General features: G+C 37.6%; 2 protein-coding genes and 1 non-coding gene across 4 annotated transcripts; 2 read left to right on the top strand and 1 right to left on the bottom strand.

Moving 5' to 3' along the window:
* Positions 1–13,454: 13,454 nt before the first annotated feature.
* On the bottom strand, positions 13,455–101,263 carry LOC5567028 (protein artichoke). 2 transcript variants are annotated; one of them, XM_021847825.1, is made up of 4 exons: positions 99,756–101,263; positions 81,445–81,999; positions 81,196–81,387; positions 13,455–13,814 (listed from the first exon to the last, which is right to left on the bottom strand). In XM_021847825.1, exons 1-4 carry the CDS (start codon positions 100,662–100,664, stop codon positions 13,692–13,694), a joined length of 1,779 nt encoding a protein of 592 aa, XP_021703517.1. In that variant the 5' UTR covers positions 100,665–101,263; the 3' UTR covers positions 13,455–13,691. The 2 variants fall into 2 exon arrangements, with proteins under 2 accessions (XP_021703517.1, XP_001651407.1); XM_001651357.2 differs by lacking the exon at positions 13,455–13,814 and having other exon boundaries at positions 80,843–81,387.
* Trnal-uag lies at positions 32,372–32,451 on the top strand. Its single transcript has one exon. It is a non-coding gene; the product is annotated as a tRNA-Leu (tRNA).
* On the top strand, positions 63,712–65,064 carry LOC5567023 (heat shock protein 67B2). Its single transcript, XM_001651356.2, has 3 exons — positions 63,712–64,606; positions 64,661–64,820; positions 64,888–65,064. The coding sequence occupies exons 1-3, from the start codon at positions 64,321–64,323 to the stop codon at positions 64,958–64,960; spliced, it is 519 nt and encodes a 172-aa protein (XP_001651406.2). The 5' UTR covers positions 63,712–64,320; the 3' UTR covers positions 64,961–65,064.
* Positions 101,264–116,416: the final 15,153 nt, after the last annotated feature.

The raw sequence follows: 116,416 nt of genomic DNA, 5'->3' as shown, positions 1-116,416 counted from the left end.
GGATTCCTCTGAAAATTCCTACAGGAATTTCCTCAAAAATTATGTTTGTACTGTTCGTTCCTTTTTCAAGAACTCTTTTACCAGTTTTCACTGAGTTTGTTCTGGGATTCTCGTGGAAAATCGTTCCCAGACTGTCTGACCAGAAAATTTCTCGAAAAATCTCTATCGAACTGCTTAAAAATCTATTGAATAATTCTGCCTGAGAATGTTTTAGAAATTCTTTGAATCATTTCTCCTGGAAGGTCCTCTACGTACTTTATACATTTAAATTCCAATTGTTAGTTTAAAGTATCCTTCAGTTTGGTTCATTAGTAATTTCTTTCGGATTTTCAGGAATTACTGAATTCTAGAAGGAGGGTACTGAAACCATCTTCAAGATCACCAAGCAAGGATTCATTCCACGAATTCTAAAGAAAGTTTGCCAGCAGTTTTTCCAACTTTGCTTTTGAAATTCTACCTAAAGTTTCTCTACAGGATTGTTTTTAAAAAAATCGCAGCAAAAATTATCCAGACTTCCAGCAAAGAAAAATCTTCCAGATGTTACTCTAAGTACTCCTCGTAATGTTCCACGTTCATGAGCAATCCACGGTGCCCCGACAGACCGTTATTATGTAAAAAAAATGTCCATCAAATCTGAGTACAGAGCTCGATTCCTGAGGTCATTATGCATCTCTGGGCCAATTTTTAAAAAAATCCCTAGGAGGAATCTCGAGAAATCTGGATTTGAAGTTTTTGACTAAAAATGTCGATATAAACCATATTGAAATTACGCAATAGCACTGAAAAAACCTACAAAAACGTTCAAAAAAGTTGGCCAAACTGTTCGCATCTAGTATATAATTATTGCCGTTGTTAAAATTATAAATATTTACAACTGACTTAACTTACCAAAATGGCTTAAGTATGTTTTTTATAGTTTAATGGTTTAAGTTTAATTGATTGTTTTATTTCTACGTTAAACCGATTGAAATAATACAAAATAATAAATTTACAATTACTAATGTTGTGATTTCAATAAAACAGGGATCTCAGAATAAATGTGACATAATAATAGTCAAAAGATAAGCCATGTGATTACTGTTATAGTCGATTAGAGAAAGTATCAAACGTTGGTTCAAAACCTGGAATGATTTGGTTGCTCTGGTACACTCACGTCAATATCAGAATGAACTTAAGCTGATGTCTTTTACGGAGCCGCTGACCCCCACCTGAATGATGTAACTATTTATTCCGGCATTCGCACTTAATGACCATCTCATTGAAGTTTGCCTATTTTATTCGCTTAATAGTATTCGCTCCTGTTCTTAAATAAATATGGTTAGAGAGCCAAGAATCAGCATTTTATACAGGGCAAATTGACAATAATGTTTCATTTGGGCATGCTTGCATCACAGATAACAGATGTATATGCTAGAACAAATTTTTTTCTGAAAACCTTTGTAAATATTCAAATTGAAACTCCTTACAATCACTAGCGCCGCCATACAGCGAATTGCGTCAATAAGTGGTGAATATCAGTATCTTGAAGTATTTCATATTCACCACTGACATCGTCATGAAAACTTAGCGATGACAACGCCACCACGATGTTGCTACTTATGTTGCCATTCAAAATGACCATTAATTGAATTACACAGTTTTACAATCGGACTTCAACGTCTGTTATCTGTGCTTGCATTCATCGTTGCTCTCTTTGCATTAATATTGAAAACTGATTAACTTTTCGAAAATCCGTTTAGTGTTGTACGATAATGGATCGCAACCCAGACAACCAAAATGTACGTATAACGAAATCATCTGGAGGCTTTGCATGTGCAAAATTTCACTTATAAGATGTCGCGAAGAGGCCTTCTACGTACAAAAGTGGAGGCGATATACGTGCATATATTATGTGATGAATAATAACATACAATGCGAGTGTATAAATGTTCAACCGAACTAACCTGTGATCTTATGCAACTCAACTTATGATAACAAATGTTGATTTGACAGCTGCTACGGATTGATTCAACTTACTTCGTACGAGTGTAAGGAACGAAACAAAATGTACAATAGAACATAGAAAAAAAGCGTTTTATGCGAGGAAATTCAACAACAACACGGGAAATATCAATATCACACGTCACAAGCGTTCTATGGCTCTTCAAAAACTTCAACTACATACCTATCAAGCACTGCCTCTGCCCCGACACAACTGAACCTGCCTATTTCTCTACATGCAACCATATACGTTTGGGTAGAATAAATGGTACTACAAGCTTATCCTAGTTGTCCCTCTTAAAATAGTGAAACCCTGCTCTACTGCCTTGCGATCGATTCCAGTGAAGTCATCAAGAATTATATGCGACAAAACGCAGTACTGAACAGTTAATTGGAAAACTTATCTCTTCTTCACTGCGTGTAATTTCACAAAAAAGGCAGGCATCTCGTCTACAATTCTTACACTTAATTGTATTTATCAGCTTAATCAGCTTTCTCTGTTCATATTAAGATATAGCCATCTTTTTTAAGTCTATGCCATAGCTGCCACAGCTAGATTTTCGCTACTGAGTCGAACGTGTCCTATAAATCAGTAAACAGATTGACAATGAATTCTATTAAAATGAAGTAAATGGTTGCAGGTATATATAATGGAAGTCCTAGTGATGTTGATAGTTAAGTAATACTTATTCGGGATTTGTGTGAAGTTGTTAAAGACTTTGATAATCTTCGAACATTTGTGACATATAATAATCATGTTTTCCGTGTAGTAGAAATCATGTTGTGGCTGAGAATGTAGAACAGGTAGGTAAAATTCTGATGGCAATACTCGGTGGAAAACTAAACGTAAACATCAAGAGTAGTACCAGATGTACAAAGAAGCAAATTTTATTAGGCAAAATAAATACGGCAGACTTAAGTGGGCTGGTCACTTAGTGTGGAAGTCGAAAAATAAGTTGTAAATTAATAATATTCAGTATTGAGTGATTCACGTTTATCGAACAAAACATCAATATCATATTGAAATTTATTTCTTAGATTTAGTCTAGTCAACTAAGCTGACTGGTTTGAGCCAAGTAAAAACATACTTAAGCCACTCTGGTAAGTTAAGTCAGTTGTAAATATTTCTAATTTTAACAACGGCAACAATTTTATACTAGATGCGAACAGTTTGGCCAACTTTTTTGAACGTTTTTGTAGGTTTTTTTCAGTGCTGTTACGTGATTTCAATATGGTTTATATCGACATTTTTAGTCAAAAACTTCAAATCAAGATTTCTCGAGATTCCTCCTAGGGATTTTTTTGAAAATTGGCCCAGAGATGCATAATGACCTCAGAAATCGAGCCCTGTACTCAGATTTTATGGACAATTTTTTTACATAATAACGGTCTGCCGGGGCACCGTGCAATCAAAAAGAATTCAATTGGGAAAATGTTGTTCATGTCTTCTCAAAGATACACTGTGCAGATCTATCTGCATTTTTTAACAGATATATATTTTATAGATTTCTTTAAAATCAAGGAGCAACATCTCGCATTTGTTCAAAACTCTATCGAATATATATATTTTTTAAATGACTAACTAAGAAATGTTTCAAGAATTCTATCATTCCTATAAAGTCTTAGAGGAATAGTTCAACTGTTGTTTCAAAAGCTCTTCCGCGAAAATACTCAAAGATTCGTGATTACTTCAGGGATTTCTTAGAGAATTATATCATTGTTTCCCTAAGATTCCCTAAGAAAATTTCCATCAGATATACTAAGATTGAACTTCTCGAAAAGTTTCTCCAGAAGTTCCATCAAGTATCCTTTCAGGTTCTAGAATTAACTCATATTTTTCCGAATAGTAATCTCAGGATTCTTCCATAAATAACATTTAAAAATTTATCTGCTCTTCATTTTTCTGGTTCGCACACTACTCCAGGAATATCTCAATATTTTCATGGATTGCTTTACTTCACTCGATATCAGATTTCTAAAGAAGCAGATTAAAAAAAGGTTCAAAAGAAATTTGGTGGTAATTTCTTCAATAATTGCAGCTTAAATATAATTTATAAACAAAATCTGAATTCCTGTAATTAAATTCAAGATTTAAACCGTAAAATTTCTGAAACTTGTTGACAATATACCTCACTGAAAAGCTAAAGGGTTTTGTAGGATCTACTACAAAAAATCTTGTTTTCTTCTTCTTTGATAATATAAAATAATTGGTGTTGAAACGGATCGAATTTTTACTGAAAAGGTTTGTAACTTAAATCTTAAATAATATTTTATATGCACTCCAAAGTTTCATGATTATGAATATATTGATGTAGAATGAACCCATTTTTTATTACCTTTAGAAATTCAAAACAAATTTTTTCGAGGGGTCTATTTCTATAGAAGTTTACCACAAGTTTTAAGCACATTACCAAAGATATATTGTGATAAATCGTAATGTAAGATTTCATGAATTAAAATCATAGGTGAAACTTTTGCATTACTTCGAAAATTTGTTGAGAAATTCCTGATGGACTCTCAGAAATCAGGAACCATACGAATAAGAAATCTGTAATTTTTAAAACTCTTATAATATAAAGGGTATATTATAAGAGTTTTAAAAATTACAGATTATTTAAAACGTTGCTTTTTGGAGTATGGACAGATTTTTGTACGAAGTTTCTCAAAGCGTCATGTGAAAGAAGAAGAAGAAGAAACAACAAAATGTTGAAGCAGGTAAAAATAGATGGGCAATAAAGATAATTTATAATCTTTTCTCTAGAGGTAAATTATAGGATAGTTAAACTCTCTTTAATAGATTTACAAATAAAACAATTTTCTCAAGAAGTTCCATCAAGATCTTCTATAAAAATTATTTTTGAAATATATCCTTCCTTGATTTTTGGATTCCTAGAATTCTGTCAAGAAGCCTCTAGAAATTCCACCCTCGAATCGTACAAAAATTCAAACCAAAAACATGGATTCCGACAAAAACAATTTTAAGGAAGATCAATACAATTTCCATTGTGAATATCTGAATAAGTCGTTTCTTCTTTCCTAGTTTTCTTTTCATGTTTGATGTTTCTCTACAGATTCCTTTACCACTATGTTTGGGAGTAGACCTGTGCGCCGAAATGTTTTCGATCAGCGGCGGCGTCAGGGTATTTTTGAACCGGCGGCGGCGGCGTCATCGGCGTCACGCCGTTGACCATTTTCGGCGGCGGCGGCGGCGGCGTACATCGGCGTGGGGAAAATCGTACAAAAAAATTTGCATATGGGTCAAACAACAAAAAACTTTGAAAACACCATTTCCATATCTAGGGGAATTCGGGGTAAAACCGACACCCTAAGCTAATTGATAAAATTTGTGTACTTTCGCTTGTTAAACGAACCTAAAATTGTTGTAGAATCACATATTTATTATTAATCTATCAATCCTTGCAATCGCTGGATGATATATTAAGGTTTTATAGTGATTTAAATAAAATTGATATTTCATCATTTTTAGGTGAGACAATTGAGAGTGCGGGTAAGATCGACACCCTGTTGGGGTAAAACCGACACACGCACTTTGAGTAGAATTTATACGTTCTAAACATCACCATCACATAGCATACTCAAAAGAATGCTTTAAACATGACTTTCGACATTTATGACCCCTTCCTCTATAGGATCATACACATATTACGTAAATTATTGAGGGGAAGCCAAACATCCACTAAATATATGTGAAAATGTCCCATGCTAAGATTATAAAGTTCGGGTGAATACATATAGATATTATTAATTTGTGTTCATGGAATGTTTACGAAGATGAAGTTGCGGCGAATGATTGGTTGTGAAAATAAATACTGTTTTATTTTTACAAAACAGAAAAGTGTAATTATTTTTAGATAATAAAAACTACCGAACCTCATGGTTTGTATATAAACAATAAGATTAATTTATGTGAAAATATTTTAAATTCTAATAATTCTGCAATTCTAAATGAGAAAACTTTCTTTAAGCTTCATCAAATAAGTTGAAACGTGATAACATAGAACTATTTTTTTAATACCTAATGATAGCTTGTGGCAAGTCACATAGTGTCATATTTTACATGTTAACAATTTCGCCCTCCCTGAATTTCACTGGAATTCAAAAACAAAGACTCACATAAACTACAGAGATAGTCCTCCGATTATGAAGACTCCCTGAAATTAGATTATGAAGCAAATAATGGTATCGATTTTACCCCAAATGAAAGTGTCGATCTTACCTCCAGTGGACATCTATTTTTCAATAGCGTTTTCAGCTGTTTAAAAACCAAAAAATAATTTCTCCTTCATGTTGTATCAACGTAATAATAGTAAATGATGATGTAAACGCAGAACAAATAATGACATTTAAAAAATTTCACATGCGAAATAGTTAAAGAACAACAGCGAAATATTGCAACTGCTGTTGCTTCTATGTTATCCAATATGATTTTGTTGTTTATTTTGGAAGTTTATTGGTAGCATCAGTTGTAATGTCATTCGAAACACAACATTTCACATGTTAAGATAGAGCGTGGTGGAAACTGTAAGAAAATCTGCTCAAAACATGAAAAATAAGAGGGTGTCGATCTTACCCACAGTGTCGGTTTTACCCTGATTTCCCCTATATGAAATTGGTTTTTTTGTCGAATTTTCGGACATTTTGAAAAAGATACATAACCAAATCTTAATACTCAAGCTCGAGCAGAGCCGCTGAATGAATGTTTTTATTACGAACTACATGGTAAAAGCAATACATAAAAAATTACAATTTTGAATTTTTTTTTCTTCGATGGGAAAAATGAAACAAATTCTATTAAAACTGATAGCGAATCTGTATGGGTTTTAAGCTAACATATGTTAAATGTATTTAACGTTATTTAAGAAAAAAAAATGAGTAAGTAATCATGTATCTTGCCCAGTCCTTACAATAATATATGAATATTTATGTATTTCATCAAATATTGATCCATACTTGTGGGCTATTTATAAATTTTTGGCGTGTCTTCTTCAAATAATAGAGCAGTAGGGTCCTAAAATGTTGAATGAAATCTTGTTTTTATTTACTAACACGAAAGAGCATGTTACTGCAACTACTTTAGAAATTTTCCCGCTCAAATAACGGCTATAACATATATAAACTTTAATTTGAAAATTGTGTCCATAAATGAACCTTGACACTTTTGATCATGTTTGACGTTCACTTAGTCGACAAAAACACCACAGGGCTTTTAGTTTTTACACTGAGGTTGTTCCTATCTGACATTTTGGAAGGGACACAGAAAACAAAAAACACCCAAAATTTGAGTTTAAGACAAGGGGTGTGACAAAATCTAACGAAACTCAAAACAATATTTTTTGGACTCAAACAAACTAAAAGCATTAAAAAATTTAGTAAACATGTGTTTTTGGCCGAAACTTAAGCGTTTGGCTCTAAAATTGGGATAGGCTTGAAAGTGTTGCCCTATAATTGTTTATCTGTAACAATCTCTGATAAAATTCATAGGGATTTCCTAATAAAATTTCAAAACCATTCCTGTAAGAATACTCTGAGCAGTTGCTGATAAAATTCCTGTCAGATTTGTTTAATTCTGGGAGGATGTCTGAAGATTAATTTAGAGGATTATCTGTCGGAAAATAAATAGTAGTTTGAGATACTCTTACAAGAATCTTTGGAGAAAATCTGGTATAAAGTCAAGAAATATTTTGTAAAAAGATATATGGAAGAACCTGAAGAAATTATCACTGGCATATATTAAGGAATCTTCTAAGAAACCCATGAATTATCAACTACAGAGATTTCATAGGGAATAATTGGTAATTTGGATTTTTTGCAGGAATCCCTAGAGATACAAGAACACGAATGTTCAGAAATAAAATCCACATGAAACCCCCGAATTAATTCAAGAAAATCCGAAAAACTCTAGCCGGTATATATGGAGAAACTACCCAAAGACTTCCAAGAAAGAACTTGTGCAGAAGTCATCTGAGCAATCCCTGAAGAAATTCCTGAGAAATTAAAGAAATGTTTTGGAATGTCCTTAGAAAAACGCATAGGGGAATAAGATGATAAATTCTTGAAGTGACGCTTGAACTAATCTATTAAAAAATCCATAACAAAATCTTTGGCAGGATTTCTCAAGAAATATTAGAGACCTTCTTAGAGAATTTACAAAAAACATTTTAAGAGGATGTTTTTCAGAATTTTTTGAAAAAATCAATATGTAGGGGGAAGTCACCTAGTACCGGACAACCTAAGCCGCTAATTTCGTAGTTCAAAAACTATTTATTTTATGGATCTTGGTGCCTATTTATGATAAATATTATCGTTTCTGTAGCGTACAGAAATGAAACATATTTGAAAATATAAATATGAATTTTGACATTGTATTTGGATGCATTAACATTGATCAGTTTTTCGAATATTTATTGAAAATTTCATTTAAAAATGCAAATGTTGCAATATTTGTTTTTAAAACGAGTACTGCTACCTTTAGCTCGTGACTTTATACTGTATTTTGTTTTTTGAAAAATTTAAGCATGTTTAAAAAAAGTCTTCAGCGATATTTTTATTTAGCTGGTAAGGGGTAAAATTGATTACCTATGTAAATAACGTTTGGTTATATTGAAAATGTCGTTACTTACTTAATTCCTGGCTCTTGAAGCCAAATATGAAGTCCAAACGCTAACAAGTCACTTACTTTTTGAGTTAATTTAATATTAAAAATACCACGAACCGTGGAATACGCGTAAAGGTAGGAAATTTACCAAGTTTTACATTCTCAACCGTACTTCTTCTTCTTCTTCTTGGCATTTACGTCCTCACTGGGACAGAGCCTGCTTCTCAGCGTAGTGTTCTTAAGAGCAATTCCACAATTGTAAACTGAGAGCTTTCATTGCCCAAGTTGCCATTTTCGCATTCGTATATCGTGTGGCAGGTACGATGATACTCTATGCCCAGGGAAGTCATGGAAATTTCCTTTACGAAAAGATCCTGGACCGACCGGGATTCGAGCCCAGACCCCTTCAGCATGGCTTTGCTTTGTAGCCACAGACTCCAACCACTCGGCTAAGGAAGACCCCATTCTCAACAGTAATAGATGCCTAATTGAACATTGTTATGAAAGTTTTGAGAACGGAATCGTTTTCTGCAGTGTCATTTTTAGTGCGAACCGCTTTTCCTTGTTCATATCGCTTGCAAAACTTATGTGAGACATCTTCGGCAGTGTCATCCTTAACCATTGAAATCGTTGTTTCGAAAAGTTGACAAATTTCAAGTTGATGAATTCAGCGTAATTTTCTCAAAAATCTTAATTGGTATTAGCTTATGAATAGAAGAATAAGGAGCGCAATTCATGGTTTAGAAATATTCCATCAATAAATGATGATACGAACTTTTTATGAGATGAGTCATTTCGATCAATGTTACCCCGTTGATCAATGATACCCCGGATTACGGTATTTAATTACCGATATTAAAAGGCGACACCCAATAACGGAAACGATCTGAAAATTCCTCGAATTCTGTAAAGTGTTTTTCTTTTAATGTTTTTACTCTAGGATTAGTATTTTGCTGCCTATTCAATGAATTTGCAACATTCACAAGAGTAATGAGTTTTACTTAGTGTGCACGTGATTCATCAAAAAACCTCTTTCATTTATGATGAAAAATAACACATTTCACGTGTTGTTCGTAATCATTCCTCTCTATAATTAATAGCTTCCTATTCTTCTAATACACCATCTTGATTCAACCATGATTTCTCATTTTTTCGACGGTGTCCTGTATTGGGTGCTAGCCGGTACTAATTACCCCTAGTAATTTGAAAGTCCTTCAGGTTCATTGGTCATCATTGGGAAATTTTACAGGATCTTGTCACTTGTGACTTACTTCGGCAAGGAGTATTTTCAAACCTATGGACACATTTCGCCAAAATATGCGTTGCATTGAAGTGCTTATTATTGCATTCATACCATTTGTGCGACAAAACTCTTCCAAATGCAAAGCGAATCATGCAGGTGCCCACAAACGATATTTTCTCACGCATTTGATAGGTAAAATGAATCATAGAAGTAATTTCTGCAGGAATCTTAAAAACGATTCTTAAGGAATTCTAAAAAGAACTCTTACAATAATTTATAGTAATATTCTTGAAAAAAATGAATAGTTTCTTGAAAGAATCTCTGAAGAAATTAGCAGTGGAATTCTTAGACTATTTACGAAGAAATCACTTGAGCAATCCGATAATTATTTCTGGAACAACCTTTGAACAGCTTAACAAAGGTGAATACATGGTGAGGGCCGAGGAGGAATCCCAGATAGAATTCGAGGAGATATATGTAAGAAAATGCTTGAACATTTTATTTGTAGAAATCGCTGATGAAATATTTGTTAGAATCCTTGAAAAAACTTGATGAAGATTTTTTTTTAATTTTCTGAAGATTCCAAGAGGTGTCCTATTTCCGCATAAATTCTTTGAAGAAATTAAAGCATTCTTTATTCAAGCCATACTTGGAAGAATCTCTTGAGGAAAAAAAAATGGAAAACTTTTGGCAGAATCACTGAAGAGATCTCTTTGTGTATTCCTTTAACTAATTTCTAGATGTCACTAGAGGCACGTATGGAGTAATTGTTGGAAAAGATCTAGAATTTTTGATTAATTGCGTGCAGAAATTTACAAAGATATATCTAAACATATCTTTGGAAAGTTTTTGGAAGAATTCTAAGATATTTTTTGTGAAATGCATGGACAAATTCCAGGAATAATTTTTGGAACGTTTTCAAAAGCATTCATGAAGAAATATCAAAAATAATCCTTGAAGAAGATCCGAATAAAAATGCAAGTGTTCCAGAAAAATATATTACTAGAGGAATCAATGAAAACATATAGAAAAAAATCCTTGAAGAGATTTCATGAAATAAACTCCTGAATATAAACTCGGAGGTGTTCTTGAAGGATTTCCTATTGTAACTTATACAGAAGCTTATGGACAAATACTTAAACTTTATATTTGAAAAAAAAAAATCTGTAGAAAAAAAATCCTGAAAATAATTCTGAACAAATTCACATTTATTGAAGAATTTCTGAAGATATTCCAAAAGGAATTATCAGATTTCTGATTCTCGATGCAATCTGAATAGGGACGTTCCGATGTATCGAATCAGTTTCATCAACTAGTTCCTTTTTCCTGCTCGTGACTTCTCAAATTGATATGTTTGACAGAATTTATATTTCAATCCAATAAAGAAATGAATAATGATCATCATAAACGTTACAAAGCATTAAAATAGTTAACACCTACGCAACAATATAGAATTTTGTGTTTTGGAATCCTTTCGATATTTTTATCTTTCGATATATCGAAACAAAAAATATCGGAAGAAAGTCATACGAAAAACCAAAAGTAAAATACTGTTTTCCAACTGTTTTTTTTCACTATGATAATCTTCATACATTCAACTATTGGTAAAAAAGTTGCATGACGCAAAAATATTAAAGTGAACGTTCGCGAACAGCAAAAAGGAATCGGTTGGTCAAATCTGTATTACAATTCCTGCAGGCGAATTCCGGCGCGTATTTTCTTCGAAGAAAAGAAAATTTTCTTGCAAGTGTGTTATGGAAGAAAATTTCTTCTCTTCGAAGAAAATGTGCGCCGGAATTCACCTACTGGTGAATTAAATGAATTCTCTGAAGACATTCTTGAAGAAATCCATATGACGCATTATATGTACGATGTCCTGTAAAATTGCCCTGTAAGGCCTAAATATTTCCTGGGCCCTTTTTCAAATACTATTATATTTTTCGAGCTGGAATATTACTCGGCGTGAAAATACAAAATCGGCGGCGGAACGCCGACCGGCGTATGGCGTGCCGCCGATACATCAATCGGCGTCGGCGTGACGTGAAATGAATCGGCGGCGGCGGCGTGGCGTGGCGGCGTACAGGTCTATTTGGGAGCAAAAGTTTTCCTGGCGTTTTTCAACAAATTTCTTCTGAGGATTCGAAGGCAAGGGACATTTAAAAAAAAAATCTTTTCAATTCTTGAATAATCCGGGAATTTGAAGCAAAATTTCTAAAAAAAACATAGGAGAATTTATGACGCAATTTGTGATTTCTTTTTGAAACATTTCTTGAGGACTTTTGATGAACTTCGCGGAAGAATTTGTAATAAAATTTGTGGGAAAACTTTTTTAAGAATTTTACAGAAGAATTTCTAGTAGAACTTCCAGCGAAATATCTCTGTATTAGAGTCTAATAATTAGACTTGACAGAATCAATGATTTTTTGGAGGAAATACGAGAGGAAAATGTACATTTGAAAAAATAATTAACATTATTCAGGTAAATCCGGGAGCATATTCCGGAATCAATTTGCTAATAAAAAGTAGACCTAGAAGGAATGCATGACCATTCTATAAAGAATAATTCTATAAAGAATATCAAAAAGTTTTATGACAAATTTTACTACAAATCTGTTGAAAACTAATCAAATAGTTTATGAAATAATAAGTTTTCCTGAAATAATATAGCAATACATTTATTCATGCGAAAATACTTGAAAAGTTGAATCAACATCAAAGAGGGAATTTATAGCTGGAATGAACGATTTTGTTGCATTTTTCACACCAGGTTAAATTTCTGCTATTCGACTGAAGAAAACTTGGTCATGCCTAAATTTCTTAAAAGTTAAGTCTTATTTAAAAAAAAAATCCCGCTATGTATTGTCTGAGAAATTCCTTTAGTAATGTTGTCTATTTTACCAATTTTGTTTTTCGGTCATTACACGAATTGAAGTTAATTTATGGATTTCTTTAGTAAGTTCTCAAAGGGGAAATCATCCTCACCGGACACCTCGAGCAGGGTATCCTCGAAAAAAATGAGAAATCAGAATGCAGTGAATATGCTGCTTTATGCTGTAACAGCATTGTTTGGATAAAAAAAAAAAAAATTTGGGAAACATGTTTCCTGGATATTTACGTTTTTTTGTATCACGGTATTTTTTGCAACGGCCATCTCCGAAAAATTGCGCTCATCGCATGTAACAAGAAGCTAGTTCTAACAAAAATCATTCGTTCGAAAGTCGGACAGTTAAGCTTTCGGTTGTCGCACGATTCTACGAAGTCAGAACCGCCACGCTGATGCTGTGAAAACCAAGCGAGGTTTTCTCTCAAATAACGTAACTTCTGAAGAGATTTTTTTGTCTATAACAAGAGTCATATATCTGATACATAAGATTTTCCTTCATGTTAATTTATTTTTTATTTTTAGTATCATCAAAATTTCTGGGGGGGCCTGGATGATTCTGGATTTCTACGCCAATGATGAATTTTGTACCTAGAGAGGTTATTGCCATTGCAATGATATTTTCTCCAGGGAGAAAATAGAAAATAAACAATTCCGTTTTGTATCGGAATCAAACTTTGGCATGTAGCATCCCTTTCAATTTTCGAACAAAGCCAACACTACGGATAAATCTCCCAAAAGGACTGAAAATTTATTGCTCACCTATCAAATATCTATATATTATCTATATCTCTACAGAAGGCACCGACAATCGAGCTCTGAGCTGATCCTAAATTAATTTAACCTAAATTGTTTCTAAACCCCCCTGACCCGGCTCATTCACAGCAATGGTAGATGGTGTGGTAGATGACTGTGGGATAGAATTCGATTTACGGCTTTCTGGCCGTGGAAGGGCAGTTGACCGCCGCACGTCATTGTTGCTGGTTTCTGTTTGTTGCGTTGTTGTTCTTGATGCTGTTGCCATCATTGGTCGAAAAAGCACCGTGAAACTTCTCGCCATCGATTTCGACATCGTCGACATCATTAAAGTCCAACTGCAGCAGGAACCGGGATGATCCATCGTTTTGGTTGTTCGGCGTTGGTGTGTGGAGTTGGAAAATTGTGTGCTCATGAACCGCCGCGGGCAGTTGACAACATGACGAAAGCACAGATCCCGACCACGGTTACGGGTACCAGCCGAAGTTTGGGTATTTGTACACAAGCAGCGAAAGTTGCGCCGAAATGGTTGTTGACATCGGTCCAGGTTTTTCCGGGGAAACCGGGCGGGATGACCAATGTTGACCGCACCGGATGGAAATTCCAAGGGAAAATGTATAGATGATGGGGGTTGTGGTGGTGGTCGTGGCGTGTATGTGTGTTCGGTTGTTTGGTATGGAATGAAACGAAAAACAAGAAAAGAACATTTTGAGAGTGCGGAGTTGGCTTTTCATGGTTCGTGAAAACGTTAGCGTACGAGAGATTATCATCATTGCCGCTGGGAGTTGGTTTTACAACGATGTTTTCTGTTGGGATGGCGTAAAAAAGGATGTGGGAAAATATGGGAAATGTATATTCAATTTGGTCAGTACACAGGATGAAGCGTAAAAACATATATTTCTCTGCTTGCCGTTGAGTTCCTGGAAGCTTCAATGGGATCACGTGAATTGGAAATGTGGGTCATTCATAGGATTGCTCTTGGACGCAGATGGATGTAGAAAGTACTTATGTAGTACAACATTGGTTTCATTGAAAAAACGAGTTCATTATTGGAATGCTCGCTTTTTGAATCGTTCCAAGGGTTGCGCTGTACAATTTTCTAACAGGTAATGATGTAACGCAATTAGTATTTAAACTTATTTGAAACCTGCATCCAAACACAAAAGAATGATTTTGTTTCGTTAATCGAAATGATTGTCTGGATGGAGCATGTTGTGATGTAGTCTTTATCATAAAATACTGCATACTTGCCTTCTCAATGCACAGTACATACATGACATGAAAATCATATGGAACTTAGAAAACGAAATTTTGAAAATGTATTTTTGAACTGAGATATATTTTTGATTAGGCAAAATCTCTCATTAGACCCTGATGGGCTTTCTGAATATTTCTATAACTTTGAAACATATGGAAGCACCTGGAGATGATGGAATTTTCCACATCCTCATCAAGAAACTTCCAGAGAGTAGCTTATTATTCCTGGTTGATATATTTCACAAATGTTTTCGGTAGGTATATTTTCCTGACAAATGGAAACATGCTAAGGTCGTACCGATCTTAAAACCGAACTAAAATCCTGCAGAAGCTTCTAGCTATCATCCAATCAACTTGCCTTCCTTCATCAGTAAACTTATCGAAAAGGTTATTTTAAACAGAATGATGGTCCACATCAACGAAAATTCAATTTTTGCCAATGAACAATTCGTATTCAACCACTCATCAACTTTCACGTGTAACAAATTTGATTCGTTCCAACAAATCTTAAGGCTTTTATACTGGTCTCGCTCTTTTAGATATAGAAAAAGGTTGATAGTAAAATAAAAAAAAAACTTTATTTTTCCAACATACATTGTTAGAATAATCCAAAGTTATCTGTCAAATCGTACACTTCAGGTTAATAATCAGAACTCCTAGTTTGAAATTCCTGTAAGGGCTGATGTCCCTCAAGGCAGCATTTTGGGACCAATATAATACAATATTTTTACATCTGACTTGCAAGAGTTACCTCAAAGATATCAAAAAACTTTGTTTGCTGATGACACAGGCCTCTCTGCCAATAAACGAAGCCTACATGTCATCTGTAGTAGATTTCGAAAAAGCTCAGATATTTTTCTTCATACTTGCAAAAAATTAAGCTTTTACCTAATGCTTCCAAAACTCAATTTATAAAATTCCCACATAAAGCAAAATCTCTTTAATTGAAACCTGCAAGTAGACAAGTTGTCACGATGAGAGGGGTTCCAATAAATTGGTCAGACGAAGTTAAGTATCTAGGGCTCATGAGCATGAGCATTGATGACCGTACAATTCGTAGTTGCTACTCCGTGATTGACCAGAATAATCGAAAATGATACAGGGAACCAACAGATGTAGCTTGGGAATAGCATACCATCTTCAATGTACATTTTTGAGAACTCTGAAATTAGTAATGTCAATAACGTTCATCGGGGAAGGGAACCCAAGTAACACATAAAACATCTTCTCAGTCAGCTCTCTGAAAATTTTGTTATATTCAGGTGTTAAAGATAAAATCCAATACATCTTCTGCTTTAATACCGTTTGGATGATGTTTTAGGGAAGCATATCTATTAGGCAAGCGCAGAAATCATATTTACGTTATATTTCTGTTCGATTCTTGTATGTAAAACTTAGCTAAAACACTAACGATGACCAAAATTCAGCTGATGTAACTTAGTTATAAAGCTGTATACGAAAACGTATTGTATACATCTCTGTTTTAAATGTTGTGATTATGATGTTATAATAATGCTTTTTTCTGTCAAACGAAAAACAAATTTAGCATCTTAGTTTCTCTTCGGCATCTCAGTTTTTCTTCGAAGATTGATGCGGAGATTTATATTGTGAAGCAAAACAAAATATGCAAAGAAACATTATGCGAAATGGTAATCAATGCAAGCGGAAAGGGGAAAATGAATGAAAGTGAATGTTTCAATTAATAATGCACGAAATAAAAAAGTTGTCAGATGTTGTGATTTTTTCCGATGAAAAAGATTTTTTTGTCTCAATGACGATGTTCACATTTACCATGAGTAAAATAGCATGTTTATTTTTTTATTTCTGTTGTTTTAAACGCATATTTGATACTTATTTAAAACATTCCAATACCTGTTTTTCTATGGCTACAATCAAAGCAAGGCCATGCAACAGCACCGCTCAAGAAAATGATGACATATGAATTAATTGAAATACTTGCGTTTTTAAGCATGGCAAGTCAAGAAAAAGTTGTTAATGTTAATGTTAATGTTAATGTTTCTAGTATCACATACTCAAAATATACAAATCAATTAAGTTATCATCGATTCAAAAACAAATAACCACTACAAAACTTTTTGACCCGCACTGTGCGCTGAAGGTCAATTTCACCATGTTTCTTGGTTGTTCGATCTGACGAAAATTTGACACAACCGTTTAGATTTTACGAAGAAATATGTAGCAACTGCACATGAATAAGCGGCGCATGAATAATCAGTAAGTACAACTCTCCGTTTCACCAGAAATCTGAAACCGCACATAAAAAACACATACACTTTATGCACGAAACTCACCTTATATTTTCCAACTCTGAACATGATAAAAAAATCCCAATTAAATTTTATGCACCAAGACATTCCTTTTTTATCACGGCACTTGCACTTGAATTCATTGACTAATCCTTTTCATTTTTGTTTATTTTTTCCAGCTGTCAAAACATTTCCAACAATACACAATGTGCGCTTGTATTTTTGCATGCCAGATTACATCTTGATAACTTGATTTTAACTTAATGGTTATAATGATGTATGACATAACTTCGATATAACAAATTTGAATGCTATGAGAAGTATGAAATAGGTATTGTAAAACATCCAGTTGAACTAAAAAGATGTTTTAAAAGCCTTCCGTTCTTGCGCTTTTTCTATCATAAAGGTGTATGATATTCAGTATTGTACATTCGAACCAAAACAGCGATGATGTACGAAAGGTGTATTTTGTGCTAATTTATGACCAATTGTGTTAAGGAAAGTTAGCGTGACATCCATTGTTATTAAAGACCGAGTATACCTCTGCATCTTCATGGTTGTCACTGGAATGAGTTTTGTTAGTGGAAGGGCTTAAAAGCTACTTGATCAGGATTCACCTTGGTAAGTGATGCGATTCATGTAACCTCTGTTTAAAAAATTATCTATCAATGCGTCGACATCTTAATCATCGAACTATTCAAAGGTTTGTGTTAGGGCCCGACTATAGCTAGCGAATCTACCCTAATCTTCACCAATGTTAGGATACTCATTCTCTGCTTTGTTGTACAAAGCAGAGAAGAGTAGCACAGGCAGAACCATCTCTATATTGAACAATAGGTCATTGTTAGATAGCATCTCGAACCGTGCGCATCGCTCTATCGCTTCGAATAAAGTTTCGAGTACCAACGGTCAAGTGTACCACGTTTTTGTTCACCGAGAAGTGCCGCGTTTTAGCTGGAGTTAAACCCACGTCCGAACGATAAATTCGCCGCGAGTGCCCCCCACAAGTCCGGAGAACCAGCTCCGATACATTTATGGTCCTTCGAGGAGCCGGATTCATGCGGTTTAGTGGCCCAAGGTCGGCGAAGAAATTTATCTATTGTGTGTGGTGATAATACCACAATCAGCGTGGTGTCTTTTGTGCTGCCTTTTGTCGGTGGCGTCGGCTTCGTATGCTGTATCGGTGTTAGCGGATCCGTTAGCAGTATTGAAGTGATTCTACGAACCTGTTTCCAAGCCACGGATAGCGTTAGCGTTAGCGTAGTTACGGTATACTTCGTAGATTGGATACTAGCAACATTCATGTTTCTTTTTAATAATCTCATCCTGACTACTTTCAAGAACAAGGCAGGGGAGTATACCTTGTTCAAATCATAAACAAGAATACTAAAAGCATGAATATCGCTATTCCCGGCCACGCCCATCTTTACCGTAACTTGGGATAGGGGAAGGAAATGTTGTATAGCACTTACTTAATGAGAGGCCACCGACTCAGCGACACCCTCATAAGTGCTACGGAGTTGGAGGTTGGGGAAGGTATATTGTCAGGATTCGCCTAGAAAGCTGGCGATAGACCATAAATATTTGTTGTTTAAGCGTTTTCAAATTAATCTTTTGAATGCCGGCAATCAAAAGAGAAAACAATAGCTTATTTATAGTATAAATAGTATTTCGCGAAATGCTTGTCGATTGTGCAGTAATATTTTTGCTCAATAACCAGTAAAAAGCAAAACCGATCCCTCCAAGGTCATCGGATTGTATAAAATAACGATACGCGTAAAAAAAAAATCACGCCTATTGAAAAACTGTATTGTGCCCATTGAAAAACTGCACTGGGTGGTACTGTATTTTTAGATAATCGAAAAACGAAAGGAAGCGCGTTCGAACTAAACACCCTAGGATAACACAGTCGGTTTTTCTGCTCAAAATTATACGAAAAGCAGAATCGATCCCTCCAGGTTCATCGAACGGTTAAAAAGCATCCACACCCGATTGTCAGTTGCGTGTAACACCCGCCCGGACAGAATGCGCAATCTGAAAATAATTATCAAACTCCGAAAATAACATTTTCCGTTCAAGAAACGATCAGAAGTTCCACGACGCGGACAGAAACGATCCGGAAGGCTCACAAAAGAAAAAGTATCATACTGGAACAAACTCACCGGATTGATTCTCTAAATTTATGTGCTGCCTGTCACTTCCGGATGGTTCGGTGAACTTAGGGCAGCCAAAAACCAACAGTACTGAGGACACAAATCAAACAAATCACTTTTTCATTTTTCACTTTTCACTATTCGATTTCTGAATGTAAAAACTGTCCTGCTTGGGCTTCACGAAGCACTACCCAGCAAGACGCTTCAAAACAGGAAAAAACAAAAAAAAAAAAAAAAACAAAAAAAAAAACTCCAGCGACGAAAACAAACGCGAAACCATGAGCTAAATCTATCGGACGACGCAAAACCGAACTGTCCTGCTTGGGCTTCACGAAGCACTCCCCGAACCTGTTTCCAAGCCACGGATCATCCCAGAAACACGGAGCTTTTTGGCGTTTCCACGGCGCATTCCAACCCCTTCCTCCTGTATCTGGCAAACCTGGTGTGACTTGGGACAGTTCATACTAAAGGGCAGCGTGAGTACACCGACAACCAAGGTACGATTATTTCTAAAAAGAAATATAGTTTGCATGCGACTTTCACTATAGAAAATAAGGAATTTGTTTGCGATTTCAACGATTTTTTGGGCAATCGACTAAGCTACATCTTTTGGAAATTGAGCGGGTTTGTGACTTGAATTAATATCTGGCAATAACCAAAATGGCGTCATTGCGCGAATTGTGTAAGATTGAGCGTGGATATTTGGACTCCATGGCTAATGTGGAGGCCTTTGTTGAAAATTTCAATGCTCAGCGAGACAAAGGGAAGGTTGCTTCCCGTTTGGAGCATTTGGAACGTCTGTTCAAGGAATTTCGAGATAATCGTGCAAAAGTTGAGGCGAGACAGGAACAGGATTTGAAACTGTCCGCTGATGCTGAGGGTAAGGAGGAGCAACTCAAGAAAGACGTCGAATCTGCCAATAGACAGACTCGTTTGGACTTTGAAAACCGGTACTTTGATGTGAAAGACTTTCTCACATCACACCGAGCCAATCCGATAGCTGCAGCTTCTTCTTCTTCTTCCTCTCCGCCCTACCAAACCATCGCTTCCCGAGTTCAACTCCCTGTTTTCAAAATTCCTCCCTTTGACGGTAGTGTGAGAGATTGGTTGAGTTTTCGTGATGCTTTCCAAAGCATGATCGGCAAAGATGCTTCACTTTCACCGATCGATAAGATCAATTATCTGTTGTCTGTGCTCACCAAAGAAGCCAGAACGTTAGTGGAGTCTATTGAACTAACTGCGGCAAACTTCGAGGTTGCGTGGCAAATGCTCGAGCAACGGTTCGAGAACAAAAAGATACTCGCTCGGACACTGATGGACAGCTTTCTGAATGCTGAACCCATCAAGCGGGAATCGTATGAAGCACTCGTTAGTCTCATCGATACTTACGAACGCAACCTCATGCAACTGCGGAAAATTGGATTGGATACCAAGGGTTGGTCTCACCTGTTAGCTCATCTTCTCTATTCCCGTCTCGATGCCGAAACTCAAAGGCATTGGGAGCATGCTCACAACTCCCGTGAAGCCCCAAAGTACGAGGAGCTAGTGAAATTTCTGCGGGACCACCTTGCAACGCTGCAACCTCTGTCGTTCTCGAAGCTGCGAGGGTTGGAATCTCGTCAAGACCCTGGGAAAAATGTGAGCAAATCTAAAATTGGGTCCACGCTCACAACAACCACGACTCCCAAAAAAGTTTGTCCACACTGTCAAAAATCCTCACACTCTCCTTTCAAGTGCGAATCCTTCAACCACATGAGTCCTTCCCAAAGACTTGAATCAGTCAAAAAAGCTGGTTTATGTCTTAACTGCCTTTCCTCTTCCCATTTGGTACGGGCCTGCCCTAGCTCAGCTTGTCGTGTTTGTGGCCAAAAGCACCATACGATGCTGCACTTGCGCCCAACAAGCAACAGTTCCAGCCAAGGACAAGAGCCATCGCAATCGCAACCCACTAAGCCCACTATTCCTGAAAGCAAACCTGCAATCGCACCTTCGAACAATTCCGCATCTTCGCAATCGCAAACTCTCGCCACCGCGCCCATGGCCGGTCCCTCAACGTCCCAGCCAGTAGCTCTCCCTGCTAGTGCAACCGCCGATAGTAGTGTGGTGCTCCTCTCAACGGCTGTTGTGAAGATAGCTTCAGTTCAGGGAATGTTCAGTTCGCCAGAGCGCTTTTGGATTGTTGCTCCGAAAGAAATCTGTTGAGTGAACGTTTGGCGCAGAAATTGGACCTACGTCGGCAGAACGATCCGCTTTCCCTCCAAGGTGTGGGACCTAGTGCAGCCGTATCGAAGCAATCGACGATGGCTAACATCCGTTCACGCTGTACGGATTATGCTGTTGATCTCAAATTCCATATTCTGCCGGAGTTCAAGCCAATCTTACCGTCAAATCAGTTGTCGATAGCATCTTGGAATATTCCTCCCTTCGTTGAGCTTGCGGACCCATGCTTTTTCGAACCCAATCGCATCGATGCCATCATCGGAGCAGAAGTGTATTACCGTCTACTACTGGAAGGTTTTATTGACCTCGGGCCAGAGCTACCCCACTTGAAGGAAACAGTTTTTGGGTGGATAGTTTCCGGAAACATCAACCAAATGGATGTGAACAGATCTGCCTTTACGCTTGTGTGCAGCAACGCCGATTTGAATAAACAGCTAACTCGTTTCTGGGAGATTGAATCGTGTCATTCGAAAGAGACCCTCTCACCGGAAGAACGGAAATGCGAAACTCATTTCGCTGCCACCACAACCCGGAATTCCTCCGGAAGATTTGTTGTTACATTGCCGAAGAATCTTGATGTTCTTGATAAGTTGGGAGATTCACGAACTGTAGCTGTTCGTCGTTTTCAGTCCCTGGAGCGACGACTACATGCGAATCCTTCGCTTTTGGATGCATATGCTGCTTTCATTCAGGAATATGTTAAGCTGGGTCATATGGAACCGATCGACGCCAGTAGAGAAATCTTGAATCCTGGAGAGAAAACTTATTACATGCCTCACCATTGCATCGTTCGTCCGGAGAATGTCACTACTAAACTTCGTGTCGTTTTTGACGCCTCTTGCGCTTCTGACACAGGTGTCTCGTTGAACGACGCGCTAATAGTGGGTCCAGTTGTGCAAGACGAGTTGTATAGCATCATCCTCCGCTTTAGAATGCCTCGTTTTGTCATTGTCGCCGATTTGGAAAAAATGTACCGGCAAGTGCTAGTATCTCCCGCCGATCGACCTTTGCAACGCATAGTGTTTCGTTCTTCTCCTTCGGAACCGCTCCAAACCTACGAATTGCTGACAGTCACATATGGTACTGCGTCGGCTCCGTACCTTGCAACCCGCTGTCTCCAGCAACTTGCCTCGGACGGCGAATCGACTCACCCCAAAACAGCAAAGGCGCTGTCCAAGGACTTCTACATTGATGATTTGCTTGGTGGAGTGGCATCAGAAGAAGAAGGAATCACGCTGTGCCGGGAACTGATCGATCTCTTGAGTTCAGCTGGATTCAAGTTGCATAAATGGGCATCCAATAGTCCGAGAATTCTACAGAACATTCCTCCAGAACTTCGGGAAGATCGGAGTCTATTGGAACTAGATTCTTCGACATCGCCGGTGAAAACATTGGGACTGCTTTGGCAGCCAGTTGACGACGTTTTTCGCTTTAAAATACCTACGTGGACTGAGGATGCCGCTATAACCAAACGATTGGTATTGTCCGAGGCAGCACGCTTGTTCGACCCCTTAGGTCTGTTGGGACCAGTCGTGTTGCGCTCCAAACTTTTCATGCAAGAGTTATGGAAATCCAAGGTTTCCTGGGATATACCTTTGAACGACCACCAACAACAATTCTGGAAGTCCTTCCGAAGGGATCTTGAAATTCTCGATACTTTCACTGTGCCACGGTGGGCGGCACCGCACCTAGATGCAGCCAACCTTGAGCTGCATGGGTTTAGCGACGCTTCCGAAAGTGCATACGGTGCATGCATCTATATCCGCACGATTTCGCCCAACGGAATCGTCTCGGTTAACCTTCTGACAGCAAAGTCAAAGGTTGCACCGAAAGGAACCGAAAAACTTGATCCAAGTATTCGACTACCACGTTTAGAACTTTGTGGAGCGTTACTACTAAGCCATCTATTCCAGAAGGTGGAAAGCAGTCTTAAAAACCAAGTTCGTCCGTTCTTCTGGACGGATTCAACAATTGTCGTACATTGGCTGTCCGCTTCACCATCTCGCTGGAAAAAAAAATTGTTGGAAACAGAGTAGCTGAAATCCAGCAACTTACTGCTTCTGGAAGTTGGAGACACGTTCCAGGCATCGACAATCCAGCAGATGTAATATCGCGTGGCATGTCAGCAATGGAACTTGTCGATCACATGCTGTGGTGGCAAGGACCCCAGTGGTTGCAGCAACCTAACCGCTTTTGGCCCGATTTAGTTCGGACTTCCGATGACCTCTTTAGTTCTACACAGCTCCAGGATAGACCCACGGTTTCGCTGCCAACAGTCGTCCAAAGCACAATTTTCACGGTTAAATCGTCCCTCTTCAGTCTTGTCAGACTGATAGCCTACATGCGAAGATTCTGCAACAATGCAAAGGATCCTAACAAAGAAACCAGAAAAACAGGACCGTTGTCAACAGCAGAATTGGAAGAAGCATTAATCGCTTTGGTCAAACTGGCCCAGCAAGAATCTTTTGCGGAGGATCTGCATTCTATCCGCACCACTGGTCAAGTGAAGTCGACATCAAGGTTGAAGACCTTATCTCCAGTGCTCGTGAATGGTGTGCTACGTACAAGAGGACGTCTTAATTACGCAGCTGTCCCATACGCACAGAAGCATCCAATTATCCTAGATAACAAGCATCCGTTCACTCTACTAGTAGTTCAATATTACCACTATAATAATCTCCACGCTGGACCAACTCTTTTGATGGCAACCGTTCGCGCCAAGTACTGGCCTCTTCGGTTGCGCGATATTGTGCGAAAGGTTACACACGAATGCGTCACCTGTTTCCGCAGTCGACCCAGCGTCGCTGAACAGATCATGGCCGATTTGCCTCCTGTTAGAGTAACGCCAACTTTACCGTTTCTGAACACCGGAGTGGATTTCTGTGGACCATTCTACCTGCGGCCACCAACACGAAGAGCTGCGCCGTTGAAATCGTTTGTTGCTGTATTCGTGTGTCTATCAACCAAGGCAATACATCTAGAGTTGGTATCCAACTTATCTGCGGATTCGTTTATTGCATCTCTAAAACGGTTTGCTGCACGCAGAGGAGTTCCGCAGACCATCTACTGCGATAATGCAACAAACTTCGTTGGAGCGCGGCGAACACTAAACGAATTCTTGCACCTGTTTCGCACCCAGCAGAATCGCTTGGATGTCACCCGCCGATGCTCTGCCGAGGGAATTCAATTTTCCTTCATTCCACCGCGATCACCGCACTTCGGTGGCATCTGGGAAGCTGCGGTGAAATCCCTTAAAACTCACCTTCACCGCACGCTCGCGAACGCATTGGTTTCAACCGAGCAATTTCAAACGTTAATCACGCAAATTGAGGCACTTCTAAACTCCCGGCCTCTAACCCAACTAAGCAATTCCCCTGAAGACTTGGACGTCCTTACGCCAGGTCACTTCTTGGTACATCGACCACTCACAGCCATCCTGGAGCCATCCTACGAAGAGGTGCCGTGCAATCATCTTTCGCAATGGCAAGTAATCCAGGAGTATCTTCGTCGCCTTTGGAAGCGATGGTCGTCCGAATATCTTTCGGGCCTACAGCAGCGTACCCGATGGACTCACGAGCGCGATAACATTCGCGTCGGAACGATGGTATTAGTCCGCGAAGATAATCTACCACCGCAGAAGTGGCGTTTCGGTCGGGTGACCGAAGTTTTTCCTGGAAACGACGGACTCATCCGAGTCGTCAACATCCGTACCAAGGACGGTATCTATAAGAGGGCAATCACGCGCATTTGTGTCCTTCCTATTCCCGACAATTATCCAGAGAACCAAGAAGCTCCATAGTTCCGGCTAATCGTTCGAGGTTCCAGCAACACAAGCAATGTCGGATTGGAGGGGACCTTATGGTCTCCTCCCAAGTTAAGTATCTGTTTTTCTTTGCTCTTTTTTGTCTTCTCTGCCCTAAAGTCAACTGTATTGGCAGGAACCCTGGACTTTGGCTACCCTACGATCGAGATGTGCAATCCCAACTGCATCACCCTTCCCAGTTGGTCAAGCTACACTGAGTTCAACCCGACAACCGTCCAGGAGACTGAGTTACCGAAAGCTGAAGTGTTGAATTGATGAAAAAATTGAATTTGTTATATTCTAAGTAGATTTTAAAACGAATCACGATAGATAGTAGTTAGGATTGAAATTAGGATTTCAATGGTGGGCGGGATGTTAGGGCCCGACTATAGCTAGCGAATCTACCCTAATCTTCACCAATGTTAGGATACTCATTCTCTGCTTTGTTGTACAAAGCAGAGAAGAGTAGCACAGGCAGAACCATCTCTATATTGAACAATAGGTCATTGTTAGATAGCATCTCGAACCGTGCGCATCGCTCTATCGCTTCGAATAAAGTTTCGAGTACCAACGGTCAAGTGTACCACGTTTTTGTTCACCGAGAAGTGCCGCGTTTTAGCTGGAATTAAACCCACGTCCGAACGATAAATTCGCCGCGAGTGCCCCCCACAAGTCCGGAGAACCAGCTCCGATACAGTTTGAATCTCGAAATTTTTTAAAGCATGAATATGCACTTGACAACTTTAAATGTCGAACTATCCCAAGTTTGTTCAACAAATACATAAAAAATACATGCCATGGTACAAATGTGCTATTACAAGCATGAAACGAGCTCATCAGGTGGCAATCCATCCTAGACTGAACACTCCGATGGCGCGCGAATAAAGTGTTAACTGAGAAAAAAAAAACGCCCCGAGCGCGAGAAAAATGAATCGGCCTTTGCAAAGCACTACCCAAGCGAAAGGAGCCAACCGAAAAAACAAGTCAAGTATCTAGGGCTCATGCTAGATAAAAATATAACATTCAGACATCACATTGAGGGCATTTAAGCCAAGTTTAACAAATTTGTACATGTCTTTGTCCACTTATTAACAAAAGAAAAATCTAAGCTATGTCTTGTATTGGTTTTCACTATTTTTCGTGTTTTCGCTAGTTTTGTATTTCGTCCTTACGATATTACATGAGATAACATGTGTTATTGGTTTATAAGTCCTAAATTTGTTTGTAATGTCAATGAATTTGGAATTTATCTTGAACGTTTTTCATTTAGAATAATGTTTACGCCATTTTTAATGTAATAGCGTAGCCTTAGAGAATAGTACAATTTAGTCATTCAGATGAATTATCAATTCTATGAACTTTCAAAGAACATCTTGTCAAATCAATACAGCAATTGGTTCTTAAAATTCATTTGAATACATGTTTTCCTAGAGGATTTTTCTTTTTCTGAATATATCATCATCTACAAGCTGCGAATCAAATGTGTTACTATATCTTGTCTTCATTGTTGTGTAAACGTTATGAATCTATTTTTCATTAAGCAATATAGTCATATTTATGGAGAAAATTGCCCCATAAATATAAAAAACTGAATGTAGAATAAGTGCTATCGTAGCTGCTTTTAAGGATTCGCTAAGGTTGGCAAAGAACATGGCACAATTACGCCCACTTGGGCAATATATCTCACAATGCCAATTTTCTTCAATTATATTCAAAACTAGTGAAACATTTTTACAGCCAAAAGCATATAACGTACATTTGATATCCAATTCAAACAATCTAAGTTCAATTTTAAGTTTTAAGTGCAACATTTTCACGGTGCTCTTAATTTTTTAGATAATTCAAACACAATTTATAGGCTGCTCTTGTTGATTTTATCACATCATCAGATGTGATTAAATCAACAAGGAATTATGGGTAGGAAACCAGGAGATTGTTGTTATGAAAATTCTAATTATGAAAAATGTTATGAAAACAATAAAATAACGTGATAATAGTTCCAAACATTTTGATTGGCGGGTGTATGTTGCAAGAACATGGTTTTGCAGCATATGAGAATAAAAAGTGATAAATTTGCCTGAATTTCCATTTCCGGAGCAGTGAGCACAGTAGCACGAGAAGTGGTTAGTACTGCTCAACGAAGACCAAGGAACGGTTGGTTCGACGAGGAGTGCCAGAGAATGACGAACGAGAAGAACTTGGCAAGAAGCCAGATGTCTGGGCAGCCGAAAAACGGATTCATCGCAGAAAGAACAAGGAGCATGAAGAGGCAGTAGCTGCTCTAGCGCAAGAAGCTATAGAACAGAACGATATGCGACGGTTCTACGAATCTGTCATTGGTGTACGGAGAAAAACAGCGCCATCTGCCATGTGCATGTGGTGGCCGCCAGGTGTAAAGAGTACTTCGAGTCATTGTTGAACGGAGATTACGGAAGTGGATCTGGTAACAGAATCCAAATCGATGACGATGAACAAACTGTGGAACCTCCAACGCTAGATGAGGGAAAGAAAGCTATCAATGGGCTAGAGAACTACAAGGCTGCTGGGAAGGACGAGCTCCCGGCCGAACTTCTCAAAAACGGAAAAGAGCAGCTGCACGAACTCCTTCACCGTATCAAAGAACAGAAGAAATAACAAATGCCTACTAGTTGGTCGGATGGTCTCATTTGCCTTTTGTTCAAGGAAGGGCATCGACTGAAGTGTGCCAATTGCCGAGGGATAACACTCCTTAATTCGGTGTACAAAATCATGTCTGGAATTCTGTTCACCAGATTAAGACCGTATGAGGAGTCCTTTGTCGGCGAATCTTACATATTTTTTCGATATTTTTTGTTTCTTTTTTTATTTTATTTTTTTATTTTTACGTCTCTATTACAGAAATGTATTCAGGAAAAATCTTTGGTGGAATCCTTGAACACTCGGAGAAACTATAAAAGAAATTCATTAATGAGATCTTTCAGAAATCTTCAAAATAGTTAATGTTGAGCAGTCCATGAACATTTCTAGCATGCAATTATGGAACTTTAAGAATTTTGTTATAAGGAGCTCGTAGTAAAACTCCAAAAGCAAATCTTGTTGTAATTTCTTGACATAATTTTAGAATGAATGTCCCAAAAATTCTTGATTTTTTTCAGATTTCATGAAAAAATCACTAGAAAACTTCATTAAAAACAAGAACTATCTTTGAGTAATTTTCCATGCAAAAGATTCTGAACGAATACGTGGTGGGATTATCGACATTATTATAAGAGAATTCTCTGGGGGATCTGGGAAACTTGCTCAGTTTTTGAATGAATAATATATATTTGTAATGAAAAACCCATAGATAAATCTCTAGACGATATCTTTAAGAATGACTTTAAGAACCCAATGAAAAAAAAAAAACATTGAGAACTTTCTTGAGAAATTCCTGATGGAATCATTTATGAATTTTATTTCAAATAGAATCCTTGAAGAAGTACATAGAATGGTTTTTGTATAAATATTTGGAGAAAGTTTTGCAGAAATTCATAATGAAATTGCTGGAGAAATGCCGAGAAAATTGTTTACCTGGACGATTTTTTTTTGAATAATTTTTTGAGCATTCTATGAATTATAACTGAATTTGTCTTTAAAAGGGGCGCTGGAAGAATTCATAAAAAAAATGCTGAAATAATTTATGAATCTCTATACCCCGGATAAAAATAAGTTTCATACGCGGAATGGTTTGAAGAATTCATAGTTGAATCCTCTTTATTTCCTGTAGAATTTCAAAATAGTGGTATTTAAAATTTCTAGAATCCGGAATTCATTAGATATCGTTCTTGGACATATTCTGGACAAATTCCTGGAGGAATATTTGAACCATTTCTTGGTGGAATTGAATGCGAATTTCTGATTACATTCCTAAAGGAATTCTTAAAAAGGAAACCGTTAAGTCAATATTGAATAAATGTTGCTAGAAGCTCTTGGAGGAATCTCGAAAATCGCTTTGAAAAAAAAATCTGGTGGAATCCCTGGTACATTTCTGAAGATAATCTTAAAAATTTTTAAACATGAATATCAGGAGGGTTACCTAGTGGAATTTTTGGAATTTGCCTGTCGGAATTATTTTAAGAATACAGTGAGTCACAGTGAAAATCGTTCACCTTGAACATTACAAGAAAAGTAATTCGTACTATTCATGTATAGAACAAGAATTCAAATTAAATGGCTTGTTACGTTAGTTCGGCAAGGGTCTTGATAATTGTATGCAATTCAAGTCATTGAATATTAAAAGAATAAATTAAGCTTTAAATTTGTAAAAATAATCAATAATAAGGTCACAGTGAAAATCGTCCACCTTGCCGTTATGCATGATTTTTGGGGTAATATTATAAAGTTTTCATTCATATCATTTCTTTAACTCGCGCACACACATCCATTCAAGCACGATCTGCTATGCAAGAATAAAAAAGGTTTAGTTTTTTAGAGTATTTCCATTAAAATGGGACGAAATAAACAGACATCGTCAGATATAAGAAAACTTGTGATAAAACTACACAAAAATGGCAAAAATCAACTGAAAATCACCAAATTTGTTGGAAAAGGGTGTACTACCGTATAGAGTATAATAAATCGCTACAAAATTAACCATTGAAGTAAAATCAAACCCAAAACATCGTTGAAGAAAATTATCAATGGAGCGGTTGAGCGTTAGCTTCTTCGCCAGGTTGATGCTGACCCCAAGATAAGTGCACCGAAACTCGCAATTGAAGCGAAAAAGTATCTCAAGAAGCAGGTATCTCAGAAAAAGTATCTCATAAAGCCAGAAACTATGCGTAGAGTGCTTCGAAAACATAACGTTTCATGGCCGAGTTGTAAGTCGGAAGACGTTTGTATCACCGAAGTACGTGAAATGTCGTATGGAGTTTACAGAAACACACGTTGGAAAGGATTTCAACTTCTGGAAGCACTTACTATTCACAGATGAGAGCAAGTTTAATATTTTCGGATCTGACGGCAGGGTTATAGTTTGCCGGAAACCGAATGAAGACCTGAAAATGAAAAATCTTTGTGAAACTGCTAAGCATGGTAGTAGTTCCGTGATAGTTTGAGGCTTCATGCCAGCATCTGATGTTAGTAACTGGCATTTTATCGACGGGATCATGGCTCAATACGTCTATCTTGATTCATTGAAGAAGAATCGAAAGCGTAAAAAATGGCTTTTAATTTACCTAACTTCCTTATCTCAAAAAGATGGGCATTACATCTACCAGGATAAACATCTGCAACATACAGCGGCAAAACCGAAAGCTTGGTTAAAAATGTCCATCAATCATCAATCTGCCGAGACAATCTACAAATCTCGACATTATCGAGAACTTGTGGCATCTGTTGGATGTTTAAATCAGGAAACATCAAATAACGAGCAGATGTACTTTGAAAAGTGCGCTTACTATTGAGTGGATTAAGATCGCTAAAACTGAAACTGAGAAACTTGTGCGATCTATGCCAAATCGTCTCAGGATAGTTTTAAGTTTTTAAGTTTTTTTTTTACCTACTCGATACTAGTTTATGGATTGACACCTAAAAAATGACAATTCTTTTAGATCAACTATAAATTGATATCGGTGGAGGATTTTCACTGTGGCTTATATTTGAGGTTTAAATTTACTTTATTATTTTTCGATTCCATTTTGTTTTTAATATTTATAAAAACAGTTCCACAATGAAGTAATGGAAATATCCAAATAATTGTATGAATTAGAAAACCACAGCTTTTTTATATATATAATAACAGAACTTTGAAAGGAAAATATGAGGGTGGACGATTATCACTGTGACTCACTGTATGTTTTAAGTTTAATACATTAATACCAGGATAGTTTAAGATGAGTCCCTGGAGAAATTATTGGAGTAATCTATGGAGGCACCCTCAGAATGAATTTAGTTGAAATCCGAGAAGAAACATAAAATTCTTGGAGAAATCGTTTGAAAGATATTTGTAGGAATTCCTAAAGCAATAGCTTAATATTTCCTTAAGCATTTTTAAGAAAACAAAATGTTTATCAAATATACTTTAAATGAATCGGCGATGGCAGCATGGCCCGGCGACACACAAATCTTATATGAGTTTGATCTTGTCTTCTTGAATGCACAGTCTAAATCAACAATTATTAATGTTTTAATGGAAAATTGAAGTGAGTAGCAGGCTTGGTTCCAGTGGGAGCGTAAACGCAACAAAAATAAAGAAGAATAATGTTCACAAATGTACAACAATGCCAAAATGTTGGTTTTAACATTGGCTAATAGCTAACTCGATATCGATTTATGACTGTATTCAGTGATAGTAAACGCTTGCATTGCTTTGATTTAGTATTGGTTGGTGTTTGAATTTTAGAAAAGGTTTATAGTAGTTCATAAACCATGTTTTTAACAAAAAATGGAAAAATAAATGGAAGCCAAAATAAGTGACGTTATATCAAGGTAAAAATTACGTTATATCGAGGTTACGTTATATCGAGGTATGACTGTAATTCTATAAGTCGATGGTCCCTTAAATATCGAGATATGGAGAGTCGACTGTATTTTTTTTAACTTAGACAATTATCTACAACTCATCGATACAACACCTTTTTTATAACTTGTCGTTTTTCGATTACATTATTTAAAAAGCTGGTATAAAGTTTGGCCCTTTTTAAAATGAATGAGTCCAGATAAATTTTGTACAAAGAAGCTTATCTAGTCAAACTGTACAAATCCCGAAAAAAAATAGTTGAAATATGAGAGGGTGCTACAAACATCTGTTCCAGTTGGCGCGTAGATCTAGTTTTAACAAATTAGAAAGATAGTGTTGCCAACTACATAACACCTAGAAGTAATAAATGAATGTAATGAATAAAATGATACTAACAAAGAAATTAAAAAAAAAATCAATATGTGTAAATCACTACACCATATCATTTGCCTACGCGTAGACCTAATACATAATAATTGCTTTCGCAATTCAAATTCCAATTCGTTCTTTACAATTTTTACATCAGTATCGTGTCGTAGCACTGACTGGTCAGTGTGAACGGTGACAACGCAAGAGAACGTAGCTGCTTACAGGGGAACGAGCTTACTATCGCGATGTAGCACATCACATTATCACATGTATGAATTGGTACGCGTAGCGAATTCGGTCTTCGTTCTTGATTTATTCCATTTTATTCCCTCAATGAAACACTCGTACAGGCAGCGTGGCCGAGCGGTCTAAGGCGCTGGTTTTAGGCACCAGTCAGAAATGGCGTGGGTTCGAATCCCACCGCTGTCAATGTGTTTTTGCTTTTACTGGCAGCCACTACACCCCCAACACCACCCACATATTTGCGTTCATATACTAACAGTGAGCCGGTGCGAGTTATTCACTAAAATGAATAAATCACGTGCAGAGAAGTCTATAGCATAGGGGCACGGTGATGGAAATTCCGCAGTAACTGTAATTCATGGCAAGTTGCAACTAGTTTTTTTTATTATTACAATATGCTGACAATGCCCAATAGGCACCTTTCCCTTATTAACAAGTTGAAAGTACAGTAACCGAATATATTTGTTATCGTACTTCCCACAACCTTTTCGTATCTCAGACAAAAGGAAAAAGATTCCATTTTTTCCACCAGTTATGCCGTTCCATTGAGTATGCCAAACTACTTCGAGTAGGGTAAAATTGTTCAAAATGTCACTCTTTAGGATTTGTGATGCATTAATGCCAATCAAAGTACAAACAGTTCCAATCTTCAAATAGTGTCTTGAAGTTTTGTGAAAAACGAAGGTGGTCCAAAATGACCGAATGGGTGGAGTCATTTAGTATGGAGAACAATGAGTCACCATCAAGCTTCTCCATGAGTTTGCTCTATTGCATAGAAACGCTTATTCGTAAATAAAATCTTCAGAAAAGATTACGATTTAAGCAAAAATGTGACAAACTTTTTATTTACAACTGGAAATTTATGGAAAATCTATTAGTTGGTTTGTAGTTGTTACTGTTGGATAAACATATTTTAACATCATTCGGCAATCAATTTAAATTAAATCGGTCCTGCAAGGATTCAATGGTTCGAGTCAATTCACTTCGTCAGTGCGTATCAGGCCATGTTCCTCTACAGAGCACATCGCTTCTACCCATTGGTGCGTTGTGTGAGCAAAACAGAATAAATCAAAATTAAAAGTGCGCAAAAAGTTTTTGGTCTGCCGTTGGAGTGTCCCCGAAGTGTTTTGAAACTTGAAACCATCGTTCAGTCGAACGAAAACAAGAAGCGATACTCACCATGACATTCAAAGGTGTTTGCTTGCACATTCATAGGTGTTTGCTTTCGATTACTCAGAGAGAATTTTCGTTTGGAGAAGATGTGGAAATGTTGTCTTTCCTTGGCTGATTTTCTAGAGAACTTTATGGAAGAATTCTGGAGATTCTGGAAATACAGGGAAGGAGTAATAACTGTCGATTTTCATGAAGATAGTTTTAGACCAAATAATTGACAGAATGTTTGATACAATTTTTGAACGGAGATTCTGGTGGAACTCTTTGAGGGATTGATTGAGGATCTCCTCTCTAGCCCATCGTACCCTTCCAGCTTTGGCGACTTTCTGGATACTGGGTTCACGGTAGACTTGCGCAAGTTCATGGTCCATTCTTTCCCCCAAAACGCCATTCTCACATACTCCGCCGAAGATCGTCCTAAGCACACGTCGTTCAAAAACTCCTATAGCGCTCGCAGGTCCTCTTCGAGCATTGTCGACGTCTCATGCCCGTAGAGTGCTACCGGTTTTATCAGCGTCTTGTACATGATACACTTTGTACAGAGGTTAAGTTTATCAGACCGCAAGGTCTTGTGGAGTCCGTAGTAAGCACGACTTCCGGCAATGATATGTCTTCGAATTTCTCTGCTGCAGTTGTTATCCGACGTTATCAATGATCCGAGGTAGACAAATTCGTCCACCACCTTGAACTCATCCCCGTCGATCAACATGCGTCTATCGCGCTCGGTTCCTCTAGCTAGCAGTCTTCGACGTATTTACCTTCGATCCAACCCGGTCTGCTTCACGTTTCAGCCTGGTATACTGTTCATAAACCACCTGGAACGTTCTTCCGACAATATACACGTCATCAGCAAACAGATGAACTGGCTGAATTTATTGAAGATCGTGCCCTCTTGTTCAAGCCCGTCCGTTTCATAAAACCTTCTAGCGCAATATTGAACAGGAGGCAGGAAAGACCATCGGCTTGTCGAAGTCCTTTGCGTGTTTCAAACGGGTCCGATAATGCACCCGGTAGCTGTTCTGTATCCCAGATCCTGGCTTTCAATCGGTGCAGACAAGTGGCCAACCTGTCCAGGCCCATTTTAATAAGTTCCGCTCCAATATCATCCTTTCCAGCTGCTTTGTTGTTCTTGAGCTGTTTGATGGCATCCTTAACTCTACCTATTGTGGGTGAAGCCATTCCTCCTGCTGCCTTGGTCTTCCTCCTCTGCGCCATTAAGATGTTCGTCGTAGTCCTGTTCCACCTTTCAATCGCCTCACATTCGTTCGTCAAGATACCTCCATTCTTATCCCGGCACATTTCGGCTCGCGGAACAAAGCCTTTGCGGGATGCATTGAGTTTCTTGAAGAACTTACGCGTTTCTTGAGAACGATATAGCTGCTTCATCTCTTCGCACTCCAACTCAATGTTATATTTACATCTAATTACAATCTAAGACAAGACGTGTCAGGTGAAAGTACAAAAACGAAACCTATTGCCTGTCAAAAAAGACCACTTCTGATTGGTCGTTTTGACAAAGGCCTACTTTCACATCGTTTAGTTGGATTGCAACAGGGCACTTTGTTGCTAGCCCGGCCGTGTTGCTAGTTCATAAGTTAAAGTTTTTATCAAAAGTTAGGAAATTTTTCATGAAATCTTTTTGTTACAAAGCATTCTATATTCAATGTTAGGTTTACCGCATGTGCTCCAACAATACTAAAATAAATAAAAAATACTTAATTGAGAGCAGTATAATAGAAATTGTGTGAATTTTCTGTAAAAATATCACCGGTTTTGAATATTACCCTAAATTAAAAAAAAGGCTTGCATTCGCTATTGCACTAAATGAAGGAAGCATGCAAGAAACAACCAAATTATGAGCTTTGACACTTTAATTTGTTCAGTTGATTTTCTTCGAAGGGATACTGGTAGCACTGGCTTTTGTATCGTCAATGCTATCGGCTGAAAAACAACGGGGCAGTCCTTGTTGAGCTGTCACGTCCTGTCCTAGATTACAATAAATGATGAGTTGATGTTAGAGTTACATATTTCTCAGGAGCACATAAATGTACTGACGAGCCTCCAACCAAACCGTCTCTCAGCTCATCGGAATCCTAGTGTGCTGTGCTAGATGGAGGCTCACGAAAATTCTATAAGCGCGCGCTAGGTGATGTGCTCTCGGGGAGACTCGTCACATGCGCTGCTCGGCGCTATGGCTCGCCATCGGTATCCAAGTTGTGAAACAACTGCTTAGTAACGAAGAACCTCTACAGCTATTTTCGCCTCATCATGCAGGTGTCTAGATGGCCTACATGATATGATCGAAGACTCGCGATTCAAAAGTTACAATTTCGATCCTCGTTGAAAACTTTTGTAATCACTTCAATTATTGCGCTGAATTTCAAACAGCACATGTGACGGAGCGCATGAGACCGAAGTGAGACACATCTCAAGAAAAATGAGGCGCACCAAAAAAGGTCTCACGATGTACAGAGCTCACGTGCGCTTACAAGCAATGAGGCTCCTGCACCTAAGGCTACAGCACGTGCACAGTAACTCTAGTTGATGTTAACGTTAACTGAGTATAAGTAGGCCATGATTTTAAAATTATAAAAATCATAATGTGATCGCTTGTCATTGTGAAGTTTGGTTTATGTGCCTAATAATAATGGTCAATCATCTCTCAAAGCTGTGAATGCTTTCGAAATTTCAAAAACGACTGTCAAAGATGCAGTAATCGGTACGCACAAAAAAGGAGCTTCAACAATGTTAAGAACGGATTAGGAAACATAAATTGTGAATAGGAACCTTGCAATGGTTGCGGTAGGATTGCTAATGGGTGAACAGCAGGTATGTTAAATTGGTCGATTTGGTGACTTCTGTTCATATTAACAGGAAGCCTCGCCAAAGCTCACAAAAAGTAATCCATCTCCAAAAAATGAACTTCATCTCGTACAGGTTCAGATGCCACCCAGCTTTTGCTCTTCATGAAGAGAAGAAAACATAGTAGGGTGCCGGTGCCATTAGTGGACTACCTAAGCTATAAAAAATCATAACAAAAAAACCAAAAGCCCTAATAGAGATCTTTTGGCGCCAACGGAAAGATTTAAATCTCTACTATATGGGAAAAAATATAAAAAGAGTGATAAAACTATTTTATTAACATAATATTGCTTGAGCCACTATTGGTACACGTGTTCCAGTAGTTGCGCTAGTGCTACAGGGAATTTTAAACAGAATGGTAAATATTTACACAGCTTTAACATTTTTCCCTTGGAACGGCAACTAATATCTTTCGAATGAAGCATAAAGATCATCTCTGGAGCTTTTTTTCATTTTTATACATCCATTTTCAAAACTGCTTCCACCTGATTATCCAGTACTGAAAAACGACGGCAACTACTGGTGCAAGGGAGCAAATTTTTTGCATAAACTTAATTATTTATATGGCTTTTGATAAAATAAAAAACTGAAATTTGGCAAATCGGCTAAACTAGAGACGATCTATTTACCAAAAATAGCACATATCGTTTTCATCGAAAAATGTTCGTTTTATTCCATAGTCCAATCTACTGGTACATTACAACCATTGGTACCGGCACCCTAATGTGCGAGGAATAAGAGAAGAGGAAATTAGTGGAACGTAGAATAAAATGTGATGGGTGAAGGAGAACAGAAGAAACTACAGGAACGTGAAAAAAAAATAAGTGGAGCGTGTGGAACAATAGCAAAAGAAATTAGTCCAACGTGAAAAGAAAAAGATAGATGAATAGCGTATGAAGTAGAGTTACTGTGCACGCGCTGTAGCCTCAGGTGCAGGAGCCTCATTGCTTGCAAGCGCACGGGCGCTCTGTACATTGTGAGACCTTTTTAGGTGCGCCTCATTTTTCTTGAGATGTGTCTCACTGCCGTCTCATGCGCTCCGTCACATATGCTGTTCAAAATTAGAGTTACATATTTCTCAGGAGCACCTAAATGTACTGACGAGCCTCCAACCAAACCGTCTCTCAGCTCATCGGAATCCTAGTGTGCTGCGCTAGACGGAGGCTCACGAAAATTCTCAAAGCGCGCGCTTGGCGATGTGCTCTCTGGGAGACTCGTCTCATGCGCTGCTCGGCGCTACGGCTCGCCATCGGTATCCAACTGCTTAGTATAACGAAGAGCCTCTACAAGTATTTTCGCCTCGTTATGCAGGTGTCTAGATTGCCTATATCATATGGTCGAAGACTAGCGATCCAAGAGTTACAATGGCGAGACGTAGCGCCGAGCAGCGCATGAAACGAGTCTCCCCGAGAGCACATCACCTAGCGCGCGCTTTTAGAATTTTCGTGAGCCTCCGTCCTAGGATTCCGATGAGCTGAGAGACGGGTTGGCTGGAGACTCGTCAGTACATTTATGTGCTCCTGAGAAATATATACCTCTAGTATGAAGTCTGCAGAACATGATAAAAAAGGCAGTACTTGAACAAGAAAAGCGAATGAGAATTGCTTTTAATGGGATGAGAAAAAGGCGATGCATGCGGAAGAAAAGCAAATAAAATCAGCAGAACGTACGAAGGCTACGAAGAAGGTGCAGCAGGGAAAAAAAATAACGAAAAAGGGAAATAATTCATCAAAATCAAGCAGTTGGAAAAGACAAAGAAATTCATAACCTTGAAATGAAACAAGTAGTGAGAAGAAAATGGCATTTGATTTGTTCTACTTAATGTTTTCTGTATGTTTGGGATGACATTAATGATTGAATTGGTGTTCTCCCACTTTCAATTAATTCAAAATAAAAAAAATACTGTACATATGTGTTTTTATTTTAATGCCTATATTTTTCAGTATCAGTTGTTAAAAATAGTTTCTGAATTTAAACAAAAACGATGATTTTTTTTGGAACAACATCAACAATAACAGGACGAACAAGAAAACATTTAAAATAAGTCAGAATAAATATTAACAAGGTATAAAACATTGGCTATGCAAACATTGTTTGAATTTTACCCATGTCGTGGAAACTTATTGGGTGCATCACAAAACTATCAAATCGTCATGTTTCATGAAAATTTTGTGATTTATTTTGCTTAAAATTGTTGTTTTATTAAAATAATTGATCAAAGGTCTTATTTTTACGACTTCTATTTTATTATAATGTTTTGGCTTGTATGTTTTACAACATAAAAAAATTAAATAAATGTTTGTTAAAATAAAACACACATATTTCAATACGTACCTATGACAAGTTCACAACATAATCTCTAGAAAAATATTTATGTCATATTTAACACGAATTTGCAGTACAAAACAACTGCATCCTTCAAATGCTTAAAATAAACTACTCTTAAGCCAGCTCTAAGCTGCCAATAAACTAAAAACATATTACAAAAGCAAACTTACTTCTTTACGATCTTGCAAAACTTTACCTCATAAATTGCACTTCAAATGAAAATTACTTACTGGTATTAAATTAGTTACTGGTATTAATTAGTGATCCTTTATAAGAGAGACTCGTGGAAGCTGACATTTCTGTCAATGTGTGAGCCAATCGAGCAGCGAGAGCTGTCAAAGCGTGAGCCAAACGAACATGCGTTATGTTTGTTTTGAGTATTTCTTGAGAAGTAGTGTAATCCGGTTGAAATTATTTTGGTAAAAGTTGTTTTGCATGAAGAAAAAAAAAATGATATTTTCGCTATATAAGTTCTTGTCGATGCGATTTTTAGCTGTTGTTTTTTCTACTATTTATTAGTTTGGAAATGCAGATCAAAGATCTATAACGAAAAAAAAAACACTTTCCAGCAATGAGGAAGTCATGTCCGTGGTACAATATTATTCTCGACGCCGAGCAAGTTCAGCGCTGCTGGTCTGTTGCCAAATCATTCCATTTTACTTCCGCTTATCTACATTGGCGTAGATAGGGAGGGGCCAGGGGGGGCCTGGCCCCTTCGAAACGTGGATTTGGCCCCCTCTACATTTTTTGAAAAGTAGATGATGAGATAATAGTTAAACTGCATGTTGGATATATATTTTCGAAATTTCTGAATGATCATTGTTTAACATGCAACAGCAATACGTAGTTTAAAAACGTCTTGTGTCTACTACCAAACCCTTTTTTGTCATTTATTTTCTTGATGATGAAATTGACCGAAACACGTTTTACAATAGGCAGAATTCGTTTGATCTATTTGTAGTCGTATAGTCAATCATAAAACCAAATGATTAGGCTTTTAAGTATGATTCCAATCTTATTACAAGCTTCGAGATTTTAAGATCAATTATAGTAATTTAAGCTAAGTATACTGTTCTACTCAAGAAAAATAAACATTTCTGTGAAAGAAATGGTCAAAAAAATTTGTAAAGCAAGCTTTATTTGAAAAGCCATTACATCTCAACTGCGTACTGCGATCAAAGGAAAATGCTTTTCATTTCTGGAAACAAAATTTCCCACGCATCGAGATAGGCAATTACTTTTCTTTTCAGGTGCATAGTCCCCACTAGACCGCTGATTTGCTGTTGAAAAGAAAAGTAATCGCCGATTTGATGCATGTCTGAAATGGTCAAGAAAATCATTTTTCTTTGATCGCAGTAGGCAGTTGAGAAGAAATGGCTTTTCAAATGGGGCTCGCTGTAGAAAAATTATTGACCCTTTCGATCTTGGAATTTCTTTACTTTTTTTATTTGTTAAAAGCAGCTAACGTAGCTATACGGTTCAACTGTAAGCTGATTATCATTGATTTGCACTTGCGACATATCAGTTGGTTTCAACGATACCTTGGATATCACCCTTAGAATTGTTGTTTGTTGCTATTATTCAAAGCGTGCTCTCCCTCAAACATGCTATTATTGGAAAGCTTGCTTCAATGATAAAATGAGCCTGTGGTTAAATTTCTAGAATATCTAGAATTTTGTTTAATCAATGATCTTTAATGATAATAAGAATCGTTCTTACCGGAAAATACAGTGTATAAGAATTTTATATTCTGTCCAAAGATTTGTTCCAAATGTCTGGTGTCTTATCATTATGGATATTTCTGCATTTATGTAAACTATCTGTTATTTAAAAAAGTGACGATTTTAAGAAAAATAGATAAAACTTGCTTCTATTCTAACGAGATATTTGTGAGAGGTGAGGTTTGTGAAGATTTGGAATCATTTTTAAAACTAAGTTTAAACACCATAATTTGGGGTTAAAGCTCTCATAGTTTTCTCTGTATTTTAAATCAAGTTTGAGATAATTTTCAAAGACTAAATACAAAGGGGTTTTTCAAAGTCTCAAAAGTTTTTGAAAAAAAACTGCATGTAAAATCATAATATTGTCTCTCTTATTTCTCTTAATTCCAAGTTTGATTCAGATTTTTTTTATTGTACCAAGTCCAACAAAACTTGCGTAAAGTGAGCGTCCTTCTACATCTTTTCCAGTTTTCATATATTGAGTTTTTCGGAATCTAATTTGCATGGTTTTTAAATTAACTAACTCATTATGCATGGATAAATTATTAATTAAATTATGAAAAAAATTTACGTGCTCAGATGGGACTCGAATCCTAGACGAGTACTTTACCAGCTTAGCTAACGAGCCACTTGGTGACCCAATAATTCAGAATTTTACAATTTTTGAATTCAAATTCACGGTTTGCGTAAACTGTTGAGAAATTATTGATAAACAATCAATATACTATTGAAAAACAATTCTTATTTTTTAAACTGATTTAGAAAAATTAATTCCATTTGCAACATTGTTTGTTCAACTACTTTTCATAAAAAAGAACACTTTTTACAACTCAAACAGAATTAATGTGGGTGAACGTGGATTCCTTTATTTTAAATCATTGAATTTCATTTGAGTTCTATGTCACATCATCTGATTGTGTACAAAACACGTTATCTTGCTAAAATATACCAAAATTATTAAATTCTACTAATGTACACTACACATAATGATCAAACGATTTTGGACATTTTTTTGAGGTTATGTTCTACCTTTGTATAAATTTGTGCTGCTGTAATCGATTTACACATTTTCGAAACAAGTATCGGAAACCTGCAATGCTAAGGGCCCTTGGCCCCCCCGAAGACTGATGGCTATTTACGCCCATGCTTATCTCTCTATAAAGGATCACTAGTATTAATGTAATCCTTCTACATATCGTTCATATAACAGTAAGAATAAAAAAAACAGTTTTTGTACATAACTCATTAATCATCGCAGTAGCTAGTAGTTACATCGTTTGTTTATGTCAACTTAATAATCAGGAATTCGTAACTGATAGTTCCATTTAAGAGGAAGTTGTTATATATGTGTAACTGTTTCTAGCTTTGCAATTTTCTAAATTATGTTTATTGATGAAAAACGTTCAATAACATCACTGTGGACGATAATCTATAGAATCAGTTTGACAGTTATGAGGAAAAATCAATTTCATTATCAAATTGTGAAAATGTCCAAAGTAGCCCCTTTTTTGTCTTGAAGGACACACTTTTTTCGCTATTCAAGCATTTTTGTTATTTCTTGATGGATTTGCCTAATGTTTTGCACATTTGTTACATACATATACAACTTAAATATAGGCAAGAATTATCATTATCTATCCATAATTTTAAGAGTTACAAATCCTCAAAGTCGAAGAATGTGGAAAAAACGTCAAAAGAAGCCCCGTTTGACGGTATTTGTATCAGAGACTCAGGCTTACGGATTCCAGTCCCACAGGTATAGTGATCTTTTGAAAAATAAATTGTTCGTTGGTTATCGTTTTGAAAAAGATGGTCAATTCTTTATTAAAATAGAGTTTGAATACTAAAATCCCGGAACATGAAAATCTCATGTCCCCAGATTGGACATCCTGTAATGAACTTGATTCAGATAGTTATTTCCAGAAAAATCCATTGAAATAAATCTTGGACGGATGCATGGTGCAAGGGTTCTATGAAGATTCAGGATTCTGTGAAGAAAATTTGCAAATAATACCTTTTGAGGATTTAAAATCCACATTTACTTCGGAAGTATTTTCTTCTCCCGTGAAAATATCTTGGTAGATTTCCAAATTACAATTCTGCCAGGATCCATAGAGAAAACTTTAAAGAAACATTAGGAAGATTTTTTAGGTTCATTCCTGCTTGTAGGTCTTGAGCAATATACAATTGACGTTTTGAAACAATCCATGAAATTGTGATCGGAATGTTGAAGTCATTCCGGCAGGAATGTTAAAGGTATTTTTGAAGGGATGCCTCGAAGTAAATTCATCGAAAAATCCAATAAATTCCAACTCATCTACATTTAATGTTCTTCGTATAGAACTAAATTCGTTTTACACTGATGCGGTGTTATAAGACAAAACGATAGGTCTGCGGAAGTCACTTACGTGTACAATAACTAAAACATTACAAAAACTAATAGATTCGTGCAAAACATCATTTTTGCGACGTAAATTACATCCCCAGAACACGCAGCCCCTCTCTCCCTTCTAGGCCCCTCTAGGAAAAAAAAACTAGTTTACTACGAAAAATTTGCTTTTATTTTTAATGCTTGCCATAATGGCCAATACACTATTATTTCAAAATGGTTTCATTTCAAAGCCCAAGAGTTACCCAATTAGCAAGGTCTTCGTTTAAACACTTAAACGGAGCAGAAACTTTTCGAGAAAGCTCTCCCCAGTTCTGGATTATATCAAACAATTAGTCAAGCTCAAGGGAGGCTCAGTTAATTAAATGCGACGGACGGTGGTTGTATAAATTCCAGCACGTCCCGGTAGTTTATGGATCCCTGTTGGCATTAAATGGTGCAGCCGGCAGACGCCAGTGCGGCTGAATCCAGAGCCTGTATGGCTAGCCTGTGGCAAGTCTACCAGTGCCGTTGGTTGAGGCGCCCCCACAAATCTTCCCTTAATCATGCTACGTGGAGAACATTCTTCGGTGGTGCTTTGACCTGCATCAACAAGAGGTAGGTTTATGTTTTATGTGACTGCGAACATTTGGTACTGCAGTTTGGTGCTGAAATGTCTTCGGATTACTGAACCTATTAGGCACACTTGTGCACCGAATGCAGAGATACTGGATACGGTGATGTCACGTAGGTTCCACAATGTCGATTGGATTAGCTGGGCCTTGATAAAGTAAAACCACATGCATCATTGGTTGTTTTTCAACGGGAGCTTAGAGTAAGGAGGGGCAGAAGTTCGAGTCTAGTGGAATAATGAACATTTGTAGAATAGATTTAATCAATCAATACAATGGTGATAAACAAACTTATGTTAGAATCTGTCAAAAGGTATACAATTAAGATGAAATTAAAAGGTACCTTTGTTGGTTTTACTCTTATAAATCGAACATGTGCACTTTTTAATTTACACCCCGCTAATTTGCCAATGGACCGATGAACGAGTTCACTATCTGACGTTTGAGCGGTGCCGTGTTATTTACGTGACCATAGCAACGAGTGAATTCGGCACCGCTAAAACGTCAATTTAGTGAACTTGTGCATCGGTCCATAGTTCAGATTAAGAATGAACCGATGCACGGGTTCATTATCTGACGTTTGAGCGGTGCCAAATTCACTCGTTGCCATGGTCACGTAAATAACACGGCACCGCTCAAACGTCAACGGGTGAACTCGTGCACTGATCCATGGTTCAAATGTCATTTAGCTCATGAAACGGAGAAAACGTTGTGAAACTAAACGCAGAATCAAAACATAACAGCAGAAAATATTAATATTTTTGCAGCAGTAATATTTTATACCAACTATAAAATGATGCTTGCAAATTTAAGGTTGGAATTTGAATAGTATGCTGTTACCCTTTGAGGTGGTTAAAAAAAGTTTTTGCTTAACACCACTCATTAAATTTTTATGACATTTATGACATTTGTTGCCCCACTCGATCTTTTGACCCATTTTACTCTAGTGATCAGCGAACCCTCTGTGTGGTCAGGAAATCAACAAATGTGACCAATCGACCGGGTTGACTAACGACACTTGACTTTTCACACACAATTACTTCGTAGGTCGCTCGTGTGTAGGCACGTACATGTTCGATTACAAAAACAAGAGGCAAGACATGTTAACATGTTGGTTCAGGAGCGATGATATATATGTTACTTGCAGCTCTACATCGGCTCTGAAGATTAAGACTATCGGGTATCAACAGCTGTGTGTTTCTGTTTTGGACATCAGAATACTCATAATAGCTATGCAATTTTAACACAGATTCTGCTTTTTGCAACAAATGCAACTTTATTTGTTGTAGAGTGCTTCGTGAAGTCCAAGCAGGACAGTTCGGTGTTGCGTCATCCGATAGATTTAGCTCACGGTTTGGCGTGTGTTTTCGGTGCTGAAGATTTTTTTTTTCCTGTTTTGGTGCGTCTTGCTGGGTAGTGCTTCGTGAAGCCCAAGCAGGACAGTTCGGTTTTGCGTCGTCCGATAGATTTGGCTCACGGTTTCGCGCATGTTTTCGTCGCCGGAGATTTTTTTTTCCTGTTTTGGAGCGTTTTGCTAGGTAGTGCTCGTGAAGCCCAAGCAGGACAGTTTTTACATTCAGAAATGGAATAGTGAAAAATGAAAAAGTGATTTGTTTGATTTGTGTCCTCAGTACTGTTGGTTTTTGGCTGCCCTAAGTTCACCGAACCATCCGGAAGTGACAGGAAGCACATAAATTTAGAGAATCAATCCGGTGAGTTTGTTCCAGTATGATACTTTTTCTTTTGTGAGCCTTCCGGATCGTTTTTGTCCGCGTCGTGGAACTTCTGATCGTTTCTTGAACGGAAAATGTTATTTTCGGAGTTTGATAATTATGTTCAGATTGCGCATTCTGTCCGGGCGGGTGTTACGCAACTAACAATCGGTTGTGGATGCTTTTTAACCGTTCGATGACCCTGGAGGGATCGATTCTGCTTTTCGTATAATTTTGAGCAGAAAAACCGACTGTATTATCCTAGGGTGTTTAGTTCGAACGCGCTTCCTTTCCTTTTTCGATTATCTAAAAATACAGTACCACCCAGTACAGTTTTTCAATGGGCATAGTACAGTTTTTCAATAGGCGTGATTTTTTTTTTTTACGCGTATCGTTATTTTATACAATCCGATGACCCTGGAGGGATCGGTTTTGCTTTTTACTGGTTATTGAGCAAAAATATTACTGCACAATCGACAAGCATTTCGCGAAATACTATTTATACTATAAATAAGCTATTGTTTTCTCTTTTGATTGCCGGCATTAAAAAGATTAATTTGAAAACGCTTAAACAACAAATATTGATGGTCTATCGCCAGCTTTCTAGGCGAATCCTGACAATATACCTTCCCCAACCTCCAACTCCGTAGCACTTATGAGGGTGTCGCTGAGTCGGTGGCCTCTCATTAAGTAAGTGCTACATCAACATTTCCTTCCCCTATCCCAAGTTACGGTAAAGATGGGCGTGGCCGGGAATAGCGATATTCATGCTTTTAGTATTCTTGTTTATGATTTGAACAAGGTATACTCCCCTGCCTTGTTCTTGAAAGTAGTCAGGATGAGATTATTAAAAAGAAACATGAATGTTGCTAGTATCCAATCTACGAAGTATACCGTAACTACGCTAACGCTAACGCTAAATGCAACTTTATTTGTTGTATGAAACAGTGCTTTTTCATTTTGAAATTTCTCATTTCATGAGACTGTTTTTCATCACGTAAATCTGGGATGGCATACATAACGCTTTTTCATTGGGCAACTGTTTTGATTTGCGTAATAAATACAACAAGTTTCAGAAATTGCAAAATGGTGAACGCATTTCAACATGATTTATGATCCCTAAAGAAATTAAAAGAACTCGATTCTCAGAGCGCTCATCGTAATTATTCAACTAAATGTACTACTCGTGCTGTAAACTACTATTAAATACACGAGCATATTGCATGACTGTGAATTGAATGTATAGGGTGCCGGTGCCATTAATGGACTACCTAAGCTATAAACAAATCATAACAAAATAACGGAAAGCCCTAACAGAAATCTTTTGGAGTAAACAGAAAGATTTCAACCTCTACTATATGGGAAAAATATAAAAAGGGTGGCAAAATTTATTTTATAACACGTGTACACGAATTCAAGATGCGCAATTAATGTACATGTTAATGTTGTAACGGGAAGTAACGACTATTGACTTAATGAGAAAAATGATTTCATCGCAGTAATCTACGGCATGTCAGTGAAAAACAATACCTACACTATTGGTACACAGTTCCTTTAGTTGCGGTATATTTTTAATTTGTGTTCCTATAGTTGGGGTATCCGTGGTTTCCTTATGGGATCCTCCACTATAGGAACACTTTACCGCAACTATTGGTACAAGCAAGTAAAGTTTTTGCAGTTTTAGTTATATTTCATCAATTTTAAAGCAATTTGAACGCGCTTTTAAACTATTCCGTGTATCAACAATCAAATACGTCGATTGGCAGTGTCGGTTCTGTGGTTAATGTAATGAAATCAGTGAAAACGGCACTACCGCAACTATAGGAACACCCACAACTAAGGGAACACTTACCCTACAGCAAAAATGCAGTGTTGCTTTGAAAGTAATTGAATGACTATCTCAGCATGATTTAGACTTTGTTATCAATAATATCAAATTATCCTTACATCCTATCAATGTGGTCTTCGGCAAAGTTGTAGCTGGGAAAATTTAACATGAGAATAGTTAGTTCACTTTTCCATAGATTATCATGACGATCAGTTAGAGGACTGAACACAAAAGTTTTTCTTTTTCTATAGTAATTTCCATACAAACTTCAAATGGAGTGTGCACAACCAAATTTCTTCCAAATCACTTCACATTTTGGGAGAATGATTTTCATCACAATTGACACCAATTGACAATCAAATGACCAATTGAAATTTTTGGTTTTAGAAAATCAAATCTTATCTAGCCAGCTCAAACCTCACTGATGTGTTTTGTTGGAATAGAAAAATAAAGTAAAGAATATTATGATCAAATAGTAAAGTTTCTTTATTCTTTAGTAAATCTAATAAAGAATATTTTTATCAAAAAATCAGTTCTCAGTTCTTTTTGATCCTTCTACCTTGACGCTTGCTTCTGGGCAGTGCGTCAAGAAAGCCCGAGCGATCGTCTGTTCTTTCCCCTCTCGGGTCGCGCGCCTTTCTTCTCTGAGTGCTTTTATATAGGCGAGCAAACGAGTGAAGCTGAAAGTGGATTATTGCTGCTTAGTCAAAGATGACGGATCAATTGTTGAGCTACCTGCGAGACAGTCGATAGTTCTCGTGTGTCCGGGTTCACCCCCGTTTTTCCAAATCTTTGGTATTTCGACGCCTATTGCAAAGTGTTTTTAGTGCAGTGAAGAGCCTTAGTTCGGCTTGGAAGCGGAACACTTTTGGCGAAGCCATTGTGTTGCCGATTAATCGAGTTTTGCGCAAAAGTATTGAACGTTTTCGCCATTGCGTGGTTATTTTCCGATCACGTGTATCGTAGAAGACAGCTTGCACCTCGTCCCGTGTGCTACCTGGGTGATCATCGTTTGTGGTGTGCATATAGCGTGCACAGCGGTGCGCTCTCCACACCGACAGTGATCACCATCGTTATCGACGCCTGTGTTGGTTGGTGGCAGGCAGTGAGAGACCAACCACACATACACCGTACCAGCGAACCAGAAACCAGACCGTCCTTTTTTGATCACGTGTATCATCGAAGGCAGCTCGCACCCCGTCCCGTGTGCTACCTGTGTGCAGTGCAGAGTTCATCAGTGCGATCATCGTCTGTGGTGTGCGTATAGCGTGGACAGCGGAGATCAACCACACATCTACGCGTCCCAGCGAATGGTCGTACGTTACTTGCTACCTCTCCCCAAGCGTAGACGCCCATCGGTTACAGCATCGACGACGCCAGCGTGGATAGAGTAAAAGATAAGTACCTCTCGTTGTCCTTCTCCTCTTCACGTCTTTTTTGATTAGTTTTTACTGCGTGTAAAAGTTTTCCCTCTTCCCTTTCCCCTTTGTATGTTTTTTTTTTCAGTTTGATTCAATTTCCATTTCTGTGAATAGTGTTAGTTTGAGTTATTCGTGCGCCCTTTGCGGTGTTAAGCTACCGCAATGGGTGTAGATGATGATGGCGGGGGAACGTCGTATCCCCTCACTGAGTCTTCGAATGTGTTGAACCAACAAAACACAAACACCTCTATGCCCAATCCATGTGTGTCCCCTCAATCTGATGTGTCTCAAATGGACACCAATATTCTACCATCTCCAACGTCCCCTCGCCTCAAGGCCTACCCGCCCGACTCTGGTGGGCCTTTTGTTGTTTTCTTTCGATCCAAAGGCAAACGGTTGAACACTATTCAGATTAGTAAGGATCTGACTAAGCGATTCTCTTCCGTTGTCGCCATTGACACAGTGGGTTCTGGTAAGCTGCGCGTCACCGTCAGTGACCGTAAACAGGCCAATGAGATTGTGGCCTGCGAGCTCTTTACTCGTGAGTACCAAACTTATCTGCCAAGCCATCGGGTTGAGATTGCGGGAGTGGTCACCGAAGGCAGTATGACCTGCGAAGAATTGATGCAGGGTTGTGGTCGCTTCAAAAACCCTTCTCTCCCATCTGTCCCCATACTGGAATGCAAGCAATTGCATTCCGTATCCCTGGTGGGAGAAAAGAAGATCTATTCACATTCTGAATCCTTCTGTGTGACCTTTTCCGGATCTGCTTTGCCGAATTTTCTTGTAATCGGCAAACTTCGTTTACCTGTGCGGCTGTACGTACCGAAGGTAATGAATTGCACAAATTGCAAGCAGCTGGGCCATACTGCCCAGTATTGCTGCAATAAACCTCGCTGTGCTTCTTGCGGGGAGAGACATGTGGATGGTGCATGTAGTATACCGCCAAAATGCGTTTATTGCAACGAAAGTCCACCACATGCCCTCGAAAACTGCCCGACGTACGTACGCCGGCAGCAACATCAGCGACGATCATTAGAGCAGCGCTCTCGGCGTAGTTTTGCCGAGATGTTGAAAAAGGCTGCTCCGTCAGCTGAATCCCAAAATATCTACTCTTCTCTGTCTCTTGATGATCAGGGCTCCGACTCTGAGGTTGGTGAAGGAATTTCCTTCGTTTTCAAGGGTTCATCGAGGAAGCGTGTGAGACTCCAGAGACCCACAAAAAAGCCTCGGAATCTGTCTAGCAATGATGACCCACCAGCCATGAAAAATACTAAGCCTGTCGCGAAAGTCTCAAAGCTTTCACCTCCTGGATTCAAACTCCAAGAGGAAAGAGACTTTCCGCCACTACCGGGAAAATCTAAAATCCCAAATATTCCAAAATTTCAAACTGCTCAGCCAAAAGAAAGTTCGCATTCGGAGCCCCTAGGGCAACCTCAGGGCGTTCCAATGTTTACGCTTTCTGGCATTGTAGATATCATCCTTAATTTCTTCAATGCTTCTGACCCAGTGAAGAACATTGTCAAAGGATTGCTTCCATGTGTGACTCCTCTTTTGAAGCAAATGGCTTCTAGAATGCCCCTCCTTGCAACGATCATATCTTTTGATGGATAAATTATCCACAGAGGTCGAAGATATGATTTCTGTTCTACACTGGAACTGTCGTAGTATTATGCCTAAATTAGATAGTTTTAAATTTTTAGTTAGTAATTTACAGTGCGATGTTTTTGCGTTATCAGAAACATGGCTAACACCTGATGTGTTATTATTCGCCTGGATCGATCCGACTCATATGGAGGAGTGCTTTTGGGGATCAAAAAGCATCACTCGTTCTACAGAGTCGATCTGCCGCCGATGTCAGGCATTGAAGTCGTTGCATGTCAGGTGACTATCCGAGGCAAAAGCCTCAGTGTCGCCTCCATATATCTTCCTCCGAGATCGGCGATATCTCGCAGAGATCTCTCTCACATCTGCTCTGTTATGCCTGAACCACGGTTGTTCATTGGGGATTTCAACTCCCACGGAACAGGCTGGGGGGAACTGTATGACGACCACCGATCAACGTTGATATATGACCTCTGCGACGACTTCAATATGACAATTCTCAACACTGGGGAAGTTACACGAGTGGCACCTCCAGCTCAAGATGGAAGTCCTAGGGATAGCCGTTTAGACCTCTCAATATGTTCAAGCTCGTTATCGCTGGATTGTTCATGGAGGGTAATCCAGGATCCCCATGGTAGCGATCACTTGCCGATCGTAGTTTCAATTTCCAATGGAACACAACAGTCTTCATCCATCGATCTCGCCTACGACCTCACAAAGCACATAGACTGGGGAAAGTACGCGGAAACGATCATTGATGGAGAACAAGCGGTAGAAGTACTTCCTCCGTTGGAAGAGTATCGCTTTTTATCCGAGTTGATTCTCAACAGCGCTCTTCAAGCCCAACGCCGTCCTGTGCCTGGTCCGTCGGTTCGCAAGAAGCCTCCCAATCCGTGGTGGGATGAAGAGTGTAAGGCACTCTATCGCGAGAAATCCGCCGCGTTTAAAGACTTCCGGAAACGTGGTTCAATTGACAACTATGAGCGCTATTCTTCCCTTGAACGCAAGTTTAAAAGCTTGGTCAAAGCGAAGAAAGGCGGTTATTGGCGTCATTTTGTGGAAGGATTATCACGTGAGACCTCGTTGAGAACGCTTTGGACCGTCGGAAGAAGAATGCGTAATACATCGTCGGTTAATGAAGATCGAGAGAGCTCTCCTCGGTGGATTATCGATTTCGCTAAGAAAGTTTGTCCGGATTCCGTTCCTGTTGATCGCGTGCGACGAGATATTCCGGTGGATAGGAACGCCATGGATAGACCTTTTTCGATGGTTGAATTCTCACTTGCTCTCCTTTCATGTAACAATTCCGCTCCAGGAATGGATCGAATCAAGTTCAATTTGCTTAAGGGCCTACCTGACGTCGCAAAGAGGCGCCTATTGAACTTGTTTAATCACTTTCTGGAGTGTAACATTGTTCCGGATGACTGGAGGCAGGTGAGAGTAATAGCCATCCAAAAACCCGGGAAACCCGCGTCGAACTATAATTCGTACCGCCCAATTGCGATGTTGTCGTGTATTCGCAAGTTGTTAGAGAAGATGATTCTCTTTCGGCTGGATAAATGGGTTGAATCGAATGGCATGCTGTCAGATACACAGTTTGGTTTTCGCAGAGCCAAAGGAACGAACGACTGTCTTGCACTGCTTTCTTCAGAAATTCAACTTGCCTTTGCCCAAAAGGAACAGATGGGTTCAGTGTTTTTGGATATTAAGGGTGCTTTTGACTCAGTTTGTGTTGATGTCCTTTCAGACAAACTCCACGCAAGTGGCCTTTCATCAGTTTTGAACAATTTTTTGTACAATTTGTTGTCCGAGAAGCATATGAGTTTTACTCATGGCAACTTGTCAGTTTCACGAATTAGCTACATGAGTCTCCCCCAGGGATCATGTCTGAGTCCCCTTCTTTATAATTTTTATGTGAGAGACATTGATGACTGTCTCATGGAAAATTGCTCGTTAAGACAGCTTGCAGACGACTGTGTTGTTTCTGTCACAGGACCAACAGCAGCCGAACTACAAGGACCCTTACAAGATACTCTGGACAATTTGTCTACTTGGGCCTTAAAGCTGGGTATCGAATTCTCTGCGGAGAAAACTGAGATGGTTGTCTTTTCAAAGAAACACAAACCTGCCAAGTTTCCGCTTACACTCATGGGTAAGACAATCACTCATAGCTTGTCTTCTAAATATCTCGGGGTCTGGTTCGACGCCAAATGCACCTGGGGGAAACACATTGTGTATCTGACACAGAAATGCCAAAAACGAATCAACTTCATGCGAACTATAACCGGAACATGGTGGGGAGCCCATCCGGAAGATCTGATCAAGCTGTACCAAACAACCATCTTGTCGGTCTTAGAGTACGGTAGCTTTTGCTTTCAATCCGCGGCGAAAACACATATGCTGAAGATACAGCGGATTCAGTACCGCTGTCTTCGCATCGCGCTAGGCTGCATGAACTCGACTCACACAATGAGTTTAGAGGTACTTGCAGGAGTACAGCCCCTGACAAATCGTTTCGCGGAGTTAACACTCAGGTTCCTCATCCGTTGTGAGGTTCTCAATCCATTGGTTATTGAAAACTACGAAAAGCTGCTTGAACATAACCCTCAAACTCGTTTCATGAGTGTGTACTACTGGTACATGACGCTGGAGGTTAGCCCATCTTCGGTTAACACCAATCGTGATAACTTCCTAGAATTCGACTGTTCCTCTGTAGTATTTGATTTGTCCATGAAGCAAGATATCCATGGTATACCAGATCACTTTCGTTCAAAGTTTATCCCTCCCATGTTTGCAAGTAAATTCGGGCATGTCAGCGAGAGCCGACAGTTCTTCACTGATGGGTCAAAAATGGATGATATCACTGGTTTCGGTGTTTACAACGTTTCTCATAGCGCCTCCTTCATGCTTCAAAAACCATGTTTTGTATATGTTGCTGAACTAGCAGCTATACATTACACCTTAGAGTACATCAGTTCTCTCCCACCCGAGCACTTCTTCATTTTTTCCGACAGTTTAAGTTCTCTGGAGGCTGTTCGGTCAATGAAGCCGGTGAAGCACTCAGCGTACTTCCTGAATAGAATACGCCAGGCATTGAGTGCTTTGTCAATTCGCTCTTACACTATTACCCTAGCTTGGGTCCCTTCGCATTGCTCCATTCCTGGCAATGAGAAAGCGGACTCTCTGGCTAAGGTAGGCGCTAAAGAAGGCGATGTTTACGAGCGTCAAATCTCCTTCGAAGAATTTTTTGCATTGGCCCGTCGGGAGACCTTGATCAGCTGGCAACAGAAATGGAGAGACGGAGAAATGGGTAGATGGCTGCATTCCATATTTCCACAGGTGTCGAAAAAGCCATGGTTTAAGGGGTTGGGCATGAGCCGTGATTTCATTCGTGTCATGTGTCGGCTTATGTCCAATCACTATTCGTTAAGCGCGCATACCCACCGTATTGGGCTCTCAGAAAGCAATCTCTGTGTTTGCGGCGTGGCTTACCAGGATATCGAACATGTTGTGTGGGGATGCGTTGAGCATCGTGGCGTCAGATCTGAGCTGACTGAAACTCTCCGGATCCGAGGAAAACAGCAGAAACCTGTCAGGGAAGTGTTGGCGGGCCTTGATTTAGAATATATGAATTTAATCCATCTGTTTTTGAAGCGTATCAATATCCGGGTTTGATTGTGTTCGTTCCCTGTCTTTCTTTTTCCCATTCAAATTGTCCTCTTCTCGTCGTGTCTCCCACAAACCGTTTCTGTTTAGTTTCATTACAGATCTGGACATCCTGTCCCTTCAAGCTTCATCAGCTTAGTAGTCTAAGTAGCTTAAGAAATTCCAAAAAATCCTTTCCTTCCCTGTTTGAAATGTATCCACTAACCTTAAAACTTCCGCAAACTAACATAGTTTTTAAAATAAGTTCAAATTTCAAAATGTAAATAATGTAAAAAAAGAAAAGATTTCGGCTCTGTTATGCCCTACGGCGCCTGAGCCTGCCAAATAAACGAGATAAGTAAAAAAAAAAAAAATTGGTGAGCTCGTTTCATGCTACTTTTTCTAACCTATAAAATATGTATGACTGCACATTTAATCGTTACAACGGTGGGACGTAAATTTATTTTTTCAACAAACGATGAATGATTCGTCACTGTGAGTGTCGACTTAACTCTATTTCATGAATTATTATATTTTTTGTTTTTCAAGACATCCCTTTCTTTTTACCTTTATTTTTGTAATTGAAAAAAAAAACTTTGAATGGTTCGACACTACAAGTGTAGACTTCCGAAAGGTTCACTTTATTCAACAAACTTTGGATGGTTCGCCACTGTAAGTGTCGGCATAAGAATAAGAGTGTTCTATGATGTTCCAGCCAATCGAGTTTTTTGTTTCTTTTCAAATAAGTAAAATATAATAACACATGCTTTCGTCCTGACAGCTTTAGGAATGTTACATTTTGGTCTTTGTTCAACAAACTTTGAATAGTTCGTCACCTCAAGTGTCGGCATAATTTTCCTCTACATAGAAATTGTTCATATCAAATGAAAATATTTTATTTACATATAAGCATGTATATATCTTACAAATAATTATTTATCATGGTCTAATCACTTATCAAAGTGAATCCTGTGACCCAACGATCCTCCTCATTAACAAACAGTAACCTTCCAGTAACCTTTGTGGAGATGCAGAGGCAAACACGGTCTCCAAATAGCAAAGGTTACACACTAACATTTCTTTCCCCAATCCCACCTGACTGCAAGGACGTAGCCGGCGCCGTTATTGACCCTGTAATAGAGGCACTGAATTATGCACACTGAACAAGATTATGACCAATCTCAGCCGAACTTCTAGTTGATTCTTGGTGCATTCTCACTGACTTCGGTCGATCACGTAATAGCAACCATTGATATGTGTAGTCAGTCTAAGCTAAACTACGCTAAGCTCAGTAAGTTCAAGAACATTGCATCTAAAATGTTTCACAAGAATATGGTAAACTTCTGAAAAATCACTAGTTTTCTCTTCACATGAGATAATTTCGCGAAATCATAACTATTTTCAAAATAAATAGATGAAAATACAGTCAATTCTCCCTTACTCGATATTTGGTATCCCGATATCGAGTTAGGAAACCATAGTAAAGGTTGATCGCAATTGCACTGGTTTTGTGTTCTATTACTCGATACATGCCTAGCTCGATGGTCCTTTCAATATCGAGTTATGCAGAGTTGATTATAAGTCATTTCAGATTTATTTATGGCAAATATCTATATTTTTGGATACGCAACACAGATTTAAGATTAACGTAAATATAAAGAGTTGATTTTAGCCATTTTCAAATCGACCACACCTGAAAAAGGATTTTTGGTTTTATTCAAATTTCATATTCCTTTGTTTTCAATTTTAATTTTAATAGGTGATAGTCTTTTCATTTATCGTAATGGCATTTATAGATATATATTGCAACATATTGTACATACCCTACGGCCTAGCACAAATTTCGTATAACAAAGTCTCTTGGATGCCTATACGATTTGGGAAAAACTGATGAGAAGAGCATTTAGAAATTGATCACCATCAACAAAATAGACTGTGGATTGAGTCGCTCAAAATTCAAAATCAAACCTGCACTAATCTTTAAATTGTGGTGCCTACACTTTCTGGATCTCTTTATAAGTACCTGTTATAAAAGGCTTTTTTATAATTTCTACACTAAAAACAACCTTTCGTATATTATCCAATCTCCGTATCGTAAAACAAGATTTCATACATATAACGCTTCATTCACTATACGAAATATTTGTACGTGACAGAGTCTCACGATTCTGAAATATTCATGAAATACACGTTTTGAAAATCGTATGTAATCGTTTTCATTGTTTGAATTCGTCTTTTGCTAACGTTTCTCACACTGAACGAAAATGGTTAAGTATTACGATATTGATCGTTACGAAATCATTCGTGACACATATCGTAGAAAACACCATATTTATCTTAGTTAATAATCTTCAAATGATGGATTTACGAATGATTCGTACATTGTGTTTCAATGTTCGTTCTAAGTACGAAATGAACGAATTTAAATTATGAAGTATAGGTATAATATAACGATAACGTTTTCGTTATATAAAGCTAAAACGATTTTTAGCGTTCTATCTTTTATATTTAACGCCAGTTGAAGCTTGTCCATAATTTTTTTTGAGTATTGGACATAATAGTGTGATGGAACAACATTTGATATACATATACAGCCTTATGGGTTGTGCTACTTTTCTCCGAATGTCGTTTCCACCAACACCACTTTCCTGTATGCCCGATTGGCTCATTCCTCCAAAAAGTTGTTGACTCTCATAACTGTCAAAATTTCAACTACATTTCAGGATAGTGAACGAATCAGTCATCTAATTTTTTGAGTCCTTTTGAGTTTCACCGTTTTTGGCATCTTTGTCAATAGAGCTGCTTGCTCACTACTCTGATCATGGGGTAAGACACTCATTAATATTGGTATTAATATCCGTTAATACGGATTAATATATATTATTTTTATGATATCATCGAGTTACCTTTTTTTTTTTTGCTCTGTTCGGATGCGCCACTGCGACCAGTATTTAGATCTATTGTGGCATTACCCGTATCCTTAGTGTATAGTGCATGTCGCATGACTCCATTTCCATTGATAGGTAATGAAGCATCGATTTCTGTACAGTTCTTGTTTTGATTCCTCAGATATTGATACAAATTGACTATGATGAAAAGGTCCCGCTATTTACACCCTTCATAGAAATTTACATCTCAGCGAAGGCGCGCCCCTTAGCAAACATAATCGATTAAATTTCTGAGAAACCAAATCGGTACTACTGATATTTGACCATGCAACGGAACTCTAGTTCCATCCTTGTTTCGCTTTCAGTTTAGTCCCAGAAAAATACTAGAAAAAAAGGGGCTTTATGCTAGCAGCAAAACCTAATCAAGCTAGAAAATTTGTTTAGTAATCAGAATTCACGTGAGTCCTTGAATTACCAGTACTTACAGTCCTTTTTGAGTTAATACTCATGATTGATATCCTGGCTTCAAGTGTAGTCTCGGGACAGACCAACTCCGAGTCTTTAACCATCTGCTAGGTAAAACAGAATTATTTTCAGAAACTGTTGCCAGTAACAAGGACTTTGTACCGCGAATCCTTGAATTACCAGAACAAATTACCCTAGCCCGACAAACAAGATGAGACTAGGGTTCAAATTGGTAGATCTTACCCCGTAACGCACCACGAAAAGGTGATCTACCCGCGTTACGGGTAACAATGTAATTGGCTTTATGCACTCAATATTGCCTGTTTATTTGTGGTATTTACGGCTAAGCAGTCTTGGAATTATTGTTTGGCAAATGGCGCAACACAGAAATACGTTAATTGAAAGTGGTTCCGAATAGTCATGAACCAACGACGATTTAAACATAGGACAGTTAAAGTTAGACCAAACACTAGACAAAAAACGACAAATTAATCTCCCCGTGTCGAAACGTTGGGTTGAAATAAAACTCGTTTTAATCATTCCAAGACTGCTTAGCCGTAAATTCCACAATTAATATATTCAGCCGATTGCTCCACAAAATTGCCTGTATAGGCGTGTTGAATCTAATTCAAATAAATATAATTTTAGGCTGACAAAATCGGGAACAAAGGATGCTTAAATCGGGGGTAGACAAAATCGGATCAAAAAAGGTGCTAAAATCGGGGGTAGACAAAATCAGGGGCTGACAAAATCGGGTCATTACTGTATTCAATTAAGAAGAAACTGTGCCGAAAAAGATTTTTTGGAGCTCTAAATTTCACCGATTTATATTTTTTTTTCCTATGTTCACATAGGTCTACAGAAAACTGGTTTTCTGGCTGCGGAGTTTTCAATTCTGATATATTATCAAAGCCGTCTATGAACTAATTTTAAAATTAAAAAAGAAATAATCGTGATTTGATGAGTGGAGGAACACCTATTATTCCGTTCTGGAGTTATCGTTGTTTTTCTTGCAAAACATGCCCTTTTTGATTGTGAATATTTCTAATTGGGACAATCAAACATAATATTTTTGATGGCATTCATAAGAGAAAATTAGTTTCTATATTGTATCAAAAACTACAGATGTGTAATTTTAATGTGAAAACTATGTTTTCAACTCTCGTAAAATGCCTTAAAATACTTTTTTTTCCAAAAAATCTTGAATAATGAACTAAAATAGATATCAATTTTTTTTTGTATGAAAATTTTCGTATTTTTAAGTTCTAGAAGTACTTTATAGACTACTTTGAAAAAAGTTAATATTAGAAAAACTATAATAAAAAAAACGTTGTTTTCCTGGTGCACCATACGTTGACTGGAGAAAAATGCTCCAAATCGGTGAAATTGTACGCTTTATGGAAACTATTTAAGGCAAATAACTTTGCCAAAGACTATATACCAGTATTTTAACAAATGAGAAAGTTGATCAAATTAAATTGTTTACGTGATTTTGTAGACCACCCTTGCTCAAGGTAACACATAATAAAATGCTATATGATTTAGAAAGAATTCTGGCGAAGACTGTTTTTCTTTAAATGTTGTTTTTATGCTCAAGATGGAAATTGAATGGTTGATAACTTTGCTGAAGCATGTATACCATAATTTACCTAGAAATAAAGGCTGGGCTACAACGATTGAAGCGGCAAGTTTTGATAGAAAATGTATGGGTTAACTGTCAAAATATGCCGCGTTGTAGCTCATCCTTAAGAAAGTTGGCTAATTCAGTTCTATGATAATGTGGACTTATTACAAATAAAATCAAACAAAGTGAATAACAAATACAATTTTGTAGAAGATTGTTCGCATTCCAAAGCTCTAAATGCATATTGCTGCGTAAATCTGTTTTCTGGACCAATGTACAATGTAAGATTGGCTCCAGTATTGTTTTGTTTTGATTTGTAGTTATGTCGTGATTCCGAAACTTAATCGTAATAAAAGTGATAATCAAGTTGGTTCAGAGTGGAATCGAAGTTTTTTTTTACTTTTCCGACTTACGGCTATTTGAATAGGTATTCGAGATATTTCATCCAGTGCGAGTAGGGTAAATAAAAGACAAAAGCAAAAAGAACGAAAACGCATGTCTACGAATTGTGAATCGTGCATCTTACGAATATTTCGTAAAGTAACTGAATCGCGAAATTCTGTCAAGTACAAATAATTCGTACGGTGAATGAAAATAGCGTAATATGTACGAAATATTGTTTTACGAAATCGATATTGGATAAAATACGAAGAGATATTTTCAGTGTATAAAAATAGCAGTCACAACAATTTTCCGTAGTCGTATCCTTGTCATTCAAAAATGTTCCTGGATTGCATTGCTCATTACTTTATCTAATGGAGCAAAGAATCAAATCCTAATCAAGCGTCTTCTTAAACCTATAATAATTATTATATAATGAACCAGATGTGTGAAATAGAAAAAAAGGAGTATTTATATGGTGCACATTCTCACATCTGAATCAAATCACAAGTCTACATTTTTGTCATTGTACGGTGCCGTGTGTAGTATTTCCTCATAAGGATATGTTTATCCTTTTTAAATACAGCATCGCTAATACTTTAAACAAGTCTACTTAAGGATTCCGTGCATTGAATAACAATGCTATGCATTTTGACAACTTCTCAAACCAGCAACTGTTTTTTTAGTGCGCAGCTGCATCGTAAAATATTGCTGTGTGCATTTGAAATGCAAATATCAAATGCGGCCCAGCCAACAAATATGTTCACATAACTGAGACTGCAAGTGAAGAAAGTGAACACTTATTCGGTAAAAACAGATTGTATAAAATGCACACATTCCCTCTATTCGCACAAATCTGGAGGCCATATACGTACATTTTAGATAATCTATCATGGTCAATACAACTTCAGACAATTTGACTTGGCGTTCACTATAATTTCATATATGATTGTGTATTGCAGTTTATATGACTTAATTTTTACAAACAAATAAAATAAAAAGAAATAAAATATCACGCAACAAGCCTTGCGCCTCAGACCTTAAGATCGCTAGTCTGACACGCTACCACTATACTGCACAGTCTTTGTTGCAGGAGATGGTCTTTTAGCAAACATAAATGAAACACTGTAGAGCATCATGTTTGAATGTTATCGAACTTAATTGTCATTTTGCAAATGAGCCAGTGCAACACTGAAGGTTTCATGTTTTATCGAATATACGTTTGCAGTTGAAACGAAGTGCAGCAATTTATTAAAGACATCGTACGAAAATACTTATGCAACGTGATGACATTGGGTTTCTGTTGAACAGTGATGTTCTTGTAATAGGTAAGACCATTTGTTCATGAGTTCCACTTTCTTGTTTATGTTGCGTTCGGCGATGTGCCCTGTATGATTTTATATCTACATCAGATGAACTCATATGTAATCTCACTTTGATGATTATAATAGAGTCATACCAAGTGAAAAAGAAATCGTAATGGAATGACAGTTTAAAGTTACATATTTGGTAAGACTAAATTGGAATTCTATAAGATGCAAATTCAAGTCAGATGAAATTTATGACTTCATTAACGATTTCAATCAATTAAGTTTTGCATCATATCCAATTTCAACGAAAATTGTACATTTATACAATTTGAAATGAACATCCTTATATGATCTCTGGTTTGCTGGGGGAACACCAAACGCGGTAAGATTTTTCACAAGGAAGGCGAAGTCAAAGATAGTTTTTCTTTGCTAGGTTGGCGGTGATAAGGATCAAGATTGCTAGGTGTCCTTTGATTAGTTTGTGTTATCGCATTTGGAACGCATTTGAACAAGATTTGCAATGCAAACGCAAACAGCAATATTATCAAATGGATTTTTTTTTTCAAATTTGAATTATTTATTAGTGTTTTAATATTGTAGGAACATCTCACGAAAGTACAAATGAGTTGGATCGCTGAAATACCGGGATTACGACGTCAAGGTTCGTCAACGTCAACTGCCTGAAAGGTACTGATCGTGGAATGTCGCACCGAAATTTAATTATTTGCGATGGTTTAAAATAATCACTGTTTCAGTACACCTTTGAGGAAACTTAATAGGCCTTATGGCAATGGGAATGAGACTTTGAAGACAATTTGAAGGAAAAAAAACAAGAAAAATTATGTAAACTTGACGATAAATGCTGGGTTTACATATTTTTTCTCATAGCTTTTCATTTTTTGGTATAATCGTACTTTTAAGTAAGTTTAGTATACTTGTGAAACATCTTGGATGACTTTTCGTCTTATTTGAATTGTATTTCATCAATATATTTAAGCTGTGAATGATTTTTCAATCATATTCTGAAAACAAGTTATTTCAAATACAGTGACCCAATGTCACCCCCTCTATAGGGTGTGATTGGGTCATTTTTCATTCACTTGTAGTGCCGCAATGAACACATATTTTTCTTCAATTTTTTGGTCAGTTGTTAATGTATCACCAAAGTATATGGACACCAAATTTGAAGTTGATTGGAGCTAAACTGCGATAGTTATTCAATATATAATTCTTACTTATCTTTTTCTGACCCATTCTCACCCCCAACGACGGTATATAAAATTGACGCCAATATTCTTTTGAAATGATGCTCGTTTCCCTGAAGTCATCCAGTGCTGAAAATAATAATTTGACAAATTCAATGGTTGAATAATTGAACTTAAAAAAATATTGATATTCAACTTTTTACACTTTTTGTGATAAAAAATACCAAATTTTCAAACTTTGTCAAAAAATAATCCAAGGGTGCTGTGAATCATTTGAAAACGGCCTCTTTCTACGCTTTTCTTGTACTTCAAGATCCATATAGACACGTCCCTGATACATCCAAAAATTTTATTTTGTCAAATAGTGTAATTGTTCGATTGCAATTTCAAATCAATCGAATCCAATAGTTGAGATCCAAATCTATAAATTTGACAATTTCGTATTAATTTATACATATTTTTCCTGACGCAGATCTGTTTATGTTAGACATTCGCTATGTTGATATTGTGGAAGTTGATAGATTTGCGTTCAGGAACATGTTGTTCCAATGACATTGGTTTACTATAGTAATGATATATAATGATTGCAAGTTGAAGGAAAAGAAGGTTTGAGTTTGTCTTAACAATGGAATAAATATATTCAGTCCTTATCAATATGGTTGAAAATGCGGAGTAATTTGGCTGGTGCAAATATTCGTCCTCTTCTGTGCTGATGATTATGCTGCTGATGTGGACGTAGCAAAAGAGGCACAACAAGGGGCTTGGTAGTCGTTGGTGGCTTAGTACTTGTAGTAGGTGGTGCTGTGGTAGCCGGTGCCGTTGTAGGCGGAGGCGTAGTAGGCGGAACCGTAGTAGGCGGAGCAGTAGTGGTAATGACTGCAGTAGTTGTCGCTAGAAGGATAGAAACTACTTATTGTTTTCTTTAATTGTTTGATTTCTATCGTTCTCGATATATATGACTTCAGAACAAACCATCACTAAGTTTAATAATATACCAATTAAACAATTTTTTTTCCTAAAAGTCAGTTATTATAGAAAAACTATACAGAGAATTCTATCACAGCAGTTACGTCCCAATGAAAGATAAAATGGAATGAACGAAACGGAATACTGTTTTGTTGATATGTGTCAGAAACGTCGAACATAATTCAAATCTGATTTAGACTGAAGATTTTTCAATATGATTACTCAAACTACTCGAAAACTTCCTATAAAATGAGTTATGACTGTGTTAGTTTTAGCTTTAAATTTACTTTGAATTAGAGGAATAAAAAATCCTAATCTTTGTCTTGATAAGAGCATATATTTAGTCTGTTCAAAAATGATTGCAAACGCGAATAAATTTGCATGGAACAAATTTCGGTCGTCCTCTACGAGGTGGTTGCCGACGTAAAGGACAAGCTGCGGTTGAAGGTTTGGCAGTAGTTGGGGGTTCAGTAGTACTAGTAGTCGGTGGGTCAGTCGTGGTAGTCTCAGAGGTAATCGTCGATGAAAGGGTACCACCTGGTGGGCATAATATTTTATTTGTTACAATTTAAGCTTTGTTGGAACTAGTTTGTGACTCTCTTATCCATCAATTATGTGGGTAATTTACTAGTGGATTACTTTAATTTGTTCATAATCAATGGATATTCTCACATCAAAGGTGTTGTTATCTTACAAGAATCTGGAATTGCACCTGTACAGTCCAACGGGAGACAATGATGAGTGGCGTATTCAATCCACGATCCGACATAGCTTTTAACTCTGTAAACACATTGTCAGAAAAGTTAATCCATCAAACAACAAAAATCTAAACCGTACTTTATGAATCCCAATTGAACCGCTACATGGGCAGCCGTTGCTGATCGATTTCCAGAATGGCAGTAGAATATCACCAGGTCCTTCAAGATGGGCTTCTTCCGGCCATATTTGCACAAAAATACATGTGGCGCGAGTTTCAGTTCATCGGCGACCTTGTCAACTGAAATATTTACATGATGTTTCAAATGTCTTTCTTCTGTAGAACTACAAAGACTCAACACTCACGTGGTATGTTGATGCTGGTTGGGATCGATCCAGTGCATGCCACCTCCTCCGGTGTCCGGACATCGATCAGCAACGTATCGAATTTGTACTTTAGGTCAACGATTTCGTCGTATGTTGCCCGAAGTTTAGCTTCGATGCAAGTTTTAATGAACGGATTCAGCAAACAGGGATCCCCATCTGCGAGGCACGCGAGTGGCCCTGCGATCAGGAGAGCCGTTATCAAGATGAGTAGCGATCTAGCCATGCCAGATGTTCTTGAAGAGCGCTATAAGTTGCAACTAGGTTCAGAAGATATACTTCGGTTGGACTTTATATGCATTGAAGTGTATACATCTGTGTACTCATCCCGGAAGATTTGCACTTTTTCCTCTGCTTTACCATTACTGGTAACAAGAAAACTGCGCATGATCGGAATGTTTAGTTTCAAGGGTTTGCTATTGTACAGAACGTGATTGATACTACCATTAAGCCTATATCTGATAAAAAAGTAAATCCTCTGAGTTATCATTCGAATGTTCTTCTGTCATCTTTAATAATTATTGGATATGAATTAATTAGATGCTCAGCTCAGGAATCACTTAAATACCTCGAATGTCATTTAAATTCATCCATCTACATAGTTCAGAAATAGTTATGAAACAAAAAACATCAACAAATTCCACGTGCGTTGGCGAACTTGGATATTGCATCGAATCACGTCTAGCTCAAATTATCGGACAACGTGCGCTAGCCCAGAGAAAAAAAACTCATCCATTCGCATCGCATTCAAAAACAAAAATACCGTCGATCTCTTCCGGATTTCAGCGACGTAGACAACAAAGTCCCAGTCGCATATATAGTATCAATCCACGCCCGTATTATGAGCCATTTGTTGATCATCCCCCTAACAAGTAGACTCGCAATGTCCATTTCGTTAAGCTCGTTGGTGGTGGTGGTCCTAATTGTGGGACCATACCTGTGCTTCGCAAGCAACGACCTATGCGTTGAGAACAAGTTTCTTCCGAGCTGTATCAGTCCGTGCTTGGTGGCCACTTACGAAGAAATCATAGACTTGCCCAATCATCCCGAAAAGCTGCTGATCGATGTCCGTAAACCGGAGGAGATAAGTTGCACCGGATCCATACCGACAAGCATCAATATTCCTCGTAGGATATGTGGTTTTGTGTGAAAGTTCTTGTACTAATCGAAATTCGTTTCAGTGGCCTTCGTTGGACAAGCGTTGCTCCTTAGTGCGGAAGAATTCCAGTGCAAATACGGAAGGCCGAAGCCCTGCTACAGCGATCCCATCATCTTCACGTGTCGAGAGGGTAACCGAGCAGGAGAGGCCGCCAACGTTGCCTTCAAGATGGGATATACTAAGTATGGCTGATGGGTAGCCTTATGTGAATGATAATAGTTTCATTTTACCTTTTTTTATTTTATATAGTGTCAAAAACTACGTAGGATCATGGGCGGAATATGGAGCGAAGCATGGTTTACCTATCGTCTGTCCTTGCTGATTCAGGATTCAGAACCAAATTTCTCAGGGAATGCTCACAGTCAATGCCTTTACTCCACAGAGAAATAAATTAAAAGAGCAAATCTTAAACTCTGCGCCGTATTATGTCGTTTTGAATTGCTTGTTTATGCCTAGTGCACAACCCACTAAATTTTTAACCGGTTTGGTCCGCTTAATTTAAAGATTTAATTCTTCAAAGTTTTGATGATAATAATTAGGAGATAACAGAAGACAGGGGAAGCATGGCCACTTTTAGACACGTTATCTTAACAAATTACAAGTTCATTTGACAAAACGGTGAACACTGGGCAGTCTTGACTGACAACTCTTCCTTACTCGATTTTCGGTATCTCGGTATCGAGTTAGAGAACCATAGTAAAAGTAGATCTTCACGGCTACTTAGATGGTCCCTTGGATCGCATTTGCACTGGTTCTGGGTTTTATAACACAATGCCTCCCTAACTCGATGGTCCCTTCAATATCGGGTAATAGTTCATGTCGAAACGGAAGTTCGGATTCGAAAAATTCTCGCACAGTATTCAAAAACCGCTCATCAGACGAGCTCGGGAAACAACGCTAGGTGAGTGTGTATGGTCTATATTCCAAGAAATATTTGAAGGGGGAATGGTCCATTTCGTATAAAGACGTAAGGACTGTTCATTTTATAAAGTGGACACCTTGTTTATGCTACATCTTTTTTATTTATTACTAAAATCGTAATCAGTTTTCTGTGCATCGTTCAACTATTATTCCACAATGTTATAAAAATATAAAAAACTTACTAAATGCTTTAGGATGAAGAACTAAATAGTTTTTTTTCCAAAGACTCCTAAGAAAAAGTGTTTGTCAAAGTTAAGCATTATTTTTCGCATTAAAAAAAAACTTATTTTTATTAACAAATTGTATGTTGGTATCATTTACTATTCTACTAAAGGTATAGCTTTAAAAACCTCAATCATATTCCACCATTATATGACACTAGGTCACTTTAGTCATTTATTTCTTATGGACAAATTTGCTGATACACTCCCAGCGAAAAAATAAAGTAAAAAGCGTGTTTAAAATTGGTTTAGACTACTAAAGAAACTATATTTCTACAAAAGAGAGCTAAATCATGAGTTTTAACAACATTCTGTGGTACAAGTTTTACGCTTTATGGTCGTTTTATTAAAAAAGCCCATTTATCGATACAGAGCAAATTGTAAGCGTTTTTCTCCAAATATTTTGATAGGTAATCCCAGAATCACACATACTGAAAATAATACATGGAAAATCGATTCAATTTCATTACAGTAGTATTCCCAGTTTTGATGATTGTCATTGTGCTTTGACAAATCTTCTCAAAATAATTCATTTGTTTTTCTGTTGTACTTAATATATGACGTGGGGACTAAATTAGCAGCTCTTTGAAGGAGTACGTTATTTTTCATATTCATACTTTATTGTCACTTCCTTCAAGACGTACTTTAAACCTTAAAATTCTACTCATATCAGTTCCATTGAAATTTAAAATATTTTTTTCTAAAAAAATAGATAAAAAACGATTTAATGATATCTGGAATACTGTTGCTCCAAAAATAACTTGATATTTTCTGGCAGGCTTATGATTGATAATGCTTTCTCAGAATAAGCCTTTTTTGAAAATAAAAAATATAGATTGAAGAATTTTTTTACCAATTTCTTATAATCATTGATTTTGATAATTCAAAAAATCGACCGTTCTAAACGTTGTACCTTATAAATGTGAAACTAAATTATTTTAGTAACTTTTTTATTACCACAACATTGTACAATATTAGTCGAACGATGTACAAAAAACCGATTGCAATTTCATTGATAAATGAAAAATATATTGCATGTACAAGCTGTCCTCTTTATAAAATGAACAGTGCTTATTGCATAAGAACGGTTTGTATAATTCACGTTTCTCATAAAGCAGTTGTTTTTATAGGCACAGGTAGCATTTTCAAGAAGGCAAGGTTTATTATGTCAAATGTCCTTACGTGAAACGTCTTTATGCGACATGGCCCACCCTCGTTTGAATCTGTAAAATATCTGAATGAATTTATGACACAACTCTTAGAATTTGGTATGTCTTGAGAAATTCTTGATTTTTTTTTTCATGAAGGTACATAATTCTTATTAAGCAAAACTTCTTTATGCGAGATGTTTCACCCCCGTTTGAATCTGTAGAATATCTGAATGAATTTATTCATTTCATTCACAATTTTTAGCCTTTGAAATGTCTTAAGACATTCTTAGGTTCCTTTCATGAATGTATTACAAAATCCTTCAATGAAACTTTGATATTAATAAAAAAATCAGTTGAATATTTGATGTGACTTTTATAAATATCATAAAACAAAACTCTAGAGGAATATGGGGAGGAATTATTAAAGAAACTTTCGAAATGTTCGGCAGGTAATTCTTGAAAAATTGGTTTAGAATTTATATTCAACAAATCTGTTGAAAGCATAGATCACGGTGCTCCCCTGACCGTTATTATCAGAAAAAAATCTCCATCAAATCTGTGCCCACCAGTCGATTTCTATAGCCAAGCTGCATGTCTGGGCAAAATTTTAAAAAAATCGTAGGGCCCGTTTTGAAGTTACGCCCTTTTGAATGCGTAAGTCCGCTAATTCTAAGGAAATCCTAGATATTAAAATGAGTTTTTATTAGCCGTGATTATCAGAATAAATATAATATTATAATTTGAATCAAAGTTGGTTTATATTGTTTTTTGTTACTTCTGAGAGAAGTTTTGAATGAGAGGATAGACGAAATTTGGAGTTACGTCCTTTTGGAAGTGAAACCATTGAAAACACTAATTTCCAATAGATTAATTCGGCATTCTTTTAAGCAGGCATTTCGTTAAGCATGTTCAAATGTTTTCAATGACATATTGCACTTATATGTCGCCAAAGTCTTTCACAATTGATTATTTTTTCAAAGGCTCAAGCGCTGTAAGGCATTACGGAGCAATGTTCGTATCATTATTATTATTCATAAAATATTGATATGGCCCAACTAGCTACCTTGGGCCTTCCCTTACCGAGTGGTTAGAGTTGAGAAGTTGAGAAGCAGGCTCTGTCCCAGTTGGAACGTAATGCCAATAAGAAGAAGCAGAAGCTACCGGCTATTGCGACTAATTTTGTACTGCCCCAGAACATAAACTTCAATTGCTGTGTAATGTACAATTGGCCAAACTATAGAACTCTAGACCACTGTCAATACTTTTGTGATCATTTGTAGCATACATTACTTCATTTATATTTTTCAAAAAATCTATAATTTTACCATTGGGTTTCTCGGTCTTTTCAATTTCACGAACACGTAAGAGCTCTGTATGAATACAAAAATAAAAGAATTATATAAATCAATCAGTCCTTAATCCTGCTTAAAAATAGTAAGAAACATTCGTTATTGTTTGCTTTAATTGAATTTAAAATTATAACACTTTCAGAGCTTTATGCTACATGTCTCCCTTAAAAATCAAACTCTCTTGAGAAGATTCTATACCTTAACTCCGAATTGCATTAACCCGAGTGTCATCACCCTGAAAGCACTATTAGACTGGATGCTATTGTTCCGAATATATTCCGAATATGTATGACATTGTCCCGTGATAATGGAATTCGAAGTAATGCCATTCTAGAAATTGGAACTTGCGGAGATGGTCTTCGGGTATTCGGGATAATGGAATTCAAAGTCAAGGGGTATGATTTTGAAAAGATATATAACATATGGTTAAAACAAAGTTGTTCATGGATTTTACGTAAATTCCAGTTTTGATTATCGGAAAATCGTAAATTGTTCTGTGGACCTGTTGATAACCTGCTGGACGGCATACCAGAATATGGTTTCAATCCTACACAATCTGAAGATTTCCATGTAAACTTATTTGTTTTCGATCGCAGACTGTGCTTGTGAAGTAAAACAAATCATGCTTTTGGAGGCTCACAAAGTTTTCCAAATTGACAAAGACAAACATATAAAATTAAGCTCTGTAAATGCTACAAATTTGAACTCCATTAAACAAAACAACAACGGATGTTCTAAACTTTGCATTGTTTCCTTCCATTTTGTATCGCTGCTTTCTACGTTTTTTATTTTATTTTATTCCATACACTGTTATCCATAACCGAAAACTTACCTCGTAATTTATTCACCAAGCTAGCCAGAATATTGTGCTACAAGAACTAATTTGGTTACATGATAAAATTAGCTTCGTAATGCCTTAAAACACTTGAGCCTATGGAAAATCAGTTAATTGTTAAATGCTTCGGCGGCATATAAGTGCAATGTGCCATTGAAAACATTTGAATGTGCTCAAAAGTATAAGAATGCCTAATTAAACTATTGGAAATAAGTGTTTTCGATGATTACGCTTCCAAAAGGACGTAACTCCAAATTTCGTCTATCTTCTCATAATAAACTCTTCCTAGAACTTACAAATAACTATATAAACCTACTTTGGTTCAAATTTTAATATTATATCTATCCTGATAATCTCGCCCAATGAAAACTCGTTTGAATATCTCAGATTTCTTTAGAACTAGTGGACTTACACATTCAAAAGGGCGTAACTTCAAAACGGGCCCTACGATTTTTTTAAAATTTTGCCCAGACATGCAGCTTGGCTATAGAAATCGACTGATGAGCACAGATTTGATGGAGATTTTTTCCTGATAATAACGGTCAGGGGAGCACCGTTATAGATGAAACCTCCAAAATAAAATCTTGCGAAATTTGGTTGAGGTAGTAAGATTTAGTTATATACAAGAACTTCTAATGTAATTCGATGAGCCTCCTTAAACTTTTCCAAAGATAATAAACACAAATTTAAATTATTTGGAGAAATTAACTGAGGAATTCTCAAACAATGTTTTTAAAAATTATCAGAATATAGTTTTGTAGAATTCCCAAGAGAAAACTCTTGCGAAATATCAGGATTCTTCCTTGTAATCAATTAAAATATCATTATTCTAAGAAATTTTACAAAAAAAAGGATATCCAAGCGTTCCTAAACGAATCCCCATGGAGAAATTCAGATAATCTACTGAAAGTATTGTTGAGTGAATTTCTGAAGGATTTGATGTAGAAATTCTTGAAAAACTATTTCGGGAAAATCATTTGAGACAAACTCTGGAGAGAATCCCAAAGGTAATTTACTATTTACGAAAGTGGATGATGGGTTTTTTGAAGGACTGTGGAAAATTCGCTTCGCTGAGGGGTTCGTGGAGAACTCCGTAGAGGTCTGATCCGCAAAACTGATAGAGGACTACTGAAGATTATCATAAAAGAATCCTAAAACTTTTGTAAATTTATTTGTTATTTTGTTATCCTCGGTCGGTCCCTGATTAGAGGAGTGTTACAAAAAATAATAAAATTTAATCGAAATATGATATGCATATCTTGTCATGATATAATTTTGTTTATGGTCATTATCCACAAAATTTTGTTGATTTGTTTTTAACAATTTTATAATGAAATTTGACATTTTTTAAGCTTGAAATATTTTACAATATTTGAAAACTTTTCTGTTCTCCTAGACTTCAGCCGAGGAATCGCAGCAGGCTGTGCACGCGTTACAAGTTCAGTCGATAAAAAATTGATTCGGCTGATGGTGTCATGCCACTCGGCAAATTATGCTAAGAAAGTTATTTTGGCAGCTTCTCATCGTAAACTAGGGGGTGCGGACTCGAAGATTTAGGTTGTTCAAATTGAACATAATCTTTTCCACGAATGCTAACCGTTGCTTGTCTCGTAGGAAATCACATTCAAAGTGCACACTTAAAAAACTTCACACAAAGCTCTATCTGTTCAATGCAGGAAATGAACCCAATAAATAGACTTAATCAGAAAGTATCTGGCCGTATGTTAGTTAGAAACATATTTTGAGCAGTTGTACAAGACTGAGAATAATTTGGACCAAGCACAACAATTCTTTAACAGTTGGCGATCTCTATGTTATATAAATTGTTCAACAATGAAAAATTTAGTTTGACAGCAGCTGGCTGCTTGTAGATTTTCTGTTCGCAGAATCGTCAGATCGTAAAGTCCGTTTTTCTTCACGCCAATCTGTCATGTAACGGCCTACTTTCCCGCACTGAAGTATGCAGTGCGGGAATAGTCATTACGCAACTGACACCAGTGCTGTAATGATTCATTACGCAACGCTTTCTCATTACGAAACTGTTTTGAGTTGCGTAATGAATCATTACGCAACAATTTTTTAGAAATTGTAAAATAATGGTAAATGCATTCCGATATAATTTCTGATACCTTCAAGTGGTCTTCTACGAAATTGCAAAAAATGTTGTACGTAACTCGTTGCAGAACTCGATTTTTACAGTACTTGTCGTAATTATTCCACTCGGGAAAGTCTCGTTGGATAAATGTACGACTCGTGCTGTAAAAATCATCATTCTGAACTTGTTGCGTAAACTACTAATGTGAAGTAACAACAAATGCTTGTAGATGTTTTATGGAAACAAATTCTGCGTTTATAAACTGAGGAACACGCTCAAAAAAGAGTTCTGGAAAACGTGAACTGTCAAAAACACACCGTGAACTATTATCATATTTATACGAACGTTCTTGGAACTAGGCAACGCATTCATATTAAAGTGATCTAGTTCACGGTGTATTTTTGCTTGTTGACGAGTTCACTGCTGTTCACGGATACGAAAACGGATTTTTTTGCTGTGAATAATGCATTTTCATGCACCAGGCAAGGCACGAGGAGAGGTTTTACGAGTGTTGTTTGGTCCTCAGAGTGTGTGTTACTTGCGAAAACGAGTGAGCGTGAAAAAAAGCAAGATCAATCATGTTCAGTAAGCAGTGCGCGTTGAGCGATAATAATTAAGTAGTGCACTGCCGTTATACGCATAATTGTCCCATGTTCCAAAATATGCAATCGAGAAAAACGCGTTCAAAGATTTTAACACATTTAGGCCTCGTATTGACCAGGTGTGTGGTAAATTAAATTAAAATCTTTACAATAGTATAAAGAATAGCGTGTTCATTAGAGTCAAGAGTTTGTGTTATGGGAAACATGTAAATTTAGCTACGAAATTCATAGTGGGACTGTTATGTCTAGAAATACGGGGTTTTTGGTGAATTTCTACGCATAACAGTCCCACAGATAGTAGTGATCAATTATGTGCTAAGCATACTGCTGTAGATGACCGTTCCTATGTATATGTTGTACCGAATGTAGAGGACGTATATCCTCAAGACTATATTAAGGCACCTAACGAAGGCTCAAGTGACATGTGCCAAACGGAGCCACGTGATGAAATACGTTTTTTAGTTTGGGATGGAAAGCCAAGTTTTCTGTTTGTGTGATAATTAGAGTTACATATTTCTCAGGAGCACAGAAATGTACTGACGAGCCTCCAACCAATCCGTCTCTCAGCTCATAGGAATCCTAGTGTGCTGCGCTAGAAGGAGGCTCACGAAAATTCTAAAAGTGCGCGCTAGATGATGTGCTCTCGGGGAGACTCGTCTCATGCGCTGCTCGTAACGAAGAGCCTCTACAACTATTTTCACCTCATTAGGCAGGTGTCTAGATGGTCTACATGATATGGTCGAAGTCTCGCGATCCAAGAGTTACAATTTCAGTTCTCATTGTAAACTTTTGTAATCACTTCAATTATTGTGCTGAATTTTAAACAGCACATGTGACGGAGCGCATGAGACCGCAGTGAGACACATCTCAAGAAAAATGAGACGCACCAAAAAAGGTCTCACAATGTACAGCGCGCCCGTGAGCTTGCAGGCAATGAGGCTCCTGCACCTAAGGCTACAGCACGTGCACAGTAACTCTAGTGATAATGAGAAAATGTATGAGTTAGTGAAAGAAAGAGTGGATGAGTAAGTTAGAGAGTTTATATGATGTAATAAATTCCTATATCGACACTTCCAGCTGCAGGCTTGACAGAAACTCATCGGCAAATTCAAGGTTATTTAGCGGAGTAAATATTCATCTCAAAATTCAAGACACAAATATTCACCCGATTTTACATTTCTTTGGACTTGGTTTACAAAATCATCGCAAATTAAGTTTAAGAACCGCCAACATATTTGCCACTTGCACTGAAAAACCAGTTATCCAGAATAACCAGGTCATCCAAAACCTCTTGAACTATTCTTCTTTTGACTTGATTTGCAAATTCATGAAGTTTGGGAACTAAGTTTCAGAACCGACAATTTAGTGGCCATTTCCCCCAGGAAACCAGGAATTCAGAACAATCCGACATGTGGTCAAGTCATTCAAATACATCTGAACCACCTTTAGTGAAAATTGATATGTCTCAAGCCAGGTTTCAGATTCGCCAATATGATGGCCACTTCCACAAGTGAACTGGTATTCGGAACAACCCAGCATGTGGCAAAGTCATCAAAATGATGGGCGAACCATTTTTATTTATACTTGGTTTGCTAAATCATGAAGTTGATTTGTCGCAAGCCATGGACTCGACCCAGACAACCAGAAATCGCATGAAAGTTCATATTACAACTCGTTTATTCATACTAATTACATCAAACTCGCAAAACACCGTTGATAAACTCGTCAGATTGATGAGCTTCCTCGCATAAAACACTTCTTTTCGGAGTTCATTTGTACATTTTGTTTCGTCCCGTACACTCGTACAAAGTAAGTCGAATCAATCCGTAGCAGCTGTCAAATCGACATTTGTTATCATAAGTTAAGTCGCATAAGATCACAGGTTAGTTCGGTGGAATATTTATACACTCGCATTGTATGTTAATATTCATCACATAATATATGCACGCATATCGCCTCCACTTTTGTACGTAGAAGGCCTTTTCGCGACATCTTATAAGTGAAATGTTGCACATACAAAGCCTCCAGGTGATTTCGTTATACGTACATTTTGGTTGTCTGGGGAAATTAAAGTGGTTACTGATTCTTCAAGTGGGATTACTTCAGTGCTCCCCGCGATGAATTCAAAATTACGGTAAATTTCTAATCAAAAACTGCGGTTCCAAAAACTAGAAGAATTTTGTGATTGACCCTGAAAATTCAACTAAAATTATTTGAAAAACGGATGAGAAATAATATTTTTATATTGGAAATTGGGCTCGCATGAATGATGAATGCATCCCGATAATACAAACACATAAAACAGTTTGTGTTCCACATGGGATGTAAAGCCAACGTAAGAAGATATTCAAAACGATTTTCACAAACTCCAGCTAAATAAAAACTGCCTACTGAATATTTTGTTCGAGATCAGCGCAGCGAATTGTATAGTGTGACAGTTATGCGTAGAAATACAGTAGTGGGACAGTTATGCGTGGAAATTTATCAATGGGACAAATTGACTTGGCTTGCTTTTCATTGAGTTTCCGAACAAAGTTAATTTTTGGTAAGTGTTTTCTAAAACTATACGTAAAAATAAACTGTTTGATGAAAAAAAGTCAAAATGCACAAAAAGTAACATGGGACAATTATGCGTTTAACGGCAGTGCAGATCTGATCTCTCTCGAGCAGTGCCAAACAGTGAGTGGTGTGTGTCTGTCTTACTCTCGTTCATGGCTCGTTATCTTCCACGAACGATTAATGTCATGCGTGTTGAATAAATGCAGGCGGATAAATGGGACCAAACTATGACTCGTGTGTCAATGATCGTTAAATTTTCCAAAGCCTGCTCTCGAGAGTTCAGCTTACTCTTGTGGGAATGACCAAAAGAGCGATTTCCATAAAGCAGTGATGGAAAGAACAACAAACTGGTGAGATCGTTCCCAATTATATAACCTCTCAAACCACTTAATACGTGCCAGGGTCAAAAAAATAATTTTTGATTCGGAAAGTGTGAACAAATTTTAGACATCCATTCGATATCTGAGTGGGTCTTTATGAACAGCCGTTCTAGAAAAACACATTAAAATGTATAACTTTTTTGTTTCTTAATGTATTTTGTTCAAATTTTCAAAACTTGCAAAAAACTCTTCAAGTTATAGTCCGAAGAAATTGGGAATATGCTCCAGGTGCTTCCGGTGTTATTCCGGATTGTCTTGGGGTAGCAAAATTTGCCATTTCGTCTATTCAACGGATATTTCAAGCACCTGATGAGCTAGAAGGTTGGAGATCAAGGGATATATGGTAGTAATAAACCTGATTGGGAAACTTTTCGATATACTGATACCATTCACTTGGTAGCATTAGTATCTGTTTTTATCAATCTCTTGGATTTCGAGATCTTGATAAGCAAAGAGGTTGGCATCTTCGACAAAGTTGTTCAGCACATCAAGGGTTATAAGGGTAGTGGCAAAAATTGTTGGGATTTTATCAGTTAAGTGGCAATAGTAACAAATTTAAATACTATATATCTCAAGATCCTGATTAGCTAGAAGTTTGGTGTCTTCAGTGTCTTCTTTTTTTTAGAGATCCAGATAAGCTAGAAGGTTTCTGGCACTATCAAAGCGGACATCCATTCACTAGGTGGCACTAGTAACATATCTTCTTCTTCTTTCTAGCGTTACGTCCCAACTGGGACAAAGCCTGCTTCTCAGATTAGTGTTCTTATGAGCACTTCCACAGTTATTAACTGAGAGCTTTCTTTGCCATTTTTGCATGTGTATATCGTGTGGCAGGTACGAAGATACTCTATATGCCCTGGGAATCGAGAAAATTTCCTTTACGAAAAGATCCTCGACCAGCGGGATTCGAACCCACGACCCTCAAGTATGGTCATACTGAATAGCTGCGCGTTTACCGCTGCGGCTATCTGGGCCCAACATATAAGGACTGTATCTTAAAGTAATTAGCAACATTCTGAACAATCCCAGATTTTTGATTATTCTAAGTGCTGTGCTCTATGTACAATTCCATTATTTTGATTCTTGAAGCCATTCAAATTAATTAGCATATGTCTTTTAAATTTGCACACATCTTAAAAAGTTATAGGTTGCTAAAACTGTGCGAAGATTTCTAAAAATTGTTCAGTGAACTACGCTTATCTATTCTAAAACATGTTTTCAATGATATGGGAATGTTAATTTTATTTCATGTCCCTGTAAGCCTGAAAACAATATAAAAAAAGTTTTTTTTACTGCATACTCTGTTTCTGCTATTCGAATTATATCGAGTTTAATGCAAAAAATATTATTTAAATATTAAAATAAGCCATTTTCATTAGTTATTCATGATTCTCCATCAGGGAAAATAAGTAAGTGGAAAGAAATATGGGCTTTACTCTCGAAAACGTACACTCTTAAAAATAATGAAAATTACTCTGGACGTGATTCTGGTTATGACTGAATGACACGTGATGTAAGTGATGGAACGACACAAAAACGTGTCCTTGAAGATGTATTGAACAAAAAATGTAATTTCACATGTTAAAGGACACGAAAACGATGGAACTGTGATCGACAATTTCAGAATCAGACACTAACGTATTTGAAATTGGACACAAATTTACGTCATTTGGCTCGCTTCTTTTATGTGCATCCTAAAAGACGTAAATCACATTATTTTTTGGTACTGTGTATAATTTTTGATAGAGAATCGCGACTTCTAGAGAAATTATTTATATAATCATTATGGTTTACAATCGTTTCAACATACTCATTGTATCATCAGAACGTATTTATTTTGACAAAAAAAAAAAAACAAAAATTTTGGAAAATCGATCAAAAAAAAAACTTCTTCATAGAACATTTTACTCTAAAATCAACAGTTTCAGAGTTAGAATTTTTCAAATAAGTTACATGCAAAAAATTATAGGCCATTTTTAAAAGTTATTCTCGAGTCAAAATGATCGATTTTCTATGGAAAGCACTTATTGTTCCATATCAAAAACATGTTCAAAATTTACTGCAAATCGAAGATAATCGAGTTCTGTGACTGACCGATTTGACATGGAATTCGTCATCCTTGTTTTGTAGAACTTTTAAAACGTTTAAGTGACTAATTCATTCATTTTGAACAGATTTAAAATGGCTGGTAAATACTGGACATGGTATACCATTGGTATTCGGCGTACTTGAAGGAATAAAATAGACACCTTTGTGTGATCCTTAGCATCCAGCCCAGCAACTCATATCCTTACCTCTTCGGGTACGTGCAACATTACGGAAGATCGAGTAACCAACCCCGGTGGGAACTTTGGACGTATGCTGACAGGGAAGGGGGGATTGCTTCTGCAAATCTTGAGCGTCTACACTCCATGTTAGGAGCGACTCTTAACAGCGTCTATTCCCCATGTCCGAGTGCCAGAGAAGGATTTTAAGATAAACTGTATACTCTGGCGCTCCGAATATTTAGGGGGAATGGTCCTCCGGAAATCTAGGGAGTTGGTTTCGGGCCCTGCAAGCCAACGCCAAAAAAAAAACGTCAACAGGAGACCAGAACCAAAAAGAGACCACATACCGACCACAACAATCGGCAAAGACCACAGCGATGGAAATGGACGTCATAATCTATCGTGACGCTAACATTGACTCCGACAACTATTAACCTGGTGATGGTGAAACTGCGCCCATAACTACCCGCCATCAACTATGTACGGTACCAACGCCCGCCTTGGTACAAGCTAGCGCTACTGAAACGACCAGATGTCGCCAATGCGTACGCGCAGCATCTTGAGGCAGCGTTGTCGGATGAGGGCTAGCTTGATGGGGCCCCTCTTGGGGACTGCTGGAGGATAGTCAAATGGCTGATGCTGCCGAAAGCACTGTCGAATACGTGGAACGGAGTTCATGAAACGGTTGCTTCGACTAGGAGTACCAGGAGGTTTTGGAAAGGAAGAATTCATCGCGAGCTGCAATGCTGTTGCATGGTACTTGGAAACAGCAAACCCGCCTATTTCGGGACAAAAATCGCCGCCTGGAAGTGGTGGAATGCCGAGATGTGTAGTTGCTCAAGAAACGCGGAAGTTCTTTCAGAAGCTCAACGCATCCCGCAAAAGTTTCATGCCGCGAATTGAAATGTGCTGGGATAAGGATGGGAGCATCTTGACGGACAGACGCGAGGTGATCGAAAGGTGGAAGCAGCACTTCGATTAACAGCAGAATGGCGCAGAGAACACAGGCATAAAAGGACAGGACAGCGAAGATGAAAGCTACGGCAGCACTGCGGACAGTTAAAATCAACCAGCTCCCACGATAAGGAAGGCTATGGATGACATTTAACAGCTCAAGAACAACAAGGCCGCTGGCAAGCTTGGTATCGGAGCCGAACTCATCAAGATGGGCCCGGAGAGGTTGACCGCTTGACTTCTTTTTCTCGGCTTTTTTGTAAAAGATGTCTGAAATTAATCTCTAGAGGGTATCTAGAAATAATTGAAAAAAAAAAAAAAAATAGCGTGCATGATGAAGGTGTCAGGGTTCGGCCCAGGATCTGATCGTAGAGTGAAGTAGAGCAAAAGTTTCTTTGTTCATGCTATTTGTTAGTATGCACATGCTATATTCTTAGAACGGTGAAATCTATTTTTCTAAATTTTAAGACAATATTTTTTTTATTTTTTTTTATTTTTCCATAAAATGTGGTATCACTGATTTGAAATTTTGCTCCATTGATTAGGGTGTTTTTTTTTGACTTCGTGGCATGCTCCTGCGGAGTGAGCGACAGAATTAAGATCAATTGTGTCCAGTTCGCGTTGTGCGTGTGCGAAGATATATTCGTGTTTAGTCGCGAATAGATTGCCAATTGGTGAGCTCGTTTCATGCCTTTAATAACAAGTTTTATCGTATCAACATCACATTTATGTAATTTTTAAATCAACTATGTGTCAATATAAACCATTAGGCCTGTTGCACATAATTGTAATACACACATACCTTTATTTGCCAGTAATTACTAAAACAAACCTTTGAATAATTCGACATTATGAATGTTGACGTACTTTTTTCTTCTACGTACCAATATGTTTTCACCGCGGGACAAAAATGCAAAACTAGTGTTAAGTATGAGTCATATTTCTCATCCTTAACTATGGATCGCATCACATAAAAAAGGTTACTCCCAGAACATTTTCCTCCCTCATTAGTCAACGGGAAGGGTCATTATGGATATACAGAGGCATTCTCGGTCTTTAGAAGCAACAATCACAACCTAAAATTCCTTCCCCATCACAACCTACTGTAAGGACTTGGCCGGCACCGTTGTTGACCAATAATACTATAACTGATAAAATGTGCACTTCGAGAGTATGCGGAACCATTGACATGTACAGTTCGTCCAAGAAGCAAAAAATAGCCATATTTTCCGAATTTTACAATTAGAACAAAATAATTTGTCAAATTATAGCAGTTGTCGATGATGTACTTCCATAGAACTAAATACTTAAGAGATATGTTGCCATAATTTCTCATTTAAGGTATCTATGAAGGAACTAGTAAAGGACTATTAATTTTATAAAGATAAATCGTAGATAGAGCATGTTCTCTCATGAAAGATACTTCCATCTCTCTTGGCATTTCATTGTTGAGCTTTCAATATCACATTAAAAGGGAAGACACCATAAATATACAATTAGCTAGCAAGAGCCCATTACAATCAATTAATTTCGTGTTGTACCATGCATGGGTATGGCACTAGTTATAGCAAGAAGCAAGTATAGCTGAAACAGCATGGTTATCAACATATTTTCATTACCGGAAAAAAACGATCAGCGACAAAAGTTTCTTGGCCTTCTGGGAGTCACGTTCTGCTTTCGCTCAGTTCGTTTATTTCATTTCCCCAAATGGATTGGGGGTAGTTTTTCGCATCCTTCCCATCGGACTTCTGATATCACACAACCCAACGACATAAAGAGAAGGGCTATCCGTTTGCCTCTTACCAGTTAAGAACTGGCCTAGTGAATTAGCGAAATTGGCGAAAGAGCAACACTAGTGGTTTCGTATAGATATGTGTGTGCCATCTTGCCTCAGGATTGCCATTCGTTCTCGTCGTCGTCGCACTTCTGGGTGAATTGTGGTCGAAATGGGAAAACGAAAACTTTCCCATTAAATTGGTTTACCACTTGGCCAGCGAAGCTATTAAATGCAGCCGGTTTAACTAATGAGGCCTAGCAGGTGGTGATTATTGGGAACCTCAGATGAGAGCTTTTGTTGGGAAATTCTTAGAGAAGGTGTCGAATAGTTCTATAATTACTCAATATAATTTATCCTAATATGTTTGATTGTGATATTAATTCCATATGCTTAGAAGCACAAATGTCTATTGTGTCCTTTCTTTGTATTCTGAAGTCCAAATTTCCTAATAGGATTAATATTGAAGCATAGGAAAGAATTCCAGGACCGGTTACTCGAGGTCACCTAATAGTCTGCTGACACTCTTTTGTTCGCAGTTAAAGACAATTATTCCTTGGGAAACAAAATTTCATGTTTTTTTTCTTTCATTTAGTTCCAGAGGTGGAGAAGCACTATTAGCAGTAATTAAATTCGAGAGAAGACAATTTTCAGATGAACTTTCTAGAGCGCTTCTCACGGTTTGCCTTGTGAATGAAAGCATTACTTTTTTTTTTGTTTCTGTAATGAAAACGATTTGATAGACAAAAAATGACAGCAAAAACACGTTAAGCAGTTCTTCCGGATGCTACGTTGATGACGACGACGACGACGACATCGTGCAAACAACGACAACTCTAGCGTTGAAATAAAAAAAAACAACTTCATTCAGAGCTTTTTTCGCTCTGACCAAGTAATGTACATACACACATACAAACGTGAATACACAAGGAAGTAGAATTAACTAGCAGAACGTAAAAAAATAGCATGGAACATTTAAGCACAGACGAATCTACTATACTCTCGTTGCTGGGAAGAGAATCACAAAACTGCAGCAAGCAAGACACCACTAGCAGCAAACGATATGGACTGTGAATTGGAATACAGAAAAAAAGACTCGGTGGAAAGTTTTTATCTTAAGTTTAAATAAATAACATTAACAGAGTCGAAATGTACGGAACAACATTAATATTAAACAGCGAAGCAACGAACGGGGACTGATTATGTGCCTTAGTTTAAAATCTGACAGAGAATGCGAGACGACACATATCTAGAGGTTTTTTTTCGCTTTGGTGATTAGTTGTGTAGGGATTTTCTGGGACATGGATAGCTTCATCAGCTTATCGTTGGGGTGTACTGTCGTTGCCCGGCAGGACGGCTCGGTGGGAATAGAAATCCTTGAGAGTTTGCCGAAACTGAGGTTGTGACGACTGGTGTGAGCACTATTTCCCCCTGATTGTTTATACTCACGTGCTGAGCTAAGCGCCATTTTTCGCTCTGGTGTTCGGAGTGTCGTAGTATCAGCTGAATCAGCTTGAAAGCACCGAAAACGACGAATGCTCCTGAGAGCAACCACAGAATCGTGGACTTGGTGTCGAAGTTGTCCTGAATGGGACGGGTATCCAGGTGCTCTTGGTGAAGAAGGTGAAATCGATGATATTCCTAAATCAAAGAATTGCTTTTAAAACTCAAACTTACAAGTGCTTCAATTATTCTTACCGAGCTATACTCCGGTTTGATCATACTCTCCACTACTACAATGTCTCTTAGCTTTCCTCTCTCATCAGTACACTCGATGCCTTGCGTATTCAGTATACTATCCGTCGACTCCACCACGTAGTTCTTCCCGTATTCCACGTTCTTGCTGTGTTTCATCAGCTCCAGGATCAAAAACTGACAACTCCAGGGGTTTTTAAGCAGCCGAACCTGAGCGAAGCTTTCCAGCACGGAAGCATTCAATCGTTGAAATTGGTTGTAACTCATATTCAAATGGCTCAGACTGACAATCGGCCACAGAAAGGCATCCTCCGACAGTTGATTGTGGGATAAATCCAGTGTGAGCAGCTTCCTAGAGTCCTCGAAGATGTTAGGCTCGATTTCGGAAATAGAGTTCCGCGACAAGTTTAGCATCTCGAGACGTGGGCTGTACTCGAATAGCTTGTTGTCGATGTAGGTCAATCGGTTGCCCGACAGGTCAAGGATGCGAACCGACGAGAAGTCCTTGAAGATATATTTGTTCAGCTGCGTTAAGTGATTGTGGCTGGCGTTGAATACCTGGAAAGGGCAATAAATGGAGAGATAAGTTATGCTGGGTACAAATGAAAGCTATTTATGAGCGGCAGGTCACAGTCGAGTCTGTGACACTTGTTATCAAAGTGTCTTGAGAGCTTTGTTATTTTCACTCGGAAATACCGGGTACCCCCTTTGGTTTGACCACCTTTAAGGTGCTCCATTCCGTCATTGCTAGGGAAATTTACAGAACCGTTTTTTTTTTTGTTTAAAACTGAGAAAGTTTACACGAAAATGTATTCATTGTATTGTATTCGCCACATTTTTATCGAATAACTTCCAGTTTTGTATAGAAAAACTGCTTTCAAAGTTTATTCGTGAACGTTAATGGTTTGCATGAGATATCTTTCAAATAATTTTTTTTTTTTTTTTAAATCTTTATTAGAGTGTATTTTAACGCACGAGGGCTAGTTCTACACTAAAAATCTTTCAAATAAGCTGCATCCCCGCGTATGCTCAATTCACAAAATTAGATGAATATTGAAGCATCTAGTATCAAGTAGCCAGTATTGAAACTTGCAGCAGCGAGTCTGAATAACACTTTAACAGTTTTTTCCTGAAACGAAGCATTTGCTAGTGCAGCAGCGATACTAGAAACATGGTTACTTGAAACCTAAAAAAAGTGTTCCAACACAGCACGTGCGCTTGCGCCTGATTTTTTTTATGCTCATTGTAAACTTATCACTATGGTTCTTGTTATTGTTGTATCAGAGTGTTAACATCATGTCAGGTGTCAAGTATCAATTATGATGTATCGAGTATCAAGTATCAAGCATAAACTTGGATCGAATAAAAAAATACAATACTATACAAATACTAAATAAAGACATTTTAGTCGGGCTCAGAATGAGAACCACTTCTAGTACTACATACCTTAATACTGCAAAAGGTATCTAAGTTTAACAGATCGTAGTAGGGTAAGGGATCTAATTTTCGACCCAGTGCTAATTTTCGACCCATTGATAGAACAAATGTTATTTAAACTACTATGTGAAATTTTCAAACATTTTTAAATCACTGGAATATGCCATTGCTGTTATACCTGTCGTGATCCATTAAAAATTGCATCTATATAACGGAGATTTAATCCTAAATTGATAATTCCTGATTTCCCTGTGTCTGAATCAGTCATTTTTTCTTCCATCGATGAAAAATCGCCACATATTGAAAAGGCTTAAATCAGTATAAAAACTGATCAAAGTGATGCTTAATCAATGAAGTTTGATGAAGACAGATACAATTTAAGCATATTGTATTTAATTTTGTGCATTTATAAGCGAAAATAAATTTTATTACGCGTTTGAAATTGTCCGAAAATTGAAACACCAGGTTTCAATTTTCGACCGGTCGAAAAAGCATGCCATGATTTCAGCAGGTGATGTGTTTCAGTTTTCGACCCTTCATCAAAAATAAACATCGTTCATAATGGTGGTTGTTCTTTCGTGGAGTTGAATTTCTTGCTACAACGGTTTTTAACCAAAACGGTAAGAAATATACTCATCTTGCTTCAATTTGAACAAAATTATATGAATTAACATATTATAGCGCCCAGAAAAGTACAGACAAGTACAGTATCGACCACAATGGAGGAGGAGGCAGAATTTGAGGTGTGAATATTCGGCAATCAGCGACGGGGATGGCTAGTGAAACGTGACTCAACGTTGGAGCATGTCGAAGGGTTTCTTGATACTGCTAAAAGGCCCAGCTACTTTAAAGACAACCATCCAGGTGAATTGATATAGCATGATAAATAAAATCGCGATATTCTTAGAAAGGAGCGGAAGGGAGAATCCGGAATGAAGAAACAAGTCCACGCTGAAGAAAAACGGTTTGAGCGAAATTTGAAGGGAAAAAAACAATGTACCGAAAAGGCCCATCAAATAAAAGTCGAAGCCTCAAAAGCAGTCAAAATCGAGAGCTAAAAAAGAATTTGAGTTTTTTTACTTGAACTATTAAATAATGGAACTAAACAAACGCTTTAAACAAAATGGCTTTACATGTTAAAATAACAATATCGCGTTGCTGTACTATATCCTATCGCAACAGTAGAATGCAATGTAGTATGTTCCACGTGAAAGCGTTTAAATGGTAGAAAATTCGATTAGTGTTCATGAATGTCGCCTTTCCTTGGTCATACAGTTTGTACTTAAGGCTCAAGAATCCATCATTCAATCATAAGCAATCATAAAAAATGCAAAAAACAGTTGTTTCGTTTAAATTAAAAAAAAAATCCTCAGAAAAATCTATCATCACAATCCAGATAGCAAGTGTAATGCATTGATAGATTTTCTTGAATATTGCTTAAATTTTGAGCAAAAAAAAAAACAGGTTTTGTAAAGCTTTGTAAAACATGATGGTTACTTTCATTCTAAATTATGATATCGTAGTCCACAACTTAATCACGCAATTCCACGAACTATTAGACTAATGACGAAACGTATTACATTCAACATCTTCAAAGGATGTGAAAGGGATACAATACCAAAAATTTATGGTATTCAGGAGCCTTCCTTAGATCTATCAGATAATAACTTTTGAACTGATTATCATAAAGTTTGTTAATGAAATGGGAAGCATACACTGTTTCCATTGAGATGTAATTCTAAAAAGAAAAATAATCGAAGAATATTCAATAATAAATTGATAATTTTCTCCCATATATTAATGTTCAAAACTTGCCACGTTCCCTTTACGCTCTCGAAAAAAAAAAAATAATTCATTCCCATCAGATAAGCACAAACTTGATATAAATTCATTAATATAGTGTTTTCCTTATACAATACAGGGCCCGTTCGATTTTGGCACGGTTCAGTTTTGACACGGTTCGATTTTGGCACGGTTCGATTTTGGCACGGTTCGATTTTGGAAACATACCATTCGATTTTGGCACGGTTCGACTTTGGCAACATACCATTCGATTTTGGCAACACCGTTTTTTTCTTTCAAATCAAAAGTAGGGGAACTGTGGGTAAAATGAACAGGGAGGTAAAATGAACAGGTTTGTGTTTTACAGTAATTATGCTATAAATCTATGCAAAACATTGCACCATCAATAATCTTCAGACTAAGGAAATATTTCGACAACTCTAGCGCGATCTAGAACTGTCAAAAGCTGGAAAAGTAAACAAAAACAAAGTACGCCTCTCCGTTTTCTCATATGATGTAAATTTTCACTCGTGGAATTTAAGGTTTTTATGGCTAAAGCCATCAAAAATCTATTTAACTGCGTATCACATCATATCTTTAAAGTATTTATGATAAGTGGACGGAAATTGAAAGTATTTTTATTATATAATTTCATAGAACACATGATTTGAAGATGTTGATCCTTTAGGGGTAAAATGAACCCCCATATATGAACACCATCGCAGGGTGAATACTACCGGATTTTATTTCAGATGCCGAGAGTTTTCCGGAGAAAACACAAAGACATACATGGGCAGCCATCCAAATGGTCGCGGCTAAACGTTCCATCGATTCCGGATTGTCCGTGAGATATGCATTGAACATGTACTAGATGCCGAGCATCATGCGACAACCCGCTTAATTTGAATGGTGTTCATTTTACCCCCACTACATGTTCATTTTACCCCCAGCATGTATTCATATTACCCCCATTGTATGTTCATTTTACACCCAAGTATATGTTCATATTACCCCCGTTACATGTTCATTTTACCCACATGTTTGGAACATTGACTCTGTGGAAAGAAATTTTCAAAATTATAATAATATTGATAAAATTCTGTTTCCATCACAATATTTCAACTTGTTACATTGCTTGCACAATATTTCAACTTGTTACATTCAACTTGTTACAATTCTGAGCAATTGAAAAAGGATCTGACAGCTTCATAGGCAAGAAAACATGTAAATTGCTTAGGGTGTTCATTTTACCCCCAGATCCCCTATGTATTATTTTGTTTTAAATGACTTAGAGGCTGTCCGTTAACTACGCAGACCATTTATTTTTGGAATTCTCAAACACCCCCCCCCTCCCTAATACACTTTTGTCCATACAAAAATATCAATGAATATCAATTGTTACACGTAAAATCTTACTGTCTCACCAATTTTTGTTTTGAATTTAGATGCACCAATAATGCTACACTCGATTTTAAGCCTTAACACGTCTGTAGAGAAGCAACGATTGAGGAACGGCCAGGACAAGTGTCAGGATCAAAACAAAAAACGTTAGTACCATCTTCACTTCGGTACCGGAAGTGAAAACATTTCTACTTAAAACTGTGCATGAAGAGGGAGAATGGCAAGGATAATATGGGGCTGTCAACTAAAGAGCTGTCCAAAAACTACGTAAAAAAAAATGGAGGTGTACGGAGGAGGAGAGGTGGTTTGGTTCTTTGGTCGATGTCGACGGTGCATACAAATAAAAAAATGTATCAATGTATGGTTTGATGAGGAGTGCCAGAATGTGACGGATGAGAAGAATGTTGCCAGAAGTCGGATGTTAGTGTCTGGTACCCGGCAGAATAGAGAGCGGTACATGGAAGCTAGAGCAGCCGAGAAACGAATTCACCGCAGAAAGAAAAGGCAGTATGAAGAAGACATCATTACTGAGGCGCAAAACAGCATCGAACAAAACGATATGCGGAGATTTTACGAAACTCTCAATGGCGTACGGAGAAAAACTGCGCCGTCTCCCGTCATGTGCAATGACCGCGTAGGTAACTTGCTGACAGACAAAATCTTGGTGGCTGCCAGGTGGAAAGAACACTTCGAGCAATTGTTGAATGGAGAGAACAGATTAATCATCAGCAACGATGGACAAGCTGTGGAGCCCCCGACGCTAGATGAGGTTAGAAGAGCGATTAAGGAGTTGAAGAACTGTAAGGCTGCTGGAAAAGACGAGCTCCCGGCCGAACTTTTCAAGCACGGTAGTGAGCAGCTGTACGAAATACTGCACCGTACTCTGTTAAGGATATGGGAGGAAAAAGAATTGCCTGCTAGCTGGCTGGAGGGCCTCATCTGCCCTCTGTATAAGAAGGGCCACAGATTGGAGTGCGCCAATTACCGAGGAATAACGCTCCTCAATTCGGCGTACAAAATAATGTCGCGTGTTCTGTTCAACAGATTGAGACCGCTGGAGGAGTCCTTCGTCGGCGAATACCAAGCTGGTATTCGATCAACAACGGATCAAATGTTTACCTTGCGACAAATCCTTGATAAGTTCCGGGAATAAAACTTGCAGACTCATCATCTGTTCATTGATTTTAAGGCGGCGTGCGATTCAGTAAAGAGAAATGAGTTATGGCAGATAATGGTAGAACACGGTTTTCCGGCGAAACTGATTAGACTGATTCGTGCAACGTTGGATGGATCGAAATCAAGTGTGCGGGTTGCGGATGAGACTTCAACCTCCTTCGTAACCTTAGATGGATTGAAGCAAGGAGATGCGCTTTCGAACCTTTTGTTCAACATCGCTCTCGAAGGAGCTTTAAGGTGAGCGGGCGTGCAAAGAAGCGGTACCATCGTCACCCGGTCGCATATGCTTCTGGGTTTTGCGGACGATATCGATATAATCGGAATTTATCGTCGAGCCGTAGAAGAGGCATTCGTGCCTTTTCAAAGGGAGACAGCGAGGATTGGACTTAACGTCAACACCAGCAAAACTAAGTACATGATCGCTGGTAGACAGCGTGGTTCCAATCGTGACGTTGGTAGTGAAGTGGTGCTAGGTGGTGAAAAATTTGAAGTAGTGGAAGAATTTGTGTATCTTGGTACTTTAGTGACTTGCGATAATGATGTTACCCGCGAGGTGAAAAGGCGTCTTGCAGCTGCGAATATGGCTTTTTACGGGCTCCGTAACCAGCTTAAGTCCCGTAGCCTGCAGACGAAAACAAAATTCGCGCTATATAAGACTCTTATCCTTCCGGTTGCTCTATACGGCCATGAATCCTGGACGTTAAAAGAGGTCGACCGGAAAGCGTTTGGAGTTTTTGAGCGTAAAGTGCTGCGAACAATACTCGGCGGTAAACAAGAAAATGGCATCTGGCGGCGTCGCATGAATCATGAGTTGTACCAAGTATATAAAGAAGTGGATATTATCAAGCTCATAAAACACGGCAGGCTGCGTTGGGCTGGTCACGTGGTACGAATGCCGGAAGAACGACAAGCAAAAATAATATTCAGTAGAGAACCCGGACGAGGCCGTCGGCTTCGTGATAGGCCGCGCACACGTTGGCTTTTTGCAGTTGAAGAGGACTTAAGGGCACTTAACGTTCAGGGCGACTGGAAGCGATTGGCTCAGGACCGAGCCCAGTGGAGAAAAATTATCCATTCGGCGTAGATTCAACGTAGCGGATTGTAGCCCATCAAGTATCAAGTAAGTAAGTATCAATGTATCAATGTTTTGAAAACTTCTACCTTTCCCCTCCCCCCTTTTTGGTCAAGTTGTTTATGGGCATCCCCCAATTGGTCAAAAATTTAATCGTTTGCAACATAGGAGTATAAATTTTAAAAAAAATGTGAACAAAAAAAACCGTTCGATTTTGGCACGGTTTGATTTTGGCAACACGAAATTCACGAGCTTGTTGCCAAAATCGAACGGACCCTGTATACCGATTATTTTCAATTGGTACAGGTCGAAAATTAGCACATGCATGGGTCGAAAAATGAAACAATGGGTCGAAAAATAGCACAAAATGATAAAGTAATTATTCTATAAAAATACAAAAAATACAATGAAATATCATCAGATAGAAGTTATTCATGAACAAATAATATGTTTTGTTATTCAACTGCCAAATTTGAATACTAGTTGATGTTTTTTTGCAGGTTTTTTAGGAGTTTTATACTCATATGCTGGTTTCATGGGTCGAAATATAGTGCTTTTACCCTACGCCTTTCCCGACATTCTTGATGTTGCTCCACAATCGACTCTCCACATCTTGAATCGAAGGGCCCCGATATATGGAGAAATCGAGGCAAAGAAAATGTTTTTAATGAATACTAGATTAAAACTCACTCTGTTGTCAGAACAATAGAGAACGTTTCAATCGATTTGTACGATTATTTCGAAAATATTATTGGAAAAATTGATGATCAACACTGAACTGACGTACCCTTGGTACTTCGTGTACCTGAAAGAATACAATAGTTCACTTTGCATGTTCTTTAGTATTTATGCCAATGTGGAACTTTGCACATGGGGCTCTGCACTGTTTTGATTTTGCATGGGATTTTGACGTTTTCTGGCCTCGTTGTTTACAAATTTTGTGAAGGGGTGAAAGAGAGGGAAAGATTTTTGTGCAGAGCCCCATTGACGATGATGAAATCGAGGTGGTCCAAGAATTCGTGTACTTGGGCTCACTGGTGACCACCGACAACGACACCATCAGAGAAATCTAGAGACGCATTGTTTGTTGCTGGAAATCGTGCCTACACTGAGGAAAGCGGACGTAAGACTGTCATAAGATTTGCTGATGGAATTACGACACAAGAAAAATCTTTGAAATGCGTAAAACCATCGTATAATACACCTCGAAAGAAATTTCGTAAGATGATCTGATGAACCTGCATTGACATGATAACAAAATCCATAGATAGTCTTATGAATTGACGTCCAATTCTTGGTTCCATAAGACTGTTTTGTGGAATTTGAGCTTTAGACTATGAATTTCAATAAATGAATTATACTAATCCGCGTTGAAAAATAGATTAACCAACTTGCAAAAATCAAATTTGGTTAACCTATTTTTACCGTGAAGCAGTATATCATAGCCGCGAAAAAATATTGAGAAAAGTTATGGAGAACGCTTCAATTGGTGCAGGTTTACGTTAGGGGCGGTCCATGAACTACGAAGGGATTAATGGATGAGGGGAGTTTAGGATTTCTTACGCGTCATACAAATTGTTTTCAATTTTCATACAAAAATCTTACTGTTCGGATCCATTTCCACAATCTGATAGAAAGAGTTAAGTTAAGAAAGAGTGTTGATTACAGCGGAATATATGATAAATAAAAAATATTTGCCCTAATGCTCTAATATTTACATTAATGCATTAATAACGGAGTCAGACAGCAAAAAAATCAGTAAACACGGTAATTTCGGAAGCCATATTGAATTTCGGATAGTGAAATGTCTGTATCGAGGTTTTTCACAATGATGAGCAATGAGTAAGCAATTGATATTTGTGAAAAAATACACTACTTGTATAGATCTCAATCTCGTTGTATGAAATACACAAGTCTCTTATGAACCAACAAAAATATAATTAAAAAAACGCGTTCATTAGTGTGATCTCATGAAAATTATGCGAGATTTTTGCCTCAGTGTACTTTGGACTCCGCAGAACACTTTGATCGAGTAAAGTACGCCATCGCACGAAGTTAACCATCCTACGTGCAGAGGATCAACGTGCCCTCAACTTCAGTGGTGAACGGAAGGTGTAGCGGAGCACAGATGGAAGACGGAACGTGCAGAAGGCGGATAAACTAAGCTGCTTGGAGTATTGGGATCCCCCGGAGATATATTTAATTAATCCCTTGGTAAATCCATAGAGAAATTACTTAATCTCCATAGGAAATCTTGGTAGAATATATGAAGAAATCCTAAGAAAATCAAAAATAGTGTCATTCTAAAAACACACCAAGCCGTTCTCATAGGGGACGTTAGCCACAAGGAAGGACGTTTTAAGTAATACTGTTTCATATGGTATGCCCTCTTCAACATCTAATCCAATTTCTCTCGCCATTCCCTTACGGTACCTATCCATCTAGTATTCATTGATTTCTTCTCCATGCTCCCTCTTACTTCGAGCAAAATAGACCGATATGCCGATAAACAAATTCAAAATATGATAAACAAGTCTAGACAATTCCCTGAAATTAAATCAGATGATTTATTAATATTCCTAAAGGAATTTTTCTAAGAATATTGTATCGGTCCTCTCGCAGGACTTTCTGGAGAAATCCCTTGATGAATTCTTACCGAAAATCTTTGAGATATTCATGGGGAAATCTTAATGGTGGGATCCCTGAATTATTCCAGGAAGTATTCTCGAAAGTACCTCGGGAAGGATCTTTGATAAATTCCATAAAAGGAATGGAAAATTTCTTGGATTTTTTTTAGCTGAGTTATTTATTGGCTGATTGATGTTATGTTGTTAGTTGATTCATTCTAATGTACATATACAAAATAGATACGAACGATGTAGCTTTCATTTGAAGTTGAAAAAAAATGGCGGCCATATTGAATTTGGTCGCCATCTTCAATTTTGTTAGAAAAAACGTTATTTTCACCGCTCGTTTTGAATTCTGAGATCACCATCAGAGGGCTGAGAAAAAATTGCGTAAGATAGGCTACAAAAACTAGATGTAATAGTTCTTACCCTATTAAATGAACGATTTTCCAAATCATGTTCTACGATCATGACGTATATGGCGAGTGCAATCAATGCAAACATCATTTTTTGTGCAACAAAGAAACAATCGTTGGTGTATCATTCGAATCAAGTGAAGAATAGGAGTATTATTTTGAGTGAAAAAATCTAGCGCCCATGTTGGGTTTTGACGCCATTTTGGTTTTAAGTAGTAGAATGAGTTGTTCACTCTGTTAGCACTCAACATGTTTAATTTTAATGTTACCGTTACGCTTACTCTTATTCTTGTTCTTCATTTTCCTGACGTAACGTTCCTACTGGAACAGATCTAGTCCCTCGGCTTATCTAGCTTTAAAAACAAGCTATTGAATAGGATTTTTAACGCTTTTTTGCTACCTGAATGATTCTTCTACATATCTTCAAGTTAAGGAATAGCATTAATTCTCTTTTTTTATTTTATCTAAAACTATTGATAGAAATGAACAATTAGTTGAACAACTGAGATAAGATGAAAAAAATAATCTGATTGTTTTTTTTTAACGGAGGTCTCATAATTCAACATGATGAGCGCTGAGATGGTAAAAAATCATCCAACTGTTAAAAACCAAAATGGCGTGAAAATCCAAGATGACCGCCAGATTTTTCAACCTCTCAATGATACCTCTGCGTATTGGCATTACGTCCACATCAAAACAAAGCCTCAAAATCGTAAGATTTCCATTCCAAATTAATGCACTTTTGGCCGTCTTTACGTCGAAACTACATATATTCAGTGCGGGATTTGGGCTTCGGAGGGCCCGGGTCAGATCTTTTGACGGGGAGCCCTTGACAAAAAATAAGCGGGAAACGTTAAGCATAGAAAAGTTGAATATTTTGAAAAAAAAAATAAATTCGGAAAATGTTCATATGTTCATATTTTTTTTTCAATTTTACTGCAGATATTTCCAATAAATGAACTTGAACGACAGCACGGGTAGAAATCAGAATCCAAAAACAAGATTATGGCTCATGATATCATGATTCCAGCGTGTTTTCGTCTTATGAAAATACACCATGATTTGGACTCATGATATCATGAGTCAGATTGCCGTAACGCAACACACGCGTTAGGTTTTTGTAGCTGATTGCTCGGAATCATGATTCAAATGCCAAAAATGCTGAGTCGCGCATCCGTTTATGATCGAAAAAATAAAAAAAAGTTAAAAATAGCATACATTGAGATTCGAGCTAAGAACCTTCCGATTGTAAGCCACGTATTCTACCATTCAACCGCTTCATCATCTTAAATTACGAGTGCACGGAGAACAAAATATATTGTTCGTAATCATTTTTCCGGTCAATTTAACTATATTTTAAGGTTAATTTGGAGATAACTAAAAATATAGTTGAATTGACACTATATTGTTAAACATAACTATATCATATAGTTGTTGATAACTATATTTTTGATTGAATTTACAAACGTCAAACGTCAAAATTTAACTATATTTTTGTTGACTCAAAGTGAATTTTATTGAGTTTACAATATTTTGCAATGTTTACTCAGCATTTTGTTCTGCTTTATCAACATATCTGAAAAGATTCGGTGCTGCTTTATCGATCTAAAAAAAACATTGCAAAAATGAAAACAAAGGGCGAGTCGACATACTTGATATGTGGTCTCCTGCGTGAGAGGTGGTCATCTTAGCACCTACACTATTCCTTGCAAGTTAGAAGTAAGTAGATTTGTGAGCATGACTTGAATTCTAGGGAGGTGAATGTTTCCGAATAGTGATAATTATCAAAATTATAATTGTTATAAGTACAAGTGGATAGCTCAATCAAAGAAGTGTGTTTATTTGATTTGACGTTAATTTAGCGTTGGCGTAAATTAATTTTATTTCGAAACAACTATTTGTGCGTAGGTAAAAGTAATTGACAGGATTGTAATCTTAACATACAGAAATTCTTCTGCGTGTGATCGATACGAATGAGATGAAGCAACGTGCGCCGCTTAATGTTTTCACACTGGATGTTACGCTTATTATTATTATCATGATTATAACTCCAGGAACCATGATTTGTGATCCTGATATTATGACCTAACCAATTTATGAATTTCATGATTTGTAAATCATGGTGAGGGGATCAGATTTTTATCCGTGAGTCATTAATCAAGCAATAGGAAAATCGTTTAATTATTTTCTTTTATTGTGTAGAAATTGATTGATTTTCTACTTTTATTGTTGAAAATGATCCTACCGCGACTGTATTGAACAGTATGCTTTAAAATATTCAATATGATTTTCATAACAGGAAAGGAACACACGATTGTCTAACTTAAATCAGATATTGAACTACCCAGGTTACCAATGAGCATTTGAATAAGCCGTAAATCAGTCGTATAATTGCATTCTATATGCTCACTGCCCTAATATAGCAGACTGATTGCTTAGCTGCCTTGAAATAGCAACAGCACTGCCATTTAAAAGATGGCATCTGTTAATCAGCATTTCGAATGCACAACATGGTATGATTTCCGAGCATCTCAACTGCTTGTATACTGCCATGAAATTGCTAAGAGAGTCGAATATTTTCATGACCTACCTGTCATTTCTCACGCTGGTAAACAGGATACCCTTTCCTGCCTTTTAAGAGATATCAAGAGAACAGTTCTTCTAGATGATAAATCAACATTGAAATAGTGAAAATGTATACATTGAATGCTGAATTACATTTGTATTCGATTCATGTGTTTGCGTTGACATAAAACCACACCGAAAGAATCGGTTTTAGTTGTTTTGAAATGATAAAAAGGCAACATCCGGTATGCAGTGGATTCATGTGAGGTTTCTTATTATATTCGAATTACTATTCTACATTGGTACATTAATGTTCTTATTTCTGTAGCATATACAAATTCTGTTTATCATTTACAATGCAAGAAAAAATACGTATTTTTTTCTGTGTCCATGTTTTACAATCCTCTACAATTACAGGAAAGGGTATAACGGAGGCCTACATGAGTGTCACGTTCATGCCCAACACTATTGATCTACCTAACACCATTCCTCTATATTCTATTTCATTCGATCGCCCAACCTGAAAATGTTTGCAAAGCAGGAATAAAATCCTGTAGAAGCAAGGTTTGAGTATAAACCAATGCACGAGTTCACTCATTGACGTTTGAGCGGTGCCATGTTATTTATGTGACCATGGTAACGGGTGAACTCGGCACCGCTCAAACGACAAATTAGTTAACTCGTGCATCGGTCCATTGCGACAATTCTACGCGTATTAGTACTTCATTTATAGATCATCCTGTAGCGCGGCGCATCACCAATCCCTTCTCAACAATCGTAGAGTCGTAGCACAGACAAACAGACGTCACACTCTCATCGTTGTCCATCGACCAACTTTTTAACGATCGATTCGAACAAATGGTAGCTGGTCAATCGACCACCCGCAGCGCTCGCGTCGCTTTTATTCGTGTTTGACGTTTACACACTACCGCCATCTGTTGGTCCATCGGCCAACTACAGTGTTTTTAGTATTGGGCGTACATGTTTTCGCGACTATGAATTTGATCGCGATTTATTCGAAGTGTTACGTCTGTTTCTCTGTGGTCGTAGGTTCTAATCCCAGTGGAATTTGACAAAAAGACGAGAGGGTATCAACATATACCAACAAACATCTTAGAATAGAAACATTGTGACGAAGACAAAGTATTAACCCTCTAATACCCAACCCCGCCTTTAGACGGGGTACACTTTGGAATTTTGTGTATTTTTTCGTAGCTCGGAAATCAAAATGATTTTATTTTTGGCTTATACCTTGACTCATAACACGCATATAAGAAAAGTTTTTAATGACTTTTGAAACTTTTTTTGTATTTTTAGAAATTGTTTGAAAAATTGCTTTATTATATAACCTACAAATGCCTGGGCTTCATTTAACGTGTAATATAAAAAATCGTACCTTTTATATTTTTCTACGATTAACCTATCACAAACGAAGACCCTGGTGGTATTAAAATAAGTTCAAACCTGTTTTTCCGTTAGTTACACGGAAAATAAAATACGCTCCGAAAAAAAATTAAAAATTTAATATTTTTCAAAATACCGTAACAATTAAAATTTTTATTATTGCCAAAAATCAACAACTAGAAAAGGCTTCAAGAAAAAATGAAAAAAGCTAGGGATGTTCAAAAATAAAAATTATAAAAATCAAAAACCAAAATTTAAAAATTTGCGAATAAAAATAAATAAATGCCCAAAACGTGTTTAGAACGATTTTAGATAACGAAAAATAATACTTAAATCGAAAACAAAAATTTGGGTATTAGAGGGTTAAGAGAGGACAAAGAGATACGATAGATGGAGCGTAGCATAGCAGAGACTGACTGTACATGTCAATGATTGCTACTCCGTGATTGATCGGACCTGGTAAGAATTGCACTACGATCCAAATGAATAAGGAATGGGAGTTTCCGCTTATTCTCGAAGTACAATTTTAGCAGATCTAATATTATTGATCAATAACGGCGCTGGCCAAGTCCTTACAGTCAGTTTGGATGGGGAAGGATTGTTAGGGTGTAATGATTGTTGCTTCTAGAGACTGCATACCTCTGCATCTCCACAATCACCACGGGAAGGGTGTTTATTAGTGAGGGAGGAAAAGATCTGGTAGACACCATTGGTCAGTGATGCGATCCATGGATAAGGAGGAAAAATACGACTAAAACTTAAAGCTAGTTTTGCATTTTGTCTCGAGAAGTTTTTGGTAAAAGATTTAAAAATACATCAACATCCATTACATCGAACCATTCAAAGATGTTTTTAGTAATTGCGAAAAGAGAAAAAAATATATGTATATATTTTAAATAATATGAAACAGGAATGATGCCGACACTTGTAGTGACGAACCATACATAGTTTGTTTGAAAATTACAGAAGAGTAACGCAGTACATTTTTTGTCTCGAGATGAAAAGTTTTTGGTAAAAGTTTTAATGTAGAATGTAGAACCATTCAAAAGATGTTTTTAGTAATGTTAAAGAGAGAAAATATATGTATTTAGAAATTATATAAAACAGGCATAATACCGACGCTTGTAGTGACGAACCATACAAAGTTTGTTTGAATATTACATAAAATTAACGCTGTCATGAAAAAATGTGTCATTATAAGCATGAAACGAACCACCAGTTGGTAATCCATCCTCGACTGAACACGGATATCTCTTCGCACTCACACAATGCGAACCGTAAAACTACTCGGCGTCCCGAAAACAAACCGTCTTGCTTGGGCTTTCCGAAGCACTGCCCAGCAAAACACGCAAAAACGAAACGCGTCTTGAAAACAAAGCCAAGAGATTACAAAGAGATACGATAGATGGAAGAGAGAAAGAGGTAGTTTTTGTTCTTGTGAGACGTTACGAACTAGACGTTATCTTTTTTTGTTTGACAGCTGAATACGAAATTTCTGAAGGCCTAGCATTAAGGCAACCGTATATCGGGCCAAAACCTGCATTTTAGTAGTATTTATGGCGCATATACGGCTTGCTAGCATTTAATGACCTGCAGTAAAGGCGCATATACTGCTAAATATACGCTATTTTTAGTGCTTATTTGCAAAAAACGAGCAATTGCTTTCAGGGAGCACATAGGCTTCACTTTCGGTCAACTAACAACTTCAAGAATTATTTGTATGAGCTTTCCCATCGGCTCATGTCCTAGTCCCTTGTTTTATAATTCTAATGTTCCAGATATTCACAAAAATTTGGAAGAACTATGCTCGCTTCGATAAATTGCAGACGATGCTATAGTTTCTGTGATTATCTAAATTTTGTAGATGTTGGTCAGATTTAAAACTCTTAGCAAAAATTTGAATATTTAAACAAAGCCATGAAAATATGAACACAAAATCAAAAAAAAAAAAAAAAAAAACTGTCACAAATGAAAAAGAACACACCTGAAATTATACCATAAATACGATACTTCATATTTGTACAGTAAAATAAATATTTTACTGTACAAATATGAAGTATCGTATTTATGGTATAATTTCAGGTGTGTTTGGTAGAATAGTAGTTTCAGTATCGTGATGGTGAAATCGAAAAAAATTGTGAATTGGCGAGTATCTTCATCTTATCAAGATCATTCCACGACATAGGCCATTGTTATTTTGACAGTATCTTTGCAGAAAGTTGTGTTAATTTTTTGTTTATTAACCCGAGAAGAATTTTAAAGTTCTCTAGAGGAATTCGCGATTAGGGCCTATCTGACAAATCAATAACAATGAGAAAATAATCAATGAAATTTTCATGTGCAATTTTAAATCCCAATTGGAGAAAATATACTCAAACTTTAACCTTTTCACATTAAAACATATTTCATAAACCAAGTTTTAAAATCCTCATCAATACCACACACATCTCCTACAATTCCCCTAGCTATTTCGTACTCAAAAAATCTTTAAAGGTTTCGCCTAAAACGTACTCGAGAATGCCAGTATCGCCCAATGTTATGAGCCTGTAATCGATATTATTTTCAGTGTCGCCTATTACTTTTGCGCCGTGTTTACATTCTGGTTTCAATTAAGCCCGCCATGTACGCCTTGTTTATTTTTTGTTTGCAGTGTCGCCGTTTACTCTCGCCGTGTTTTGATTTCGATTTCAGATGCGCCCATCACTTTGATAAACAAAAACACAGGCGTAACCAATAAAGTGTGAGGTTTGGCATGAGGTGATGTTTCGTCTTCTACAAATTTGCGTTTTTTGAATAGTTAAATTATCGATAGGGGAAAAGTTCAAGTGCAGTGAATAGACAATCGAGCTACAATTTCAACGCTATATTTTCTTAAATTGTGTACATTTTGTCAGTTTCGCCTGATTCGCGAATCTTTCTAGTTCTCTAATTTCATTAGCGAATAAGGCTATCCATGAGGACTTTTCGTGATAGGACTGACAACTAGAAGTGTGAATGCAACCGAAATGAAAGAGTAAACAAATCATGCGAGTGTTATCGGAGCTTTACATTTTCCTTTGTAAACGAAAGTCACTCCGATCGCGAAACGTCAAAAGCACATGGTAAACAAAAAAACCAGCTGATCACAGCTGTCTCATGGATTGCCTTATAGAAGCAGGGTTGGGAAAAAATCTGAAATTCATTCTACAGTAGCCAAACAAAGCCAATCGCAGTCAGCGAAGCCAGTGAAACTCACGCCTATGGATCAATGCACCCGATCACTATTTAAAGTTTGAGCGGTGCCGTGTTATTTATGTGACCATGGTAACTAGTGAATTCGGCACCGCTCAAACGTCAAATTAGTGAACTCGTGCATTGGTCCATGGATTTTCTGTTTTTTTTTTCAATCAATGTTTAAGACGGTTTTCATTTATTTATTCATTATTCCTGAATTCAAAGATATGTCGAAGAATTATTCTGTTATTAAAAACGCATTATAAAAGAAAATTTCTATTTAATAACCTGTTTTTATAACTAATTAAGCTGAGTAGCCGGCTCGTTTTCGGTAGGCACGTAACGTCAGAAAAATGAAGAATAATAAGAAAAAGGGTGTGCGGAACCCTGTTTTTCTTGGTAGCTTTTAAATTCGACATGTTGAGTGCTATCATGGTGAAAAATTCATTCTATTCTATGGCGTCAAAATCCAAGATGGCCGCCAGATTTTTTCACTTATATTAGCTCTTTTATTCTTCACTTGACTCAATTAAAACACCAACGATTGAAAACTTGTTTCTTCGTTGTACAAAAAATGATGTTTGCATTGATTGCACTCGCCATATACATCAAAATCGTAAAACATGATTTATAAAATCATTCATTTTATATTTTGTTTTTGTTTATCGGCATATCGGTCTATTTTGCTCGAAGTAAGAGGGAGCATGAAGAAGAAAGAAATGAATACCACTGCTCACCTACAGTTGATGAAAGGTATATCCTTTCTCTATACGATGCCACTAGGTTTGCTAGTGTTCCAAGGAAAATACGAGACCTATGACTGCGAGGAAACACGTAAGATTTATTCAAAAAGTGTTTTTTTTTTTCGCAAACTGTTTAGCTAGCTGGCGTACGAGGGGTCGACCAATTTGTGAAAACCGAAAGGACCACCTTTTAACATATACTAGCGATCAGTGACATAAAATTGGAATTTTAACGATAGGTGCCGATGGCGGCCTGGTTTCAGCGAGAATTGCTCAGTGTGAAATAAAGTAGTTGCTATAATCCTATAACAACTAAAAGTACATTATACTAGTTTGCTCTCGTAATATAGAATCAATTAAAGATAAGACTACCATATGATCATAACGGTAAGTACATCAGTGTTGATTTAGTTTGAAATTTTCGTAGATACATGATCGATCCCTTGTAATGTATGATGATACAGATGCCTTCACTTACCTCCAAACTAACCAACCCCTTGAATCCATCCTCGCGAAACTTTTCAATCCGGTTGTAGCTCAAATCCAGCACCCGCAGATCGGCGTTCTTCTTGAAGGTGTGATCAGCGATGTCCTCCAGCTGGTTGTAGCTGATGTTCAAGAATGTCAACCGAGGCAGATTGGACAGCAGATCCGTTTCGAAGATCGTGATCTGGTTGCCCTGCAGTTGAAGCGTCTTCAGGTGGCTGTTACCGATGAAGGCGAAAAAGTCAACGAAGCTGATTTGATTGTGATGGAAGAATGCATGGGTCAGCTTGTTCAGCCCTTTGAGGGTTGTTTCTTCGATGGAGGTTAGTAGGTTGCGGCCAAGGTTCAGGTACTTGAGATTGGGAACGACCTTGAATGTGCTTTCGGGGATGACTTCAATTAGGTTTCCGGCCAGGTTTAGTTTGTTAAGGTTGGGGTATCGTTTGAAAGACTGGGAGTTGATACCTTTTACGAGATTCCTACGTAGATCTAGCGTTTGGAGGTTTTCAAGATCGTGGTCACTCCAAGATTTTATGGTGGTTAAATTGTTTCTGGAAAAATTTAGCACCTCCAGGTTCCGCAGCCCATTAAGAGCAAAGTCTTGTAGGTTGTTAAGACGGCTGTCAGTAATCTCCAATGTGTGTAGATCTGTAAACCGTATAAAGATGGCATTTGGAAGCTCTTGAAGATAGCAGTGATTTATGATAACTGTTAGTGGGTTTTGGCTGTGCTCTCGGATGTTGCGTAAATCTTCCACGTAGCATGCCTTCAACGTGATGGCATAGTTTTCGTCATCCAATTCGACATCGGCCATGTTTCGGCGTTGGGCTTCCGCCGTGTCCCAGTGGAGGACAAAGTTTCCAACCACTAGCAGTGCGAGAAACAACACTCGTCCAAACATTGTATCTGCGTTAATTTTGAGGTTATGTCACATCGGAGACTTGTCGGCCGCTTTGTCGTTATGCCCTACTTCGCCCCCCTCCACCAGCGTACAAATGACAAAACTTTTGCAATTTTATTTAAATTATTTAACAGCACACCCGTTCTCGTCCTGCAGAAAAAGTGTCGAATATTTTTCCCGGTTCCACTTTTCCGAGTGCAGTTGCTGTAAAATCATACCCTGTGCTGTCTCAGTTTCAAGCAATCTTTATTCCCGTTGGCAGTCCAATTTTCCACAAAGAGCACAGTTTTGATAGTGATAATTTTACTACTTTGTTGCGGCAGTTATTTACCGGCCATATTATCATTGGCCTTGGCTGGAAAAACGGGTCACAAAACTTTGCCTTCCCGGAATGAGTTTTTCGCTGTTTCGTTGATATTTTCCACTGATGGGCAATTGAAAATTCATTAAGTCGTTAGCTTTCTCCTGTTTGGTCCAATAATGACGACTTGGTTCTAGTCGTCCGCTACGACACAAACGATAATTACACTTGAGTTGAGTAGGTTTCGTCGCACACACTGGTTGTTATCGACTGGTCCAAGATGTGCGCGCGCGGATTCTTGCCACCCACCAACCGGTGTGCCGACCTAGTGCGGGACGCGCCCTGCATGAGCGTAGCCAGGGGGTGGTTCCGTTGCACCTCCCGCACGGGTAGAAATCAAAATCGAAAAACAGGATTATGACTCATGATAGCATGATTTCGGAGCGTTTCCAGCTTATGAAAATACACCATGATTTGGACTCATGATATCATGAGTCAAATTGCCGTAACGCAACACACGCGTTATGTTTTTGTTGCGGATTGCTCGGAAACATGAATCACATGCCTAAAATCATGAGCCGCGCATCCGTTTATGATCGACAGTGTTGAAAAAAAAAAAATTGCTAGGGTATGATCGAGAGACCCGTACCACACCACACTACCATTTAATATGTTGAGATGAATGTGATCGAAACGAATGAAATTATGCACCCCGTTTAGTGTTGTCACTCTGGATGTTACGCCCATGAGGAATCATGATTATGACTCTAGGAACCATGATTTGTGGTCCTGATATAATGACTTAACCAAATAATGAATTTAATGACTTGTAAATCATGATTTGGGAATTAGATTTCTTCCCGTGCGCCTGACCGACGAATAAAAATTGAACAGATCAACTGCGTATTTCGAAGGTCGAAATACGCGTATCTGTCAAAGAATACAAAGGGTAAAGCAATTCCCGGAGAGGGTGACGCAATTCTTCCGAGAGGGTAAATTAATTCTTCTGAAAAAGTAAAGCAATTCTAGGAGAAGGTAAAGCAATTCTCCCGAGAAGGTAAATCAATTTATCCGAGAGGGAATGAGGAGTGAGGAGTGAGGAATTAATGAATGGTGAGGAATGAGGAATGAGGAGTGAAGAGTGAGAAATAAGTGATGAGAACAGAGGAGAGTGAGGAATAAAAAATGAAGAATGAAGAATGAGGAGTGAGAATTGAGGAATAAGGAGTGAGTGAGAAATGAGGGATAAGGAGTGAGGAATGAAGAATGATAATTGAGTGATGAGGGGTGAGAAACGACGAATGAGGATTGTGAAGAATAAGGAATGAGTACAGTGGAATTCCGTTTTTGGCAACAAAGTCGAAATTTTCAGTTGCCAAAAACGAAACCTGGCCATATCCTGGCCAGGTTTCCTGGAAGTATCTCATATAAAATGATTGGCCACAGTCGAAAAGGTACATAAAAACAGCAGAAATCAATTATTGAACATAAAAACTAAGATATTTTTCGAACAGAATATTCACTAAGCCTCGAATAGGATTTTCCGTTGAAAAATGTATGAAAATTTCCTCGATTAATAATTACAAAATGGTAAAGAACAGTGGTGCATGGTGCACAACATGCGGCCCTCAAGCCATATGAGTATCCCAAGATCCATAACTGTAGCCCATTATTTCGTACAATCCACAAATAAGCTTCTTATCACTTCAATTTCAATCAGCCGACAGGAAATAGCTCGCAAGGAATCCACATGATCTTGTTTATGAGTCAAGAATTAATCTATTCAAGAACCTGCTAGGAATTTTGAGAACATTGTTAAAAAATTTAAGTTTGGTATTGCCAAAAAATCTCAAAAGTTCGTATGGACTTCTCAAACTAAAACTAGCAATCTCCAAAATCCGCTTGAAACCTTTTCAGAATCAGGAATTATTTTAGCTTTTTTCCATGCCGTGGGGTATTGACTAGATCTTAAGATTGCATTAAACAAGTGAACAATTGGGTTAATTATCAGAGGTGAAACCATTTTTATAAATTCAAGGGGTATATTGTCGAGTCCAACAGCGTTCGATTTTATTTCGTATAAAGAGTTGATAACATCAACATCACTGATTTCACTGAAATGAAAAGAACCCCACGCTGAACCATTATTACATGGGGTAGAATCATTTGAACTTGAATTTTTTTTGTAAAAGCAATCGTTAATCTCATCAGCAGTAAAATCATTTGTACTTTCAGGTATTGTATTGGACATATTAAATGATTTAAGTCTCTTCCATAGCTCAGTTGAAGATAACCCAGAATTTAATTGTTCTCCATAGAAAATTTCTTTGGCTTTACGAATTAGAAGATTTACTTTATTACGCAGTTGCTTGAACAAGTTATGATGCGTGACATCGCGTGTAATCTTCCATTGCTTAAAAGCCAAATCACGATCAACCATCGCTCTGCCTATGTAACTATTGAACCACGGATTATACATTTTCCGCAGTGGAACGTTTTTCAATGGTGTATGGCGATCTAAAAGACATTCTAAATGGCTGTTAAGCAAATTAGTAAGTGTATCAGGACTATTGATTGAATAAAAATAAGCACAATTTATGGATTCAATATCGTGTTTTAAACAATCAGCATTAATTCTACTGTAATCACGATGGGATATTACATTATCCATATGCGCTGTGTCAAAGTTCAACGAACTGAAAAGGGATGGTACACAAATTATGTCACGCTAAATTTCAACCCCCCCCTGGAGCGTGACGTAATTTGTGCATGACCCCAAATAACATCATGATTCGAGAAAACAGGTGCTTCAATTTGATTGAATCGCAAAACTTCTGAAAAACTGTTTGATATATGGAGTTCTAACTGCGAAGAGCCACTTCCATGATAAAGAAAGTAGGTTCACTACCAATGTTGTAAAGATGGTGTGTTACAAGCAATTCACGTAGTCTCAGAGCTTTAGGTGAATCCAGTAGCATATTTGTATTGAAATCACCTAGGAAATGAATATGGTCATAAAAACTGCCATATTTATTTAGCAATTCATCTAATACTAGAGAACAATCAGCGTCTGGTGGATTATATACAGTTCCTAAAAGTATTTTAAAATTGACTAGAATAAGTTCCACTAGAATAAACTCAGTACGGGCAACATTATCACAGCTAGTTGTTTCGATCATATTATATCTAATAGTATTTTTTATGTACATCATCACACCTCCTTCTAAACGACCAACTCTATCGCATCTTATTGACTGATATCCATCAAGCATTATAACACTGTCATCAATGTTATCATTGAGCCAAGTTTCGTTGATGCATATAACATCAACATTAGATGCAGCAACTATTCTACGCAGCTCATCCAATTTTGATAACCTACGGGCACAAATACTCTGGCCGTTTAAACATCAAATTGAAAGTTTTCCAGGATAAAACGCGGATTTCATTACTATTCCTGGGGTACACCAATTCGTGGTAGTGTCGTTAGTGTTGAGATTATCCATTGTCAAAAACATGAATAGCAAACTGAAGAAGGAAAAACATTTTGAGCACTATACTGATAAAAGAAAAACAAACAATATTCACAAAAATATACATTATTCACAAAAATCACATGAACAAAAAGTATTCTCTTTAGCAAATCAAATAAAAAATCTACCAACAAACTAGCAACACTGATCAACATAGCATAATAATCACACATGATATCTGCTTGCAAGTCATCGTCATCCATGCACAGCTGTCTCCATGTAGTGCACCATCCAGTAGCAACAGTTGTTGATGAAGTAACTTTCAGGAAGGATACAAGGAATAACGTTGGGATCGGATTGGTAGGAAAAAGAAAAGCTTTTTCGGAGAGGTATAACGTAATCTGATAAAAAGGAAAAGGATACATGGATTTGCAAGGAACGGAGTGACAGGAATACGAATAGCATTGGATAGGGTTAATCAGCGTGATGTGAACAGCTCCAGATCATGTATAGATGAAATCGCTTTCCCTGCTCCTCCATTCATCGGTTTCACGAAAACGATTCCGTCCTTTGAGTAGACTGCCTGGACTTTATCATTCTTTTTCAACTGCAGGGCCTTAGAGCGGATTTCTCTGGCAATTGGTGTTAAGTTCTCATTTATGTAAACTCTTTTGTTGACCGAAAAACCGATTTGCGATAAAAAGAGGTTGTGAGATCGCAAATAGCGAGGATAGAACTCATTTCTCTGGGTGTTAAACGCAAATTGGAGCAGAATAATTGGTGCCGCTCCCAATGTCACTCCGGGTTTCGACAATCGACGTACATCAACCAGTGGGATATTATTTTCAGGGTAACCCAGAGAACGACACCAAGCCTGAACGTAGCTGCAGAGATTTTCTCCTTGGGTATACGGGACGCCGCTGATGATAAGATCGTTTCGCTTTGTGAATCTATCCACCATGTGAGAAACATCGGTTTTTGTTCCTTCGACGGATGAAACAAGCTCACTTACAGTTTTGTTAGTTTCCTCGCGAAGTTTGTCTAAGTCAGAAGTGAGCTCAGAGCGCAGTTGAGTGATCTGTGACGAGAGCTTGTCACCCATCTTCTGTATATCATCTTTCGTACTCCTCTGGAACGACGCAAACTGTAATTTGACAAGTTTCGCTAGATCGGCGACAGTCATGTCGGGAGTGCTTGTATTCCGTTGTTGTGAGACAGAGTTACTTGTGAGTCTCATAGAGTTCACGTCTTCCTCGGACATATTGATGTTAACGAGCGATAAACTCAAAAAGATGGCTGAAGATATCCCAGACTGGCTGTAGATGTAACGAATCCAGCAAAATAAACCGTAAATCGTGGTTGAGACGGTATGGTTCAACGGTACAACTATGAAGCTGTTGCAATCTAGTGATTCATCGATGGTTGGTAATTTTACGTAACGAAAATAGCACTTTTTGTTGACTGTGATGCACTGCAGTTCACACAAACGTCATAGCCCACCAACGTCACTCACTAGACGTTATGTTGGCGCTTTAAACGGCGTATAGAAGAAGTCGATGGGTATTATTTCTCTAGATATTATCAAATTTATGGATTATATGTTGAAACTTCTGAAATTAATTTGAATACGAATTTACTTGAAATACGCAATTTATTTTATGAAATTCCTTAAATAGTTGGGAGACACAACATTTGCTTGGTTTGTGGAGATGGTCGGGTCTCGGGTTTTCAAACCCGAAACTCGACCCGAATCCGACTGGTTCGGGTCGGGTTCGAAAATTTGATATTTTTTTCGGTTCGGGTTCGGGTCGGGTTTCAAGGCTACAAAATTATCGGGCACGGGTCGGGTTCGGGCTTAAAAAAAGTCAGGTTTGGGTCGGGTTACATGAGAATTGTGAACAGGAGTAATAACTTGAAAGCTTCGCTATGCATCAGGAACGATGAATTTAGGGTTCATTCATTTATTTCATAACGCCAAAAATGGCCAGTTTTGACACCCACCCACCCCCTCGTAACGCATTTTGTATGAATATTCTACAAATTTTGTATGAGCCGTAACATCACGAGGACACCCACCCACCCCGTTTAGCGTTATGAAATTTGTGAATGCGCCCTTACCATCTTTTCGAACTCGGTTATTCGGGTTTATCTCACAAAAATTTTTCGGGTTTCGGGTTGGTTTCGGGTTTACACAGTGAAAAATTTTCGGATTCGGGTCCGGGTTTGCTTTTCAATTATCGTCTCGGGTTCGGGTCAGGTCCGGGTTTGAAAAAATAAAATAAGTCGGGTACGGGTCGGGTTCGGGTTTGGAAAATGTGAAACCCGACCATCTCTGGTTTGCTTCTATTGATGTGGTATGACTATACAAGCGCAACGCATGTAATTTCACAATAAAAAGAACAGTAAATTGAAGAAGCGAGACGAATTTTATGATAGAAGAAACAATGTGTGAGTCATAGAGACTATGTTCAAAATTAAAAAAAAAAAAAAACCGCTTTGTATTAAGTGTACAGTCGACTCTCCACATCTCGATGTTCTACATTTTGATATCTCTCCCTATGTCGATGATTGCTTCGGCCCCTTCATTCTGCATACGATTTCTCTCTCCATATCTTGATATCCTCCTTATCTCGATATCTCCATATCTCGATGTGTTCCTGTTGATTGTTTGTTCCCAATTTTCTCTCCATTTGTCGATATGAACATTATCAAAGGTTACTAGATCAGATTTAAGCAATTCAGAACAATTTGGAAACTCGAAATGAAGTTTTGTTTGTTTATTATTTTCCTAGTAACGGAGTGATTTTCAATCTAGTGTTCATTAAATTAATGTTCTTTGTCTCGATCTTTCCCTATCTCGATGGTCCCTTCGATATCGGGATGTGGAGAGGCGACTGTATAACCTACCGCCATACTCAAGTGAGCTGGTATAACAGCGTGAATGCCAGACCAAAAATGATTCTAGTTGCGAACATACGACTGTCTAGAATGGAATAAGTGCAAAGGAGACCCCTGGCAGGTGTGATTTGGGAAAATATCGACGAAAATTGAACTCAGGAATGCGCCAAGCGTGAAGCTGGCTTGCTAAGCAAAATAATTAATAATTAATAATTCACAAAAATTTTCAAATTTTAATGGTATTCGAAACTGTTGCCATAAACGGATCCATTTTGTTGCGAAAATCAGGGGGTGCCAAAAACGGAATCCCACTGTAGTAAGGAATGAAGAGTGAAAAGTGAAGAATGAGGAGTGCAGAGTGAAGAATGAGGAATGCGGAGTAAAGAATGAGATGTGAGGAATGATGAGTCAGGAGTGGAGATTAAGGAGTGTGGAATGAGGATTGAGGAGTAAGGAATGAGAAATGTTGAATGAGGAGTGAGAAGTGAGGAATGAGGAGTAAGGAATGAAGAATGAGAAATGAGGAATAAGTAAATAATGCAGAATGAGGAATGGGGAACGAGGAATGAGGAATAAATAATGAGAAACGAGAAATGAAGAATGAGAAGTGAGGAGTGAGGAGCGAGTAATGAGGAGTGAAGGACGAGAAATGAAGAACTTGGAATGAGGAATGAGGTGTGAGGAATGAGGAATGAGGAGTAAAGAATGAGGAATGAGAAGTGATGATTGAGAAATGAGGAATGATAAGTGAGGAGTGAGAATTCAGGAGTGAGGAGTGCACTCTTTACTCCTCAGACTCCACAGACGTGAGAAAAGTAGAGCGATGAATGAGGATTCAGGAATGAGGAGTGAGGAATAAGGAATGAGGATTGAGGAGTGAGGAATGAAGAATGAAAAGTGATGATTTAGAGATCAGGAATGAGAAATGACGAGTGAGTAGTAAAAATTGTAACGTGAGAAATTAGGAGCGACTAATAAGGATTGAGGAATGACGATTGTGGAATAAGGAATGACGAACTAGGAATGAGAAGTGAGGAGTGAGGAATGAGAGAAGAGGGATGGGGAAGGAGGAACGAGGAATGAGAAACAAAGAATGAAAAGTGAGGAATTGGAAATGAGCAGTGAGGAGTGAGAAGTGAGAAACGAGGAATAAGAAGTGAGGAATGATGAGTCAACCCAAGTAACAATTTCAATGCTTTTTGATCTTAGATGTTATTTATGGAGGTTTTATTAGAGATGCATTAAATCCTGACAGATTTTATATAGCATTAAAAAGTGCTGAACGTTTTTTTCAGCGAAAACCACTTTAAAATGCTCTGTAGATACCTATAAGTGCTTCCGTTAAAACTTATTTGTCAGCCAAACTTGTTAATAATAAATTGTATTTTGAAGGAGCTGTATAGCGTCTATTAAAACCTATACTTAAAACCTCATCATATTTGTCTTTCAAAGGCATCGATAAAACTGACAAGACTGCACTAAGTCATGTTAAAACCTTCTTAAATCTCAACTGTCTGATGTTATTGGAATGCAGTCTGTGTGTGATTACCAATATCATTATGTCGATAATGATAATTCTCTACATAGAATATGAGTTAATTAGAACACGAAGTTATAACTGGCATATATTCATTTCGTACAATTATCTGCTTACCGTAGCATATTTTTCCCATGCTTGCCTGAACTTCCCGTTCTAGTGAGACAACGATACCGCACACAACAGATGAGCTACACGAACAAACTATCACTTTCACCACAGGCACCTATCACTTATCGTTTTCTGCATCACTTCAACCGATGAACCACGGGTCTTATCACAACAATTCATTAAAGTGAAGCCATAATTAGATACGCAACAAAGCAAAATTAGTTCATTAAATAACATCACAAAATCATATCTTTCGATTTGTTTACGTTTTTGACAGCACTAGCTTTCCTGAGCGCATTAAGTTTAAGCCAAGGGTGCCAAAAAACGTATTTGTCTTAGCGCAGAATAATCAATCTGATTTAGGAATATTTTATCCAGTGGAGGTTTTTGCGAAAGGATTCATAAGATCAAAAGCTCTCATGAATGATTATATTGTACGGAGTAATCACTAATTGATCTTAACCCATCCCAAACAAAACCAACAAGATTTAAACGGATGGAATCCATTTTTACTATCGCCGTTTCGGGTTCATGCGTGGGGAATTTCAATTTGTGATTGTGATGAGCATGCCATCATTCCGAAAATGGAATGAAATAAAATATTAGAAAGTCAATTATGATGTCGTAATTGTGGCGCGTTGTTGTAAATCGAAAAATTTTGTGTCGTTCCACCAGTAAATTTTCTTTGGCATGAATTTCACGCAATGAAAAGGAATTTACTGGCACGCAAAAAATGATGATTTTAATTTATTATTATGATTCGGCAGACATCATGATGATTTCAACATTATAAAAAAGGTTATGACTAATAAACAACTTGTTGGTTGATGTTTGTTTAATCATAAGCTCTTAACGTTGGTTTTATTCCGTATTTTAGGATATCGCAAGAGATCTGATACCGCTAGTTGAGCTCAATAAGACTATACAATAGCTATATGTATGTTTTATAGTACACTACAAGAGTAGATGTATGCATACGATGCAAAACCAAAAAGGTTAGAAGCGGTTTTAAGGTATAGTCTTAACAACCTCCTGTAGTGTGGGCCTCTTCGTGTTTAACGGATTTTTGTCAAAGGTTTATTAAGGTTGTTAAGTCTAATAAGTTCTAAAATGAGTTTTAACGATGTGGTGGTAACAACAGCTTGTAGTAAATGAAAAAACTAAAAATGTTACTTGGGAATAGTGTGGGGTGAAGAGTAAGGAGTAAGGGATGAGGAATGATGAGTGAGGAATGAGAAATGAGGAATGAGGAGTGAGGAGTGAGGAGTGAGGAATGAGGAATGAGAATTAGGAACGAGGAGTGAGGAGCGAAAAGTGAGAAATGAAGAATGGTATGTGAGGAATGAGGAGTAAGAAATGAGGAATGAGAAATGAAGAATTGAGGAATTAGAAGTGATGAGTGAGGAATGAAAATGAGGAGAGAGGAATGAGGAGTGAGGAATGAGGAGTGAGGTGAGGAGTAAGGAGTGAGGATTGAGGAATGGTGAGTAAGAAGTGAGGAAAGAGGAGTGAGGAATTAAGAATGAGGAGGGAGAAATAAGAAGTCTCGAAGATTTATTCAAACAGACTCAAGTCAGAAAAGTAAAGAAACTTACTTTATCATTCCTACGTGTTTCGCAGATGAAATTCTACACGTTTCGCTCTAAACCAACCTGATTTTGCACTTTAAGAACGTTTAATTTCCGGATATACAAAACGACGAAATTAAGATTCTCCACTTTTGCAACCTAACCGCTACTTTCGCCGCTCCGTTGTATGGGAGACAAAGTGACTTTACCGCTAATCAAAGCAAAACACTACTTGGGTCGATTTTACACTGGTACAAAAACGTTGTAAGTAACTGATTGAAACGGCTTATAATTTTGTCATACATTTTTTGTGGGAAATTATAGGAATTACCTAGTGTTTTAACGCGAGCTGATTGCATGAAAAATTTAAGCGATATACACGGTAAAAAAAAAGTTAAAAAGAGGATTCGTTTTAAAACAGTTTTAGAATAAAGGTTGTGATTCTTCTTAATTAACTTTCTCAAAAACGTATGAAAGTTACTTACGTCGATTTGAAAAAGTAATCGAGAAGTGTGCAATAAGCAATGATGATGATGGTGATGAGGAGTGATGATGATGATGAGGAGTGAGGAATGATGAAAGAGGAATGAGGAGTGAGTAATTAGGAATAATGATGATGATGACGATGGTGTATACAGTAGACACAATATGTTTTCACATTTTTGGAATATACAGTCGACTCTCCACAACTCGATATTCTATAACTCGATGGACATTTCGGTCCCTTCAAATTCCCATAATTCATGCTCTCCATTAGTCGATATTTCTATATATCAATGTTTCCTCTAGTTGATGTCTGTAGAGTTTCCACTAGTCGATGTTCTTAGAGCATCCTCTAAGTACTAGTCTAAGATGCTACCTTCGGGAATACTTCTTTTTTTTAAAGAAAATTCTGCCTGCATGCCTTCTCGAACTTGAACGAAAAATAACATCCATTATTCAGGAATCATTCTGATCCAAAAATCCTGATAACTCTCTCGAAGGTTTGCTTCCTATGACTCCATGAAGATATTTAAGTTATTTGTGGAAGAAATGTTGGAAGAATCCTAGGTGAAGTCTATTTCAGGAAGGAACTGAAGCAACTTGTCAGGGTAAAGAACTATTTTTTGAGCATTTTCATGATTCACTTTAGCACAGTGGTCCTCAGCCTAACTGCTTGGACGGGCCACTTCAATGGTTTCAAAACATGACACGGGCCGCAAGTTATGTGAGGATCAGGGTAGACAATATTTGCCGTCAAATGGAAAAAGTTGGTGACGAAGCTGAAGATAGAATCGTCTTAGTCATTCAAGCGTTGGATTACTATTTGCTGCAGTGATCCGTCACATAGGCTTTGCGTCATGACGAACAAATAAGCTTCCTTCGCTATGGAGAATCTTCGTTCGGGAGCTCTTTGCTAACAAAAATATCAATCTTGTTGTTGACAGATTACAAACTTTGTTGAAAAAAAATAAAGTACAAAAAAACGCATACGGAATCGACAAGCGATCTCTGAATCGTCAAGTCCACGCGTTTACTAACAGGGCTATTGTAGAACAATGAGGAAAGCGGGTTCAATTGCCAATACAAGCAATTCTGTCATGGAATTCGTTATTTGGTGCGTAGTTAGCGAATATACAACAAACGCCTCCTTCTTTATGAAAGGGTATCAGAAGGAACTAAAATCGTTATTAACAATTTTGGATTGAAGTTAGTCATGAAAACTTTCGTCGATGATGAAACACCGACCATTCGGGCAGAGTTGAACACCCTTATTCTTGTTTACGGCGGATCCAACTTTAGATTGAATCCTATTCGTTCGATTCCATGGGGCCACTTTATTTTTCTGCACAGAAAAAAATATTTAATTTTCAATGTGATGTAAACTGTAGTCTACTGTAATAATAAATCAAATTCGTGTGTTGTTACAGCATCATGTAAATTTAAATGAATATACATTCAATTCTCAACTAAAAATGGTTGAATATTACATGATCGTGTAAATTTATAGTGAATTCGATTGAAAAATAATGGTGTGGTCGTTGAAATTTAGGTTTATTTCGATGCTCCAAATATGTGCATGAAAATAAACTTAAATTTACAACATATTTTTAGCTGTGTGGCGTAATCGGAAATGAAAAACGGTTTTCGACCGATCAAAAGTAGGAGTGATTATTCTGGATGATAATGTTTTATTTATTTCATCACGATTGCCAACACTGGTGAGGATTCATTTGAACGACTTTTTATGTGGCTATAAAGATTTCTGTTTTAATAAACAGGAAGATTTATGGAATTTCAGGAAAAGTCGATGACATTTTAATTCACATAAATTTCCATAATAACTTCAATTTTGCAAATCTTTAAATATTTTCAAGCAAGCCAAAATTCAAAACCTACCTAATACATTTATGAGAAATTTCTGAGGTGTCCGGTCTTTTTTTGAATACTAGGATACATTGTAAAGCCATAAACGCTGAACGTTACGTTAATTTTGAAGCCCTTAGTTTACCGATACATTTTTTTTGACTCGAAATAACTGTAAGATTTGAGGAATCTTGGGATGTTAGACAAAATTCAAGCTATTCCTGAGCAAATAAACACAGTCCATACCTCATTATTTCCTGCTCGTTAATCAATTGTTGGCCATGTAGAAAAGCAAACGAATGGCCCGTAATTTTAGTAGTCGATTGAATGAACATAAGAATTTAACCGTTGTCATAAATAATTCACTACTGGCGGGCCACTTCACATTGCTATCCAAAATTTGTTCGCGGGCCGCACAAAACGCTCTCGAGGGCCGCATGCAGCCCGCGGGCCGCAGTTTGGTGACCACTGCTTTAGCACAAGGGGTTTCTATCGGTCAAATTTTGCAACTAGAAACCGTTAATGCGATGCATATTGCGGACAAATAAAAGCTCTGTTCCGGTTACAAAAACCTCCGTTAAAGTGAAACAATGTCCAAGAATAGGAACCGGCACCCTATATCCTGTATTTAAAACTGGCCAGGATAGAATTTCCCATCTGATATTAAAACTGTTAATGGACGTTTTCTGGACTCAATTTTGCTCACTACGAAAACGATCGTTTTGGGTGAAATTCTTGAATACATTTTTTCAGGTTCGCTCAGGACTCCCCCCCCCTCTCACAGAACTTCTGGCTACGCCCATGGCGCCAAGTGGTTGACAGTAATAAAAAAGGGTAGCCATATATAATTCACACTGACATGCGAATAAATTGAGACGTGCGGATTTCTCGGGGGTGATGCTCCGTTAGCAGTTTTTTTTTTTTTGGAATTGTGCTTCGTGCAGGTGAGAAGATATTATGCAAAAACTGGAAGCGAGAATTTGTTAGCTCCACATTTCGGCAGGCTGACAAAGTTCGAACTGAGGTGAGAGCGCCACCATTCTAATTCCGACTCGAATCCTACTCGTGCATGATGAGATTTGAAAATTAACGTCGTCGCTTGGTTGGGATTACATGGCCAATGATAAGTGTTTCGGTAAATACGAGCCACCGTGTAGGTGTCACTATTTTTACTGTATTGTTTTTGTCTGCTTGGAGATTTTTTTACCTCTTATTCGGTTGAGGGTGGTGTTCTGAAAATGTGCATGAGAGGTTACGCCGAAGATAACGGCACAGTGGGTTGTTGTGGGAAATTTTTAACAAAAATACATGACCTCACAGTGTGGGAGGTCATGCGTAAATAGTCAACAAGGTTCGAGAAAACTGAACATTTTTTGGATTTCATAAGAATTGATAAGATTTTTGCATTTTTGAAACGCTTAACGATCACTATTTGAAGAAGTTTTCAAGAGTTTGTGAGTTATCCTTGACAGTCTAGTCTGATTATATGAAAAATTACAGGTGCATTGAAAAGGAATCTTTATTCCAACTTTCAACTGCAATACTTAGATACCAGTATGTACTTGCTTAAAAAAAAACAATATACCGTTTTGATTCATATTACGGACACTTAAGGCCTCAGTGAAGTATTACTCACAAAAAAGCATGTTAAATAAATCACTCCGTATGATTCCTCCACGTTATCGAACCTTCAAACCCCTTAACTTTCGAATGGCGAGTGAAGATTTCGATTCCGAAACATGAATAATTTTAAATAAATAGAAATGTGTGGACTTAACATGATTATTATTACGGACGCTTCTGTACTTTTGCCTCATATTCCGGACACTTCGATTCGAATTCCGGACCGGTCAAACAAAACATAAATAGAAAAGTCAAATCATCAAATGAATTTGTTAAACCACTAGAGAGACGCCTAAGGAAGTTAAGCATTAAAATTTTTATAGATATCTATCCCAAAAAACTATTAAAGTTTTCATTTATTACGGTACCGTAATCCGGGGGCAATTATTGATCACTGGGGTGAATTTGATCAGGTCGGAACCAGAAAACATTTCCTTCCAAGGATGCTGCAGGTTTCATTGACACAACAGATATTCCATTTTTTCTAGTTTATAGATGTCTTATGATTATTTTGAACTATTTCATTTTTATTAGGGTCAGTTTTGCATTAAAATATTCACAGTCTTTGAAGGTGTAAGCAATAGAGTTGGAAATGTCTGTGCAAAACAATCCAGTGTTAAATTTGAGTGTTTAAAATGATGTGTAAGCTTAAGTATGAACTACTGAACTTATTTTTGATATCATACAGCATAGCAAATATAGTTTTTGCTCATAAAACCGTTTAATCTCGATAATGTGCTTATTTCATACAAAAGGCGTAGTAGGCGTAGGCGTAGTAGGCAGATTTTCAAAGTTTAATTTTAAAATAAACTAATCAGATAGTCGAGTTATAAGTATTTTGACATCATTTTCAGAATCAGGAGACCCAAATTTAGTAGACATTTTTTAATTCTTAAATCTGTTTTGTGATATGATGATCAATTTCGCCCCAATGAGTCATTTTAATTTTTTGATATTAAAACTTTTTTTTTTTTGATATAATAAATAATATTTCATGAAAAATAAATTTCATAAACTGATAGAGATCAATGGAGTACTGGTTTTGTCGAAATTCATTTGACAATATTTGAATTCTGAAGGGTAACACAACAAAAAGTTGTAAAATAGTGATCAATTTGCCCCCGGATTACGGTACTTGAAGGTCCAAACGTACGTGAATTCTATAAAATTTCGAATTTTCACAAGAGAACCCACTGTGCTACTGCGTTGTTTCCCTTCATTCTTTTAGAGATTGTCTCTGGTCCTCACCCGGACAGTCACCAATTGAAGAAAAACACATCTTTGTTGCCGTTTCACATTACACCTATTTTCCTTAGTGACGTCGTTTTAGCACCAAATACCAGCTACAAACTCAGCAGACAAACATGTGCACGTTTGAAAATCTTTTCGTCAAGAAAATGTAAGCCATATTTCACGGTGCCGTTAATTTATGACATCAGCTCTACTGAGAGTAGCAGCACGCTTCAGGTTTACGGAAGGTTTATCCGTGACAACAAAGGGGGACATCTTCCGTGCGTGTCTTGATGTAGCTGTAGGAGGGTTCAACCCTGTCAACGATTCTAGTCACTTCAAGAAGCTGTACGGAACAATCATTGAGTTTAGATGTTTTTCGGTTGACGAAGTTGAATATTTTCGCATTTTGAATTCACACCGGACCACAGTGACGGGTCTCCATACAAAAGTCGGACAAAACTTTAAAAAATGTTCAAAATGGATGAAAAAGCGACTGTTTTAGTACCCTGATTCTTTTTTTGACATATTATAAGTATTTTTAGTCATAGTGTCAAGTATAATAATCTAATTCTAATTTCCAGGGGGAGATCCCCCAGTACCGGACAGCACCCAATACCGGACAAAGTCGAAAAATTGAGAAATCATGGTCCAATCAAGATGGT

This window comes from Aedes aegypti, chromosome 2, assembly GCF_002204515.2.
Source record: "Aedes aegypti strain LVP_AGWG chromosome 2, AaegL5.0 Primary Assembly, whole genome shotgun sequence".
Lineage (NCBI taxonomy): Eukaryota > Metazoa > Arthropoda > Insecta > Diptera > Culicidae > Aedes > Aedes aegypti.
This window is presented reverse-complemented; position numbering and strand designations above follow the sequence as displayed.

Coding starts and splice junctions, on each gene's coding strand:
- LOC5567023 (XM_001651356.2), top strand. CDS start 64,321: ATGAGCCATTTGTTGATCATCCCCCTAACAAGTAGACTCGCAATGTCC. Junction 64,607..64,660: donor GACAAGCATCAATATTCCTC/GTAGGATATGTG, acceptor AATTCGTTTCAG/TGGCCTTCGTTGGACAAGCG. Junction 64,821..64,887: donor TTCAAGATGGGATATACTAA/GTATGGCTGATG, acceptor TATTTTATATAG/TGTCAAAAACTACGTAGGAT.
- LOC5567028 (XM_001651357.2), bottom strand. CDS start 100,664: ATGTTTGGACGAGTGTTGTTTCTCGCACTGCTAGTGGTTGGAAACTTT. Junction 82,000..99,755: donor AGGGGTTGGTTAGTTTGGAG/GTAAGTGAAGGC, acceptor TGCCCTTTCCAG/GTATTCAACGCCAGCCACAA. Junction 81,388..81,444: donor TCAAACCGGAGTATAGCTCG/GTAAGAATAATT, acceptor TCTTTGATTTAG/GAATATCATCGATTTCACCT.